Source organism: Malurus melanocephalus, unplaced genomic scaffold (assembly GCF_030028575.1).
Source record: "Malurus melanocephalus ecotype Western Australia unplaced genomic scaffold, MMel_1.1 scaffold_426, whole genome shotgun sequence".
Classification (NCBI taxonomy): domain Eukaryota; kingdom Metazoa; phylum Chordata; class Aves; order Passeriformes; family Maluridae; genus Malurus; species Malurus melanocephalus.
Window position 1 is genome coordinate 11,231 of NW_026623658.1, and position 116,272 is coordinate 127,502.

The 116,272-nt window shown below is 49.1% G+C and overlaps 7 protein-coding genes and 2 long non-coding RNA genes across 14 annotated transcripts in view; 4 read left to right on the forward strand and 5 right to left on the reverse strand.

Moving 5' to 3' along the window:
• EPS8L2 (EPS8 like 2) overlaps positions 1 to 13,403 on the reverse strand; it is a 19,000-nt gene extending 5,597 nt beyond the window's left edge. Inside the window, exons 1-15 of the mRNA XM_057379879.1 lie at positions 13,299 to 13,403; positions 9,210 to 9,371; positions 8,752 to 8,901; positions 8,546 to 8,625; positions 8,274 to 8,413; positions 6,782 to 6,861; positions 6,191 to 6,317; positions 5,762 to 5,850; positions 4,235 to 4,309; positions 3,419 to 3,567; positions 3,147 to 3,273; positions 2,685 to 2,800; positions 1,926 to 2,037; positions 1,037 to 1,144; positions 47 to 188 (exon numbers count right to left, since the gene is read on the reverse strand). Of these exons, the coding sequence (XP_057235862.1) occupies positions 47 to 188; positions 1,037 to 1,144; positions 1,926 to 2,037; positions 2,685 to 2,800; positions 3,147 to 3,273; positions 3,419 to 3,567; positions 4,235 to 4,309; positions 5,762 to 5,850; positions 6,191 to 6,317; positions 6,782 to 6,861; positions 8,274 to 8,413; positions 8,546 to 8,625; positions 8,752 to 8,901; positions 9,210 to 9,371; positions 13,299 to 13,388 (1,747 nt within the window). The 5' untranslated portion in view covers positions 13,389 to 13,403. The remainder of the gene's footprint in view (positions 1 to 46; positions 189 to 1,036; positions 1,145 to 1,925; positions 2,038 to 2,684; positions 2,801 to 3,146; positions 3,274 to 3,418; positions 3,568 to 4,234; positions 4,310 to 5,761; positions 5,851 to 6,190; positions 6,318 to 6,781; positions 6,862 to 8,273; positions 8,414 to 8,545; positions 8,626 to 8,751; positions 8,902 to 9,209; positions 9,372 to 13,298) is intronic.
• A 9,989-nt stretch (positions 13,404 to 23,392) lies between these two features.
• Positions 23,393 to 43,028, reverse strand: LOC130581643 (uncharacterized). The gene is made up of 3 exons (XR_008966251.1): positions 42,719 to 43,028; positions 24,513 to 24,577; positions 23,393 to 23,448 (listed from the first exon to the last, which is right to left on the reverse strand). It is a non-coding gene; the product is annotated as an uncharacterized LOC130581643 (long non-coding RNA).
• Positions 43,029 to 45,497: 2,469 nt separating this feature from the next.
• TMEM80 (transmembrane protein 80) lies at positions 45,498 to 53,053 on the reverse strand. Of its 2 annotated transcripts, none has more exons than XM_057379886.1 (5): positions 52,828 to 53,053; positions 50,611 to 50,627; positions 49,337 to 49,430; positions 49,137 to 49,229; positions 45,498 to 45,639 (listed from the first exon to the last, which is right to left on the reverse strand). In XM_057379886.1, the coding sequence occupies exons 1-5, from the start codon at positions 53,051 to 53,053 to the stop codon at positions 45,527 to 45,529; spliced, it is 543 nt and encodes a 180-aa protein (XP_057235869.1). In that variant the 3' UTR covers positions 45,498 to 45,526. The 2 variants fall into 2 exon arrangements, with proteins under 2 accessions (XP_057235869.1, XP_057235868.1); XM_057379885.1 differs by lacking the exon at positions 45,498 to 45,639 and adding an exon at positions 47,040 to 48,108.
• Positions 53,054 to 53,091: 38 nt separating this feature from the next.
• Positions 53,092 to 72,214, forward strand: DEAF1 (DEAF1 transcription factor). Of its 5 annotated transcripts, none has more exons than XM_057379884.1 (13): positions 53,092 to 53,188; positions 54,436 to 54,533; positions 54,907 to 55,036; positions 55,916 to 56,062; positions 56,833 to 56,972; positions 57,578 to 57,643; positions 58,523 to 58,667; positions 60,558 to 60,686; positions 61,409 to 61,537; positions 63,273 to 63,523; positions 68,224 to 68,289; positions 69,967 to 70,056; positions 70,975 to 72,204. In XM_057379884.1, the coding sequence occupies exons 5-13, from the start codon at positions 56,895 to 56,897 to the stop codon at positions 71,077 to 71,079; spliced, it is 1,059 nt and encodes a 352-aa protein (XP_057235867.1). In that variant the 5' UTR covers positions 53,092 to 53,188; positions 54,436 to 54,533; positions 54,907 to 55,036; positions 55,916 to 56,062; positions 56,833 to 56,894; the 3' UTR covers positions 71,080 to 72,204. The 5 variants fall into 5 exon arrangements, 4 of the variants coding, with proteins under 4 accessions (XP_057235867.1, XP_057235865.1, XP_057235863.1 ...); XM_057379882.1 differs by having other exon boundaries at positions 53,122 to 53,666; positions 68,227 to 68,289; positions 70,975 to 72,214; XM_057379880.1 differs by having other exon boundaries at positions 53,122 to 53,666; positions 70,975 to 72,211.
• Positions 72,215 to 74,413: 2,199 nt separating this feature from the next.
• Positions 74,414 to 83,589, reverse strand: DRD4 (dopamine receptor D4). Its single transcript, XM_057379937.1, has 4 exons — positions 83,318 to 83,589; positions 75,963 to 76,075; positions 75,084 to 75,631; positions 74,414 to 74,704 (listed from the first exon to the last, which is right to left on the reverse strand). Exons 1-4 carry the CDS (start codon positions 83,546 to 83,548, stop codon positions 74,502 to 74,504), a joined length of 1,095 nt encoding a protein of 364 aa, XP_057235920.1. The 5' UTR covers positions 83,549 to 83,589; the 3' UTR covers positions 74,414 to 74,501.
• A 1,511-nt stretch (positions 83,590 to 85,100) lies between these two features.
• Positions 85,101 to 88,123, forward strand: LOC130581661 (uncharacterized). Its single transcript, XR_008966252.1, has 3 exons — positions 85,101 to 86,181; positions 87,170 to 87,316; positions 87,895 to 88,123. It is a non-coding gene; the product is annotated as an uncharacterized LOC130581661 (long non-coding RNA).
• Positions 88,124 to 91,311: 3,188 nt separating this feature from the next.
• Positions 91,312 to 96,504, forward strand: LOC130581658 (secretin-like). Its single transcript, XM_057379905.1, has 7 exons — positions 91,312 to 91,989; positions 93,185 to 93,254; positions 93,684 to 93,780; positions 94,565 to 94,669; positions 94,926 to 95,030; positions 95,225 to 95,326; positions 95,869 to 96,504. The coding sequence occupies exons 3-7, from the start codon at positions 93,692 to 93,694 to the stop codon at positions 95,978 to 95,980; spliced, it is 513 nt and encodes a 170-aa protein (XP_057235888.1). The 5' UTR covers positions 91,312 to 91,989; positions 93,185 to 93,254; positions 93,684 to 93,691; the 3' UTR covers positions 95,981 to 96,504.
• A 722-nt stretch (positions 96,505 to 97,226) lies between these two features.
• CDHR5 (cadherin related family member 5) lies at positions 97,227 to 109,249 on the forward strand. Its single transcript, XM_057379876.1, has 14 exons — positions 97,227 to 97,774; positions 97,964 to 98,139; positions 99,067 to 99,117; positions 99,392 to 99,484; positions 99,613 to 99,711; positions 100,815 to 100,925; positions 101,223 to 101,399; positions 101,827 to 101,917; positions 103,032 to 103,129; positions 103,432 to 103,638; positions 104,149 to 104,265; positions 104,739 to 104,811; positions 106,804 to 106,964; positions 107,379 to 109,249. Exons 1-14 carry the CDS (start codon positions 97,696 to 97,698, stop codon positions 107,973 to 107,975), a joined length of 2,130 nt encoding a protein of 709 aa, XP_057235859.1. The 5' UTR covers positions 97,227 to 97,695; the 3' UTR covers positions 107,976 to 109,249.
• Positions 109,250 to 112,965: 3,716 nt separating this feature from the next.
• RMDN3 (regulator of microtubule dynamics 3) overlaps positions 112,966 to 116,272 on the reverse strand; it is a 26,266-nt gene continuing 22,959 nt past the window's right edge. Inside the window, 3 exon segments of the mRNA XM_057379877.1 lie at positions 112,966 to 114,218; positions 114,833 to 114,913; positions 115,860 to 115,924. Coding sequence (XP_057235860.1) covers positions 114,165 to 114,218; positions 114,833 to 114,913; positions 115,860 to 115,924 — 200 coding nt within the window. The 3' untranslated portion in view covers positions 112,966 to 114,164.

The window sequence follows — 116,272 nt, forward strand, 5'->3', positions numbered from 1 at the left end:
ACACAGAGTGGGACACAGAGCAGGACATAGTGGGACACACGCTTACGTTCTTTGGCGTCCTGCGGAGAGTTGCGCGATAACATCTCACTGCCCCACTTATCCCCGGCGTAGCTGGCAGGCATCTTGTGAGTTGGGCTGGATGGGCCATAGCCCCTGGGGCTCAGGTCTCCTTTGTACCTCTGGTTAGACTGGTTAGAGAGAAAAAAGAAAAAGTACGATTTTTTCTTGCCATTTATTATTTTCTGAAACTTTCCACCTCACACCCATAGAGGGACAAAGTGCTGTGTTCTCCTTGTGCTGTCATGAGGCTGGTGAGAGCTGAGGTGAAGCTGTGTGGAAGAAGTTAATTTCTGGGATCTCATGGGAATGAACAACTCAAAGCAAAGTCTGAAGACTGYGTGAGGGAATTAGATTGGCCAAACATGTCCAATCCCATTGGAAGGCAAAGCCTCACTGCTCCACACCTGGGATGTGAAGCAGGACCACCGCCAGAGGTGGACTGGATAGTTTTTTGACATTTTGATTAAACTAGCAGGTATTTAACCAGAGGCCTGCTGGGCCCCCTTAAGCTTTGCCCAGACTCTGCAATGCCAAAGTAGGGAAGCAATTCYATGCTTCCCTAGGATGTTTAGAACATTCCAGCACCACATTTTTGCAGTGCAAATTGCAGTATTTACTTGTCRCTTAGATGGTGTTTTCATCTGCCTCTACTCCAGTAATGTGTTCCTACTGCTGAACTGAACCAGCTGTGGGAAGTGTCTAATTTAACACCCAAGAAAAATTTTGACATGGAAAAATATGGGAAGCATGAGATTGCTGCACGAATGGGAAGGTAGGCCTTATTTGGGAAGGTGATCATGGCACCTTCCATGAGGTGGAGTTTTATCATAGAAGACACAGGAATCTCCTGACTTTGTGAGGGTTCATCCTGACTTGTGTATCCTAAGAAATTCAGGGAGATATAATGACAGGCTTATTCCCAGAGGCAGATTGTGCCCTGCAGCTGGTACCACTTAGGTACCACCTGACTACAGACCTGTTCGAGCTCTTCCAGTTTCACCACATCCAGGATGTTGTACGGGACATAACCGGCCTGTCCACTCCGGTTGAGCAACTTCCACCACTGCTTATTATCTTCCAACACCTGAGAGAGGGACACAAATAAGTCTGCTAGTGGGAACGTGGGATTTCAGGCATATGAAAACAGGACATAGAGGGGATGGGCCACCCAGAACGTGAAGTTGCCAGAAGGACATCACTTAGGGAAGGAGCTCTGATTAGATCTRTTGGTCTCGGACACAATCCAGAATTGAAACCTTTCCTGGAAAGCATCAGAATTTATCAAAAGGATGAACAGCAGAAGATCTCTGGGTGCTGAAGAACTGGTAGGTCCTAACTAATTTCCCTGTTTCTCCATATTGTTTTTTCCAGTGACTGATTTTCTGTTGTCTTTTTGCATTAAAATAAATAGATAAGTAAAAAGCTACATTTTTCACAGAAACCATTTCCTCAGGTCACAGATCAGTGCTAACTGAACTCATGTCCCACATTCTCCAGCTGCCAGCAGCACTGCAGTAAGAGATTCATTATGAAAAAGGTGCTTTTCAGAGRAAACAACTCCTCGTGGAGGGGGAAGTGGTAATAAGGAACACAGACCCAGCAGCGGGGTGAGCAGGGCAYTGCAGTGAGTTGTTGTGTTCCCTCCTCACTGTGGTTCAGATGGGGCTGATGTGTCTGAGCTGAGGAAATGAGCCAGCACAGCACAGGCAGCTTGTTCCAGCTTTGGAATTGAGCAAAGCTTTGTGTCRTTGCTCAGACACGACCAGGGAAAGTGGAGTTGGTGCTTGCAGGTATCCCGAGCTCTCTCCTGCCCCTGGGAAGGGAAAGGGAGGGGGACACACCTTTTCCCAAGAGTAGTCACGTACCTCCAGGATTTCATCCTTCAGCACCGAGAGCTCATTGGCGTTTCGTGCAGTGAAATCGTAGCGGATTTTGGCAAATCTCCTGGGCACACCCACTCCCTGGGCCTCRAAATTCCTGCAGGACAGAAAAACTGCAGTTTTAGTGGAGGTCCATCTAATAATGAGACCAAGAAAATTGGAATTGGAGAAATGATCCTAATTCTTTCCCTGCTCCACATTTCATCTCTACCACTTGATGTTCCTACCAGGACCAGTGATAGGGTGAATGCGAAAAATAACTTATTTTGCTGATATAATTGGATTTAGCAGAAGGTGTYCCTGGCTGTGGCAGGGRTTGGAACTGGATAATCTTTAACGTCCCTTTCCACCCAGCCCATTCTGTGATTCCATGATTCCAAAGTCTCTGCACAAAGGGAGAGCCAGAGCACAGTGCAGCGTCTCTGGTACCTGATCCTTAATGTCCCTTTGGTGGGCTGATGTTGGGAAACAAAATCTATGGATGGACTAATGAAGTCAGTCAATTTTGCGTCCTGTGGTGGAAAACACCTGGGATTCCTTTTCTTGCAGAGCTGTGGGGGTTAAACAACAGACAGTTCTAATGGGAATAATTCCTTGGCTGATCGTTACCTTCTCTTGGTGGTTATTAAAAGTGGCAGTAAGTTATCTCCAGGATGCCCAAACTTCCCAGTGTCACCATATGTGTCCATGGGTGTTCACAAGGTTCTAAGTTGGGAGCCAATGCTCTGGGTGCAGATCCATTACCTATTTCCATGTGGAGAGATGTTCTGTTTGAAGGCATCCACAGCCTGTGTCTGGTCAGCCGTCTGGCCACGCTTGAGTGAGGAGTTCCGGTAAGGATATCCATTGGCTGAGGAGAGCTGGAAAGGGAGACATGGAGTCAGTGCTACCAGGAAAGGAGAAAGCTGCTCAGAGAAAAGGAGAGGGATACTGGTAGATGAGTCATGGCCTGGMAGCTTTTGGTCAAGATGTTCTTCAGGGAGCCTGTGTCCCTGGAGCTCAGTTCATTATGGGGTCCTGTTGCCTTGGATCAGGAGAGGCTGATTATTGCTGCCCTTTTCCAGCCTCATTTTCTTTCTGTATTTAATTGGAGTGACCAGATCCAACTGAGTTTTGAGCCTACTACTTGTTGCATACCACCACACAGCCCACAGCTCCATCTCTCTGGAAAAGGGGGAGGGAGAGGGAAGAGAGGATAGGACTAACCTCCTCTTGCAAGTGTCCAATGTCTATTTCCCAGGGAGCTCCCCGGAAGATTTCTGTGGGCGGTTCCCAGCCGTTGCGGAATTTGGGGATGTAGGTGGGGATGTTCGCGTCTCGRGGCCACTCAGCTCTAGGACACAAAATGGGTATATGAGGTGACATTCATGAGGAATGTGACTTTGAGGGCATTCCCTCAAAGGAGAAGCAGGAGCGTCAGGGCATCCAAGCCTCCCCTCTACCTGGGGAACCTGGTGAGATGGCAGCTCTGTCCTCACCTGGATCTGGTCCATGTCTCCCCCAGGGAATCCCAGAGGTTTATCTCTTTGGGTGTCAGGTGTCCTCTGAGGAAATCTGTGGCGTCTTTAGAAAGCAGTGGGCTGAGGACAGACCGGGCCAGCTCGGGGCCGCCACAGCTATTGATGATCTGGGTCACACACAAACCACACAAAGAGGAGAGAACTTGCAGGAAACGGTCAAAATGTCAAACCAGGGACACACAGAGGAGCAGGAATCAAAAACAAAGCTGATCCTTAGATCAGCACAGTCACCTCAAGAAACATTAACCTAAGTCTTTGAAGGAGACTGGACAGTTCAAAGGAACGTAAGGATTTATTCTGGTTGGAGTCAAAGCAAGATCTTATCTAAAAATGAGCTGTTGTTATAGACAAGTGAAGTGTCACAAGCTGACACTTCAGCAAATGGAAAATACCTTGCTATTCCTGTGTGCTTTCTGGCTCCTTTTCCAAGTTGGGATTTGTGCTTCCTGTTTTCAGTGTAAATACTGAGCTGTGTTTGCCTGAAGGTGAGACCAGACAGTGTCCCAAYGGGAACCCCAGCTGCCTGCCCCTTTAGTTCACAGTAAGGCTTTATTGACTGGGTGGGAAAATTCATGTTTGCATGAGTTCCAGTATTTACTTCAGGGAGCAAATCAATTAGAGGCCAGGAAGAACCAGCATCATTTCTGGAAGTTCCTGAGAAAGCTGTGGCCAGGTGTGAGCAGTTTTCTAGCCCTTCTGCGCAATCTGTCTGCTTGTAAGTATGAACTGGAAATAAACAGGGAGTTCCCAGTAAGACCTGGGAATAAGATTTACCAGTTCTAGTGGCCCAAATAGGAAATGCACCAACTCCGAAGCGCTGGGGTTCTGGATGTGCTTTCTTAGTTTGGCCTGGAAAGAGAAAGGAAACCCAGTTTAACCCTAACCTGAGTGTGCCTTCTCTTTTCTGTCACATGGGGAGAGTGTTGTGGACTAATGAGAAGAGTAAATGATGTAGGGTGTAGGAATCATTCCCTTTTATTTTGTGTCCATTTTTAATTCCCAGTGAATTGTAGGAGGGGTGGAGTACCCTCTCTGTTAAATCAGTSCCTTTGAAGCTAATTTGAGCAGACACAGAAAACCTTGGCTTATTTTGAAAGTCCTAGTGAGGAAAGGCCAGGATTTTTGTTGCTCCTGCCTCTGGCAAATTGAGAATCCCACAAGTTCCATTAATGAAAACAACAGRATAGGTCCCTTGGCAAACTGCTGACAAGGGAAAGTCTCCGCCAAGGTCTTGCCTGTGGCACCCGGAGCTGCCCTGGCCACTGAAAGGCTCCAAATCCAGTGGTATTTGAGGTGAACTGTGSCAGAATGGAGGAGCAAACCCTTGGGATTGATTTACTGCAAGCACTGGGTTTYGGTAGCAGCAGCCAGCTGAGCTGTGGTGAGAAACCTCTCCAGTTTGTGCTTCCATTCAGATCCTTCTCCTGCCCTGGGCTCCTGGCACYGCTGCCATGGGAGACAGGCTCCCTGCTCCTATCAAAATGCAAAGCATTTGAAATGCTGGAGATGAAACATTAATGTGGAGTGGGAAGTGGGAACAGCTGTTGGCAGTAGGGCGACCCCATGAACTGACACTTCCCAGGGACTCGGCAGCCACGTGGTGAAGAACGTGTGCCGAGTGCATGGAGTGCCAGCTCTGCTCCGTGCTCAACCCTGGGCTCTTGCCAGGAGATCAGCTGCTCCTTCTGATCTGGAGCAGGCACAAATTATACGTATTTTCTTCTCAAAGAAAAGGCTGGAGCTTGGTGCACTGCATTAAGGTTGTTTACAATCTTTGGGGTTTCCTTACTAATAACTGCCCCAGAAGGAGCTTGTTGGATGTATTTACTGGACAAGTTTGGTCACAACTGACAGAATTCCTGCAGGCTCCTTACCCTCCTGGTCTGTTTGACTGAGCAGAGCTGGCAGCACTGGGAACATCTTTGTGCTCCTGCTTTTCATCTCCTCCTTAATACAGAGGGTCTGGCAGGGGAGAGAGAGGAGCTGGGAATATCAGGGCAATGAGACATCAGTTATTGTCAACCAGAGACTTCCCAGGTCTGGATCTGAAATGACGCAGGTGTTACAACCCTCTGCCTGCTCTGTCCCATCCTGATGCTTCTCGTTTTGGTTTAACAGCATGTCCCAGGAAACCTGCACAGGCCTGACACAATGTTTGTCCTGTGTTCTGAAGAACCTGCAATTCACACCTTTGTCCCTTGGCAGTGTTTTCCATTCAAGTTTCACTCTGAACACTCGCTGTTGGGATACACAGGGAAAGGCCCTGTCCCTGCATGGGATGGGAACTCCTCAGTGTCTTACCAGGAGGTTAAAAGCCAGTTTGGTTTTCTGGAAGCAGTCGATGAACTCGGCCTCGCTCGGGGGTCTTGCTCGGAGAGTCAGCATTCCCTCTGCCAGGAGAAGGGGCAGAGAAGAACATGTTAGTGAGAGCAGCTCCTTTGGGAAGACTTCATCTGCCTGCTGTGCAGAAGGCACATCAGAAATTGGTGTTGAGACCAGAACCACTRAAAATCAGGGCTTCAGGGAAAGGCAAACTCCCTCTGTGTGCCAGAGGCTCCATGTGCTCTACCAGAGGTGCCCATGGAGCAGTGGCATGTCCAGAACTGGTGTGCCTGGATCTGTGGCTGTGCCACAGCATGGATCCAGCCTTGCTGGGCCWGAGCTGAGGTGTCCCCCCCACCTTCATCCATGCCCCTGTGCTCCCTGTTTGTTCTGGCTGCTGYACTGTACCTGCTGGCCCTTTCTTCTTGTTCTTCTTCCCTTTCTTCCTTTGGTTGAGCTGTCGGAATGCCTCTGCAGCCTTCTGGAGCCGGGCGACAAACACYTCAATGTCATCCAGGGTGCAGTTCAGGATTTGCTGTGAGGAAGAAATCCAAAGCACGGAGGTGAAAGCGAGTCCAGGCTGTGCACGGCTGGGAGCCCGAATCCCAGGGCCTGCTGTATTACCCAGGAGAATGCACGGGAGTGGGCAATCCAGGCATGAAATGGAGCTGAATTCATCACTCTGCCAGCACAGAGCTGCTGGGCCTGGCTGTGTGCTGTCCTTACCAATGTGACAAGTGACCCTGCTAATGGACAGCTGGAAAAAAACCCAGGTGAGATGGGGAGGAGCAGAACTGGAATCAGCAGAGCTGCCTCAGTGTAGAAGATTTTGTCACTGACTGGGCAATGGAGATTTGCTTTTGGCCAACTTATCTTTATGCAAAGCAGGTATCAGTTGGAAAATGGCCAGGGGATGCATTAAATGTTTGCACAGGGAGGAGCCCCTTGCTCCCCACCTCTACTCCTGCCTATGGACTGCACATTGTCCTTGTCACCCACCGTTTCCTTTTCAATCTTCTGTGCTAACATTGCTCGAGACTCCTCATGGTCGTGAGAGCTGGAGCTTCGTCGTTCGTAGTCTGCAAACAAGGAAGGAAAAAATATTTGCTCTCAGAGGCTGGAAATAGGCAGGGATCCATTCGATGGTAACTCTGAGCTTGRATGTTTGTTCTGGGTTATGAGAGCACGTCATGAATAATGTTTGTAATAGATGCTAAAAAACAATCATCCTGCAAAACCCCAACCCCGAAGCACTTCCCAACTTCCAGAAGCCACACACCCAGTGTGTGAGTGTGGTGGGGGGATATTCCAGCAGGAACAATTGCTGGGGTGGCCCCTTGTGCAAATCAAATGGTGTCAGTTAGGGCAGAGTGTTTGAAAGGGCCAGCACAGCTGGATCTGCCGAGGGGGAGAAGTGGGGAGGCAGTTTTGGCAAAGGACCATGACAAGTCCACAGCATCTGTAAGTGTGGGGATGCAGAGCCCCATTGGSACAGGTTTTGTAGGAAAAGCAAGAAGGTATGGAGAAGGGATCTTGGCAAACAGGCATCACTGCTGGCTTTCTCCTGTCATCTGCTCTCCTGCCAGGCTCTGTGCCCTCAAAACAYAAATCCTGCTGCAGGGAATTCCCAACTCTGCTGATGTAAGCTCACTTGGAAGGGCAGAGTTAGAGGGGCTGCTTTGCATCAGAACACAGATGTTTATTTATGGTCCAACTCGGAAACAGAGATATTCCTTCTATGATGCAGAACTGGGCCTGAAATAAGTTCTCCATTCAGCAGCCAGAGCAGTTGCATGGCTTCAGATCCCATCCCAGGAAAGGAGTGTTTTAGATGTGTTATTGTGTCCTATTGCATGTTTTGCTTGAAACTAAAAATGAATGCTAAGAGAAGATGGTGTGATAGGCAGGGATAAGAAATGCTTATAATTTGCTYATTATTTTGATCATTTGTCAGAGAAAGAACTTGTTTCTGTTCCTAGGAACTTACTTCCATTACTTTTTTTCCCCAAAAGAAAATACTAGGTTTTTTCAAGCCAACTCAGATGRGCTGAAGTCAGGGTGGTTTTGGAATCAATCTTTAGATAAGCACACAAGAGGGGTGAGTTCAGATCTCCATTTCCACACTTGACTTTACAAGAATTCGTGGARACCACTTGATTTTCAAGGATGAAATCTTGGCTCCTGTGAAGTCCGCAGAGCCAGGATTTGTGTTTCTGACCAGGTCTGTCTTGTACATTTTAAGATCACCAATGCCTTGTTCAAATTTCAGTGATGGCTCAGTTTTATGAGGGGCCTTTGCTTTTTGGGGGGATTTCTGTGTCCCCAAATACAGGTGTTGTTACAAGGAATTCCTGAGAGCTTTTATTTGTTGAGCAGAAGATGCCCAGTGGATACAACACTTCTTTTCACCACAGACCACTTCAGGAAGGTTGTCTGTCTGGRTTAATTAGTCTCCCATCCCCAGGACAGACTTCCTGAGTGCTCCCAGTACCTGGATCATGCTGGGAAGGAGGTGCCACCCTGTTCCTGTTCATGGCTGAGCCTCGCATGTCGTGCTGGATTGGGATGGGAGCTGGTCCTTGAGGTGGGGGGAGRATGGATTGTCTCTGCTTGATCTTTTCCTGGTTTGCCCTGCAAGGAAAGCGACACAGAACAACCTCATCAGTGGCTGCTTATCCCCCTTCCAAGAGACTGGAGTGTGACTAAACCACTGGAAAGAGGGGTTTATTTTTGTTAGTCCCAGCTGTATCCCGCAGCACTTACTTGAGTGTCTGTGGCCGAATCTTCTTCCCGTGCTTGTGGTCTGCCAAGGCACTTTCTATGTCCTCGTGAACCATCTCCGCCTCAAGGATAAAACAGGGATGTTTTTAAGAGCCTGGCTTTAGGAAGGATTGAAGGAAATGGAAAAGGGCAGACAGCAAGGAGTGTGTTTTGTTCTGTTTCACACCAATCAGGAGKGCTGTGCTCACCTCCACCTCGTCACAGTTGAAGAAGTGGATGTCGGGTTTGTGCTGCTCRGAATCCTGACACACCAGCAGGAGGATGGAGGAATAACGCATCTGATTGAGCACTGTCTGGCAGTGCTGCACTGTCGGCAGGGGGAAGTCCTCCAGCTCCTCCTGCAACAGAAGAGGGAAGGTGTCAGGCAATGGGGAACTATTAAACTGAGGGGGAACAGGCCTGTGCAGGAACTCTTGGGATCCATGTGCTGATACTCTTAGTTTCTCTTTGCAAAAACCATGCTGCTCACTGTAGGGCTGACTCTAACCCAGGAGTGAATTTCAGCAGTGATTCACCCTTGTTTGTGTTCCTTATAACGTGCCCTCTCCCAGGCAGAACAGGAAGGGCACCCACTGCACCCCATACCTCAGTTGAAGTGTTTTAAGTGACCCTCATTTTGGGGTGACTCCCACCAGGCTCCAGGTACCTGTGTCTCACAGTCCAGCAGCCGGATGGACTTGTCATTCACTTGCAGCAGCATCTCCTGTGTCCAGATCTTCTCTTTGGAGTTGAGCAGGATGAGTTTCCGGATTGCGTCATCCACTGTCGTGATGGACTCGCTCTTGTCCATGATGAAGGTGGCCAAGTGCTGAAGTTGAGGAGAGAAAGAAAATAAAAACRGGTGGAAAATGTTTGTTGGGGTGTGTAAATCAGTGCTAAAAGCATCTCTAGAGGCTTCAGTTACTGTTTGTAGTTCCTCAGAGCTGAGGTGTGAAGGACTTGCTGCACAAAGCAGTTCTGGTTGTTGGTACCAGCCTGGCCATGGCAGTGAAAGATTTGGGTTTCATAATGGGTTTTCATAACCAGTTTCACCACTTGGATTTTATTCTCATCAATTCCAGCAGCTCTGATCCCTCTCCAGCACATGCTTCACACACACAAGTTACTCCCCAGGGCCCTCTGAACCTGGCTAGGAAGTTGAACTACAGTAGTTATGCTTTGCTTGCCAAGCTATAAAAGCACTTGTGTTTTGCATGCCTCTTGTAGCACACCTGCTTGTGTGGGATTTGTGCCAGGCAAAGAGCTCACACAAGCCATGGGCAAGTGTTGGTCCTCTGTACCATGTGGGATCCATGCAGTGTGTGGGGTTCCGTGCTGTGGGAACAGCTACCCCAGAGAGCTTCTATCCTGCAAAGCCCACAGGAGCTCCAAAACTGGCAGCTGACTCTACACCAGCCTTTTAAGCCCCCCTTATGGTTGGGGTTACCTTCCCCCCAGAATATCCAAATCAGCCCCTRTGGTAATGAAAATGGGTGCCACTGACTGTAGGAAAAGATTTTTTGCCRCTTGCCTCTGTCCTGCACTGCGGCTTTGCTTTGTTATCCTGGTTTTCCTACCTCCTTTCACCTGTCCTATAAACCCAGCCCATGCTCTTCTCCCATCAGGCAGGCTTGCRTGCTGTCCTTCCTTCCTTCACTGTCCCATGTGTGCACCTGGGCTGGGATCAGCTCAGCTAAGGTGTAACCACCCAAGCTGCTTTCCCATCCCTGCTCCAACTGCATCCAAGCCTTGCACTTGGCACCTGATGACCRGGATCTGTGTAATGGGGCAGCACTTGCAGCTTTGGTCTGCTCCTGGGGCTCCATGGGAAGGGAATGCTGTGGAAAGGAGAGGTGTATCACATGCAAATGCTGTGTGCCCACCAGCAGTGGGTAAAGGCCACTCCAAAAATGCAGGTGAGTAAGTGCTGCTCCCTTCGGATGGAAGAAYTGGTCGTGTCTGCCAGCAGAGGGGACTGCAAGGCAGGAAAAGCAGACTTGAGCAGCCAGGCTGTTTGCCCAGCTGTTGTCCCTGTGCCAGTGACAACACAGCCAGGCCACACGTTCAGGTGACACTAGCAAAGGGAAAAGAAAATCACGAAGGGAAATGAAATGGTCCTGTTTCACTTTGTTCCTTTTGTTGCCCAGCTCTGTTCCTGGTGAGAAAGGAAGGGAAACATGCCTGACTGGCAAAAAGCAGCTGAAGCTTTTCCCTGTCTTTACCAACTTTCTCCAGGAGAGAAAGGCAGGAAGTTTTTTGATAGATAAGTTACAAGCCTGATCAAGGCATCTGTGCARTCCAAAGGCCTGTAGCCCTTGGAGGCTTGTTGGGCCAGATCCCAGCTTTTTCTCCCTTCCCCAGAGTATCGAAGGCCCATCCACCAACATGACCCTCTCATCCTGGTTTCCTTGCTCAGTAGGGTACAGAAGAGGCATTTCAATGGTGATGGCTCAGCTGGAGAGCCAGGAGCAGATTAACCCCTGGAGCAGGGACACTCAAGTGCTGCAGGTGGAGCTGCACTGAGGGGCCAGGGACAACAGTGTGGCCACCCCAAAAATGGGTGTGCCAGGTATTTGGAGTTTGTGGGAAGGKCCTGCTTCTATCTGAGGCACATGTCCTGGAGCCTGGTTTCAAAGCAAGAGCTGGAAAAATGAAGGGTGTTTTAAAGCAAGTACTAAATTGATGGGAAATTTGTGGTACGGGGATGAGTTCTGCCTGGCTTTTCTGCCTTTGATTTTGTGTCTTCCTGCCTTCTCCCAGTGATCAGACACGACCTTTTTAGGGACAAACAGCTTCTTTCTGGTACTGATGCACTCGTGCTGATTCAGTAACCCAGTGGGTTGTGTCCACAGTTGGCATGTGCATTGGTGGGCAACAGAGGAGGATGAGAGAGTTGCTTGGGAAAGAATTCCCTTCTCCCTGTAAAAGCCCAGGGAAATGCAGATTAAGAGGCAGCAAAAGCTSATGCTGCTCCAGCATGTCCTGCTATGGAAACTGGAATCTTGGGGAAGCTGTGGATATTGGGATCTGACAGAGACCAGATGGACCGAGAGGAATGCATGCACTCAAAGCATGGAGCCTTGGATGGTTGTGATGGAGTACAGGCAATAATTGTTGTTGCAGCTGAATCCACATGAGATGGATTCAGGGAAAGGCTGAAAGTCCAAATTTCTATTGGGCATTAGGGGTGGATGGGGTCTGTGGTGACCTGTTCGCTCTTAGATGATTCCCAAAGACTGGAGGAAGGAGCAGAGAAGAGGACAAACACTGCAGGGTGCCCATTCCTGTGTCAATCAAGCACAGGTATGGGGTGAGGCACTGTCTAAATAAAACTCCTGGCAGGTGTGTGAGCCGAAAGCTGAGATTAGCAATGCAATCACAAACGAAAAACACACTGGGTGTATGTTACTGTAATTGTAAAATAGTACACGGAAAGGTATTTGCCAAGTCAGTCTTATCTGTGTGGAGGTGACAAGCCCTCTGCATTCGGAGCAGTGAGGAGAACAGGTTTACTCAAGATGACAGGCCTTTTTATCTCTCTTATTATTTTATCCACCACTTTTACAAGCTTCATAAATTCCTTTGCTGTTTACCGTTCAGTTAGTTTTCATGAAGGGAAAGCTACTTGTCTGACTCAATCATTAGAATATTTTTCTACTTTGTATTTTCTGTAGATATGGGTGGATTTAGGGGGAGAAGCTTGCTGCTGTCTTTGTTTTATATCTTAAAAACCCTTTTCATTCACATGGATAKTCAAGTACAGCAGCTTTTACTAGAATGGGCAATGAGTCCATCCACCATTAAACTTTGATCAGATTACTTCAAAGGGTGTAAAATGCCTCCCACGAGGAAACCTCATTCTATCTCACTGCCTGCCACTGCAATCCTGTTTGCCCTGGTCAAAGTTCAGGGGAGAGACTCACAAACGGGTGGCTTATGCCATAATTAATGAAGAATTCATTTACATGTCGCCGTTTATAGTCCCCTCTCTGCATCCGTGAGTGACTTCTGAGCCACTGAGTTGGTTTCTCTGATGGAAACCAGGGCCTCTTTCCAAACAGGCATTTTACAAGTCTAAATTTAGACTTTTAAAAGRTTCCATCTCCTAAGAATGAACGTCAGGAGGTGTCTTCCTGTCTCCCCTTGCTCAGTTTTCAATGATGAATGACCCCATCTCCTCCATGGAGTCCTGCATTAGTGAGTTGCATTACAGGAATCACCGAGCTCGGGATGGCCAGGCTGGCTTCTCTTTTTGGAGTGGGTGTCTGTGGCAGTGGGAGATGGATTTGGCTTATTGCCTGTCTTGTGTGAAGGGGTTTGAGTTACCTGAGAGGGCACAGGAGCTGGGGARAGCTGAAAGCTGATAGTCCATGTGATCTCTCTTGTTTGAGAAGCTGAGTTCCGGTAACCACCAAGGGAACTCTGCTTTTAACCTGTCTGTGCTGACCAGAAGGGCTTGAATCACAGGGTGACAGGAGGGACAGCAGCTCCTGCTCTCCTTCAGATACAGGGGAGGGAGAGGTCAACAGCTGCTCCATTTCCTCTTTCATTGTGCAGAATTCCCCTTGTCTGTTTAAAATCTTTTTTCCCCCCATCCTCCTTCACTCAGTGACTTGAGACTTTAATGGGAAGGAGGTTCCCAACTTCCCCTTGTCCTCCTGAAGGTCCAGGACACATGGAACACACTGCACTAGCAGCATTATCACTGACCTTGGCCTCTCAGCCCCTCAGCACTCCATTGTGTGTGCGTGCTCACCTGGACGTGGTACTGGGAAGTCTCRTGCATAATGATGTTGGAGTTGGAGTATTTTTTCCTTTGTTCTGCAAGAAACAAGAAAACAAGCATTGGTTGTTTATCTGTGGATCTGAGAATTACCACGTGGAGTCTTTCTCGCAGCCCGAGTTTCCAGCTCCGGCTCCGCGGGCACTGCCAGCAGGTGTCCCTCCAGAACAAGCATTGCCTTTGCTTGGTATTYGCTTTGGGGATTTCACCTTTCTCCTTGGCCAGCAAAGAGCTTTTAAATCGAGCTCCTCTTGGTGCACAGGGCTGAAAACAATCCTGCCCACGGCTTAGGTAGCATACTGAGCACCGGGTGATATCCCACAGATAAAGATCATGAGAAGATGCCGCTGCTCTTGTTTGAAGCCTGGCAAGGGTGTGTACCAGCTGATTCAAGTGGATTTCTAAAGCTTTTTAACGCTWTTCTAACACTCTTTAGGCTGTACCATCCCCTTGGCTGGACACGAATACTTCACACCTTGTATTTCTGTGCTTGTGGATGAAAACACAGCAGGGTGCTTAGCCTCTGTGCCTGATTGCTGCCAGCCCTGGAGTAGTGGATGCTCCCCAGCAGAAGTGATTTATCGGTGGGAATATTGGCCGAGGCATTAATGGAGACTGCAGAGCTCTGAGCTCGTGTCTCACACAGCCCCAGCACCATCTCGAAGGTGGAGTGAGGATAGTTCAGGGGACAGACCTCAGACACCCACCCAGCTCCCTGCACAGCCCTTCCAGAGTGACCTTGAATAAATGAATTAACATTGCAGCGCAGTCACTTCCCACCTCAGGCCGGCAGGAAAGGCTCAGTGGCACTTTCTGGTTGCTGGGGGCTTTAATTGCAGTCTGTCCTACTTGAAATGTGGGGCAAGGTCTGGGGTAGGGCACAGGCAGCGCATCCCGCAGGGATTCGGGGCTGGTGTGAGGCACTTTCTTCCTCTCAGTAACCTCAATTTCCTCCCCAAGCATTCTTCATGTAAATAGATGACACTGATGGAAATGAGAACACCGCATTCATGTGGGATGGAGATGGATTTGGGTTTTAAGACATCCCATCCCCTCCTTTTCCAAAGGGAGTGGAAAARGCTGAAGTGGGTGGTCTGGAAACAAAGGGGGGTTACATTCGGACAGGCAAATGTCTCCAGCCCTGAGAGGAAGGGTGCGGAGCTGCACTGGGAACTGGTAGTTCCTGAGGGAGAGAAGGAATACCAGGGGGATGAGGTTTCTAGGAGGAGGCTAGCACAGGCCTGTGCTCCTGGTGGAAAAATAGCCCATGGAGCTGTAGCAGTGGTCAGGGCTGCAGCTGGTCGCCCTCAGGCTCCCTGGAATCCCCTCCAATGCCTTTTCCCTTTCCTCCAAGCTCAAAGAATCTGTACGTGTCACAGGCATGGGAGATCTCAGCATGCACCGCTGAGAAAATGTTTGGAGAAGCCCTTGGAAATTTTGGGGACTAGTCAAAACCTCAGAACTCTGCATAGCCCAACTTCCCATCGCCTGCATTTGGTGAGTGCAAGAGAGCAAAGGCCCCTTTAGCCCTTTGCAGCCYTTTTCACACAGCAGCAAGTCCTGGGACAGGGAGAAATGCAGATGTTTCCCCTCCCTCTGTTGATTTTTCCCTGGGGGAATTGCTGCATTGCCTCCAAGATTTACAGAACTAGAACAAAGTGCCTCTATTTTGTTTCACGATGTCATTCAAGTGATGTCCCAGAAGCTGCCCAGGGCAAGAAATGGGGTGTTTCTGCATGTTCTCCTGAAATCCRTTCTGTCTCCTTGGCTTCTACCTGGCTCCCACACCCATGGAAACTTTTATTTTTGTGTTTCCTGCTGGCATTCACAAATAAGACCATGAGGTCTGGCAGCAGCCAGGCTTTCTGGGGACAGCAGGGTGCCAAGACACTGAGATCTCCTGCTTTCCTAGCACTTAGTTTAGATTTAAACACAGGAAGAATTAACGATTCAGGCTGCAGATMACTAAAGAGTCAGGTCTGGGCCACATCTATCCAAGGAGTGTGGGTGCTTTAAAGAAAAAGAGTTTTTTGGTTTATTTACTCAAAGCAATGTGGTGAAACACTGCAGGATTTTCCAAGATGCATCCTTATTTGTCTTTGATTAAATTTGGCTCTGTTTGGGCTGAGCTGATTCTAAAATGCTTTTAAGGAGAAATCCTTCCCTGTGAGGGTGCTGAGGCCCTGGCACAGGCTGCGCAGAGAAGCTGTGGCTGCCCCATCCCTGGCAGTGTCCAAGGGTGGGTTGGTCTGGACTTGGAGCAACCTGGAGTAGTGGAAGGTGTCCCTACCCATGGCAGGGGTTGGAACGGGTTGAGCTTTAAGGTGCCTTCCAACCCAAACCATTCTGGGATTCTGTGAATGATGCCTACAGCAAGATCTGTGGCTGTTTGACTCCTGGATCAAGGGRGATCCTTTCCCTTGCCCAGGTGAACTCCCTCGGCCAGGCACACTCCAGAAGGCAGGTCAACTGTTCCATGTGGCTCTATCCTGCCTTTCTGCAGTCTTGTCCCTGACCTGCTGAATTTTGTATGAATGCATGGTGGCCTGTTAGCAGCAGCAGCTCATTTCCTCCTGCTTCATCTGACACCTCACACCGGGACGCTTGGCATTTCTACAGTGTCCTGCAACAGGACCTCAGCACCTTCAGGTGTTATCTGACCCCTAACCTGTCCCCAGGATGTGGAGAATTTGCATAATCYCCATGCGATAGATGAGCATTGCAGGAATATAGTGATGATTTCCCGAAATTAGCTCAGACACCCATCTGCACCTCTGTTTATCTCCTGCTGTGACCTTCAGAGTTTGTGGCATTCTGGATGTAACACAGGCAAAGGGCASGGACAGCTCCAGGGCTGTGGCACCAGTACAGCTAACACCCAAAGGTGATAAAGCTGGCATGGGCCCACAGTGACTACCACTGTCCTTTTTCCCTTTTGTCTGCCAAGAGAGCCAGAGAGATGGGGAAACAATACAGCTTTGTCCTGTCCTTTCMGTGTCTGGCAAGTCAGAAACCCAGCTCATAGCATGGAGATCCTGGCAGGTGCTGGTGTGACCCCCTGTGTCCTGAGGAGCAGTTGTGCTGATCTCAGGCACTTGCTGTATGAATGGCATGGGGATTCAAAAAGCTTGGAATGCCTTGAGCGTGGATAACACACAAGACATGTACACCCCCTGGTAAACTGTCTCATCTGGCCCAGTGATCCTCAAGGCAATCCTTTGAGGGGAAAAATACCCTATAAATGGTTTTTTTAACAGAATTCACTTCAGTTCTCTCCTAACCAGGTAGCTTTAATCTTGCCTCACACCCAGAAATGGCAACAAATGTTATCTATCATTGGTATCTTACAGCTAAACAGTGCTGTTGGGAACAGCATTTCCTCCTGGCAGCTGTGAGGAAACAGGAAGACCTAAGACCACTGCAGAGGTACAAGGTGGTACCTGAAGGCTCAGAACAGTGCTGGGCTGAAATCCCAATGATGAGGCTAAAGTCTTGGCTGGAACAGAAAGAGTCCTGTTTGGCTTTTCCTTAAGGAGTGAAAGCCATGAAAGAGAGTAATAAATGAGGAAAGTCAGCAGGATTGATGCACATCCTGGAGGGCTGGGGTTATCAGCTTGGTCCAGGAAGCCAAAGCACATCTTTAGTGCCAAGTTCCCTCCCCAWTTCCATGCAAAACCGTTTTTGCAGRGAGCTGGGAYGTGGCTTTGAACGCTCTGTTCATCRAGCRTAAGAGATCAAGCAGCRGGATAAACTGCCCGTGGGACCAGCTTAGAGCCGGGTTAAGGTCCCTGGGAATGCCGAGCAGTGCCAAGGAGGGCAGGAGCAAGCTTGGCACTCTCCATGCATGACCTCTGCCAAGCCAGAGCAGCACAGCACCCCAGTACAACGTGCCAGTGGGCCCCTGCCTCCCCTCCGTGCACATCCTTCTCTGATTAATTAGTTTTACCACATAGGATCCTCCCTAATCCTCCCYATCCCTCCCCACATTTGTTTCCAGGCGTTGCTGGGTAGAAAGCTCAGCAGAAAATGAGGGGATATGTGGACAAGTACAGAGATGTCTGTGAGGAATGAGGAGTATTGGATTTGTTCTCTTTGCCAGCACCACACCAAGGACCTCTCCTCCATTCCCTGAATCCCAATGCTGACCTCCCTGGCCTCCACATCCATTGCAGCAGCCTAAGGGAAGTCCTGCTGGTGCTTTCTGGAGCTTGCCAGTTCTTTCTATAATCTTTACATTATCTATACATTATCTAGCAGTGCACACACTGTTTATAGGAACCTGCCAGTAGGTGAACTGCTCTGTGCCAACAGCAGGTCAGGACGAGCCTCCTGAGGAAAAACAGCAGTGCATGCTCTGTGTGCTCATGGCAGCCATGGAAACCTGCCAGGCTGRGTTACAGAGCAGCAGAATGGAATAGCCTCCCTTCCAGGATCCCAGCGTGGGGCCAGATGTGGCAGTTGAACACAGCATCTGCCAGGTTCCTGCTCCCTCACCAAGCAGGAGGATGGATGCTCCAGGTTGCACAGGGTTAATCAAGAATCTGGTTTTGGGACTTGCACAGACCTGCTGTGCCTGAGCTCCAAACGGGAGAATCTGCAGGTCCTGCCTTGCTGCTTCTCTGTTCTCTCTGGCCAGCACAGGGACAGCTCCATTTTGGGATGTCTGTGCAGCTTAGGGAGTATCATGCTCCCTGGGTTTGCTGTTAGATCCGTGGTACTTGCTGAACTGCTGGAGCTGGTCTGTACTGGTGCCTGTGGCACTGGGAATGTCCGCCGGCTGGTGTGTGAGAATGGATCTGAAACTCYTGGAGTGAATGAGCAGGCTCTCATTGAGGTGTGAATGGGCTGTGGCAGCAGGGAGCAGCTGCTCTGGGTGTCACAGGGCTGAATTCCTGCTCTGCACGCTTCATATTTGCCACAACTCAGCCCCAAGCGCTCACATTCCTGGTTTATTAGCTGAARACACAACCCACTCTAGGAAAGCAAATAAAACCCTGGCGCAGTTCCTGGGTTGTGCAAGGACTGAGTACATGGAGGAACAGTGTGTGTTTGTGTCTGGTGTGTCCGGAGGCACTGCATCCACCAGGCTGCTCAGAGCAGGATAATTGGGGCATCGAGGGGCTGCAGCTCACCGGTAGGGATGTGCCTTTTTGCTTTACAACCAGTGCCAGAAGAAATCTGCCAAATCATTTTTCACCAAAAAACCCAAAGTGCTGTTTTCTGAACTTCCTGTGGCTGGCAATGAYATTTTTTTGAATGTCAGAATGTAGTTAATATGATTGGGGGAATCCTGATTTAATWAATTTGTTTTATTTGAGTATTGAAAAAATTCATAATAAAAAGYTCCCCCATTTTTTTTGTGGTTGTTTTTATGAACTACCACAGCTTTAATTCCCAAGCTACTTGGGCATATCCAAAACCCCATTGCTACTTGGGAAAAAGTTCCTCTGTGTAAGTTCTAAGCATTACTCCATGCAAGGAGACAACTTGTGCTCAGCAGTTTCCAGGCRTCAAAAAGAAAGAGTCACTGGAGATGCTGAGCAGCATCAGAGGTGTGTGCTCTTCACAGAATCCCTGTCACTAACTGTCATTCCAAATTCCCAGCCAGCAGCACCTGGAGCAATGTCTGCTCCTCCCAGTAGCTCCAGTCAGGGCTGAACTGRGCCAGTGTGTTCCCTGTCTTACCCAACACTGGGGTTTGATCTGCAGGAACCAACAGGATTGTTGGCTTCCAGTTTTTCTTCCAGCCCTGTTTCCAGCTGGAGTATTAAGTGTCCAAGGCATTGAATAAAATGGTCACCCACACACGCAGTTTCAAAGGGGTGCCACGTAATCTGAAGCTGGAATCTTGAGTGGGAAAGGGGATGTGAAGAAAGGAGCTGGAATGGCACCGAAGGAGCAGTGGGGGAGGACAAGGGAGTTATTCAGGGCTGGCAGCAGAGGAGATGAGGAATTAATTAATGGCCTGGGCAAGGAGGCTGGATCTCTGCTGAACCTCAGCTTTTTCTCCAGTGGGATGAAACCTTTAAAGACGTGGTGGCGAGTGGCACCGTTCAGATGTTGCCCAAATCCCCATGGGTTTCGGGATGGTCCTCTCGACCCAACAGTGTGGCTGAGCAGGCTTGGGTTTAGCCACCTACCACTCTTGCCAGGGTTCTCTCTTGCAGATAAAAGCAGTGTGTGTTAAATCCTGCTCAAATKCTCTCCTGGAGGTCATGGGGAAGGAACAGCCCCTCCATGCTCCCACAGAAAAGGTGTGACAGCCACATGGCCTCCAGCTGGAATTGTGAACGAGATCATGATTTGGGCAGGGCATGGGAGAGCCAGCAACAAGGAATTACATTCTGGGTGCTGTGCTCAGGGCTGGAGGGTCTCATCTCAGAGACCTCCCCATGTGTCTGGGGCTGGTGCTGTTGGGATACAAGGGGGTCTGTGAAGACCCCCAGGAGTTGGTTCATAAGCATTAAGYGTAATTTACTCCTCCATCAGTGTGTCCTGCCTCAGCAGGGCCAAGCAGCTGGCTGTGGCTCAGGCAGGGATGATTCTGGCTCCAGTGGAGCCTCTGCCCATGGCTCCCCACAGAGATGATCCCTGTCCAGGCCCACGATGGCAGGAAGTGGCTCTTCTCTTTGTGATAGTGCTCTGTGTCCTGTTACMGCGCCGCAGCCTGGCTTGGGTTACAGCTGCGCAGTGTCAAATGATCGACCTCAGCACTGCGCTTCTGCAGCCTAACTCATGCCACTCGTGCTCCAAAACCCCTTTTCCAGCCTTGTGCCCTGTCRGGTTCAGTTCTTTCCCAGAAATGAGTGCATCGAGGATGGGTGGGCARGTTGGAACCAGCTGGCTGGGTCTCACAGGTTTGGCCCGGGGGGCTGGAAGGAGGCTGAGCAGGGACAGACGGCAGCCAAACAGGAATAARCTGCTCCTCCGCACAGCCCTATGAGAAATCACTGCAATCACCAAACTTCCCTCAGCTTCTCCTGGCTATGCTGCCTGATCCATCAGGAGAGCCAGCCAGCGCTGTGTGACAGCCATGGGAGCAGCTGAGGGGAACAACTGCAGAAGCCCACCTGGAGTCACCTGAGCCTTCCTGCTGTGGAAGTGCTGTGCAGAAAGGCTTCCTGCCAGCCTTTGCCATGGCTTCAGCTGGAGCCATCCTGGTTTCCCCCCCAACAGGCTTTCATCTGGGCTCGGAACAGATGCCCGTAAGTGGAGAAGCAGCCTAATTTATTTATGATGTRCATTAACATTTATTCACCTGCTGCCTGTGAGGGGAGGAAGGTGGCAACTTGAGAAGAGCCAGCCATTCCCTGCTGCCAGCCGAGGCGGGACTGCTCCCTGCAGCCAGAGATGCTTCCAGAATGTGGAGCTGAACTAATGTGGTGCTGTTTCACTAAGTGGGGAGGGAAGGATGAGCATCCTGATGCCATGARAGCTAGGAAACTCCACTGAGGATGGCAGAGCAGCTAGAAAGCGCATCCAACTCTGGTAGGGGTAGAGCCAGGGGAGAGTACATTGGGGCTTTAAGCCAATTTCATTGTAAAATTTCCTTCTGTCATCTCTCCACATCCCTCTGTGCTCACCACAGTGAAGAAGACACAGTGGAGGGCTACGTATTTGACGTTCAAAGCAATTTCAGCATGCCAAGTGTGACACCAGAGCCTTCCCCATCCATCAACAACCATGTGATGAGTCCGTGTCCTGTGAGGACCTTCAGCCTATGTCCTGGAGCCCCCCAGAGTCATCCCCTACCTTCATCATCCAGGTGCCTTCCCATGCACAGCCTTAAGCTGCTGCTCTGTTCCAGCCTCACCAKGACAATTTAAAATATCCCTCTTCCAGATCTTCCCTGAGGTGGGTTTAATATTCCCAGTAAGTCCTTGTTGATATCGGGATACCTTGGCCCCCAGGTAGCACCTGTGTACCTGCAGTTGGCACCCCTGTCATGTTAGGGCAGTATTATTGTAGAAAAAGCATCTTTGGAAAGCTAAACCCAAGGCCTTGTTCTCCAAAAAATTTGAGGTCTGGCAGTATACACAAGGCTGAGAGTCCAGCCTGATTGTACTGGAGGAAAATGGAAATACAAAAAGTCTTGTCAGCTCCAATTTTCCCTCAGCAGTGTTGTAATCACATAATCAAGGGCAGCTCAGCTTGGTGTGATTTGTTTCATTATGAAACATAATTCTCCCTGGAATTTTAGTTCTTGCTTGCCCTCTATCCCCAAATGTGCAGAAATTAATGCAGAAATTGATGCTGGGGGAGGGAGGATCTGAGTGGGAAGGGGACCAAGACATTTAAGCATTGGTTTACACGTGCTGAGTGTCCTTTGCTGAATTAGTGGGTGGGTTTTGAGTGCTGCCAAGCAAAATCCCTCTAGATGTGCTCAAGCCAGGGGCTGGGCTGGCCAAGAGCCACTGATTTGTGCAGGGAATGCCTGCAGAGCTCGTTCTGTGMTTCAGCAGCAGCAGGAAAGTGACAGGCAGCTGTTTTACCCCTCCTGAGGATGTGGCCCAGGGACACGCAGTCCTCATTTCAGGTTTGCTGGAATTTGGTCCCAGCCCCTGGTGAATTTGCTTTTGAGGTGTGTTCATGTAAAAAAATGTAGAAGATGCAATTCTGTGTTGAAAAGTGCTCATTTGAGAGCTGTGTTTGTTTTTAAGGCAATCTGTCAGCCTTTCCCTGCCCTGGCTTTCACAGCCYGGGATTGAGGGGTGCCATGGCATGGCACTGTTAGATCCCACCCTGGAACCCTGACGGCTCAGAGCCCTGGGCTGACTGCACCCATGGGTGCCAGCCTGCAAATCTGCTCRGCTTTAACACTGTTGTGAGCTCCCAGGTTCATTTTTACACGGCAACCACAGCCCTCCTGCCCCTGGTGGGATGTGCCACAGTTTTGGTGCAYAGCCGGAGGAATGTGCGCTGCCTTGGAGGCAGGACGAGTTTGTCTGCACTAGCAGCCCTGTGTGCACSCAGAATTTCCACATCTCATCCTCTTGCTTCTCTTATCATGTGTCCTTCCATCTCCAGAAGTGGCAGACATGGTTCAAACCCTTGCCTGGCACCTGCCCACCCTGCAGGCCACAAACAGCCATTATCTTCTGTATTATCCTTCTGCTCTGTTGCATTTCTTGGCAGCTAACTGAAGTTAACAATGGCTTTCTTTAACACTAAGTCCAGCCCCTGCCATCCCACTTCTCCCCCAAGTGAGATCAGCCCCTCATGGACACTGCTCCATGCCACTCCACATGGAAAAACCTCCAGCCAAAACCCTTGGGCAAACAGAGCCACATCCCAGGGACAAATAAACTGCCTTGGCAGTTCATAGCTGCCAAGGGCAATCTCTGATCAAATAGAAGATCTCCAAGGAGAAGTACACACAGCCCATTCCGTTCCTTCCCAATTAAACATCAACCAGGTAAATCCACAGCTCTCAGGTGGGAGAGCTTGCAGACTTGGACTCCCCAAAAGCTGCTTGTGTTCCCCCAACTTCTTGTCCATGAAATAACTGAGGGAGGTAATTTCTTGCATGATTTATGCTTGCTCTGCACACCCCAGAGGCCACGTTTTCACCTGGGGTACTTGGATCTGCCGGGGTCAGGAATAAACATTATTGATACCTAAATGTGCTCTGYGGTGGTTTGTAAACAAGCTGCCTCTCGGACTGTGCACAAACACCCATCCTGCCCATTCCCTGCACTTCCAAAGAGCCAAAGGGCACGAATTTTCATGGTTCGCTGAGTAGTTAGAAGAGGATAATCATTAACCTGCTGAGGACAGTCTTTCTTTTGTGAGGTCCTTTATCAGGTGATCTTGCTAACAGACCTGGGGAGAATCTGGGTAGGAGAAGCAACTGTTCTGTTCCCACAAAATCCCAACTCCCCAGCATGGGAGGCTCGTCACAGATGTGTGTTTTTGCTGCCAGGTCAGGCCAGCTTGTTGTGTACGGAACTCTGGATTCACGTGACTTTGGCTGAGTTGCAGTGTAAAGCTCCCAAACATCCAGATCCAGCTCCCCAGAGGTGCCTTTGCTATGAGAAACTCTGGATGTGTTTGTGGGCACAACTCACCGTAAAGGTCCTTCGCGCTCAGCTTGGAGGCTCCGTCRGCTTTGCCCATGCTGCCACTGGAAAAAATACAAATCAACCGCCAGCTCCCAAACATTTTTAACACCAGCTTTCACACAACAGCTCTGCAGCTGTCCCAGAGGAACCAGCGCTTCCCTCCCATGCAAAGCATTTCCTTGTGGGCYGTGCTGGTGGCTCCCTGTGCAACCCTACCTGTTATTCACACCGCTGGCACACGTCACTGAACCCAGCGGTGGAAACAGGACACRGAGCAGCCCAGCCAGGCCTGTCCCCACTAGAGTTACCTTCACAGTGTCCCCTGGAAGGACAGTGCTCTGCAGGGGCTGGGTTAAGGACAGCAGCTCCCAGTGTGCCATAAGTGGGGTTGTTACAGGGAGCARCCCAGCTAAATGGAGATCCCTCTGTGATAAACCTGAGTCCACCTGAACCTGAGGCAATGTCAGAGCCAAGGTGATGATCCCTTCCAAGAGAGAGCAGTGTCAGAGCCAAGGAGATGTACCCCTTGAAGGCGGGAGCTCAGATATGGAACATATCCCATGAAAGAACATGGGAGGATGGAACTGTGTGTAAACAGTTGGGTTTTGGGGTGTCGAGTCTCTAAGCACCACATGTAGGGCCACCTCCTGTGCCTGGGTCATGGGCAGGAATGAGCAGCCAGGAGATAACAGTGTTTTCTCTGGCAGAGGAGGATCCAAGCAGGATCTGAGGCACTGTGGTCAGGCTGTCCTGCACGGAGCAGTGAGCCAGTGGGTGCCCAGGGGCTGCTTTGTGCTGTGTCCCCCTGAGAGCAGCCAACGGTTCAGGTGCTCAGACCCCGTGCAGGGAGGAGGGACAGAGCTGGTGGGGTTCTGGCTCTGTTTGAAGTTGCCATGGGCTGCTGTAGCCCGAGGCTGCAGGTGGAGAGGCTCCTGATGTCCCTCTGCTCTCTCTGCCTAATGTGCCATTATCAAACGCCAGCACACAGGGCAGGTGATGTGTGAGGCAGTGCCAGCTTATGAGGTGCCAGAAAGGGTGAAACAAACACCAGGGACTCTGGGGATGAGCAGGACTGCTYGGAGTATCCCCTGGACAGTAGGAAGGAGTGGTGCAGGAGGATCCTTACTTTGATGAGCCGGGGTTGCTGCTGAGGGATCCCTTGTGACTCATGTTGCTTCACAGGCCGGGCAACTGCAGCAGAAGCACAAGAGACAGAGTCAGTGGTTATAGAACAGGCTCTCAGGTGATTTATCCGTGTACATCCTGCCCTCCCCGTCTCCGAGCTGCGGTCTCCAAGCACATGGGGCAGCAAGGTGAACACAAGGGTGTTTCCTCCGTGCTCTCAGACACCTCTCACTGCTCTGACCTGGACTGAAGGTGACACATCCCAGGATGCTTTTTMAAAACCTACTTCCACCACTCCCTCTTGCCCTTCCATTCCAGGCACACCCCAACTCTGTGGCATTCCAGCATGTCTTCTTCCAGCAGCACTGTCCTGCCCAGGGTTTAACAGGGACAGAGGTGGCCTTGCCTTCATGGTCTGCCCCAGATCCCTGTGCCCATGTGCTCATGGGTGTGTGTCCCAAGTCACTTTTCATGCCTAGAGTTAACTTTTGTTATGTGGTAATTTTAAGCCCTACACCAGCTGTTAAAGTATCTTTACGAGAGGATTGCCCACATAAAGAAAAGTGGCATAACTGAACACTGCTCCACTGGCAGCACAAGGATGGAGGTGGTGAGTGGCTAGTGAAAGGCAGACAGGCTCAGCACAGGTATTTTTCCTCCTCTTTCAGATGAGAATTAGAATGTGGGAGAAGATGTGACAGAGGTCCGGGCACTGCTCTGAAGAACTGCAAGTGGAAAAAGTCAAGAAAATGGAAAAAAAAAGGTATAACAAAATTGCAGGGGATGATTTGTCCTGCTCACCGTATGATAAGATTGTCGGAATTTGGAGGTTTGGCTTTCAAACACTCATTGCTGGCCTAAAGAAAGAAAATCCTCAGCATCTTCAGTGGGATTTCCTGCGAGGGGACCTCTGAGWGTGCTTGGCATGTGGCACGGGCAGGCAATGGAGCTTCCTCCCATGGTTTGTCTTCGCTGAATCTAGGCTAAAGTGTGTRTAATCCCCAGGGAATACTTTGGAGTCATCCCTGACACCTGGGATTTCCCCTCTGGAGGCTGACTATCTGCTGCAGGGCTTCTTGTATCATCAGCAGAGCTGCCCTAGATTCCTTATGTATCCATTTTTATTCCTCATGTTGGAACACTTGTGGTATTTTGCTTGGTGTGTTTCACCCTGAGGTGAGGGCAGAGCCAGTTTTCTCACTGATRTTATCAGGACTGTCAGAGGGATGTATTTATGGGGATGCAGGTGAAGCACTGGCCTGTACACAGACTATCTGGAGAACCCAGCACGTTTTGGGCTCAACCTTACAACTCTCAGCCTGTTTCTGTCACAGTAATACACTCAGCAAAGAGACACTGCTAGGAAGGACTCTCARGTGCATTTTAGTAGCCAGTGTGTTAAAATTCCTCCTTTTATGTCTCTCTTGTGGTCAACACTGAAATCCCTACGCACACCTACAAGAGGTAWAAATTCATATCCATATTAGAATAGAAACTTGGTGGTCTGCCAACCCCTCTGAGTGTAATAAAACCCACCCCTGTGCCCAACCTTGGGTACCTGTGAATTTTTCCTCTGTTAATAGCTATCTGCTGGTTTCCTTTTACAGTCCTCAAACCGTCCCTATCTCCTGGATCTCTTTGTGCATTAGCATAAGATACCTGAAAAAGAGAACTTGGGCTCTTAAAAACCCCGCTCTGCTCTGTTTACTATGCACCACCCAATCATTTGGGTGCCACAGCTGATGATAGCTGGGAATGTTTCTGCATATTAGTGTAATATTTTTGGCTCCCTTTCACTTACTGCCCCAGGGCCATGTCCTAATGTTCTGAAATCCAGGTTACTCCAGCAGGAATGTGTCAACAATTTTGGCCCCTGGAGTTCAGACCTGGTCCAGCCCCAGCTGTGAAGCACSAGGAGGAACCAGGGGTCCTGGTTTTTATTTCTCTTCCCGAAGCTGTGTCCAGAAAAGACCCCTCTGGGATCTGCTCTGTGAGGAACCCATCTAGTACAARCCAAGGTGGCTGCCAGAGGAGCAGACCCCAGGACTGTGGCACCCTCCTTTGTGGGTGAAGCAGGACCAGCCCTGAATTCTTCATCTCATGGTGGTTAATAAAGTACTGCTGGGATCAGCTGGGCTCCCCAGAGGATAAGCTAACCTGGAAGGCTGTCCTCCCTTCCCAGGTGSCCATGTCCCGAAGAGGCCATGGAACTGGAAGCAGTGTATACACCTGCCAAGTCAGCAGGCCCTTATCATGCTGGACTCCCTTTTCTTTGTTTATTCCTGCTATTTTCCTATTTGCCCTTTGCTCGACTCTGGGTTCAGGCCGTGTCTGTGCTCAGCCTTGTGTTGGTCACAGTGAGGGTGTGGTGTGGTGCTGGCCAAGTGAAACAGGGATGGAGCCTCCTGCCAAAGCTTTTAATTCAGCRTTAATTGCCTGATATTAATTGAATCTGAGCTGGAAGACTGTGAGGGGGAAGGGCACATTTCTAAGGGGTTGGAGACTTTCTAATGAGCTTGCTAAATCAAGAGACAACTGGGCTTGTGAAAGGTGAAGGAGGGTTGAGAGTACTTCACCTGAAATGTGGACAGAGCCAGAGACGTGAGAGATGGAGCTGTGGGCTGGCCTTCCCCAGCTTCCCTCTTCCCATGGGAGCATCCCTAAGAGCTCCCACAGTCTGCAGCCTCAGCCAGATGTTGTCTTCTCCCTGCCCTGATTAGAGGGTTCTGAGCTCCCTCTTATCTCCCAGCAGGTGTGGCTGCTGCCTCCTCTTTCCCCAGCGGGATGAGCACAGGGAGGGAGGTGAGAGGCAAATCTCACCCTGTGCAGGCGCCGCCTTTGACTCAGCCTAACCAAAGCCGATTCCAGGACCATCACCCACCCTTTTGCTGGTGCAGGGCAGTGTCTCTGCATGGGTCACCAAGAAAGGCAGCTAAACYTTGCACATGAGCATGGTATGGAATGGGATGGGGACTCCAGGAGTTAAGCCAGGCTCAAATTCCATCCACTGCTGCTGGAGCAACTACAGGGAAGCCAAACTACATGGCTAAAGCCTGGCACCTTGATCTGTCCCAGGCCAGGAGGTCCCAGCACAAATCACCACTGAAGGCTATCAAGGTGGGCGAAGTCATGTTGTACTTCAAAGCACAGGAAATACCACTCCCTGACTTTCCGGCCAGTCTTATCCTTGGAGGTCAAATATCCTCCCAAAGACACACGGAGACGTGACAGGAGCCTGGCATTGTCTGCACCACATTTCTGTACTTTTATAGCAAATGGAAGCCRGCCATGCATTGTTTTGGCTTTCTCTGAGTCTCTTTGAAGAGGAAGCTGTGACATTGATCCYTCTTCTCCAAGAGTGGACAAGCGCTTTGTGAAGGGAAAGAGTAACATCTTTTTCTCCCTTCTGGGATAATCTCTGCTATTGTTGCACTGTATTTTTATTAGGTATAGTTCTCCCTTATCTGCTGTGGTCAGACTTCTTACAGGGCATGGAAAGGACATGAAAAATTATGGATTTGGGTAAAGACTGGACAACTTGAAAGCGTACAATACTAGTGAGGTTTTTAGGGCTGTAAGCATTATCATCATGGTTAATAACAACAGCAGCTGGTGTTGGTGAGTATTTTTCTTCATGGGTCTAAGACCTTTAAGACAGGTTGGGGATTTTGAGATCAGAGAATATTAGGATGGGGATCATAGCAGCAGGCAAATTTTGGTCAAAACAATGGTTTTTACTGGAAGAGTAGGAAAAGATGGCAAAACCCCCCAAACCCTTAAGCTAAGTGACCCAGGAGCAATAGCAAGTTGTTCCAAGCATGTTCTAACCCAATTCTAACAGACCTTGTCTSTGTTTCCATCAGTCATCCCACCAAAATCTGCCTGGGGTGGCAGGACTTCTGAATTCCCCACCAGCCATGGTGAAAGGAGGCTCTGCACCAAGAGGTGATGGGGCTTGGGCTCTGGGGAGATCCCTGCGATGGAAATACTCCCTGGGGTCCTGCCTGGGGTGAGGGTCCAGTGTAACCCTGCTGTCTGTGTGTGTATCCCATGCCAGGGGGATGGGCCAGGCAGAAGTGCTGGATTGGCAGCAGCCTCAGGCAGTAACATAAAGCGTCAGGGAGAAACATGAGCTGGCCACCACACGATGTTATCTCTGAAACTTCCTAGGCCCACAAAGCGCCRTCTGTTAGGGCTGCTGGGTGTTTTCCTACGGGAATGTCACACAGGAGAAAGCTCTTTGGTGGGCTGYGCTGCAGAGCTGGGGCTGCTTGGACTCTGAGGAGAGCAAAGGGAGCACAATCATTGTGCTGTGCATGTCCTGCACTGTCCCTGCTCCAGACAGCTCCYCCGGTCCCTGGGAGTATCCCACCAGCTCCCATAATCCATCCTATCTGCTCTGATGGTATGGAAGGAGCTGGCACCTAGGGAAGGCCACAATCCCACATCAATCCACTAACAAAACAGCTTTTGGGCATTAGTGAGGCACCGGGATGTGTGTGCTCAGGGCTCCCCATGAGGCACCAAGAGTCCTAAATTCACACAAACTGGTTTAGATCTCAAAAAGTGCTTGTAAGRTGGATCCTGGGAGCCTGTGGTTGATTTGAGAACTTCACATGGTCTCCTGGTCCAGCCTCCTAACAACGGAACCACCCTTCGCCAGCTTTTAGTTCTKTTTCTGAACCTCCCTGTAAGGATGACCTAAGGGCTCACCAGGAGAAACTCAGGGTCTCTGCCAGGAACATGCACTCATTAAAAAAATAATCTTTGGCTTAGTCAGAAAGCATCAGGAAATGCAAATCCAGAACAGAGAGGCTGACAGCCAAACAGAGGAACAGGTTGTTGTTTCTCCTTGGAAAAGCAAGCCAAGATCATGTCCCATCCAAAATTTCCCAATCCTGTGTTTGCAAAATCAGGCCGTGGTTGTTCAGCAGGATCACTTCCCCGCTCTGTTTTACTGCTGGTGATTCCTGCTTCAGGAAGGGGAACACCTCCAGATGACACTGCCTGGAGAGCCTGGCGGCTCTAGGAGTCCCCACTGTTACCTGTGTCGTTTGAGATCCCTTTACAACACCCCAAGTTTGGGAAAGTGGCAAGTCCTGTGTTTTCTTCCTTCCTCTACCCTTTCCAGTTATCCTTAGAGTGATGGAGCCACTCGGGATCGTGGATCCCTTTGRAAAGACACAAACCTGTAGAAGAGGGGAGCTGGAGGGTGTGTGTGGCACATGCCCTCTTACAGCAGAGGCATTCCTGGGTACAGCCTGCCAGGTGTCTGGAGGAAACACTCCCTGCTCTGCACATCACATTGTTCACATGGTGGAGATGCTTCAGAAAACGAGCATCTGGAGAAATATAACCCAGCCCCCCAGGTCTGGGCAGAGAGGAACCAAGTGTTCTTCAGCCTTCGTGGCAGAAGTGGCATCAACTCTTTTGGACTGAGCCATCCCAGACCTATAGGCCACCCCTGTACCATCTTTGTGGACCCTGGCCCCCTCTGAATCTCATCTGGATTTACCGTTGGTCTCCAAGGGGCTGAAATGGAGCCTAGGGAGCTCAGAAACACAAACTGGCACTACAGAGCCAAGGTGAACCAATATTTACAGATTCCTGATGGGAGATTCACAAACTACCKAGAGAGAGAACGTGTCCATGATCCRCAAACAGACCTTAMTTTAGGTCMCAGACTGGAGTCCAGCAGCACCGGAGGCCCTCGGTGCCCACAGGTTGGGGCGGAAAAGGAAAGCTCTGAACCAAAAATGAGGAGCTTTTATATTCCTGCCAGAAAGTAAAACCTCCCTCCCAGAACTACAACCAAAAGCAAGTCTAGACAGCGCCCTGCTCTATAAATACCCARAGAAAATGCACAAATWGTCTYCAAGATCTTGGGGAAAAAACTGGAAGCTGACTCCACTACCCCTCAAAAAGACTTGTTTGCAGAGTCCCTGTGCAGTCACAGCTCCTGGATTTACATTTTTTCTCTCTGGGAAACAGGGAGTGTTTCCTCCACCACAGAAGCTGGGTGGAAGGAAAACAGGGAGCAGGCCTGGGCTTGCTGTGTGTCTTGCCAGRGGTTCCAAGGTGAGCATTATCCATGCTTGGGCTGCAGTCTAGAGAGCTGGAGAGCCAGGCCCAGAAACAGCGTGTTAAATATTAATGGCTGCCTTTGGAAAGATGCAGAAGATGGATGAGCATTCCTTACAAAAAAGCTCATTAAGTGGTTTAAATTAAAAGACCCCAGTTCAAAAAATCCCCACTGGGAGAAAGTGTCATGGAGTCACTTGTACTCCCCAGGAAGAGAAACCAGCATGAGGCGTTCCCTCAACTTCTTGGGAATAGAGGAGTGTTGTGAGGAAATTTGTAGCTTTTTCCCTCTGTCCTGTTTTTGTTTTGAACCCACACCTTCTGTGAGCTAATCCTGTCCTCAGCACCACCCAGCTCCTGGGAGGTGGGAGCCAAGGAGCTGTGGGAGGCTGGAGCTGGCCATGGGACTGTCTGGGAGGATGCAAGGGMAAGGTTCCATGGCTCTGGTGCTGCCAGGACCTGTGGGTGTAGCATGCCTGGTATTCCAAAAGTTTRCTGAAGAAGGTGCTGGTGGTTGTCATGCTGAAGGTTTCTCAGTCCTGTGTCCTTATTCATCCCACAACCCYCAAAAATGATCCCCTTTTCCCAGCCTGGTGTTGTACTCCAGGCACTGCATCACCAGCAGCAGGAGGGTTAAAGCTGTGATTTTTAGACATGGGAAGGATTTCACACTGTTGATGAAATGAAACCTTTCTCTTTGCTCTGTATAGAAATCAGGAGYCAGAGATCAGGCCAGTGGAAAGAGGGAGTGACTCTGCCCGTGTGTGTCATATTCCAGAGCAGGATAATGGCCAAGCCCAGCTGGTGGAGGGTGTTGAATCGCCTCTGTGTTCAGAAAAAAMACCAAAATCCTGAAACCAGCTGTGTGCTCATGCCCCTGGCTGCAGGCACCAGCTCCCAGAGCTGTTCTTCACGTGCACCTCCTGCAGAGCTGGAATATTGCTCTGATGGCTTTTCCAAGCTCGAAGGCATTTGTGGAACAGCYGGGAGACTYRGTGAAAGGCTGGCACTGGTGGSAGTTGTGGRCTGCCCATCCCTGCRAGTGTTTAAGGCTGGGTTGGACRGGGCTTGGAGCAACCTGGTCTAAGGGAAGGTGACCCTACCCATGGCACAGGAAAGAGCTGCATGGTCTTTAGGSTCCCTTCCAGCCCAAACCATCCCAGATTCTGTGAGGATGGKCTAGAGCTGGCATGGAATTGTGAAGGTTCCTGTCATGTCCCTGCTGCTTCCCACAGTAATGCCACAGCTCTGATGGAGAGGAGCACAGCAAAGTAGTGTTTGTCGTGGTGGGATTTCCAGGAACAAAGCTCAGGGCTGTCACATCCATGCTGGAAAGTGGTGCTGTGTTTGTGCAAAGCACCCACAGCAAAATGGCTTCTTCCAGAAGCTTCRAAGCTGCCTGGTCCAACAGGGACCACGCTGATATCCTCTGGGTGGTCCTGGTTTGTCTGGTGGGGGACCAGTCGTTCCTCACCAGGTCTGGGTGCACAGGTAGGTGAGAAATTGGCTCTGCTGTTTGAGCTGATAACTCAAGTGCCTTAATTGTCCATTAAATGATTGCAGCAATGTCTAAGTTCACMGTGCCCTTCTCACATCAATCCTGTGCAATCCCTATGAGCCAGCCTCAGCATTCCTGCTTCCTCACCTCTAACAGCACAACTGTAAAGCATTAACAGATGCATTTGGCAGGCAGATTAATTTTCCACAGTAATTCCCAGCCTTTAGCCCTAAGCAGACCATGATACCCATGAGCATCCTTGCCTGGCTACTGCCAGCCCAAATTTGGCTGAATTGCATCAAGCAAAGCCTCGGGCTGTGGCTGGTCCCTCACCGCTCGGGAGGAGCAGAGGGAATCTCGTTTGTCAGTGCAAACAGTGTCACTCCCCCGTGCTGATGGGTTCATGAGCAAGACAGAGCTGCTAAGATYCAAGGGACCTTTCCACCTCCTCCTAAAGGAAGGGCATTTTTGGTCACTCCCTGAAATGCTGATTCACTTCCCTGGCAGAAAGTCAGGCATGTAGCAGGGCAGTAGGTGTGCCAAGTGCTTTTTCTCCATCAGAGAAAAGCTGTTATTAGGCTGAGAGCCAYTTTGGGGCCACTTTTAGCTTCAGTTTGTCTCCAGCAATATCAGCTCAAAGTTTTTGGGGTTAAATGAGTACCGGTAAATCTGCACCAAGAAATTGGTAAATCTGAACTAAAAATCCTGCTCTGCCTGTATGGAAAGGTCACAGCATCCTGTCTTTCCCCAGTGAAAGGGAGAGGGCTGTAGCCCATCTCCCTGTGCCCGAGCTTTTCCACTCTGCTCCTGTCCCAAATCTCTGCCCACAGCAGTAGGGGCTTGGTAAGCATCAGTAATTTTCATTTCCTGCTGTAAAACKCCCCCTGGGCTTTTTGCTGGAAGGGTGGGGCAGAAGATTTAAGGGAGGAGATTCATCCCTTAAAAATCTCATTTGATATTTAAGGCTTTTCCAGCCTTTTTAAGCTAATCATGACAACATTCATTGCCATCTCTTCCCATCCTATTTTTTGCTTCCTACTCATATCCTGTCCGGGTATTTTTGGCCATTTGTAACAATTCATTTGAGCTAAAACTTGGCACATGGGAGCTTGACTTTGAGTGTCCCTGCAGGAAAACAACCTGACACCAGTTTAACCAGCTCAGTGGTGGCTCTCAGAGAGGTGCTGGGGCTCAGGTCAGCTTTTGGTCTGACAACAGCATTTGAGCATTTTTAGTTGCAGTCTGATGTTGCTTTTTCCTTCTGTGGTTGGTATTTTCATATATATATGTGTGTATATATATGTCTGTGTATATATATGTATATATATGTATGTATATATATATATAATGGTAAATTAAATTTTAAATGGAAAAATGGGGATTTATCCCTTCCCAGTCACCTCCGAATGGCAGAAATGGGATTTCATCCAAAGGGACATTTGCTGTCCATCACTGATTTGTTTTACGTGCAAAATGCTGAGATTTTTGGATTTTCAGAGAGTCCCTATAGGAGCCATAAATTTACTGCTGGCATAAAACATGTTCTGCTTCAAAATACTCAACCCAACTCTCACACCCAGCTGAAGGATGCCGTGCTCTGYTTCTGGGGTCAGAAGACAAGATGTACAGTCACAGGAAATCACTGATTTCCAATGTTTGGGCTTTCAGGGAAGCTGTGGATGAGACCACAGGAGGGTTTTGCAGCCTGAACATCCAGTTACCCAGTAACCAGAACAATCCCAGGAGAGATTATTCCAAAACCAAAATAAACCCTATTCCCTTTGCCCTTTGTTTTATATAGAATAGAAGGATGTGTGAGGCTGGGTTTATCAAAATAATTCAAATGGCAGTTTCTAATCTTGCGGTGCAGAAATGTTTTAACGATCTTGACACAAAAAAATTCATCTCCTGCAAGGGCAAGGAGGAAAAAGCACAATTGGTCCCTGCAGAGGCTGGGATGGGAGTCTGAGCTGGGCGAGGAGGAACCTGACTGGTTCCAGGGCTGGGAAGGGGAGAGAAGAGTTTCCTGCAGTGCTTTAACGAGGAAAGGTTTCCCTGGCCACTCCTGTGTGCCACAGGAGCTTTGGCRTGGAGATTTCCAGTCCCCAAAAGCTAAAGCTGTGCAGGGCACATGAAAGATTCTTTCTGCTGTGGGAACCATGGCAGTGGGGAGCAGGTTCACCCAGGGCAGTTGCGCTGTCTTGTTCTTGGAGATTTTCAAGAACAGCAAGAGTGAACTGTGCAGCCTGTTCTGATTCCAGAGTTGACCCTGCCTGGGGTTGCCCTGGATCCCTTCTGGCCTGGATAATGCCATGATCCTCAGAGRAGAGGTGGAAAGGAACAGGAAAGTCTTTTATGCCAGGTGGGCAGGTGTGTGTGGAAGGATCAGGGCTGTTGGCACGCAATGGGGCCAACACAGGCCACATGGATGCTCCTGCAGCCAAAGGGGAGCTGGGGTAGTGCTTACCATGACCTGGGTTTAAAACCACTGAGTTCCCCTCGTTGGCCAACTGTCTTTAGGTCTGATCTTTAAATGAGCTGCAGGTTTATGGGTCCCCTCTGCAGCAGAGAAAGTTGGCAGAAGYAGAGTTCTGCCTGACCATGCACATTGGAGAACTTGGCATATTCTGGGAAGGTTGTTCTGAAGGAACAGGCAGGCAGCCCTGAGAGCACAGAATACTTGTGGTTTGGGAAGGACAAAGGGCTGCTCCTGGTGCTCACAGTCAGCTGTTCCTSAATCCTGCCCTGGGGGCCTACTGTCGAGCTCATGGATGCTCAGGGATGTCACGAGCTMCCCAAGTGTTCCTTCACCTTGAGCTGTGGGGTCAGGATTCCAAGAGGAGGACCTGCATGCCCATCACTCACGTGGTGCCAGAGCTAAGCAGGGCCTTGTGAGCAGCATCCTGGCAGCCACAGGCACCTGGCAAGGGTGGATCAGAGACAGCTCAGGGAAAATACCAGGGACTGCTGAGGATGGTGGCAGATCAGACCTCCCCCGCAACCTTCTCCTGCCTCAGTCGTCCTTGTCACCTCTGAGTGTTTGCTCACCAGGTCTTGGCAGGCAGGGAGCAGGGAGCAGGGAGCAGGGAGCAGGGAGCAGAGAGCAGGAGTGTCTCCGGGCTCGTGCCAGATGTGCAGCAGATGTTTGAGGGCCTGTCTGGTCTAGTTTGCACATGGCTGTGGCAGGGATTTGGCTGCCTGGCTGGTTTCAGGCCTCACTTCCTGGGCTGTGACTAAATCTGTACATTTCCTTCCACTGAGCAGCCACTGAGGCCAGAGCTCCTGTCCTCCCTTCCATCTTCCCCTTGGCACAGAGGAGCCTGGACGTGGGGTAGTCCATCACCTCTCCCATCAGCTGCCCTCAGTTCTGCTCTGTGGCAGGTGGAGAGCACACACACGGCTGCAGCACATGGATACCTGGAGGAGAGGCCAGGAACAGGACTGGACTATGGGAAGCCTCTGCAAATTTTCCCAGCCTCTAGCAGTGGGAGTGAAGAGCTCCTAGTGCTCTTTTCCATCTCTGAATCTCTTCAACTGCGTYTGGCCAAGCTGTGTAAACTTTGGACATCCTGAATGGCCTGTGGCAGGATGCTCCATGATCATCTCTGCATGGTGTTCTCAGCCACCTCCTTTTGTTCCTGCTGCACTTGCCAGCTGCTGGTTTCATGGGATGCCCCCCAGCTCTGTCAGCAGGAAGCAGCTGTTCCTCATTCCCTGTCTCCATGCCACGGGCTATCACAGATCTCAAGGAGAGCAGCACCTCAGTGTCCCTGTCCCAAGCTGAAGAGCACTGCAAGTTTCATGGCTGAAGTCCCAGATACAGGGGCTGCTCCTGGTTTGTTTTTAAGCTCGGAGCAGACGCAGCAGTGCGAAGTGCTTCCATGTCAAGAGATTGCTCAGGCAGCTGATAACCCAACCACACCTTGGGTGTTACCTGCTCGTTCTGGCAGAGACCAGCAATGAGCACAGCTCTGGTACATTTGCTCTCAATTTATCCTGTTGAACCTGCTCCTGCCTCGCTCCTCGGACAGAGGCGCAGCTCTTCTGGCTTTTTTTAGCTGCTGAAGCTTTATCAACTAATTTTCCAAGCAGCAGCAGCTCACAGCAAACCTCACAGTCCTGGAGTTATCCCTGAGAGCCTTTCGTGCCACTTTTACATTTCCACCCAACATTTTCTATTGCAAATCAAAACGGGGGGAAATCCAACCCAGTATTTTCCTTGTGTTTTTACTCTGGCTGGAATGCTGGGTTGGAGTAGACATATACCTGAATGCTGGACTGGAGTCTCCCTCCTCCAGCTGGATTCCCTGCTATGGAAATTCTGCAGGGGCAGCTGGAGATTCCTGTCTTACTCCCTTTGGAAATCATGGAAACATAGAATAAATAGATAGAACATAGAATCAGCCCTTTGATTTTAGTGTATCAAATAGCCATTTCCATAGCTCAGATGTACCAACCCCCTCCTGCAGTTTGGCAGGGTTTCTGTTCTCCCGTGTTGGAAAAAGAGGTGAATCAGGAATGTACCTGCCTGCATGGCCAGGTCCCAAACCTATCAGGAAATCAGGCAGAGATGCTGGCRTGCAGGTGCGTGGTGCTACAAGACTCCTTCCCCCAACAGCCTGAGGGGCTGGACTCTTTTTTTCATGGGGAACTGGATCAAGCCTGTTAAGCATCCACGTAACTTCAGTCAGAGGATTTGTTTGGTGCAGTCTGGAATGCCCTTTCCATGACAGAAATCCTGCCTGTGTCACAAATCAAGTGACAGTGTGCAAGACCCTTCTGTAGTCAGTGTACCTGGACTGTAGCCACCCCTACTACCTAACCTTACCTCCTCACCTGCACTGGGCTACCTGGGTACATCTTATTCCTCTTCCTTTTTCAAGGACTTTGGAAAGCACCACATGTCAGCCCAGAAGCAATGCTGGGAGCACCAGGTACCGAAAACAGGACGAACTGCCTGGCTGTGTGAAAGTCAGAGTTACAGGTTAACCCGCAGGAATGGCCACAGACAAGGACATTCGCTTCTGCCCCAGAGGAAGACATTAATATCTGCCCAGGGAAAAGAGGTTTTAATTAGTGCTCCCTTCTGCACAGAGCCTAGCCCTCCTCCTCCGTCTCCTCAGCTGAACACAGCTATAATTAAGAGGCAGAAGTGTCAGGAATGAAAGTAGGCTCCAGCCTATGATTTATTAAGGGATATCATGGGTGCAATTACCTTTCTCCCTTCTCCTCTCACAGGTGTTTTTATGAAGTGAATTTACTRATGAAAGGATTGTCTGAGGCTCAGGCAAATGGACACCTCTGTGTTTATCTCAGMACCGACAGCAAAGTCACTGCTGTGCCTCCATACAGTCACCACTGAAAGCCTTAAACCTGACTTGTCATAGATCCTGGAAYGGTTACAGTTGGAAAAAACTTCCATTCCCCTGTCATGGACAGGGACCATGCCCTGTGCCTGCCTTCCACCATTCCAAGTTGCTGCAAGTCCCTTCCAACCTGGCCTTGAACACTGCCAGGGTTGGACAGCCACAGCTTCTCTGGAAGAATTTCTTCCCTAATGTAAAGCCACTCTCCCTCAGCTTAAGGCCATTCCTCCTTGTCCTGTCACTCCATGCCCTTATGAAAAAGAGGAGTTTGGAGGACTTGGAAGAGTTTGTGTCCACAAGTCACAGTTCTGGCCAGCAGCAGCGGTGGGACGAGGAGACACTCAGGGGAGTCCTGATGGTGGCAATGAGGAGTGAGTGACAGACTAGGACAAGCCACTGGCATGCCCACAGCAGTGGGCTGGGGCAGCTTTGGGGTTCACTTCGTATTTGCTGGTGAGGGAATCTGGAGTCACCCATGATTTTATGTGTCAGTTCTGGCAGCCAATGCTTGTAAGGGCATGGAGGCATTCTCAGCTCCCAGATGGTTCCCACTTCTGTCCATCCTGAGCGAGGGAGAAGTTAGGTGTAAACAGTCTGGGGGAGGGTGGTGTTGACTCAGTCTGATCCCAATCGCCATCCCACCAGCAGCACTATTTCACTTTCTGAATCAGCCGTGGTGCCTGAACTTTGGTTTATTGCCATTTGGATGGGCTGCACTTTACCTTTGTAGGATATAAATCTGGACCGGTTGAGACTGATAAGACAGAGGGATAAAAAAGAAAAAGGAAGAAGGAAGGACTAAACTTAAAATCAAATTATAAAAGCTTTTGGGTGTCAGTGCCACAACCAGAAACCAAAAATAGGAAAGAATTTGCTGTCCCATTTCAAGGCAGTGCTGAAAGACCCCAGCCCACAAATGTGGAATGTTCCTGCTCCACCAGCCATGGAAAGAGCTGTCTTCACCTGGGGCAAGGCTGGGTTGGAGGCCCTTGAGCCACAAGGACTCATTTGTGCCACAACTGCCCATCACTACAGCCAAGGCTGTTGCAAAACCCTATCCCATCACCCTAAGGATGTTCAGYTCCTCCATTCCAGCTGAAATGGCTGCTAGAAGCTGTGGTAGTGTCCAGAGAGAGTGAAAGGAGAGATGAATCAGTGGGCTAATACCTCAGCAGGTGAAGACCCAAGTGTGGGCTAGATGTGGGAATGTGCCCCTGGCTCTGGAGACGAAGATTTCTCACACGTGAGTTTTGTTTGCCCTTCTGAGCAGGATAAGGAGAACCTTTGTGAGTGATGCTGGTGAGMAGGGTTGATTTGGACCCTCCTCTGAAGGCAGGGATGGATGCAAAGAGCATCCCGAGGAGTGTCTAGCTGTGTGCCRGATGGGCTGGAGCAGCCCAGCCTCTGCCATCAGCCTCTTGCCTTGTGAGGGGCCCCTGATCCACTGTGCCTGCAGGAACAGGCACCTCCTTGGTGCTTCCAACCAAATGAGGGCCCAGCAGCTTGTCTGGGCACTTCAGTCCCTGTCCCAGGGCAGCTGAGCAGGCAGAGCCTGTGACTCCCCACTTCTTCCTGGGGGATGGAAGCTTTTGTTCTGTTCTCAGCAGATCCTCAGTGGCAGCAGCACAGTAACGCCCTTGGGAGCACTTGGGGAATGGGAACAAGGGCTGGGCTCTCCTGGGGAATTGTAGTTCAGGTGAATGGGAAATACCTCCAAACCGGTCCAGCTCAGCTGCACGCCCTTCCCTCCCTTCTTAATTGCAATTCTTCCTAATTTATCTGGATTACCAGGAAGTAAAATGCCAGGACTTTTTTGGTTACCCCACTGRCATAGTGCATTTCAATTTTGGAGGCGGCACTGTTGCCAGCCCAGGAGAAAGGAAAACTCTCACTGCCTTGGGAAAGGACAAACCCTYACCTGTGTGCAGAGGCAGCCATGTCCATGTGGGAGCAGCTGTCTCTGGATCCCCTKCCTTTCCCTCTTGACACCCACTTAATGCAGGGGCACTAAATGTTTTAGGGATGGGTGACAGARTATTTTTTCCCTAAGCTTGACATTTCAAACCCAAGTTTGCAAGAGGACAGAGATGCTGTTCACGGCCACCCCACTCCATGAAAATTCTTCCGCTCTGCTGTATTCCTGACTGTGTTCTTGTGGGCAGGTGGAAATCCGGAGCTAAACTGTGATATCAGACCTCCTGAACCTCCTTGGATCTCATGTCCTGCATCACTCAGGCGTTGTGCAGTGCCTGGACCCGTTTCTGATGGTGAAAGGACTCTCCTACCATGTGGTTGGATGAGCAGGGAGGGTTTCTGGAGGTACCACCCTTCCCCTCCCTTGAAGTGGGAAACATGAATACCTCCTGGGCAGGCAAGTGGGTATTTTTTGGGGCACCTGCCGAGCTTTGGCCAAACAGGTGGTTCAGGAGGCCATGCTGGCAGAGCTGCTGGATCCGCTGGATCCGTGGGAGCTGCCATGCCAGGCAGACACTGCACTGCTGGCAAAGCTCTAACAATGCAGGAGGTCATCCCTGGTGCTCCGGGAAGTCTGTGGACTTTGCCTGGCACTTCTGCTTGGGGGTCACTAGGGTAGGCTCGAGTATTTTCCGGGGGTGATTGTTTTATTGCCAGTGCCACCAGACTGGCAGGCTAAAGGCCGTGCATTCCATTCCGCCCTGGAGGGAAGGGCAGCGCTGCTGACTGCACTTGTGGAAAGGAGTTGTGAGCCCTGACCAGCCCTGAGCAAGGACAAAAACATTAAGCCTTCTTCAAAACTGCAAACTTGCCCTGACCCTGCATTTTGGGGAGACTATGGCATGGAAGGGAGAAAGCAGAGAGTGACAGAGAGTGYTCCAAAGCAGCACCCCAGATCCAGTCCCCTGGGAATAATACTCCAGGAGTCCTCTGCGCACTCAGGGCTTATTTCATATGGATGTTTCTCAAGCCCACACAAGCCAACGCATTTGTTCTCCCTGTTTCACTCCTTTCTTTTTTACCACAAGGACTGAAACCTCCCRAGTCCTACAGCTCATTAGTGTCTCTTCTGAATCTTTCTTTTCCAAAATGATCCTGTGACCCTATGAAAAGCATTTTGTTTTCCAGCACATTCCAAACCATCTCATCCAGGGGCAGATGCCAACAAACCTCTGGCAGGTTTGGCCCTCCAGCCATGCTCCAGCAGGGTCTCCTCTCAGGACCTGCAGCCCGGTTGAGTGACCAGAGCAGAGCAAGCAGGCCGGAGTTCTTCCTGTGCAACCCTTCCCTGACTCCTCATGTCCCTGGTTGAATCCAGGCAGGCAGCCATGACAATTTGTGACAGCCTGACAAAATGGTGGCTACTGTGAGATCACCCCAGACAGCATCTGCTCCCCAATGTCCCTCAGAGAATCATCACAGTTGGAATGGACCTTCGAGATCATCTAGTCCAACCCTCAACCCATCACACCATCCATAGCAGTTGGGCAGGTGGAGCAACGACCTGCAGGGCTATTTCAGGCTCAGGGCTGGGCTTCGTCACTCTGATTGATGGTGAGCAGTTTGTAGTCAGCAAAGGCGGGCCCTGAGGTACATTCTGCCTGCCCCTGTGATACCTATCCCATGGCTCAGAAGATATTTCCTCCCGGTGCTTAGCAGCATCCAGGCTGCCCACCTCTGTCGTGGTGTCTGTGCCCWCCCTGACATGGGGGGTGATGGCAGAGGGGCAGAAAGCCAAGGGCTYRAAGCTTGTYTTGGCAAACTGCTCCATGGCCCCAYRYGAGCAGTGTGAGCACGTCACAGCCGTTCTCCRGCRTCACTCACAGCTCCTCCCGGGACTGCACCAACGCCAGCGCTGAACTKTTCCTTGGGTGCCCAAAAACACCCTGTCCCTCTAAGCTCCATGATGATATGACAAACCCACCTTGCCCTGCTGAGTACAGTGGGGTCGATCTGGCTCWAGACCACGTGGAGGGCTGGGACAAAGCTGGAAGAGCACCACTCTTTGGCCAGCCTTCCCAAGGCTCCAGCTGCAGAAACCAGCAGCATGAATGACGCACACCTGACCACAGTGGAACTGAGCTGTAGTGCAGTCCCAAACACCAGTTCAAGCCTTGGTTTTAAACAAGGCCAAACAATGACCTTTGACTCTCACAGACACCTTCCCACAGTGGATCCCAAGTCCCTCTTCCCAGTCCTGTTTTAAAGGGACCCTTGATTCTGGACTGATGCTTGCCTTTTCTGTCTGTGAAGGACTAATTTTCCTTTTCAAACAACTGAAAACTTGATCACAGGGCAAAACAGAGCCAGGAATGTGCAGCTGCCTGCAGCATCCATGGGCAAACCCCTGCGTGGGTCCCTGCTGTGTCAGCTGGGGGCTGAGCCTCTGGCTGTCACTTCTTTTCCTCAAAAAAAATCCTTTTTAAGGRCACATCCCAGCCCAACTTTGGCACTCCTGGAGGAGCAACTGCTGATGGATCCGATCCCTGCTGCAGCCCAGTTTTGGAGCAGCCCAGCCACACAGGCGTTAACTCCCCGTTGCCCTAATTAGGCCGGGCAGTCACCGGATTTTACTACTGCGCTGTGTCACAGTTATTTCCAGTATTTGAAAATAATGTCGGTCACATCATTTGCCCCTGAGCCTTGTCCTTGGTGAAGTTTGCACCGGCATTTTCCAGGTAAATAAGAGAAAGGGGACGGGAATGCTGAGACTCGTTAGCGTGGATGAAAGCTCATCAGGAGGCAGAGCCATCAYGCGAGGGAACAGGGCAGCTCCGAGCTTCCCTTTCTGCTGAAATCGGGTGCTGAATCCTGCCAGGTTCAGGGTAGGAAGAGCTCGCCCACCAAGAGCAGCAGCTCCTTGAGGGGCCCCGTGGGTAACGGCCAAAAAAATTCTACACATGTCCTCAAAAGAGGAAACCCCGAGGTTTGCAAACAAACAGCTGCTCAAAACTACGTCTCCAGACTTCATTAGGAACAGAAAAAATGCCTCGTTCTGTGCCAAATGGACATTTTGCTGCCAAGAAAGTGCCACCTACTGGATCTCACCCGGTGGGGAATCACCAGGACGGGAAACAAACTCAGAAAACACAATGCTGGGAAAAGTACGTTTTTTCACCTTTTAAAAATAAAACAACAGAAAACTACCCTGATAGTTTTCTCAGGATAGCTCTCCCAGCCACTGCCTCTCTCCAGCCACGCTCCCTCCACAGCGCAATCAGRCTTTTGGAGTGGATAAAAGCTGGGGAGGGGGATGTGAAGTTTTAGGGTTTGCAAAGAAGAACTCACCGGTGCTGAAAAGCCGCTCTGGTTTCCCGCAATTGCCTCAGCTCCCGTGAGTTCTCTCCCAGTTTTCCGTGCCCTCCTAGTTAAATCCTGCTGCCATTCTCCAGCAGCCAAGCTCCCTGTCCTCCCTGCACAGGCTGTGAGCCCGATGACCCGAACGCTGAAGGAAAGTGGGAGGCAGAGCCCACCCGGCACGCCGGCCCGAGGGTCCCCGTGCCGTGGCTCCCCGCTGCCCTTTCCTCCCGGTGCCGCTCGCCCCGGGTGTCTGAGAGCAGGTGACAGAGGTTTCTTGGCAGAGAGAGGAGGGGAGGGATGGGGAGGCAGCGAGAGGTGGAGCTGGGACCCGGAGCAACAGGTTACTGTATAACCAGGAGCGGCGGCCGCGGCAGCGCCGGGGGCTGCTGCAGCCTTCGCCCACTCCCCGGGCAAGGCGACCAAGAGCCCAGGAGGGACGTGTTAAACTTCGGGTTTCTTGCTCCCGAGAACATTTTGTACCCAATGGGAAGGTTGAAGGTGGCGAGGGGAGGTGAAGGAGTGCTTGGAGCTCGATTTTCCATCGCCGGTGAGGGAGGGGACGTGCTGCCCGACCGCCTCACGGGGGGAACAAGGCACCCTTTGTGCAGCTCAGGGCTCTGCTCGGCGCTGGCTCGCSGGTTGTTTTCCTCCAGCATCGCTCCTGCCTGTTCTCTGCCCCGATGTCTGCAGCAAGGAAAGGTGTTGGGAGATGAAGGGAGAAGGCAAAGCGTCCTCTCTATCAAGTTCCCCAAAGCAATCAGAGGTGTGGAGCAGAGTCTGCTGAGCACAGTCTCCTTTGGGGTACYCCCTCTGTGGCACTGCGCACCGTGGGGTTACATGGCCATAAAGCCCCTCATTTTGCCCCAGCTCTTCCATGAAAGAGARTAGGTTTAGATGGGATATCGRGAGCAAATTCTTCCCTATGAGSGTGCTGAGGCTCTGGCATAGGGTGCCCAGAGAAGCTGTGGCTSCCCTATCCCTGGAAGTGGTCCAGGACAGATGRGGCTTGGAACAGCCTGGGATAGTGGAAGATGTCCCTGGCAGGGAAAATATCAGCTGGGTCATAACGATGTGTCCATGGCAGGGTGAGATCCYTCCAGYTAGCCAGTCCTCTCCCAAAACTGAGGCTTTTGAGAGTGTTTTATTGAAGTGCACATGCMTGCAGGCCTCCCCCCCATGCCCATGTGTGTGTTGAACCCCTGGCATGTTCATGTGAAACCAGACCCTGCTGGCCCCGGGAGGACACAGCTGTAACTGTGACACTAGGGAAGGAAACAAGGAGAAGCTTCCCCTCAGGACYGCGGTCTGGGAGAATCCCAAATTCCTCAGCTTGACATTTGCTGAGTTCCCCGCTGCAGTGGGTTTCTGTGAGGGGCTTGTGCCTAGCGCAGGGCCTGGCCCGGGTCCAGGCGCCGCACGGAGGAGCCGCCCSGGTGAGTTCCTGCGGGAGGAATGCAGCCGGGTGAGCCGGGCGGGCAAGGGGAGAGTGCCTCCCTCCCTGCCTGACAGTCGGGGTTTGACAGGAGCACGGCCCCTCCTGCTGCGGGGGAGCACGAACCGATACTCGGTGTGCCGCTCCCGCCCGGTGTCCCTTCATCCACCTCGCCAGGAGCCCAGGGGATACACTGTGAAAGCACTGTCAGCCCTAGGAAAAGCAGGATTTAGGGAATGCCTGCCGTACTGAGCAGGAGAAGGGGTATCAATCCAACACGAGGGACACGCAGTGGGAATGTCAGCTGTGCTGGAATCTGGCCCACCTCAGCAGCCGGAGGGTTTTGTGCAGGAGATCCCTGCTTCCTGAAATGCATCACGGGGTTGTTTCAGGACTGCTGGGCTGACTTTCCTGGGATGCAAACAGGGAGTTATCAGGATGGTGTTTTAAGGCACTGCTTCCTRTCCACCTCCACATTCACGATGAAGACAGAGCTACCATGAGCTGCTGTGCCCCACAGCAAATCTCTTAACTGCTCAGCAGAGGCAGCAACTTCTCCTCTGGGCAGGGAAGAAAACCACAGCACAGCTTATTACAGCTTCCCTGCTGTCCCACCTGACAGCTGGTGCCRGCTGGGGTGGGCCAGAGGCAACTGTGGAATCATGGAATGATTTGGCAGGAGGGAATCACCCTGTGGCATGGTGGCGGTTCCTGACTTGGCTCCCAAGTGTGGAAGMAACTGAGTGCGTGTCCTCAGCCTCCCTCCTTTACTGGAGCACTGGACCACTCCAGAGGGACACCATGAAGTCATGGATCACTAACACTCTATCTCCCAGTATCTCCGATCTGGAAATCCTGGGAGGCTGACTTGCCTCTCAGGATCAGCCTTTTAAATCATGTTGGCGGCAGACACCCCTGTGATGGCTTGAGAACAAAGACTTGTCGAGTAAACRCCACCCAAACCCAGCTCCTCAAAATATGTGTTCCTCTCAATTTTTAATGCTGTTTGCATTCAACTTGCTCATCCTGTTTCAGAAGGGCTGGGCCTCATAATTAAAAGCTCCAGCGATTTTATGTCTGGCAAATGTCATCAATGGCTTTACTATGTGTGCCTTGCTTCTCCAAGCAGTGAGAACAGTTTGGAAATGAGCTCCTGGTTAGGAAAACTCTCTGAAGCTGATTTACTTCGGTACTTTGTACCAGTTCAGCATGGAGAGATTCCACCATGAAAATCAGGGCCACCAATATAACGACAATTCCCACTGAAAGCCTGGAAACACTTAAGATGAAGGAGTTGTCTGCAGCTTCCAGACTTCATCCTTCATCATGAAGGCTGGCAGCAGAAGCAGTATTCCAGAAAGAGTTCATGAACAATTCCACCTGAAATTGGAAAACTGAAACCAGAACTGTGCTGTTCTTGTGAGGGGAATCCTTGTGCCCTTGACAGCCAGCCAGTTGCAGCCAATCAGGCCCTGCTCTGAAACAAGCCCAAAAATTTGTGTTTGTTATCCCATGTGCATATTTACCCTGTGGCTCACTATCAGCAAGTATTGACACTCTCCRCTGATCCTTGTTTTTCATCTGCGTGATGGGGAGGAAGCAAAGGGTTCACCATGTTTTATAATTAATCTTTTTTATTTGTTTGTGGTGATCACCCCAAGAAGGTAAAGCATGRGGGCTGTGACTCAGCATTAACCTGTGTGACCCTGTTTGCTGTATCTCCTGCATTCCAGTAAAAATTCCACTTAGCAATATTTCCTTTAAAGCCTGTCAGATGTTCCAYGGGCAGACCTTTGTGTGAGGCAGGTATGAACACCAGGAAAAGTCTGTGCATTTTTTGTGCCCATCCAGGAAGGGTTTTGCTCATGCGCATCGATTGTTAACGGGGCAGGGACAGCTTGGTATGTCGGTCACTCCTCAGAACAAGCGTGTGATGGCACATTCCATCATGGCAAACAAATCGGGGAGGACAAATAGGTGAGGGCTCCATTCAGGCAGATTAAACACAGAAACACTTGGTTGTTCAGTTTCCTAGGTGCTCCTTAGCCCAGTTCTGCTGTGATGTTGTTTCTTGGAGCAGCCAAGGGCCGGCAATGCCCCGGCTCAGCAGGACCTGTCCAAGGGGATTTGTGCCAGGGGTACTCTGATGGTGACTGTCAGCTGGTATAATATGCACAGARCCTGCTGTTACTGGCCTGGGAGTAGAATCATRGAATCCTGCARTGGTTGGGGYTGGAAAYRACTTTAAAGCCCATCTCCTTCCAGCAGGGACACCTTCCACTATCCCAGGGTGCTGCAAGCCTCATCCARCCTGGCCTTGGACACTCCCAGGMATGGGGCAGCCACAGCTTCTCTGGGCAGCCTGTGCCAGGGCCTCAGCACCCTCTTGCTAATATYTCATCCAAACCCATCCTCCTTTGTTTTGACACCACTCCCCCTCATCCTGTCACTAATGCCCTTGTGAAAAGGCCCTCTCCAGCCTTTCTTAAGCCCCTTTTAGGTACTGGAATCCTTAAGGCTGAAAAAGCCCTCTAAGATGGTCAAGTTCAACCACTGAATGACTGAGGGATGAACCTGGGCCCTTCCACAGAACTTCTGTGTCTTTTGTCTCTTTCTATCCCCACCAGAAAGCAAAGGGCAGCATGGCTGAGGTTCCACAGGTCCGGACCTATGATTTTCAGCCCTGATGAGTGCAAATTAGCTCAGACCTTCTCAGGAGGAGAAGGGGCTGCACACAGCAGCAGGATCAGAAGAGGCTTTGACACATATCCAGGCTTGCCCAAGTCTTCCTTTGGGTGACTGAGCTAGAGCCCAAGATCTGAACAAGAWGCTCTGCATTTCAAACACTCCTTAGATCTGAACCATTATTTATTTGAATGAATAAATAAATAAAAAAATAGTAAATTCTGAATATAAAATAGGCTTCTTCAAAACCTCAGAAATTCCCCAAGCTTTCCATTAACATATATATTTGATATAGTAAAAAACTCTGCACTTTGCATCAGTTAGAAGTTAAAAGACAGGATTGAATGTAGTAGTTTTTGCAGAAATAGAAATAAGCACATTTGACACCAACTAGAAAGAAACCTGCCAACACTCTGTTGGACTTTTAAACGGGACAGAASGGAGAGTGAATGGTGAATGGTTTTGTTCATTTTAAAGCCATCCTCTTTAACCAAACACCCCCTCACGTAGTGCGTCAGTAAGAACTGGCTGCCAAACCATGTGGCCACGTGGCTTGGCTCTCCAGGTATGCACAAAACCCAKTTCCACTCTCTCCCAGTGGGATACATCAGGTTCTGCCCTAGTAAAGTCAGGGAAATTGCCACTGAGGTCTGGAAACACAAATGAGAGCAGCATTGCAGCTGTGCCCTCGAACACAGCTGTGTATGTGGCAAGTGAGCCCTGGCCTGATTCACTTCTGTGTCACTTGGGCTGCACGTTGCTGCCAGCAGCACTGGCTCCTGTCCTGTGTTGGGAATGGATATTTAGCATTGATCCCTGGTGAATGCCAGGGTGTTGAGGGTTTTTTGCTGATTCATCCCTTGCTTTTGTCCATAAATTAACCAACAGTGGGACAGAATCACACAGCTGCTGGGCAGGATATTTCTGTCCCCCAAATTTCTCATTCAAACAGAAGTTTTACAGGGTTTTTAAATACAAAAGAATTCAGTAGTGGAAATTAAGCCCCCCAGTTTCAGAGAAGGAATGTGCTGCAGGCCTGTGGGAAGGGGCTGGGCTCAGCTGACAAAGGCAGCAATGGCCATGACCTTGAGGCCCGACTCGAGCGCGTAGGCCGCCAGCAGCAGCGCGTTGAGGAGCATGTCTGCCCACAGCACGTAGGTCTGCCACAGCAGCAGGTACACACACAGCACCACGCTGCCCACCGTGAGCCCCAGGCTCAGCCCCAGCGGGGCCTCAGCTTCCATCAGGTTACCCTTGAAACCTGCAAGGAAACACAAACCAAGCGCCTGGTTTGTTCTGACAAGAGCTCCAGCTGTAACTCAAGAGTATTCCTACTCAAAAAAGGCTCTGGTTCTGACCTTGCTCTTACTGAGTCCTGAWAAAGCTCAAAATACATTGAAATACCAGACTTGAGTCATGGGTCTGCCAGCAAACAAACCCAACACCAATGGACAATCCATTTCAAAGCAGGAAGATCAACCAAAGTTCATCTAAATAAAGAATCATCAGTTGACAGTCCCAGTCAAGGCACCTTTTCTGATCAGCRAATCAGTTCTGAAGCTGCACCATTCTGAGCGCTCAGCTTCGACCATCAAACTCTCCCTGAGCCCCCAGCCCTGCACTCAGCTCACTGACCACAGTGCAGCACACCTGGAGTCCAGTCCTTATTTTCAAGTCTTATTCCCTGCTAATCTATTCCTATTTCCTCATTTTCAAGTCTTATTCCCTGCTAATCTTTTCCTATTTCCTCATTTTCAAGTCTTATTCCCTGCTAATCTATTTCCTATTTCCTATTTCAAATGACTGTTGTTGTGGAGAAGCTCACAACAAGTCCTTCTCTCTTCCTTGCAGCTTACTTCCAAGCTCAGCTCGGTAGATTTTGGTGTTTAATACACTAAAGTTGAAACCCACTTCTTTATTCATGGATCAGGCTCCAAGGAAATAYACAGAAAGCTTTAAGACAGCAGGATAAATCTACCCTTAAAGCCAGTCAGATGGATTCAAGAGGCCTCACCCTGCATAAATATCTTGGGAATGTTGAGCAGATTTTAATAGCGATTTGGGTTTTTAAATAATTGGTCTTTAAGAAGTTTTAACAAGCTCTGGACRGGGGTCAGGAGGCCCTTCCCACCCTTCTGTTTTAGTGAAAGGAAGGTGTTGGTGCTCACAGGTGCCCTCAGGAGTGAAAAGAAAGGYGTAGGGGTCTCCAAGTATCTGCTCAACTGACAGATTCCATTTCCAAATGATTCATGTTTACAGATGACATTCCAGGTGCACTGATATACCTACCCAAGTATAATCGAGGCACTTCCAGAATGGCCATCAGGAAAAGCACAGAAAGATCAGGAGCCAAAAAATCATCTGGATAACTGAAAACTTGACCTGGAKAATAAGCCAGAGTAAATAAAGCAGGAAAACACAGAAGGGGTAGGACAGAGCCCAGCTGTGCATCAGCACAGYCTGCTCTGGGGACAATACCTGCAACTTACTTTTGTAAATAATCATTGCAAGACTTGCCAAGAAGTAGAAGATGTAATAAATCCCATTTACATAAAGCAGGATCTGTAAGGGAAGCGATGACAGCTGAGAACTGTTGTTAAGGATTTTCACAGTGAAATTGTAATTTCTCAGTAACCCCAAAATATACTGCACTCCCCCTTTAYAGTGAATGGTTCAGCTATGCCTGGACTGTGGGGAGGGTTCAGGAAGGAACCTGAGGCTGCAAAAACCAGGAGCTGGGATAAAAGCTTGCTGTTTCAGGCTTGGMTTTAGTTCCTTTTTTAAGGAATTTTATTTGGTCTGTAGTGGGGCATCTGTTAGCCTGAGGAAGTGGGGGGCAGGCATGTGTACACTGCCAAACTACTTCTACACCTCTCAGTCAGCCAKAAGGGAGCTGACAGAGTTGGCAGACTCCAATCCATCAAATTTGTGTGAGCTTGGAGAAGAGGTGGCTCTGTGCAGCAGCCAAGGCCTTGTTCCTGCCCACAGCATGGAAAAGCTGTGTTCCATACCTGTCTGAGCTCAGCTTTGAGATGCAAATTCCTAAGAAACAGCCTTAATTCACTCCCCTCACTCCYCCAGCCCTTTTCAAATCCTATGACTAGCTCCAAGCAGGGATTTCATCCCAGGCATCTTTTACAGGAAGCGCCATCCTGTTTCTGAACTCACCTACGCGACGTGGATGGATTCCAGTTCCCAGAGCAGCTCATTTTATTAACGCAGAACCAGGTTTTGGGGTTTTTCCAGTTGAAGGAAGGTGGAGCAAAAAATTACTAGATAGGTTCTAAGCATGGAAATCTCCAGGGCCAAGGGTGTCTCCTCCTAGGTTACTTGGATCTCRGCAGGAGTAAAGGTGGGGTGAATTACCATAAGAGAGGAGGAAGTTACTACTGAGAGCTGCTTTTACTACCCCTTGGCAGCTGTGTCAGCTGTCTGTGAGCTGTGCTGCAGGGGGTGTGTCCMCCAGCCCATAAATCCAATTTTTAGCCTTGTTTCCTAAGAAAATGAGTTAAGTCATGACTGCAGAGGGGCTAAAGAGGCTTCTGCAGGAGTCCATCAAGACCAATTCTCAGCTAAACTTGCATAAAACATCTCCTCTTGGAAGAAATGTGGTCCCAGTCCTGGTTCCTATGGAGGATGCTGATGGCAAACCGAGGAGCACAGACCCAGCATTGTGCAGTTACTGGGCAGAGGACAGGAATCCACTTGAGGCAGTCTTCTCGAAGATTCCCACATGAAGGGAGAAGTGGTACAGAAAGGATACAATCTCTGAAGTTCTTCCTTTCCACGGAGAAGGAGAAAATAAAGAGCAGAAAATAAGTCTAAATATTTACCAGAAACATTCTGACAATGGTATCAAGTGCTGKGAGGAATCTCTTTTTTCATCTCCCATTTCAGAAACATTTATTGTTTTCCAGATTGTAGAGTTCGGGTTCCAAAAATAACCTTTTCAACTAGATAAAGCCTAAAACAATTTGGGGGAAATCCCTGCTGGGAAAAGCTACTTTCAGTGAAGAACTTCAGGCTCTTTGAAAGCCTGAAGGAGTGCACAGGCATTATCCAGAACTTGTTTGTCCTGTCCTTTCCCAGCAGATGACACTCCATCCCCTCTAACTATGCGGGAAGGAGGTGAACACAGGAACCAGAAGGGACCATTTGCTTGTAAATTGTGAGAAAGTTTGTGGAGAACACAGGGCTCCCGGGTTCCTCTAAATACCATCCCTCCAAACCAGTTCCCTTCACAAAGACATTCTGTGCCAAACCTCAGCGTTCTCATWACCCACAAACCGAGTATTTTCAATGATCCAGCCAACACATTTCACCGTTTTCCTTACTATTTTCTGCAAAAATAAAATTCCCATGCAACATGATGGCACCGACYTACTAAAGCACCTCGAGTGCCTCATTAGTATTCTCAGCCTCTCTCACACACATGAGGGATTGCACAGTTGGGATTTCTGTTCCAGGGAGTGTAAAACCTGTGAAAGGCCATTTCATCCATCTCCTTAAGGAGAGCTCGTCATCATCACACCGCTATCCTCATCCCTGGATTCCTGAGGTCAGTGTCTGCTCTACCTCAGAGTTTTATGCACTTGGGCCCAAATTAATCCCARCTAACTCCAGGAAGCTAATTAAGGTGTCCAATTTGGGAATGCAGCAGAARCAGGCATRTGATTTTAGGTGATTCATGTGTCYATGATCTGAAATGTCTCCTGGACCTGATCCTCTCATCTCAGCTCTCTGTACAGGGACTGGAGGCTCCCAGTTCTCATCCTGTCACTCAGGAGTGACAGGACAGGGGGGAATGGCTTTGATATTGGGAAGAAATTMTTCTCTGTGAGGYCCTGGCATAGGCTGCCCAGAGAAGCTGTGRCTGTCCCATCCTTGGAGGTGTCCAAGGCCAGGCTGGGCAGGGTTTGGAGCAACCTGGGCYGGTGGAAGGTGTCCCTGCCCATGGCAGRGGGTAGGACTGGATGGGCTTSAAGGTCTCTTCCAACCCAAACCATTCCAGSATTCCATGATTCTATGTTCACCCAGTATCCAAAACTCCAGCTACACCACCGATGCTCAACTGTATGACAGAAAGAGTCAGACCATTCCTACAGGCAACTCTGTGTGGAATCCCTCAGAGCAGCTCCCCAAGTTTGTATTTAAACTCTTCTTTCTGTAATCCTTCCCCAGGAGAGGGCAGTGAGCCTCCTGCAGCTGTTGAAGGCCACAGTTCCTGAGRATGTGCTGAGGATGTGCTGCCTCCCTCCGAGCGAGCGGGACATTTCACAGGGACAAACCCTGAAACCCCACAGCACACCCCACAGACATTGGAGTCAAGAGGGATTATTAAACCACCTGAATATATCATTTCAGTGYTTTACCAGCAAAATCCTGCCTATTTATCCAGGCTGGTGCTGATTTTAGAGTGAGTGACACTGAGAATGGGGATTTGAGGTGGAATATGGTCCATCTTTTAACAAAATGGTTTAATTTTTAGCATAAAACTGTATTAGAAGGAGGCAACGGATTCGGATTTTTATTTATGAATTCGGCAAAAATTTCCTAAGCCGCCATTATCTACCCCAGAGTAGAAATCTGTATTTTTGTAAGATAACTTTGATCTCTTTGAAGGAATTGGAAATCGGTGATTTTGACCACACCAAGGATGAATTTTTCGCCCTCTGAACTCCAGCGGYTCCTAATTTGAAGCAAAGATCTGGACCTTCCAGGGTCTCTCTGCCTCAGGAGAGCGCTTTGCCCGGGGTCARGGTGCTCCCCAGCCCTCACATGAGCCAAGCCCCAGTTTATGAGGGGATTTTCCTCAGGGTGCCGCGTCTGTCGAGATATGCTAATGCTTGACCTCGGCCCCGCCTCGCTCTAGTCGTGTTCCCCCGCGAGAGGTCACTTCTAGCACGGTGGGAGACACCCCCCCGGCGCCCCGGAAAGGGCTGTCGTGACCCTGTCGTGTCGCTATCGCGACACCGCTCACCTCGACTCGGCACCGCCATCTCAGCGCCCCGCCCCGCCCGCCAGTCCTCCGCCGTCCCGGCAGCCCGCGCGCGGCCGCTCGCCCCGCCCACCCGCCTTCGGGCGCGATCGGAGCGCTCGGCCCGGTTCGGTCGCTTTCGGGCGAATTCGGGCGCTGCCCGTTCGGGCGTCTCCGTTCGGGCCGGCGAGAGGAGCTCGGGTGCAATCGGAAAGGACTCGGCATACATCGGAGCTCCTCGCTACCGCCTTCGGCTGAGATCGGAAACGGCTCGAGCGCGCTCGGGACTCTTCGCCTCGCCGGGCCGCATCACTCGGAGACTCGGCCGCGTTCGGGCGGGCTCGGGTCTCACCCGATCCGTCAGGTACCGCTTCGGGCCGCGCCGCGCGGACTCGGCCGCGCCCGATTGGCCAGCCGGCAGGGAGCGCGCGCGTCGGCCGCCTTCGCACGGGGACCGAGCGGCTCGGGCCGCTTCGGGCGTCATCGGAAGTCGGTCGGAAGGCCCCGAACACGCTCGTCAGCGCTCGGGCAGGCTCGGCGCCGCTCGGCTCGCCGGCCCCCCCGGCCCGCGGGACCCCCCTCAGGCGCGTCCGGGGGGGCGGCGGGGCGGGCTCGGCCACCCCCGGCCCCGCGCATGGAGCACAGTGACGGCGACCCGGCCGCCGGACAGCTCGGCTTGCCCGCGGGACCTGGGGAGCAGCAGGAGCCGCCGCAGGCAGCGGAGGGGGAGGCGGAGCCCGAGGAGGAGGAGGCGGTAACGGTGATGGCGGCAGACGCCGAGCACATCGAGATGGGAGCGCCGCCAATGCCCAGCGCCGACGAGGCCGCCGCCGCCTTCGCAGGTCAGGGCGGGCAGCGCTCCCTCAGCCCGCCCAGGGCTCCCTCAGGCCGGGGGCCGGCTCCCACACAGCCCCCGGGACACGGTCTGGGACAGCGAGCTCCCTGAGGGCGCGCTCCCACCCCCTCACGAATCCCTCACTCCGCCCCCTCACACACAGTAAAGAGCAGAAGCCRCCCCGGTGCAGCCCAACCACCGTGTCCCCGTGACCAAGTGCCCCCAAACACGCAGGGTGCTGCAGCAGAGTCCAGAGCCTCTCCACCTCCTGGGTCTCCACCCGAGCTCCACTTGTTTTTTCATTCTCACCCCACGTGAAAATCCACAGATTTGAGCCAGACCAAACGCTGAACGCCACAGAGACGCTGGGCTTTAAAATTGGGCAGTTCTTAGCTGGACCAAGTGCAGCACGGGTCATGGCACCATGGGAATTACTACATGGCAGAGGCACAGTCAGTTCAATTTATCCTGRCGTTTGCCAGACACCCCCGTTTAAATAAAAGCATCATGGCTCAGAATGTCCCTAGTACAGGTGCAATAATCATTTTTCCCCTAGTTCATCACATACTGGTGGCAACTGCCATGGTTTCAAGGAGGTTAAAGTCTGTTCAACCCAGAGACCACTAAAAAACAGAATAATTGTGTTCATAAGAACTTAGAGGTGCCATGAGAAATAAAATTAATTTTTAATAGGAAGGAAGAAGGAAGATTTTTAGCTGTTCATCAGGTTATCTGCATGCAGCAGAACATTAAATTAATCCCGTTTTACATTCCAGAAGTCACCACAGTAACAGTAGCCAACGTGGGGGCCTCTGCAGACAATGTTTTCACCACATCTGTGGCCAATGCAGCTTCAATTTCAGGACACGTGTTGGTAAGTCTGTCCTTTCATTTGAGTGTCTTGACAAAGTTTCCCTTTCTTGGTGTAAGTGAAGAGCTGTAGTAAGGTCAAAGACTTGTTTTCATTGTAATATCCAGKATTTAAGCCACAAACCCCTTAGGGTCATGTCATGTGCCCCTTTGGGGACATAAAGGGTTTTTATTCCTATTTTTTTTATCTTTTCACCCCCATGTATTCATTCTGTATCAGAACTGGTGGCCTGAAACATGAAATCTTGCAATTTGCTTGTCTGAAAGCTTAAAAGTAGCCTAATAACTGCTATACTGGTTGGAGTTTTGCTGTACAGGTTACTGGAATTTGGGTTGGAAGTATTTAAGTAAATTTTAACTCTTTATTTCTTCTGTAGTCTGGCAGAACAGCCCTCCAAATTGGGGACAGTTTGAACCCTGAAAAAGCCACTCTGATAGTGGTGCACACGGATGGCAGCATCGTCGAAACCACYGGGATCAAGGGGCCTTCGGCACCTCTCACACCAGGTATAAGACAGTCTGTTTGTGGTGGGTCACTCTCCCAGAGGGATGGCTTCTTCTGCATTCTCATTGCCTTTCTGGAATTTAAAAATATGTGCATCATATTAAAAGGATGGTTTGTCCCCTCTCAGAACCATAAAGTTGTTTAGGTATTTAAGGACTTAAATTATTAAGGACTTACTTATTTAAGACTCTAAGATACCAAGTCCTCACACAGTATTTTGTGTATTTGGGAGTGCAAATTTTTTTTTGAGGTTTTTTTAGGGTTTTTTTTTAGTTTTTTCCTGTCAGAAATGTTTGCTTTCCTCATTCTTTGCCCTAATCCTAGCAGAGAAGCTGCTTGAAAAACCTTGCCCTCCTGCTGGGTTTTCTCCACCATCCCAGTCCCAATGGCACATAGATCATTTTAACACAGATAATCAAAATTCGAGTCTCCCAATTCTGCACGTATGTTCTTTCCAAGAGTCCTGGAACACATTTTCATCTCCATTCAGGCCACTGTCTGATTCAGAGTCTGTATCCCTGAGGTTTCATTCAGGGCTGCCTGGCAGTTTCCTTGCTGCCCACAAGATGGCAGACAAACCGTCATTGCTCCAAAACTCCCCACAGGATCGGCTCTGGCAAGGGGAATCTCCAGCCAGCTCCTGGAGGTGATGTAAGGATCAGTTCACAATCTCGGTGTTTATTCCCTGTTAGAGCCTGTTTCCTCAGGTCTATTTGGCTTAATTATCAGCCCTTTTTAGTTCGTTCAGACTGAATTTTTTTTTCTGCCTTATTATGGGGAGGCTCCAGCTGATCCAGGCACATCCCCCAGCCAAGTGTGGGACAGAACAGCCACTCTGCCTTTTTTAGTTGCTGTCACCTTTCTTTTCTCTTTTCTCCAAGGACCACAGTCTCCTCCTACCCCTTTGACAACCGTCCAGGGGAAAACTGGAACCAAGTACAACTGGGACCCATCTGTGTACGAGAATGAGCTCCCGGTGCGGTGCCGGAATATCAGTGGCATTCTGTACAAGAACAGGCTCGGCTCAGGTAACTGCCACCAGGCTGAGGGGTGGCACAGCTCCTTCTGCACTCTTCCTTTGATTAGGCTATTCTTAGGGGCTGATTGTGAGAGAAAAAAAAACCAAGACAGTTTCCAAGCCAGCCCAATGCCTTCTGAAATTATTGTTCTTTTTTATTTTACTTGTTCTTCGGAGGCTTTTAAACTTATTTTTAAATCTGAGAAGATCCAGGCTACCATGCGGTGAGTCTCCTCAGTAAAAGGCTGACTCCTCTAATGGCTTTTTTGTCTCAGGAGTAGGCTTGTGTTTCTACAAAGCTCTGAAGAATTCCTGCTGGAATGCAAATAGAAAGCTTGTCTCTTTATAGGGCTCCTGAGCTCCTTCTCTTGTCTCTTATCCCTGTGGGGAAGCTGGGGAAGCAGCAGCAGAAATTGCCAGCCAGCCTGGCTGCGCAGCACAGTGCTTGCTTCATGGGCAGAGTTTTCTTCAACACAAAAAGGATCAAAAATTTAAGTGAAAATTGAGGAAAACCTTAAATTCGTGGTGTTTATTCCAGAAAGAATTTTCTTTCTTGTGGAGGAGTAATTTTTGTAGCCTTTTGAGGCCCAGAGTCATTGTCACAGCCATGATAATAAATGGACATGGCTATCCCAGAGCAATGGGAAACAGTCAATGCACACATTTGGTGGTTACTATGAACTGACTGCTATTTCATCTGGCAATTTCCATATTTACTACTTTAGGGAATTGGCAAATTCACCACCCTGGCTAACAGTGTATTTTGGTGCTTTACTTCAGGAGGCCGTGGCAGGTGCATCAAGCAAGGGGACAACTGGTACAGCCCCACAGAGTTTGAAGCTATGGCGGGGCGAGCCAGCAGCAAGGACTGGAAGAGGAGCATCCGCTACGCCGGGCGGCCCCTGCAGTGCCTTATCCACGTAAGGTTAAGTTTGCTCCCTCCTTTCTGCGGGAAGGGGCAGCTGGAGCCAGGTGCTGATGGCACCAGGAGCAATGCTTGGTTTGGCTGAGAGTCAGTGACATGAGGGGAACTGTTTTAGATGTGTCTCACACCGGGAATCTTCTACTGGAAAGAGTTTCTGCAAGGTGCAGCCTAGCCTTGAGCTGTGCCGCAGGAATTGAGCTCTCACCATGGCACCACAATTCAGTATCCTGATCTCCTTCAATGACTTTGCCTGACTCACATATTCTTCACTTGCATCATTTATTATTTGGGTCCTTTGAGTCTCTTGGAGAACTTGGCATTGCCACTAGGCTGACAGTTGGTCTTTGCTTGGGCAGAAGTAATGTCTCAAATTCACATATCCTGGCCATTGGGTGTGGAAATGGTTTGGTTTTCCTTTGCTTTCCTCCAGCTTTCTGGTGGAAGATGCTTTGGTGTGGGGAACTGGCCTCTCTGTTACTGTACAGCATCCAGGAGGGAGTGGCTACCTCTCTGGGAGCCATGCACATTTTTAGCAGGATCCAGATGTGCTCTGGGTGATTTTGGTGACTCTCATGCTGAACTGGTCACTTCCGATTTCAGGATGGGATTTTAAATCCTCACGCTGCCTCGTGTACTTGTGCCGCTTGCTGCGACGACATGACACTGGTGAGTGGGAGGCTTTGCATCCATTACTTTAGGAAGTAGTTATTTTTGTTGAAAAATTAGCAAGCTGCCACAGTCCTTGGGCAAGCAGGTCATGAGTGTCCTGGGAATGGTCACTAGTCCCCAAGGGTTTGGCCCTGCGCCGTGGAGAAAGGAGATAAGGAGCTGCTGGTGTAACTGCAGAGCAGTCTCAGTAAAACTGGATCATACTTACTGCTTTTTTCTTTTTTTTTTTTTTTTCTCCTTTTCTATCTCCTTTTCTAAATTATCTATGCAGAATGCCTTTTAGGGATGATGTTTTTCATGATTTTTGACTCAACATTCACAATGTTTTCAGCTGGAAAAATATTGTAAGGGATTGATACCATAATCTTATGATGGATCAATATTTTCATTTTAAAACTACTTGGGGTTTGGCTTTTTGCTTATTTGTTTGAAAAATGGTATTTAAGTCCTGAAAGCAGAAGACTTTAGCTTGACCTGGTGCTTTGCCTTCCTTTTCTGCTATGAACTGATTGATGTGATGGTTTTCCATTCTAGAACTTCTTCCTCTCTTCTCCTCCCTCTTGTTCTCTTTTCTTCCACCACCTTGGCCAGCAGCTGATTATCCGCCCAGTCCTACTCCCTAAAAAATAGTGGGAAGAGGTTGAATTTGTGCCTCTTCAGCTGGAAGGAGCTGAATTTCACTTTTTTTCAAAGTTCTTTTTGTTTGGAAAACTTGTAAATTTTTTGGTCAATTCTTGCAAACTGCACATCATCCATGGGGATCCCCGCTGCTGTTCTTGGAAAGATGAGAATAAACCCAAAGTTTCCAAAGAGGTGCCTCAGCTAATGACTCTTCCTTTTTTCTTTTCCTTTTCTTTCTGGTGTTGTTCTGCCCAGAGTGGCCCTATACGACTCTTTGTGCCATATAAAAGGCGGAAAAAAGAAAATGAAATGCCTGCAACTCCAGTGAAGAAGAATTGCTCCAAAAACATCACTCTGCTCCCTGCCACAGCCGCAACTACGTGTAGGTTCTTTCCTCCTGGTAAAAATCTCTTCCTTTCTTTGGAGAATTGCCACACTAGGTGTTTTATGTCTGTTAGTTGCACCTTGGAACTGTCCAGCTGAGAAAAATGTCCTTTTTTTGCCACATTCTTTTTATTGTATAGTTTCATTTTATCAGTGAATTCCTATTTTATACAAAGTAGCAGTGTTGCCACATCGGGGCACAAGTTGAATAGGAAAATGTGCAGCTCTAGACCTCCAGGAATCTTGGGTTTTAGCATCATCACATCCTTTCACAGTGAATAGGAGGTTTCATATTTTTTGCCGAGGGAGGTTTGGACTATGTGTTATCCCTGGAAGTGTTCAAGGCCAGGTTAGACAGGGCTTGGAGCAACCTGTGGTAATGGAGATTGTGCCTGCCCATGGCAGGGTGATGGTAGGAGATGATCTTACGGTACCTTACAACCCAAAGCATTCCAGGATTCTGTGGTTATAGTCTGTGATTATATTCCCCCTGTACCTGTTCTCAGTGCGGGGGGAATTGTGGGGTCCTGGCGTTCGTAGTGGATTTCAGGTAGATTTGTTGCAAATAACAATTGGGAAATTTCCTGTTGGAACTGGGTTTTGGGGAAAGCTGGACCTTTACTGCTCTGCCAGAAATCCCCCTTCCATCCCCTTAGCTTCTTTGTGTCCCTTAGAGGTAAGAGGAGTAAGATTTGTGCTGTTCCTTTCAATACATAGGAAAAAAGGCTGGAAGCAGCTGGAATGAAACCTCCAGCCTGAAAGTCGTTAATGAAGGAGGCAGAAGGTGTCGCTTTGATCTGTACATCYCTCTCCAGCATTCAGCACACGCTTTGTTACTTACTGGTTTGATTGGCAAACCATCTGTGTGAGAACAGAAATTAATTTGCAAGCTGATCCAGCTCACCCATTCCCAGTCACATCCGTGTGTCCTCCTGCTCTTGGCACACTGGCATCATCTGGACGGTAACAGTACAAAGTGACTCGAGCAGGAAGCAACAGAAATCTAAAACAAGAGCAAAAAAAGTAAGATTAGATAATAGCAGCAGTAGGAGGAGAAACACACAAGGAATCTGTGGAGTTGTTTTGTGGCTTTGGTTTATTTAGTCCCCAGGTAGATTTAGTCTGTACTGGTTTGTTATGTGAAGTGTTGTGAGGCTGCTAGTTCTCTGATGCTGACACTGGGAGAGAGAACTTGTTCTCGTGGCCACATACTTCACCAGTCAGGAATATTTTAAAATGGAATTATTGTTTGGGAAAAGATCCTTCTGGCTGATCAGTGTGCCATGGAAACAGCCCATCACCAATTAATTAATTAACCAAGGAAGGGCTCTAGTTCATTAATGCTCTTCAAAAAGAGTTTTAAACATTCTTGAGCCACTCTGGTATAATTATCCAGAAGGATTTTGTGCCTTGTTCCTTGCATTGGCCAAGCACAATCTATCATTGTGTGTAGATAAACAGCTAAAATTGTCCAGCTGTCATGGAATTAGCTGAATTAATCCACAGGTTGTTATGTTAAGTAGCAAGAATCACTCTTGCTAAAATTGTCATAAAGCAGCCAGAAAACGATGGGGTTTATGATCTCACTGAACCTTTATGGGAGATTTTAAGTTATGGCTCATAAAATAATTGCAAAGGTGGTGATTTGGGAGGTGTTATGTTGTCAATTAACATTTGGGCCTTGTGCCCCCCGAACTTTGGAAGGACAGCAGAGCCTTGAGAAGCCCAAGGGGGCTTTTATTGTCATTTCCAACCGCATTGATCATAGGTGTGATCCAAACTGGATTATCCCAGGCTGGTGATCTGTGAGTCCCCTGACTTTGGATGGTGCAGCACAGGGATATCAACAGCTGAACACACTCCTCTGTGCTGAGTGTTAATTATCAAAGTGCTTTAATGTTTCCAGTCACCGTGACTCCCTCTGGACAGATCACAACCTCCGGGGCGCTGACCTTCGACCGCGCGTCCACCGTGGAGGCCACGGCCATCATCTCGGAGAGCCCGGCCCAGGGGGATGTTTTCACTGGAGCCACTGGTAAGAGCTGAGGTGTTTCCTAGACAGCTGTGGGGAGGAGGAAAAGAGGGTTGTAAGCCCACTGCTGTAGGGAGGAACATTTTGAATGCAACACAATGGATTTATTTTTAAGGGGGACACTGCATAACCCGCCATCCTTCCTGTGAAATAATTTCAGCAGCTCAAAATCTTAACAGTTGCCTCAAAGGCGAAACTTTGCCCAGGTGTGGCAGCTGTTAATGTTCACATCTGCTGAATTCCTGGGGTTTATGTTCATCTCTAAATTTTTTTAACTCCTCATTTAACCTAAAATACCAAAAAAACCCACCAAAACCCCCCAAACTAAATTAGGGTTGAAATTGAGTGAAACTGAGTTTCTTCAATTTGAGACATGCTTTGGATTGTGAGCTCTGCTGAGGGCATGATCCTGCTCTGAGAACTGGAGTTGGGAGCCCTGCAATGATTGTGGATATTTCAGTGTTTGGGAGGGAACCAAGGAAGGGCTCTAGTTCATTAATGATCATCATCACTCCAAAGGTGAAAGCAGAGCACAGTGGAGCCAGGACCAGGCTTCTTTGCTTGCTGGCTGTGTGAGATCATGCTGCTGTTTTGCATTTCCAGCCTTTGGGAATTACCACAGAGTGTAGGAGCTTGTATAAAATGTAAAAAAATGGGGGTGAAAGCAGCGTAAGAAACACCTGGCAGATGTGTTAGCGATTGCTAAGCCCCTTGTTCTCCTGCAGTTCAGGACACCAACGTCCAGCAGCCTTGCCGGGTGTCTCATCCAGAGCCTCACTATCCCAGTTACCAGGACAACTGCCAGATCTCACCRTTCCCTGAGGCTGCACTGCCAACGTCTCATCCCAAAATTGGTATGTTCACTGTTGCTGTGCTTGAATTTCCTTCCCTCTTCTTCAGCAAAGCTAAAGATTAGGCTTTGCTCTGTTTTGCCTGCACGTTTTACAGTTATTAAGGTTTGGACAACAGATTTCTCCTCTGTGGGAAGTTTTTCACTCCTTACTGAGAACTTTGATTTATTGGTTCTGCCAGWGGAGGCTGCTGTGATTCTGCTTTCTGAGTCATCTTGCAGTCCCTGCCTTTCCTAAAGTTCTTGCTTTCAGGCTTTTGTCTTCTTTGAGCACTGARGCCGAATATTTATTTAGTGTTTGATCTGAGGAGAATAAATGCCTTTAAAATSATGTCATAGAAACTTTTCTAGATGTCTTCACATGGCCTTATGACTCCATAGTTGTAGGTACTTTTGGGCAAGTTTTGTGTCAGTTTTTCATCCTCTCTGTATGACATTTATTTATTTATTTGAAGCAGCACAGGATGTTCTTGCTCTCCAGTCAGATCTTCTTGTGTWTAAGAATCAGTCAGATCTTGATGTTACTAGTTAAACATTGATTGTTTTTTCACCAGTGAGTACTTTCTCTTGCCTCATGTACCCGTGCCAAAATGAGGAATCGGAAGTAATTCCTGTTTRATAATTTGCTATGTTATCAAATGTCATGGAGGGATAAATATTGTGCTGGAAATGGGGAGTGGGAAAGGCTCTTGTGCAAACACACACTGATAAAAGGGACAGGTTTATCTTGTACTCATATCTAAGTGTAAATAGTTCCATGCCACTTGTGTGCAAATTGATTAAAATTACTGTTTTAATTRGGGGCATTTTGAGGTAAGAAGTCTGTACAGCCCTAAAGCTGGTGATACCATCCTTTTAGTGAGGAATGTAGAGGTCAGCTGTTGGTAGATATGAATGTCTTGGACTGAATTTTATGGCAGATGGCAAATATTTATTGCTGGAGTTACATTTTGGAAAAGTAAAGCAGGATAACATTTATTCCTGGAATGTTACCTAAGCTGAGCTTACACTGTATCGTGCAGTTACTGACTCTGAATTTAATTTCCTCATACCATGATCTCCCAGTGTAGCTGCAAATCCAATGTGAAAAGTAGCTGGTTCAGTGATACAGTGACTGCTGGGTTTTTCAAGGTCTTCCTAACCCACGGGTTTGGGAAATGTGTGTTTGGAATACACTCACTTGGAGGTATTGGTGACTGTCTGAGGTTAATTCCAGTGTCTGGCCAGGGTTATGTAAAGGTTAGAATTCAGGAAGCACAGGGAGTTGATTGGATCAGTGCCTGAGTTTTGTGGTTTGCAACCTGAGAGGAACACCAGGRTGTTTCTGTAAAGTGTGGGGTCACTGATTCAGTCTAACCTTACCTAGCCATGGCTGARGGGAACATTGTTGGCAGCAGTGGAGGGGAGTCCCTGGGAATGCCCCTTTCACTGCTTCTTGGTGCTTCTCCACAGCAATGCTGGGAGGTGTTAAACCCTTCCCAGAGCACGCAGGTTAGGAGCAGGCATTCTTGTCCTGTGGTTTTGAGAGTGCCCAAAGGCTTGCTCTGCACAGACCTGCACTTGGAGATGCAGAAGGAATGATCTGCTTAGCAAAAACTGGACTGAAAATTTTGCGGACCGTATTTTAAAAAAGAGACCAAACAGCACAGAAAAACACCAAAAMCCCCAAAACCTGGCCCACTTTATGGAAATGAAATGTCCTAATTGTCTATATCTTCTCTTTTTTTCTTTATATGCAGTGCTGACCTCTCTGCCCGCCCTGGCAGTGCCCCCCACGACGCCCACCAAAGCCATGTCGCCGTCAGTGGTGAACGGGCTGGAGGTGACGGAGCAGCGGAGCTGGCTCTACCTGGAGGAGATGGTCAACTCCCTGCTCAGCACGGCACAGCAGCTGAAGACTCTGATTGAGCAGGCCAAGCAGGCCAGCTCSTCCTTCCGCGAGGCTGCAGTCACGCAGGCCAAGATCCAGGCTGATGTGGAGAGGAAAGAGGTAACTGTGCCACCAGGGCCAAGGGGGCTCAGCCCACGGGCACCTTTGGATCTGGGCCATGAGCAGAGCAGTTCCTGCCTGGAGCAGTGATATTGCAAATTATTTCTCGAAGCCTTGAGAGCAGTGTTAGCAAGGAAAATCTTCCCAAGTGACTTACATCATGGGGAAAGGAATAGAGTGCTCTGGGATTCCAGGAGCTGTGGGCAGCAGGCCGGTTGTACAAACTGTTTGGTGTCATGATCCTGAGCTCTCCCATCAGCTGTCCATAAATGTATGGGATGTGGACACTGAGTCCTGGTCTGAGAAAACTGACGAGTGTTCAGCAATGCAGTGGCTGCAGTCAGGTGAGCCAGGCTACTGGAGGCTTTCACAGGATATATAGAACAGAGTTATCCCAGAGTTTATGGGRGAGATAAGCAGTAAAGTTTAGAGGTGTCTTGCTGAGAACTGTGCAAGCAGTGATGATCTCACACGAGTCCTATGGTAGGACTGCCAGGCTGCTTGGTCTCACAAGAGCACTGGTTGGCTCCCATCTTCTCTCTCTTGTGGACAGGGATTATCCACAAAGACTGCTCTCTTCTCCCTGCTTTTCTTCTCCGTATCTGATGCGTGGCAGGGATCTTGGATTCTTCTGCCCATCATGTCAGCATGCATCCAAGTATGGCTCCATGCTGAATGTGCTTCCCCTCTCCCACAGATCCACAGCTGCTGCTGTGGACTGGGGGCAGCGTTTGGAGGGGGCAGCATTGGGACTGGAGTCACCGTCTGTCGCTGCTGAACTCCCTTCCCAAACATCACATTGGTRCCATCAGCATTGTGCTAATGTCAGCTTTCCACTGACTCCATAGGCATGAGTGTGCAGCGACAGGCCGTGAAGAGAGGTGTGGGAAGACTTGGCTGGGAGCTGAGGATCTCTAGGACAGTCCTTGCAGCCTCTTTGATATTCTTTGCCACGTTGGCTCTGCTAAACTCCCGTATGTTGCATCCTTGATTTGCAGGTGTGTGAAATGTTRGGAGTCTAATCCTTCCCTGCCTTCCTACTGCACAACAGGGGCTGGTGCTGCTGCCCTGGTTTGGGCTGGCTGCTGCTGGAAAGCTGCACAGACTGTGGGATACTGAAACWCTGGAAGCCTTGGCACAATTTAGAGATAAACAACTGCTTTTGTTTAACTTCACTCTGCTCTTTTTCCAGTCTATGTGCATCTTCYGTTCTGTTTATCCTCACAGTGCTTTCTGGAATGGTTGTTCAATCCCTTMTCCACACCCTTTGATCCAAAGCCAGCTCTCTTTTATGTTTTTCGAGTTACTTCTTGCCCTGGGAATAGGAGTTAAATCCCTTCTGTGTATGGATTAAAGCTGATTTGACATGGGAAGGATAAGCACATGATTGTTTCCAGAKGAACCCCTTTCCCAGGAACTGCTGCATCCCCAGTTACACCACTGGCATCTCACCACTCTCAGTGTGTAATGGGACCCTCTGCACTTGTGCATTTTGGTAAAACCACATGGTCACGGTGGTGTTTTTTATCATCCAGACAATTCTGATCTGTGCTGGCCTCTGGAACCATCCAGGCAGTATTGCAAGTAGCTGTCTCTGAATTCCTGCTTGCGAATTCCATATTTGGACAAAACTCTGTTTCTGGTTACATGGAATCTGTTACACTAAATGTCAAAGAATTGGCTCTCTGCTTTTGTGGTGGTCAAAGGGCCTTTCCCAGTTTCTTAGTGGTTTGTAACTAGTCTCTTTCCCACTCCAAGTACATGTGTGGTCCCATGGCTTTTTGGGCAGTTAAGGTGTATGAGAGGCAGACAGAGGTATCTTCCTGCCCTTCAGGTAGGGGATTTTTTCTGGACCAGTTTAMTACAAAGGAAATTGGTACTTTATCACCACTTTGTGTTTGTTTCACTGACAGAATTTCCAAGTGTGAGCAAACATGGGATTTGCTGATGGTGTTGTTGTGTTGAAGCTGCAGAGCAGAGCTGGACCACAGATGAGAGGATAACAAAGCTGCAGACTCAGCTCTTCCTGGAGGAGTGACTTAATACAGAGCAGGATTGGAGAGATCTGATAGGAACAGGCTGGTTCCCAACTTAGGTGCTTTGTTGTATGTTACACATCACTCACTATTAAATTTATTCTGTACTGAGCTWTAGAGTCATTAAATATCACAAATGAGCTGTCCTGCTCCCATAGAGCAGCAGTTGGGTTGCCTTAGCTTTAAATAGCAGGAGCTGTGCTCTGTGCTGGGCAGTGTTGGTGCTCTGAACACAAGATTTGCACGCTGCTCTTACTCTTACCCTACTCTTACCCTCACAGCCCTGTGTCAGGGGCTGGGGACATCCTTATCCTTTGAAGGAACTGTTTCAAGTGCTGGAGTTAAAGGCTTCACCAGCAGGGTTTTTTTTAGCACCTGATTGAGTATTTTGGCAGTTCTGACATGCACTCAGTTGCTCTTTGTACTTCTTAGTTTCTGTAAATTTATTCAGGGGTCATGGTTTGTTGGGCAAATTTCTGAGGATCTCTTTCAATTAAGTCTCCCATCTTTGGCACAAGTCATTTTGATACCCCTTGGCCTCACTGTGCCTCAGATGAAAATAATGCTTCCTTCCCAGAGGATTTGTGTGCAAGTTTGCAAAGTGTTTGGATCCTCTGAGTAAGGTTAAATTTGTGTTGCTTACAAGTAATGGGGAATGATATCCCGAGACAAAAGCAAACTGTGAGCCCTCCAGCTCCATTTTTATATGAACTTCCAAAATGTGTCATGATACTGCAGAAAAGGAAAATACTGAGATATTTGTAAGATTTTCCTRAACTGCAGCATTTAGTGTGGGATTAGTTAAATACAACTGCTCAGCTGGAATTTCATGTGGCTGTTAAGAAACAGTTCTTGAGTATCATTAGTAATTAGGTTGTGACTGAGTGTCTGATTCTTTGGTTAATATCTCCGTGTTGGCTTTACTGCATTTTTTGGTGAGGGAAGGACATTTAGGAATTTAGGGTGAGTGGGATAACAAAGGCTTGGGTGTCTCTTGCATTTGCAGATCAGGCCCAGAATGAACAGATTAAAGGTAGGACTGACATGGGTTGGTGTGCTTGGGCAATGTAATTGTTTGAGTGTGCATTAATCCATTGTTTATGTCAGATAAACTTTAGGATAGAGAGATTACACATACTCACCAAATTCTGTGCCAGAATTGCTGGGGAATAATAAAGATATTCAGGAAATGCATTAAATGGATTTTCCATTTAAATTGACGAGAATCAGTGTTGAAAACTGATGTGAAAAAGTGTTTTAATTGGAATAGCCTTCTGTAAAAATGGGATGCTTCTAGAGCCCTGCTTRTTTGAAAGCAAGGTGGAAAATTAAATCCGCAAACAGCTGGGACATCTAAATTCTTTTTTAAAAAGATTAAACTAATTCAGGGCTGGAGAGTATGAAACTAACTAAAAAGGGTTGGACAGTTAAGAAATATGTCTCTGGTCAGCAAACAGGGGCTTGTGTACTCCAAACTAGCAGTGATATGGTTGGGAATTGGAGGTTCTGGAGTTTGTGGAATGTTTTTGTGAGAGGTCTCSATGTGTCTGACTTGTTCTTCTCTCTTACCATACCTCTTCCTTCTCCATGGTTTGTGTGTGGCTGGAATTGCCTTATCAAATAGGGCAGAACCAAATAACACCCCTGGCAGGCCACAGCAAGAGGTTTTTCTGCCTGCACCTCCATCTGCCTGGAGTTCTTTMACTTAATTTCTGTCATGGTAATATAAAGGTTTTGAAGGTTGCGGTTTCACAGGAGAATAAATACTGTGCTCTCAGGTCATATACTTGTAAATTAAGCCTTTAATCTCCTTATGTGTTGAGTCAAACTCCTGAATGAACCTGCTTAGCCTGGAGGAGGGTTTTTTCCGCTTTTTTTCCGACTTTTTAACTGTTCCCAATACATTTAAGGCAGGGTTAGCACATAATTAATTTGGGATTGGGTTTGGATTTCATTGGTTTGGGACTGCTGTCCCCTGTTGCTTAGCATATTGCTGCTGCAACAGATAGAGCTGCACCTGGTTAGGCTTGAACTGGTGTGAAGTGACTCTGCCAGGCAGCCAAAGCAGGCTGTGACCCTCCAGAGGAGTGATGGTGTCACAGCTTGTTCCACAGCCCTCTTACTCTTCCATTACAAAGAGGAGTAATGATTAGGGTCRGTGCTTTTTCTAAAGTCTTAGATATGTTAATTTTGTCTGGGCTTTTTTCCCCCTAATCCATTCTATTGGGCTGTACCTTCCTTCCAGACTCCTTTGCCTCTTAGTGGATTAGGATCACTGGACTTGACCCCAAATTTGGCCCTGAAATGTGCCACTTGGCCCCGTTACCTTGGCATTTTCTTCGTGTTTCCTGTGCTAACTCCCAGTTCCAGTGTTGGTGGGTACAGTTAGGTCCCCTATTTTAAGGACAAGTATGTGGCTGGATGGAGTGGGGAGCTGGGCTTGGGGGAGCTGCTGTACTGAACTGGCAGTTTGTCACCTCAGGCCGTTTGCTCACAGGCTCCTTGCCCTGTCTCTACATGAGGTGACAGTGTCTCTCTCCTTGAAGGGAGGAGTGAAAGGCTCCTCTGTCTTCTTGCAACTGCAGTGGGCAGACACAGCTCAGCATGGGGACTCTCCATCCCAGTACCCTGGGAAGTGACACTTCTGCTGTGCTTTCCTTGCAGCAGTACCAGAGCCAGTTATTCCAACAAACAGAGGATGTGGATGGGAAGACAGAAATCATCATCAAGGTAAACTGGGGATGTCTCCTGTGTTGAAGAATGGTCTTTGTCCTTTTAAAGACATGGAGGTTTTGTCATTGCCACAGAATCCTGTGCTCTGTATCTGCCTTCTGGCAAGAGAGCTGAGCCTTTTCTAGCAGGGCCAGTGCACCAAGCAGTGTCTCCCCTTTCCCAAGCATTCCAGTTTTCCATGCCCCTTCAGCGTCACCTGGCCAGGTTGATCAATCTCCCTCACCTCTGAGTGGTGGTGCTGCAGCTCTGGTGAGTGGCTGTCACAGAGCTGTGACAGGAAGGGAACTCGCTTCCTTTCTGTCCTGTGAGCTGGTTTTCATGACTTCACAATTTCTTGTGGCTTTTGGAATGGGAGTTAGTTCTGGACTCAAAAACTGTGTTACTCAGTTCTCTCTGCAACCATGCCCTCTGCTTATTCCACATTTTCCARTAACTGTGCAAGTTACAAACAGCCCCAATCAAATGTCCCCTCAGGGCCAGCTTTGCAAGTCCCAAATCACAGCTTTAAGCCATTTTTGGTGTTCCAAACCCCAGCTGCACATCAGGAGCACAAACACAGTTCAGTCTCACCAGCTGTTCACTACAGGTACATGGAAAAGTGTGAGAGGGGGTGTTAATCAGAGCACTGATTTTTGGGGTGGTTGTGCTCAAAGGAGAGAAGGAGGCGGGGGAACTAAAGAGCCCAGGATACTTCACAGCCCAGTAACACTTCCTGTCACTGCTGCTGACGTGCTAATGATTTGTCAGGAGTTTAATGAGCTGGAAGTGGAATACTCTGTGAAGTGCTTATTTTGGTGGCAGTTCAATGATATTTCCACCTAAATATATGGGTTATGTTAATCGATGTCACCARGATAAGATGAAAGCGATAGACACAAAAACATCCCTTAAAAAGCAGGTGTGATTTTTCACCTGTGTATCCTATCTCATCTTCCTTCTGGATTTAAATCCTTGCTCCTGTTAAAGCCTTCTTAATATGACTCCTGTTTCCCTCTTGGTAYACTCCTTAGGTCGTTGTGACTGATAGAGGACCAAGGAGCATATCCTATGGGAGCAGATCCTTTTTTCATCTCTAAAACCAGAGGAAGAGACCTGAAAGGTCCCATCCATATTCCTACTCTGTTGTCCTTCAGACCCTCTCTCAGACATACACAGGATTATAAACCCAACAACACTACCAATGRAATTTGCCTTTAAACCTTTACATTTGGGATAAACGCAGAGCTTGTGTGTCAACAGCCTGTGCACAGCGTGCTACGTGTGGTTGGGATTCACCTGCCCTTGGGATACGCCTGACTCCTGCAGTTATCTGGCTGATGGATACCTGACCTATTTGGAGGGAGGTTTCCCTGGGGTGATGGGGATGGATTTCCATGACCACTCAGTATCCACCCACAGTTTTGGTGGGCTTCCTGCCCAACGGAAAGGAAAGCAGAAGTGCATTCCGTTTTCCAAAATGATCCCTGCTCAAACAGCAAGGAGAGCGGGTCTCTGAGGGTGTATCCAGAAGCCACTGGGCCTGTTTGTTGTGGGTTGGTGTGCTGAGGGTAYTTTGGGAAACAGGGGCTTTCCCACTGCTCTGGCATTCGAGCAGGTCACAGCAGCTCTGTTGCACCTCGGTGACTCCCCTGGATTGTCTCTGTGTGACATGTCCCTCTCCATCCCTTCCCACAGCAATCCTGCGTCAACTGTGGTCGGGAGGCCACCAACGAGTGCACAGGATGCCACAAAGTCAACTACTGCTCCACGTTCTGCCAGCGGAAGGTATCRGCCTGTTTGTGCCTTGGGATTCAGTTCTCTGGGGAGGGCTGTGTGACCTGGGGACAGCCAGGCYRCTCAGGCTGTCACCTGATGGGTGTYACAGAGGGAGRAACAGGCAGCAGAGTCAGGCAGCCAGAGCAGAACCACCCTCCAAACCCACCCTGCCAGTGGGGTCACCAGCAAGGCTGTAGTKATGGGGCAGATGTGCAAATGGGCACAGGGTTAAAATGGTAGAGAATTTGCACACACTAGCTGAGAGCACTTTTACAGCTTCCTGGTGAGCTGCTTCTCTCCCCCCCTGCTGCTCCTGCCGTGGCACTGAGGACGTAGTTCTTCTTTCCATTATTTGTGATGCTGCAGGTGAAAGAGTGGGACAGACTCTACAAATGGGAACTTGGGAGGTGGGAGGTATGAAATACAGTGCAGGAAGCTGCTGTGTCATGTTGCAGAGCCGTTCCTTGCAGCAACCCTTGGCCTCTGCATTGTGAGAAGGATGGTTCAGTTCTGCCAGTTACAGTTCTGCTGGCTGGCCAGGTTCAGGCTCAGTCAGCTGTCCTGGATTCAGTCAGTTCGGGAGGAATCTGTTCCTGTCCTAGCTGAGCTAAGATCCCAGCACAGCACTGTCCCTCAGGAGCGCTGTGTGTCATGAGCTGCCTTTCAGGAGAGGCTTTAAGTCAAGGTTCTGACTCAGTTTTAGTAGGTTTTCCACCAGACTGACACTGATATCCTAGACTGTGGTTTGTGTGGAGATGGCAGCACTCTGCTTAGTCTGATTCCACTTCTAATATTGAACAAGTATGTGGCACCTTTCTCCTTCATCATCAGTTCAGTTTGTGGAGAGAACGTGCTTCTCACACAGTGAGGGCCCTTCTGCAAGGGCCTGTTCTGCTYACAGCCTTTCCTTCTGCTCTCCCCTTGCAGGACTGGAAGGACCACCAGCACATCTGTGGCCAGTCAGCCACGGTGACAGTTCAAGGGGATGAGGTGCATGTCCCGGACAATGTCATGGAGAAGGTCACCGTGTGAGCGCTCTACCTCCGCAGCCGTTCACGGACACGCGGGGCCGGCTGGATCGGTGACCGGCGGGAACGGTCTGTCCTGTGCCAACAGCACTCTCCTCACTAGCAGACTCATTTTTCATTGACTCTTTGATACTGTGATAGCATTTGTCTACTCCCAATCCCCTTCCAAAGCTTTGGATAATGCAGAGACTGTGAAAACCTCATCTGGAACCCTTTCCCTTCTGCCCTGGCCCCGACTGGCTTTGGGAGGCTTTGCCTTTGCCTGACTGGATCCTCCACCATGTGGATTACAGCAGTCTCCTCATCTCTCTTGAGATGGATCTAAAGCAGGTGCTGCAAGGAGATCTGCCAGTGCTTCCTCCTGCCAGGGCCTCCCTACCTCTTGCTGGAGAGGAGAAACGRACTTTTATCTGGTTTATTTAATTGCCTTGACAAAGTTGGTATAAGTTCTTATTTGTCATTGAAAGGATTTTTTTGGTTTTCCCGTGTTCCTTCTGTGCTGGGCAAATTTGGAACACATTGGAGCTTCTTCACTTAAATATAGTTGAAAAATTACATGTTGTTAAATAAAACACAGTGAAAGCTCAAGTGTGCCCAGCRGTTCCCTTTAATTGCCAGGGCAGCCCTTCAGGGTACAGGTAACTTCACAGGTGGGTGCAGCAGCAAGTACACGTGTGTGTGCTCCCTGTCTGCCTGGGAAGTGTTTTCTCCACAGGGAAGCACAGAATCATTCCACAGTGTGCCTGGAATGTCACTCATAGCATCCAGCTGGCCAGAATCAGATGGGATCAAGCCTGAGGTGAGCACACATGGATATGGGGGGCTGTCCTGTCCCTGCCCTGTAGGAGCTGCTAATTAGAGATGTGCTGACCATTAGGGAGTTACTTGCTTTGTTCACTGCAACAAAATAATTTAATTATTACTCTACTTTTTAAATAATTAGGTTCATCCTTTATCTGTTAAAAAATTAAAACATTATTTATGGTTGGAGACTTTGGAGGAGTCTGGACAGGCACACAAGCCTCTGCTTGGTTGGTTGGGTTTGTTTTTAGCTTCAGGCATAACGCCCATGAAGGGTCACTGTCCTGGCTGTTGTTTGCTGTAGTTGAGGGGTCACAGCCTCTGTGAGGGGTCACAGCCTCTGTGAGGGGTCACAGCCTCTGTGAGGGGTCACTTGTCCTGGCTCTTGTTTGCTCCAGTTTGGTGATGGTGGGCAAGGATGATTGTTCAGCTCCTGCTCCAGATAGGGTCACCTGAACCACAGAGTGACCCAACCCAGCATCACACACGCTGTCAAAAGGAGAAAATTCTATCCAGAGTTACAGGAAACTTAAAAAATAGGGAATTGCCTTGGAAAAGACTCAAGTCTTAGACTAAATGTTTCTGATAAATCTATTCCTTTCCCAGTGCATCTTAAAGGTCTGTTAGGCTGTGTTCCATGTGTTCCAAGGAGGTAGGAGCTGGTTTTCCATCTCTGTCAGCACCGCAGGGGTCTCAGAAGTGTCCTTGGTGTGTTTGCCAACAGCACTGGCTCCTGAGGGGCATCAGTCGYGGGTCTCCTGTGGAGGGCGGTGATAGGGCTTCCACAGGTGGTGAGTGTCAGTTCCTGGCTGTTTCCTGGGGAAGTTATTCCTCCTAACGCAGAGCTGAGCCGGCTCAGGGGGGCAGCACTGCTGTGCCATCGAGGGTGAGGAGCTGGTGACCACAGTGTGCAGCTCCTCCGGAGGGAACCGTGCTTCCATGGAAAGCCAAGCAGGAACAGAGGCAAGATGGAAACAGAAATTATCTGTGATACTTCTGGGAAGGAAAGAACAGGCAACTCCTTCTGTTCCCATTGCAAAATTCTCACCCTGCTTCCCAAAGTAATACTTGAGCATTGGCAACTGTTTCTGCTCACAGTTAAAAGCTGTTGTCTAGAACTTGGAAACAATTAGTTAATTGAGAAGACAGTCTTAACTGAGCCCACAGTAACACAGCTCATTTACAGGGTTTCTTGTATCCCACATTCAGATGCAGCAAAGACAGCTCCGAAATGGCACCTCAGGAGTGCTAGAGCTGCACTTCCAGCATCAAATGCAGCTTTTGGTTGGAAAATTATTCCTGTTCACTCCCCAGAACCATCCCTGTCCAGCCTAGCTGGTGTGAGCAGTGGAGCTCTGCCTGCATTCAGGACAAGCACAGCTCCRTGGACAGGTGAGCTGGGCACTGGGTACACTGGGTTGCCAGGCTTCTTGCATATGTGGGAGACTGGGCTGCAATTGAGAGTCCCCCACTGTTCTTAACCAGTAGCTTGTGGCCAGGTATAGCCACACCTTGGTCACCAAATTCTGGCTTTACTGCTCCTTTTAGAGGAAAAAATCCGTAAGAGAGTGGGAAAACTTCCCTGAATGACAGAATGGTAGGTGTGAGTCAGCTGTCATTAAAGCTTTCGGGGGCCTGAGAAAGCCCACRGGACCCTGGTACCGGGGGCAGCTGTGCCCCAACCCAGCAAGCGACAGCTCAGAAATGCACAGTGAAATCATGTGGGAATTGAGTCTGTTTGCTGATGAGAAACTGAGCRTTTGCTATTTTTAGTCAAAAGAATACTCAAGACATGCCTTTTCTGTTCTGTTTCCAAGCAAATTCCCCCTGGAAAGCAACAGTGCTATACCGAAACACTAGAAGACTGTCATTTTGTGGAATATTCTTTTTCTTCCCTCCGAGCCTCAGCAATGAGCATTACCTGTCCCACGGGCTGCTAAGGCTGTCACTGCATGCAGGTTCACCTAAAGGTATGAAGGATTTTTTTCCTAAGGCTGGAAATGGTCCCTGGCAGGAATCATGTGGCTTTGTAGGAAATCCTGGAGCACTAGCAATAACATTATGGTGCCTTTGTAAGACCCTCATTAAACATGAGTGAAATCAGTTTTGGGGCTTAAAATTATCAAGGATAATAGGAAAGGAGGTTGCACAGGTAGATTCACCCTCACTTGGTATATGGACATCTGGAAATGGGCTTGGTAGCCTTGTCTGGCCATGTGGGCATCTGGGAAATGAGCTTAACAGCCTTTTTTCCTCCAGACTTGTGTCCATGTCACTTCACAGCCCTGTTAATACCACTCCAGGAGCCAGATGATTAGAAATTATTATTATTATCCCTGCTTACATCAAGCACCAAATGTTAAAGCAGWGGCTACACTTGCAGTTTCCAGTGGGAAGGGGATCCAAGCTGCATCCCTGTAATACCCTGTAACCTGGCCCTCACTTGTTAAAACACCTTACTACAAGGAGCTGGGGAGCAGCTTCCTTCAGCTGCCAATTCTCCTCATCCTCCACTCATCCCCAATGAAGACAGCAGACCAGAGGCAGAAATAGACCTTTAATAAACTATACAAAAAAAYCACCCAGTGGTTCCCCCTGCCCCATGGTTCCTTCTGCCTGGAGGGCTCAGCAGAAGAGGTTCARGACTTTGCGGAAGAAATTCCTGAACTCAGCGTTGAACACGGTGTAAATGATGGGGTTGAGAGCACTGTTGACATAGCCCAGCCAAGTGACAGTGCTGGTGACTTGAGGAGGGATGGAGCAGGACTTGCAGAGAGCCCTGGTAATGTGCACCACAAAAAAAGGTGTCCAGCAGAAGAGGAAAGCACCTGCCAGGAGGACAGTAGGAAGAGAAGGTGATGTGAATGCTCAAAAGGGTTTAATTTAACAAAGCCTGAGCCAAACAAGACACACAGCTCTGGCACTGAGGTAAAATGCAGCAGCCATGCTGATGTGGAGCTGAGCTTATGCCCAGACAAAAAATGGGGATGTCTTTCCTGTCCTAAACATTGATGAAAAGTTTTGAATTAGTCTCACTTTGGCTTCCAATGGAAGATGTTGGGAATTACAGGTTTGCCTTGAAGGCAGGTTGGGTTATATAAACACTGCATGTGTTCTTTCCCAGGGATGGTRGGTTTTTGGCACTGCTCTGGATTCACCCAGGTGGCACATTTCCCACCCCCCCAGCCACCCCTGACAGCCACTCACCGACAACAACAGGCAGCACTCGCATGGCCTTGCGCTCCCGGCCATTGATCTTGGCCCGCTTGCGCCCGTGSCCCGGGTGCGGGTACCTGAGGTGTGGGTAGGACACAGTCTGGATGCCATTGTTCATCCCACACTCCCCAGGGAGGCCAGCACRGGCGTAGGGGCTGCACTCGGGCGGCCCCAGCCGCATCTGTTCTCTCTCCATCAAGGTTGGGGGGTGATAGAGCTTCCTGTTGGCTCCATAGATGCAGCCCCTCARCTTGGCCTTCCGGGCTTCTTCCCAGCGCTTGAGTCCTTGGAACATGCCACAGTACAGCACCAGCATGACGGGGCACGGGATGAAGAAGGAGCAGATGGAAGAGTACACGATGTAGTTGTCATCCTCCAGCTGGCACAAGCTGGGGTCCCGGTCTGGGACGTTGTTGAGGCCAAAWATGACTGGGGATGCCACAGCAAAGGCGAATATCCAGGTGGTGGATATGAGGATCAGCTGCCGCAGATCGATTTGTCGCCGGTTGTAGTTGAGCGGGATTTGAACAGCGATGAACCTGTCAACACAGCCTCGGGTCAGTCAGTCCTGGTGTGGTGGTGGCACCACTGGTAAAGTAACTGAGGGGCCCCAAAGCTCCTTGTCACTGTCCTTGTCCCCCATTCATTTACTTTACACAGCCAAAGTCTGGGCTACAACCAGAGCAGCCAATGGACAGCTCTGMCTCGTCACACAACAAGCTTTCAGCTCAGCCACCACCAATGGGACCTGGACATTAGGGCAGAACACTCTCCTAAGGGGAGRGCAGGTTCCTCCCTGCTTGGGATCCTGGCAAGTGCCTTTGGAAGCAGCGTGCTGCCCAGGCACAGCCAGAGCAGGAAGGCACTCACCGATCCACGCTGATAGCGCACAGGTTGAAGATGGAGGCCGTGCACAGCATCACATCCATGGTCATCAGGGCATCGCACAGCACCGTGCTGAGGGACCACACTCCTCCCTGGAACTGAAAAGATCCATAGGTTTAGCAGATGCCACTGTGTCCCACTGCCTTTAAAATGACAGGAATGCCACCRTGGCTGGGTGCCTCAGCCACTCATGTTTTCTCCAGACAAGCAGTCCAAAGCCCAGTGCTCCTCCCGTGGCACACAGGAATCAGCCCCACAGAGAGCCCACGGCCTGCTCAGGGATTGTRGTTCTGGCCTGGCTGGAGAACAGCCACAGACCATCAGCACAGCCAAGTGAGGCATGCTGGGCAGAGAAATGAACACAGGGCATGGCGCTACCTTGGGTGAGGGCAGGAACCGCCAGACTCYTCAAACCCCCCAGCTCACCCCTGATTGCCCCAGCAAGGCAGGGCTACACTTYGGCTGCACAGCATCCTGAGCTCAGTCCCCGAGCCAGCAAGAGACAGAGCACAAAGCTCCTCTCCCACTTCCACATCCCTCTGCTCCAACCCCCTGTTTGCAGGTGATGTGAACGGTTCCCCTGTGTTACACAACTGTTTTATCCTGGCAGGCAAAGCACAAGCCCAGCCTCTGGAGACCAGGTCCAGGCAGTGAGTAACAACCTTGGATTCTCTCTCCACAGTCACAGGTGCCTGGGCAGAGCAGCAGGGACCAGTGTCAGTGCTCTGAACCACCTGCAAGTGTGGACTCTGCCATCCTTGGTGATTTTCAGCTCAGTCATGTCTCATCCAGCAGTGCAGTCTCCGCACAGCCCATGGCACAGGACAGGCAGCAGGACAGACAGAAGGACAGTAATGGCTGGTGCTGGTACAGCCAGAAACTACTTGCAGCACTTTGTTCCAATCGAGCGCTCATCTGGCCCAGGTACGAACCCATCTTGTTCTTTTAACATTAAAGCAGTTTTTAGGTGGATACAGAAATAGGTCACCTCAATCCAATTCCTTTGCCATTATTCCCATGAGCTCCTTGAGCACAAGCAGAAACCTATCAGTTTGCTCACACCTGCACAGGTAAACCACGATACCCAATAAGCTGTCACCACAAGGGCAGCAGGGAATTTTTCCTCTGGGTTTGAGACTGTGAGGAAAATTACACATTCTTTGGACCCCTCTGCAGAGAGTGGTTCAATTAAAAGCCCARTACAAATTAGTGAACAAATAAGTATGATTTTAGCTTGGAAACGAAGTGTTCAATGGCCTCTTGTCATGTCTGACACTTTATTCTGATATTGCAAAATAGCAAACATTATCTATACTCTCTATATGCTTTTATTAAAATATGTATGATAAATATTACTATAGAATACTTACATTGCTACATGTAATATATATCATTTACTATGTATGTTTATCTATAGATAATGTACATCATCTAATATATATAATTTACTATATATTTTTATCTACAGAAAAGTTATTCTTACATATATATAAATCCTAGAGACCTTTTTCTCTATAGCAATAGACAGCTCTCATAGGCTGCCCTCCAATGTTGCAGGTTTCAGGAAGCAGGTATGGATTTGTTCCTGTCTAGGAGCTAAGCAACAGATTCTGGTTTCATTCAACCCAGCACAGAGCGGAGCCACGTGGGKAACACGCTCCACAGAATGCTGGGAAGGTGCCTAACCCCAGCCCCTGCCAACAACAGGGCAGGCAGCTCTGCAGGGATTAATATCAGTCAGTAATGATGTCAGGCACAGGATTATGATTAGAGGAGCTGTAAAGCCAARGGAGTCTCTGAAGTAACTGTTTTGCTATTTTTGTCCAGTATCTCCTTGAGATACCTCCAGGGTATCCAGTCACACCTGAGTGCTTCATTCATCCTCTTCTCTAGCACAGAGCAGCCACCCCAAACTGAATTTGGGACATGAATCATCAAAAACCAAATTTCTGTCAACTGAGATCTTGACAAGTTCACTTCATCTTACAAGAGAGATCATTTGATTTTGGGCTACAGTTTTCTAAACCTGTGTGTTTTGGGAGGACTTATTAATTCTGAAAAGGACAAGGGCTCTTGGGCTGCAGCACCTTTGGAGCATGTGAGATTAAAGTTAGGCACTTGGGAAATGCTACAAACTCTTCCTTTCTCCACCAACACCCAAAACTCTGGCTTTGGGGAAAGTGCTGGAAGAGAACTTCCTATTCTATGGTGTTTGTGGCCTGCCCACCTTGGCAAAAGGTGCCAAGGACCCCGCRATAGGAGAGTGACTTTGGATTAGAGGCTTTGCTGGCCCATGTGATTAAGGAGTACCTAATTCCAGGAGGCTGCAGCAGATTAGCCCATCAAGGCACAGAGTGTAAAGCTTTAGGGATCACAAACAGCTCTTGGGGTTCTCCACTTTTCCAAAATACAACGGAGATTTTATAGGATGGTGGATGGCAAAAGACAGACTTGGCTTCCTAAATACCCTTGCAGCTGCCTCCCTAGTCAGCCCATTCTGGTATCCTATTCCCAAKCACAGCTGATTTGTCAGGAAAGCTCTACCTTCTAAACCAGCCTGGTGCCAGAAAAGTTCCTTTGGAACAGGACAGGAGCCAAGACAGAGCCGAAGGTTTTAGTCCAATTTCCTCCAACAGCAGCTCTCGTCTCAGTCCTGCACAAGTAGGGAACAGCAGGAACCTGAAAGGGAATTAGGAGATGCCCAGCTGGACTTTGAACAAGCATCTGCCTCAGTGTGGCCATGGCTCAAGGACATGGCATGAGTGAGRAGGCTGTGACACCAGCTGGAAGAGAAATAGTCCTTGCCAGTGGGCAAAGTCCAGCATCAGAGCCAAAGAATTGTCCCCATGTCCACCAGAAGCTAACCTGGAGCCTTTTGTCATGAATTGTGACAAGTGTCACAGTCCCCAGAAGACACAACGCAAGGGGAGAAGAAGGAGAGGGAGTGGGACATAAGACAGAGGTGCCTCACATCTACTCTGATGTTCTTTCTTAATTTAAATCGTTGAGGTCAAGGCTCTTCAGAGATGAAAGCAAATCTATTGATCCACCTGAGACATTATGAGGGCCTAAAATTCCAAGACAGCTCTCCCGAATTACTGATCTCTGAAAATAAACCCCAGAGCACTGGTTTGTAACTGCTGGCCTGTCTCATCTCCATGGTACTTTGTGTGGCTCAGGCATCAGCCAGCCCCAGAATGACATCTATTTCCACTAAAGCTGTAACATTCTAGGAAAGACTAATCCTGAATCCTGCTGTGAACAAGCTGACATGCATTCACAGAGAGCCAGGGGAAATCTGGAGAGGGTAGAGGTCTTGTCTCTCATCAGAGGAGCTGCATCACAGGAAATACTGCAAGAAAAGAGATGTTTTGATGCCAGTRACACCATGGAAGTTTTAGGCAGAACCCTAAAACTTTCCTCACGAYGATAAGAAGAAAGCTCATGTGGTTTTTTACTGGCTGCTTCATTGCTGTACCTGCTGGGAGCACTCATCTTCCCCGACCTGCAGAAGGAGCCAGGTAAACCCTCAAATCTGCTCAGACTGTTTCCACTTCTCCGTAATCACTTCCACAGGTCTTAGTGGCAAAGATGTTTACATAACCAACACCCTGAGCTCTGCCAGCAGCTCCCTGGCTCGGGCCTGTGGCGCAGCCCCGCTGCTGGGCAGGGATTAGCACAGAGCTGATCACAGGAGCAGCAGCCACAGGTACAGGTATGCTCCACAGCCCCATCCACGTGTGGAGCCTGTCCTGCTGCTGYTCTAATTGCTGGGGTGCCTCCACTTAACGAGGGCTGCATAAGCTCCTGCTGCTATCCCAGAGTCTTTGGGATTCCTGCCACTGTCCCAGTCTCTGGGAAGAGGAAGCAGTTACATACAAGGCAAGCCTTTGGAGCCATGCAGATCCCTCCCAAAGCCACCCAGAGCCAAGGGATATCCTGCAGAAACTCCAGAGCACCTGTAGCTCTTCTTCCTCAGGTAACCCCTGTTTCAGTGCTACCAATACTCTCTAGTATCTTCTCCTGGCCTCTCTTCACATGAAAGCAGAACTCTGTTCCTCAGGAATAACTGTTAATACCTGGGAGTGCCCCAGGCCACCTCCTTCCCCCTTGCTTCCCATCATCCCTGCCTTTCTGGCCCTAGGTTGATTGCTGGAAAGCACTTGACACTCATCAGAAATCCAAGGCTGGCAGAAGAGCAGTCCAGCTTCCCATGGAGGTTACCAGTACCTCTCCATCACRCTGATAAGACCTGAGATTCCCAAGCAAGCGGGAAGGTGAGTGCCTCCTGCCCACCAGGGCAGTCTTCTGTGCGCTAATTACAACTGGAAAACATTAGAAGGTGTCTTTGTTCCATATTTGGATGAGTCCAGCAGAAAGAACCAGACACATTTGTATCACTACTCTGTGAGCTGGAATGTGAAGGAGAGACCAGACACACGGTTTGGCTTCCTGTAGCCACGGCCTCTGAATTCTTACAGTGGACTTTGCAAGAAGAAGTTGTGCTGGCTCTTCCCATAGGACTAAAGGAGARAGTGTGTGTGTCCACAACTGCTGCCAACACCCAGAATGAGCTTTCTTAACAACCAAAAATAACAGCCAAGATCAAGGACACTCCCACTGTGCTCCAGCTTCTGTGAGCAGCAGCAAAGGATAATCCACATCCCACAGGAAGGAATCCCATCCCCACTCAGGCTTGGGGAAGATCTGTAGTTTGTGAGAATGTCAGATGTCATCTCAAAATTTAGRTCACTCCAGATGTCTTCTAAAGCCCTGACTGGGAAGAATGTTTCCAAAAAAGGAGCACCAGGTGCYGCCTCACAGGAAAACAGCACAAGTTGAGCAAGTTTTATTGTTCTATTCCTGCTAAAAAAGAAAACACCCCCTCAGCTGGTTTTCAAGTTTTCCAATAGGCCCTCCGAGTCTACCTTTACTGTGTCAGTTTTTAAATGAAAGTTTAAAACAACCAAACAAAAACTCCACACCAAGAATGAAGGTTGAGCTGAGCATTCAGGAATGCCCAGGCCATATTTTCAGTAGCTAAAATGATTGACAAAGAGTGCAAGTTGAAACCAAGCTAGTTTTAAAGAGCAACAATCACTACCTCCTGCATCCCAATATCTAATCTGATAGAGTTTTGCCTCCAAGGGGAAAAAAAAAAAAAAAAAAGAGAGAAAGAAAAGGAAACCACAAAAATTCTGTCCTCTGGCAGGGACTCAGTGGTTTATTCTCGCTTTCCCTTATCTTATTTCAGAATGAAATGAGCTGGAAATCCTGCACCAGTGTAGAGGAGATTATTAAAATTAACATGGACACCTACAGGCTCTGAGCCCACAGAGAAGCTCCCAGGCATGGAATGGGAACTGCTGTCCTGAGTTGCCCTACACATCAGAGCCCCCTGGCTGCTCGAGGGGGCTGGGACAGCTGCATGGTGCTCTCTTTCTGTTCCTGTTCAGCACATCCCACACCTGTTCATGCATTCCCTCCCAGCCCCAGGAGTGCAAATCCTGGTGCCTGTTCTGTTTTGTGCCTCTGAGCCCCTGCCTGGCTGCAGRAGCTGCAGAAGTTGGAGGGAAAGACACTTCTGTCACACACCACCTTCATTGACTGTGGGAGAATTCCTGGGATAATATCCTGGGAGAGACATGGAAGAATTCCCTCACAGAACYGATGGTTTTGAGCAGCCATGGGAGTGAACACACCAAGTGTTACCACAGGCTGGACAGCCCTGCTTTTTAATGCTCACACAGGTATAAACACCTGTTACCTGAGAATCCAGAACTTGTGGAATGTCCAAGTAAAACCCCACAACACTCCTGCCCGATTGGAAGCATTTTCAGAGTTACCCCAGGGTACATTAACCTGTATTTTATAAATTCCAGCAGAACTCCTTCCTCCACCTGCAGGCAAGAGGAAACCACTCTGATGTTGGTGTCTGCCCTTAGAYCTGGGGACKGGAGACATTGAGAGAYAACAGAAGGAGCAAGGGAGAAGAGGGATCCCAATTAGCAAAAAGCAGCTGAGAAGAATGATCAAGAATGATTAATAATGCACCTTTCTAACCAGCAAAATGGAYGTAATGAGGGAAAAACAAGTCCACCAAAACCAAGAGCAGAATGGAAAGGAGGGAATCTAAAGCTCCTGTTCTTTACTAGTTCTTCTCATGAGTGTCCAGATGAACCTGCTGTTCCACAATACCCGTCTCCAGAGAGGTCACAATGTCCTGCAGAATCCAGGAAGAGACCATGCTAAGCCCTAATTTGCAGCCTACCTTGCTTAAGGGAGTACAGGGCTGCACAATCAGGGCCTGCCGAGTGATGGGTACTAGGAGACAGGGGAGATGCTCTCCCACAGCTGGGAAGAAGATCCACACTGCCAGCTACCACAAGGATGGGTTGAAAAACCTGCTATTTTGCCCAGTGGATGCTTTCATCTTTTGGAGCAGGGAAGAGCCACCGGCTGGCAGCAACAGACAAGTTCTAAAACTAAACAAAAAAATGAAACATCTAAATAAAATAAAATGACTAAAACATTCCCCTGAAAGCACGAGGGTTTAGAGAGAACCACTCAGCCTCATGAGTGCCTGTTGGTCTTCCCCTCAGCTGTCACCTTCTTGGAGACTGGAGACATTGAGAGACAACAGAAGGAGCAAGGGAGAAGAGGGATCCCAATTAGCAAAAAGCAGTTGAGAAGAACGATGAAGAATGATTAATAATGGAGGTGAACASGTTTTGAGAGTGAACAGCAACTGCCCCATGTGCCCGAGCTGGCTCTCCACAACCACCATCGCACGCTGGGTCAGGCCAACCAAAGCCACCTCGGTGCAGGGTGACCAAATCCCATCAAGCTTCCTAAAAAGACAGCTTCTCCATCTCAGCCAACATGGAAAGCTGTTTCCTGGCTAAAGATGGTAAAGATCTCCCTTTGTCACCAAGTCCTGCTCACTTTATGCCAAGCAGAGCATAAATGGGCTGTGTCTCTTCCAGCCCGTTTGCCGAAGGCAGCCTGGACAGTGTAGAAGCCACGGGCTCCCGGAGCTGCCGGCCMGGGACGGTTCGGACGGGGATCCCAGGGATTCGCACGGGGTCCCACGGTCCCGCAGCGCTGAGCGATGCCGTGCCGCTCGCAGGGGAGAGCCGCGGGGTCTGACCGCCACATCCCGGGCCGTAGGGGCTATCCCAGGGGCTGGGGCACTCCCGGGCCGACGGAGTGGCGGTGGCGAACGAGCCCGGAGAGCGGCTCTGACCCTCGGTACTTGGTCTCTTGCCCTCCCGCAGCCCCGTAACCRCACAAGCCCCCGCACAAGCTCGCCGTCCCGCGGCGTTCCCGGGCTGTCTCACCTCGGAGTAGACGAAGAGGGGCAGGACGAGGAGGGCGAGCAGCAGATCGGCCACGGCGAGGCTGACGATGAARTAGTTGGTGGTGGTCTTGAGCGCCCGCTCCGTGCAGACGCTCAGGCAGACGAGCCCGTTGCCGCCGACGATGAGGAGGATGAGGAGGATGCCGAGCACCAGGGCGGCGATGCTGTGGCCGGGCGCGCCGGGCGGGGGTCCGGCGGTGCCGTTGCCCATGGCCCCGCGGCGCTGCCCCGCAAAGGAGCCGGGCCGGCCGCCGGGAGCTGCCCGCCGAGCCGCGGGAGGAGCCTCTGCCGCCGCCCCGCCCGGCTCCGGCCCCGGCGCCGCGGGCACAACTGGGTCACCAAGCGGCTTAAGGGGTGGCGGGGGTGGCAGTCTCCCCGTGTCCCGGCTCCCGGTGTCCCGGTGTCCCGTCCCCCGCCCAGCCCCGCGGAACTCTTGCTGTGTTCTCACGTGGGGTTGTTCTATTAGGCAATGTTAGGGGAAAGAATTGCAATAAGTACAGATGGGTGAATAACTGGGAAATTGTATTCCAAGGTGTGTGTAGAATCTGGTAATGTTTAGGAGTTTGTAATTAACCTGAGTGAGGATCCAGACAGTCCATAATGAAATTTGAAGGTACTGCCAAGACAGGATGCTGCGAGAGTCTTGGAGCACAGAGGAGGGATTCAAAATGTTCAGGATAAGYTGGCAAATGCAGGATGCACTTCAGAAAGGATTTTTTTTCACCTTACTCATGCTTGGGCAGGAATAACCAACTGTAGAAATGCAGAATAGAGGAAAAAACCCAGATAGACAGCAAGTGTGGGAACAAAATAGGATGGCAGGTCATGAGTTGAACACGGGGGCTGGGGTGTCTTACTGCAGAAAATGAGAGAAAAAATGCTCTTTGAAGAGTTCCTRTGCACTGCAGAGTCAGGAAGGACAGGGAGGTGTGACCTCCCATTTCTAGCCCAGATGACTTGGGCAATGTGGGAGCTGATCCAGAGTCTGTGAGCATCTCTCCAGCTGTGCCACCAAACCTCAGCCCGTATGTTAATGCCAGGTGAATATTCAGGTCAGCCTGGTACTTGTGGAAGGYAGTGGGAAGGGAAGGCATGGCAGTAAAGGGACATTTATACTGCATGAAGAAAATTACATTATTGGAAGCTTTTTATGACGCAAGGTGCTTCTAAGATCTGTTTATCTGGCTGCAGCTACCAGAGCTTCATCCAAACTATTGAGACTTGTGGGAGAAATCCTCTCTCCAAACCCTGCCCTTGCTGCCCCAATTTCCTAACTCTTTTTTGGAAAGGGTCATGGCTACCCCTCAGCAKGTGTAGCCAGGAAAGGTCACAGCCCTGGTGGCAGCCACGGAACACAGTTTAGGATTAAGACCCTGTTAGTCTGGAAKATRGGCTTCCACGTATGAAATGCATTAATGAAACTGTGTGGACAAAATGCTCTTTATTAATTTATGTTTAAACTACTGAGCAGCCAAGAGAGCAGGATGGAAATGTGGCTGCTGTCCTCCTGCCTTCCCACAGGGATTAGTTTCTCTAATCTCTTTTAACAGTTAATTTACRTTCACTATCTCCATTTTCTCTGTGGGTTAGTGCTGAATGACTCTTAATTCTCAGTGTGGAAGCCCATATTCCAGACTAACAGGGYCTTAATCCTAAACTATCCTGGAGCGGATTAAACTAATGTGAAATAAGGCTTTTATCTTGCAAAAATGAGTAGCCACGAGAAGTACTAATGAGGACAGTGCTTCCATGGCAATCAGGCTATGGCCATTGCACACAATTCCTTTCTTGGGTRAGGGGAACTGCCCTCCTAGCAGAGGAGGAGGAAAGTCTGTCATGCACTGTCATGTCCAAAGCAGTCATGTCATGTCACTGCATGAAAAACAGATGGCCAARGACAGAGTCATGGGTCACCCTCATGGAAAACAGGAGGAGCTATGTTAAAGTGAGGGACTGGGAATGCTTAGAGCACCTTTGGAGAGGGTCTGATGTGGCTGGTGTTTTGGAGCAACCCTYTTTTGCTTGGATCCACAACCTGCAGTGTCCTTGTTCCCCACCCCTCTGTGATGGGAGCTGTGGAAGCACCACAGCTCCTCTCATGTCAGGAAAAGGAAAGCACCAGGAAAACACCCAAACCAACAAACCAGTGGGAGATCTGCCTTTTCAGAGTGTTGTGGAGTGTTTGGAAAAGAAACTCAGGAAGACAAGCAATGTGGTTTGTGGCTGTGGTGGAGYTGGTCCCCAAGCAAGGGAAGTTGTCCCCACTAAGGAGCCAGAAAAAGTCCCCCAGAAACTCCCTCCGGATGAATTAATTGAGGATTTGATTCCCAGCCAGCAGGAAGTTTGCGAAGTGAGGCATCTGTCAGAGTCTCCACTAAGAGATGGATCTTCTATGACCATAATTTTCCACATCTGAGGCACTACAAATTTAAATAGAAAAGGGGAACAATGTGGCTGCCGAAGTTTCAGGACAGATGCACCAAATTCAGCTGATGAATAGTGCCCTGATAGCATCAGCTCTCCAGGCTGCCTTCAGGTTGAGGACAAAGGGAGAAAAACAAAGAGCTTTTAAGGCCAATCGTGTTCCTTTTATTTGCCATATTCAGCTGGGCAATTCTCTGTGAGACACTCATCGGCAACAAAKCCATCCTGCTTTCCAATCTCCTGTAATGCAGTTTCCCAGAAAAGAGGCAGAGGCAACATCCTTCCCTCAGGTGAACTTTTGCAAGAGAGGGAAGAGGATGGYTCGGCTCTCTGGGCTTTCCAGGCTCTCCCAGTCCCCCTCTGAGAAGCTGCAAGGAYTTATTTACACACTGAATGGATCTTTTGACATTTACCATTCTGGTAAGTTATGATAAATCTATGTAAGATGTAAAAACTAATGCCARTGGTTAGCTGTGGTGGAGAAACTATGGAGAAAATGGCTGGGTTTTCCATCTCTGTTTGCTTGGTGTCACAATTAGATGTTTTTGTGGGTGCCTGCTTTCAACATAACATAATTGATCTCACACAAGGGTGACCTGGTGAGATGCAAGGGCTTGTGGCACGGGACAGATCCAAGGAGTATAACGCAAGAGCTCCTGCTGGGCTTAAAACATCGRTGAGCTTGTTAGAGCCACTTGTTAGGGAAAACCTCCTGGGCAGGGGGAGAAGTGRAAGGCAACACAAGCAGGAGAGGCAGGGGAAGGCAGCAAGCACCTGCACCTCCCACCATGCTCACCTTGACAAAACCTCTTGCTGTTCCCTGGAAGGGGTGTCCCTGCAGGGCCATGATAAAGTCAGGGAGGGATGAGCCGAAATGCAGCCCCAGCAGCTGTGCCAGGAGCTGCTGTGCTCGGTGCTGGCTTGGCACACCTGGGACAGCTGGGCCTGCCAGCCAGGACACAGAGCACGTTGTTCTTCTAATGCAAATTAATTCCCCCAAGTGCTTTCTCCTCTTCCCCAGACACAGCAAACAGCTGGAAGCTGAGATTACAGTCCTGATGCCAATTAGAGCTGTGGTAAGGCTGGACATGTGGGAAGTGTGAGTGCACTCAGTGCTCCTGTACTCCAGGCACAGGGAGCTTCAGTGCTGGCCCAGGGAAAACCAGGGGAGCTTTGGAAGAAGTTCCATAGGATGTCAGATTCCAGCAGGTGATTGATGGAGGGGGCAGCTTGTCTTTAAAAAGTACTTTGGGCTTTCTTGGTGACAGGAAGACAGCCATGATGCACTCACATATTGGGAAAACAGAGTTCCCTTTTTCCTGTAAGAAGACTGTGCCCTGAGCCTGGCTTTCCTTTCCTGGATCACAGTGCCAGCCACCATAACACCAACCCTTCTTTCTCCCTACAGTATCCATTCCCAAGCAGGCAGGAAGGATTTCTTCTCAGGAAGGATTTCCTCATGGAAAGGGTTGTCAGGCATGATGGGGTCCCCATCCCTGGAGGTGTCCAAGGAATGACTGGACATGGCTCTCAKKGCTCTGGGCTGGATGACAAAGTGAGTACTGGGCACAGGTTGGACTCTTGGGGGTCTTTTCCAACCTCAGTGATTCCATGATTGTACARTTTCCTTGCAGGAGGGAAATGCCTCATGGCAGCCCTTCCAGATTCAAGGCTGTGCCCTGCTTGCTGTGGGTGTTCCTGCTGCAGKATGGGCCTGGCTCATCCCACATTCCCCAGAGCATCCCTGTGGAGGCACCCCAGGGCACCACTGGCTTAGCAGCTATCCCTGCTCCAGAGCAGGGGGATAAGGGATGTTCTCCCTTGCCTGCTAAGCACCTCTAATCCTGTACTTTGGAGAGCCAAGGCACCCTGCCAGCACCCAAARTAYCACTCCTGYACCAACAGGATAYTTTTCCCTTTTTTCTTCCCAATTCTTGGCAAAATGTTTYAAGCTTTTGGGGSCTTTTTGTTTCCAATGTGAGCAAARCACCTAATATTTAATTTKTCTTTCAAAGGAGCTGGGGTTCAATGCAGATTTCACCCAAGGAAGCAGATACTTTAACTGAAATGACTGAGGTCTGCTCCAGCACAATTCAGAGCTCTTTACAAATGTTTTGCTGTCCTTGCCCCCAGATAATGCTGCCAGCCATGGATGTCACCAGCATGTCCATCACCTTCCCTCCTGACTTCAGAGCAAGCAGGCACAACTCCAGGTATGTGACRTTCTGTGCTTTTGTCCCTCATATCTGGTTTTTGTTTTAAACTGGTGCAAACCCRGAAAAGTGCCACGTTTCAGTCACACAAAGCAGGGGAGAGACACAGGCAATCCAAGTCACTCAGGAGCTGAGTTCCTGAGGCAGATGGAGAGACACACATATCCTGGGTCTGCACACCTTCTTTGCTTAATTTGCCCCTTTGAGACTGGGCTAAGTGTTTTTCTGCGGTTCCATGACCATACAGGACTGTGATTTTTCTTTCTTCTCCCAAGCCCACCTGAGCTGCGCTGCTTGCCTCTTCCTTCCATCTCTTCACCATTGCAGCCAAAATCATGAAATCAGGTGGTAAAGATTAAATCCACTCCTGAAAGCATCCTGTGCAAGAAAGGAGCATTTAGGAGCCTAAATCCTCCAATCCCCTTATGCCAATTAGGGTCCTTTCTTTTACGGAGCTGGGAGTGATGCAAGGAATTGCCTCCAATCTGCTCTCGGCCAGAGCAGCGTCACTGTCATTGTGGTGGCGTGTCCACGCTCACCTGCAAACACACCAGAGACAATCCCCACTGCCCACATGGCCTCACACAGACACAGGAAGGGGGGAAAAAGGAATGGGGGWGGTAGAAGTTCCTGAACGCCCCATAAGCTGATTAAAGGGTATTTTACGTAGGAAGGATTTAGCCATGCAGTTCCTAGTACCATCTGACCTCAATAAACGCCCCTGCCATGGGCTGGTGCTGCCATTGCATGGGGCAGAGCCTGTTTTGGGCTCCCCAAAGGTCAGCTGCAGCTGGACAGCTCCATCAGGGCTTGGGACACCTTTGCTGGACATGTGTGGAGCATGACATGGTCCTTCCACAGCCTTCTTGGCCTGACTTGACCCYTGAGCACTTTGCCATCCCAAAGCCATGGTGCAGAGGCTGTAGGATTTTGGGATGTGTTTTGGGCAGCCAAGGTCAAGCTGTTCCATGGAGAAGAGCAGCTCCAGCAGATCTTGGGATCTGGATTCTGGACAGGCTGGCAAGGACTGGGCAAACTTTGTAAGGATTGCCCTGAATAAACAGCAACCCCCAAAGGCTGGAGGGGTTTTCCTTGTCCAAGGCAGGAGTAATGATGTCCACGTGACAAGAGCATCATTTACCCACCTGTGCTTAAGGCTCCCTGGAGGGGCACTCAGAATGCATCCACACTGCTTCTCCAGGGAAAAGGTTTTTTCTGGTCTCCTGCATCRATTGCTTTGAAGGGTGAATGGGAAYTTMTCCCCTACAGAACTCAGAATGCCCCCCCAGAGCTCCAAGTGCTGATTGTGGAGAGTCTGCCTGCATCCCCTSTGTGCTGTGGGTCAGGATAGGTAGTTTTGGGATAAAAACTTTCTTTTTCAAAATGCAATTTCTTGTCTTTACCTCCAACATCAAAAAAGGCCAGGCTAACATTTCTTTTGAACATTGCCAAATYTGGGGCTAAAGCATTTAACGTGGTTCTAAGTCCCTGCCTTTCACACTGCAGATTTGGTGAGCCCTCCCACTGTAAAGAGGAGGAAAAAAGCCTTTCCTCAAGTCCATTCTCAGCTCTGATGCCTTTGAGGCAGAGCAGTAACCAGAGCCAGGGTGTTGAARGTGGGTGGCCCATGTGTTTCATAATCTTTGCTCCCTGTTGGCACGAAGGTGTCCCCAGCCATCAGCRTGGCTGCTGGGAATAGCCCTGGCATGCGTGGCAACTGGATTTCCTTAATGCATCCATCACAGGTCCCTCCACGCTGGGCACGTCAGGCGGTGTCAGGCCTAAGCACAAGTGACTGCACAAAGATCCTGCTGGCTTTACACCTGGCAGCGTCCCAGGRCAGCTCAGGGATGGCCCCAAAGCTCACAGATCCCTTCTCCATCCTGTCCCAGTGTTTCTCCCTGCTGTCTGCAAGGAGTGTGGATGCACCCAGCGCTCCTCTGTGTCACCTGTTTGTGGCACTTTCTAAAATCCTGTGGAAGTTATGAAGCAGGGATCAGGTGAAGCCAGTCATTTCTGGTAACATTCTGGAGCCAATGCTGAGGAGCTCTTCTCTGCAGTGATGCTGCATAAGATGATGGGTTAGATGCCATCTAAATGGGTGATTTCATTTTGCTTTGTGCCTGCTGGATGCAGGCAAGGGGGATCTCCACTCTTCTGCTGGAGCTTGGAATGTTCACACAAATGGAGAATGGGAGAAGCAAGGTGCAAATTCACAAAGCTCCTTTCAACTGATACTTTCTCCTATTTCCAGTATTTCCTCATGAGAGTTTGCTGTTAATTGTGGTGAAGGAGAATCAAATGTTGCTTCAGAACTGAGGATTTGCTTTGGGCTCTGGTTTATTTAATTAAATTTCATCTTGCAAATGCTTTTGAGTTCTCTTCATGGCCTTGCATTTCCTCATCAGGGGCCCCCAGCACTGCATTGGAGCTCGAGCCTGGGTTGTCACCTGCATTAAGTTGTGGCAGTGCTGGGCATGGCCACACCGTGTTCTACCCCATCACCTTTCCACTGTGCCCCTGCTGCTGGAGGCAAAGCCCATCTTTTGTTGCAAAATAGATAATTCAGATTACTTATTTCATGTTCTTCCAGTCCCCAGAAGCTTTTAGTGTCCTGTTATTCACCCTCTGCTGCCATCGTGGGGCCACTTTGTCATTCCTCTTCTCTGTCCTCATCCAGATTCTCGTGGCAAACTGGGTTCCTCARAGCTTGGAGGCGTTTCAGACCCACTGAGGTTATTTGCAAAGGAAGGGAAATCACATTAGTAATTTTTAGCTCTCTACATGTTCCTCAGCCTCTTTTATAAATCTGAAACTGCTGCCACTGCTGCAGGCAAGAGCAGAGGCAGAAGGCTGCAGCTGGAGAAAGCAGTTACAGGGAGGAGAGGAAAATGCTTGGGAAATGCCTGGATCARTGCAGGACTGAGCTGCACTGTCCCAGAGCAGGAATTGTCCAAGTGCTGACCACGGCATGTCTCGGTGCTCCAGTCCTGGAATGGCACCTGGAGTGTCCCTGCTGTTTTTCCCCTCCCTGTTGCAGGGCTCTGGCTGCAGCCTGCACTCACAGGTTGGAGGGCTGAGCTTCTGCTCATCACGGTGTGGGGTGTTCTTCTAAGGGAAGAGTCTTGTTCCCCCAGTCCTCTGGCCATTTTAACAAGGAAGAAGAAAGATAAGGAGATAAAAAATGTAATACAGCTCCTGTAATCCAGCTTCCAGTTGGAAGATGAAGAAAAAAWTATTTATGGTGATTATTCCTTCCAAGCTACTTTATACAATAARAAGAAGGAGAGAAAGGGTAATCCTGTTTTGTTCCTTCATTTCTGTGTCAACTTTAGCTGCAGTATTTGAGACCAAMCAACTCCAAATCCCAGCAATGGCAGGGGAATATATTCAGGATGTTTTCCATGCATGTACAAGTATGCTGGTTTTTTAGAAGCTGTGAGACAATTTGTACTCAGCAGACCTTTCCCAGGTGAAACCACAGTTCAGAAGGTGTTGTCCCCTCATGGAAAAGTCAGCCCTGATCCTACTGATCAGGCAATGCTTGCCCTAAAAAAGGGCAAAGATGTGGCTGACACATCGTTCAGCCAAATCCCTGGCGCACACAGGGAGTCACCGGCAGATCCTGGCAATTGCAAACAGAGCCCAAGCCAGGATTCAAAGACAAGAWCAGAAGATTAAGCTCCTATCAAGAGGTAATTAAAAGCCAGGAAATAATGATGGCAATCACAGCGAATCAGTTGGCACAGGGATGTTTGCCCAACAAATGTCATTATAGGCAGAAGCAGGAATTACYCTCCATCAGCAGAAATATTCCATCAAATTGCTGTGAATGACCTGATCAGGTAATTAAAGGGACATTCCAGCCCCRCTGCATTGTTTGCTGTTAATCACGATCGTTCATATCCATATCTTTACCCAAACAATTGCTTCTGATAAGGCTGCAGATTTATAGGGGACCCCGAGAGGAGCGGGCAGTGGACCCTCAGCCGCGAGCTGGGAGCGACCAGGCTTGGTGAGTCCAGCTGGGGCGGGTGGGCTGCTCGGGCTGCCTTCCCCCTCTTYCACTTTGGGGGTGGATTTCAAACCTCTGTGGTGCCTCGCTGACCCACTGCCATGAGGCCATCCATATCCTGAGCAGCAGTGCTGGAATAGGGGGGGTTATCTCCTCAGGGCTCCCAGGCTGGCTTGGGGCGTGGTTCTTTCAGCTAAAGGTCCCAGCTGGCCAAGGAGTTTGCAGGCATTGAAAATCAGCATCAATGGGGAGGAAATKAAAAGCTTGGAAGAATTTGAAGAAGGTTAAACAGCCCTTCTGTGATGGCATCAGAGATCTACCTGCTCCTTGTGGTCTGACTAATTAAAARACTGATGCAATTGTTATTGATAAGCAGAAGTTCCCCAACAGCCATCACTGCTCTTGGGAACTTCAACAAGCAAATGTGGTCTATCCAGGGACAGAAAATTATGTCCAGAAAGACAAAAGAGAAGTTRATCAGCAGATTAGCAGGAGCAGGTAGAAGAGTTATGAGGAGGGAAACTCTGGAGACAGGGATGGGGGTTAAAATGGGCTCTTAAATATGGTGCTCCCATATGGCAGCCCAGGAGAGGCCAAATKCTGAGGTGACATGCTGGGGGTCAAGGCATGGTGTGACAGGTGTTGGGCACGTGGAAGGACAGGATCTCAGGATCCAGGTTCCACTTGCCCAAGGATGCTCTGGTTTTCAGCTCCTCCTGTATCCCAGGGCTGTGGGGTCTGCCTTGTTTGGACTCCAGTGAGAGGCTCATCTTTGAAATATCCTTCTTGTTTTCCTATTCCACCCCCTCAAAGCTGGATCAGGCAGGAAAACACAACAYTAAAGCTCAAAGTATGTGTGAGATGAAGCTTATGGCTCCTTCATCCTCTCATCTGTTTGCTCTGCAGCCCCCATTAAATATTTGCCCTGTGGCTTACAGTGAATAAATTTCTGTATAAATCACTCACTGTGGTCCTTTCTGCTTGGGCCTCTTCTCATCTTCAGCACCTCCAGAGCAGCAAACAGTCTCAGAAGAGTGACTAAAAAGTGTWCAGGATTCTCTGACAGTTCTTTCATGTTCTTTGTACTGTTTAGCTTCAGAATAAAGTAAAAACCGAGTGGGAGAACTTTGCTTGGGGTTTAACAAGTGCTGTCTGAGAGTTTGCAGGACAGTGATGAAGGTTTGTTTCTTTGCAGGAAGAAGGCAAACAATAAAGAAGTGTGTTATAAATTACAGATAGGACTGCTGTGTGATCCTGAAGGAAGGGTGAGTACCTGGGAATAAAGGGGAAAACAACCTGGGAATAAAGCGGAGAAACATACAATGGCTTGTGATAAACAAACTGTACTTTTATTTTTATTTTGATAAGAAAGCAAAGTAGGAGGGTCTGCTGTCACTACAAATGTGTGTTATTTCACTTTTCCTTCTTAAAGGTTAGAGGATAGGTGGATGTGGGCACACACATGAGCCTTTCCTCTATATATGGATGAATTTTATTTAGCACATTATTTTTTTTGTCTGAAAGCCCCTCGCAGATGTCTCCAGGTGTTTATCTCTGCTGTCAGRAATTACTGCCTCATTTAATTACAGCGGTGATGTTTCCACAGCCCCGTCTCTGTGGGGCACAGGAACTGCACCAGACACACAGYGAGGCCACTTGTCCTGCTGCTCACAAAACCTTGTGCTTTATTTCAGGAGARAACATGGTTTCCATGAGGACAACTCTGTGGCAAGTAATTATTCCCATGATTGTCCTGTCCCACTTCTCAGCATCTCTGCCATCCCAGCAGAGGTAAGCATTTCCTGGGACTCTGCTTCCTTGTTCTCCATGGTTTTTGGTCAAAGAGACTGCTAGCTGTAAACCCARCCTTTTAGCTGCCTCCCTAAACTTGCATCTACTTGGTTGTGGATCTTTTTCTTCCCTAGATAGATTTAGTTAAATGAGTGCAAATATTGTAAATATTTTTTCTTGCTTAAAAATGGGAGCATTGATTTGACTTGATTCAGGGGAAAATTCATGACCCCAAAACAAAGCACAGTTACAAAGACACTTCTGAGTCTGTTTTTCTGCTGTGCATTTAGACAGCCTGATAGAGGTGAAAGTTTCAGTTTCCAATAGCCTGGTCCCATGAAAACATAACCAGAAATAGGCAACCCTGAGTTCACCAAAGGAGCCATCTGCAAGGGCTGGTCTTTGCTGCCCTTATCTACATGTTCCTCAGTTTTGTGTCTCTGGATGTTTATTCATCACTTCTCCAGCCTCTCCCCTCCTCTTTAGTGCTGCATCAGCAACAACCCACGTTCCCCCAGCCTTGTGGCAAGGTCATTACATCAGTAAAAGGAAGTGCAGGTCGTTTTCCCGTGTGATGTTTAACAAAGATATTTTTTCAACTCCTGTAAGGTTTTCCCTTGTATTGTGAAACTTTGCCAAAGAGAGTTTGTGAAGCTCTCTTATTGGAGTGCCAAAGTGGAATTCTTGCCCATGTATTCGGGATGCTCTTTCCTTGAGGCAGCAGTGTTTAATGCCTGTCCTTGAGTGGTTTTAAACCATTCCTGTTCCCTGTTCCAACGTGCAGGACAGAGCGCCACGCGGACGGGCTGTTCCACAGCGAGCTCAGCAAGATGAACGGCAATGCCTACATGCAGCAGCTGGTCAAGCACCTGGTGGGCCTCAAGGACAGGTGAGCAATCCAAACAGGCCAATCCTGAGCAATCCAAACAGSCCAATCCACCCTCGTGGGRCGGGCAGGTGTCCAGCGGGATGCGGCATCCCTGCTCTGAGGATGCACCCAGAGCCCAGGGAGCTGAGATCTCCAGTGCAGAGCAGGGAAAGGGGAGGCTCGCAGGGCTTCTCCGTGCTGGGAGGGGAGCTCCTGATGTGCCCGTGGGAGGGAGCTCTGCTTGCCCTGGCTCGCTGCCCCGCCGTGTCCCCCGCAGGGCCCAGAGGCACTCGGACGGGCTGTTCACCAGCGAGTACAGCAAGATGAGAGGCAACGCCCAGGTGCAGAAATTCATCCAGAACCTCATGGGCCGCAAGCGCAGGTGAGAGGGCCCCTCTGGTGTCCCAGTCCCAAGCCGTGGCTGTCACTGYCACACTGGGCCAGCAGCCCCCACCGAGGCCACATCTGGGAGCATCAGATACAGCACAAGGTGCAAGTGCTGCTCTGTGGTGCTGGTGGTTGCACTGCTGGTGGTTTGGGGTTCTAATTATTATTCATTTTCTTTGTCTAAACCAGCTCTCCTGGCCCAATCAACACAGATGTGCAGGGRAGAGAGGGAGTGAACAACCCTGAGGAACTTTGCTTTCTCTGGTTGTACCAGAGCTTTCTGAACACCAGGTAGGTACAGGAGATTGGCTGTGAGCCCCACAATAGTGAAGCCAAAAGAGGACTCTTATAAATGGCCATAGAAAAGTCAGTTGTTAAAAATAGTAAAGCCCAGGGAAACAAAATCATATTTTTCCWGATCACAGAGTTGTCACCCTGGACTGAAGCAATGATTGATCCCATTAGGAAATCAGATTTAACGGTTAAAATGAAAAGACAGCCTTTACTGCCCTGTCTGGATTTGGCTGCTGATACAAACACACACTTCAGAATGGGCTGTCTCAGCACCTGGATATTGTCTTTTCCTAGTGCCCAACAGCTTTTCCTTAGACATCTCACACTTAAACCACTAAAATTAGTAGGAGTAAGCTGGCCCTTGGTACCTCTTGTGGGGATGAAACCCCACTGTGCATTTGTGGAGTGCCTGGCAGCAGGCAGCTGTGATCCCTCTATCATACACCTGCTCCTTGGAGACACGAGGTGGCCCTGTCACCCTTCCTGCAGCCCTTGCTCATGGGAATAATGAACTATCCCTCGTTTTTCCCTTCCCACAGCCGCTCAGACACAGATGCCAGGGAGGCTGCTGCCATTGCCGGCCAGTTCGTTTGCCCCTTCTCTAAGCAGCTGGTTGAGGACATGAAGAAAGATACAGATGGTGCTGAATGAAGGTGAAGGGAAAGAAACAGCCAAGGAGACAGCTTTGCACGTGTACGGCCTTGAAAATAAATTGGGAAGCTCTTGCTTAGGAAAAACGCTTGAGATYGGCAAATAAATAAAAATAATCCTGGAAAGCAGCCAAAAGCCAGTGAAACCTCTGAGATTATCCACCGTGGAATGTATGTGGGTGTGAACTGCTGTCAGTAGATGGAGCCCGGGTGAAGCACATCCCTTCCACTCTGTGCTGGCATCTGGCTGCTTGCTGCTGGTCCCAAATAAAGATGGTTAGCTGTGCCTGTGCCTTGGCTGCTTTTGGGAAACTGGAGTAAGGGTAGTTCCATTATGAGGTCTCAGATCATTAGGAATGCTAGGGAGGAACATTTTGCCAGGATTCCCCCACAGGAAGCATGGTGGGTCACGTGGCTGGGACTGGGGAATGCCTCCAGCTTTGCACAGAGGTCAGAATTGGGGCTCCATGTAGCAGGAACAAAGCCAGATGTTAGGTTTTATGGCAAAGAAATGTTCTGAGAGCTACACACCACTGTAAATGGTGTTTGCACTCSRTTCTGCCCMTGGARWTGGTGACCCAGCTTTGTCAGAGCCRCTAAAGACAAAGCTCCACGAGGAAGGATTTGTTCCCACCATGTAATGAGGTTTATGTGCTGTCCCTGTGCCACACAGGCAGATTGCCCCCTTTGCGGGAGCAGCCACCCCAGCTTTCCTGTAAAATCAATGGATTTTGGACAACAGCTCTAAAATAAGGATCTTCATCTGCAATCCTGTCCTGAGTGCAGCCCTTTCCAGCCCATCCTGCTCCATCTGTGATGGACCTGACACCTGCAAAAGGAGCTGTTSTCACTCAAATGCTCACCTAAGCACTGTTCTCTTACTGAGGTGCTGAACAAACCTTGGCAGTTGTTTATTTTGGTCCATAGGAAGTCTCTGCTAGGGAAGATTCCTTTTGGAATACTTTTGGAAKGAGTGTTTACAGCCTGGATTTAATTAAGCTGTTGACAACCACATGGCTGAAGTGCAGCATGTGAGATCTTCTTGAAATCAGAAAGAATTTAAAAAGATCGGCGAGAGCAGAGGTCCCCTGAAAACTTCAGGGAGCTGCTGAGATGAAAATAGTTGAAGATTTCCTGGTGTGGAATCTCCTGGAAGGAGATTCTGGGAAGCATCTCTRCAAGGAACAGTGGCTGGCCACTGATAGAAGGAGATGTTTTCCCTACAAAGCTGCTGGGCAATTCCTGGGCTGCAGCTGAGCCTTGTCACTGCTGGGATCCACTTGTTCACTTTGTGGGATACAGAYCCTTTCTCTGACACACCAGAAACCAAATTTGCCTCCTTCCCACTGGGAGAGGCTGGAGTAGACAGGCAGCTTCCCAAGTACCAGCCCTTGTCCTTCAGGCTCAACTGGGCAGGGGCTTGGCTCTGAGCTCTGAACCAAATCCATCTTACAGCCACAGAGAGTTTAGGATACGAAAGATCCAGGGGAAAAAAGAGGAAGCAAGAATTTATGCGTCATCGTGCTGCATGACTGGCAAATCCTTCAATAACTCATCCAATGGGGCAAAGAGGCAAAGGTTGAACCACTGCAATCCACAGCCAACTGCTGTTCCTTGACGCCATAAAGTGGTGAAGGCAGACAAGGGCACAGGGAGGATCAGGGAGAAGATCAGCTCAGCTGGAGAAAGGGATTTCTCGGCAACTGGCAGCTCCCCATGGCTGTTCCTCAGTGGCTCCTCATGTCTGCACTCTTCCTGCTGCCCCTCTTGGCACAGGTTTGGGCACAGCAACTGGGTAAGCTCTAGCACAAGGTCCGTGTCTCTGAGGAATGGTTCCYGTGGGAGGGGGTGGCCCTGTGACAGATGGGAGGTTGTTACATTCTGAGACAGCTTTGCTCCACAACTTGTGACTACAGCTGTCACCCAGCTCCTTCACAACGTGGAGCCTTGGGCAATTTTGCATCTTGTTTGTGTGTTTTTCCAGGGTGCTTTGTCAATAACAGCAAACCAAGCGTTCCTGAAAATAAGCCTCGTTATTTGGTGACCGCCATCCACACGGAGCCAGGTTTCACCCTAACGATTGATCCCAATTCCCCTGATGGCCAATTTTTTACCATTGAAGGCTCTGAGCTGTGGCTAACAAAGCTTGTGGACTATGAGGTAAGTCTTTAGGTRTCAGGCTGTAAGGATGGGATGGAGAATGCTGGGATGCAATGAGTTTCAACCTGGAGTCTTGGGCTTCCAGGGATTCTTAAACTGTTTCTAAAGGAAATAAGTTCTTTCAGTTATGTGAGTTTGGGAGCCAATGTAAAAGATAGACTATTTATAAGGGCCTGGAATGACAGAACAAGGGAGAGTGATGTCAGACTGCCAGAGGTCAGAGTTAGATGGGATACTGGGAAGAAATTCTTCCCTGTGAGGGTGCTGAGGCCGTGCACAGGGTGTTCAGAGAAGCTGTGGCTGACTCTGGATCCCTGGAAGTGTTCAAGSCCAGGCTGSACAGGGGCTTGGAACAACCTGGGATAGTGGAATGTATCCCTGCCCATGGCAGGGGCTGGAAYGAGATGAGCTTTAAGGTCCCTTTCARCTCAAATGATTCCAGGATTCTGTCGTCTTGTGTGAAACAGAAAGGTAGTATAAAAAGTCAGTGWGTTCACTTAGGTTGCTGCTAAATTATTTCAGCTCTCTGGAGCTTTCTGTACACAGCCACAAGCATCCTAAGTTCCCTTTCAGTGTAAAAACCCACATTTACTTAAGCAAAGAGCAACAAGCAGAGTTAACACCCTGCAGTTAACACCCCAGTGTACTTGCTGCATAGACTGTTTCTGACTTATTCAAGTTTAAAAGAAATGTGTTTGAATTCACCTGAAGTGAGAGAGAATCGCAGATTAGCTCTGCCAACATCTGGTAGGAATYACAGGGAGAGAGGATGGAAGCTGGGGCTGCTTTGATATAATCATAAAAGGAAAGAGAGGAAAAGTTGAAAATAATTCTGATTCAGCAAAGCATGAACTTGGCTCATTTGTTTTAGCCAGARTCAGTGCTCTTGGGCTGTTTCTAAAGTGGTTGGTTTTGTTTCTCACGCAGACAGACCCTGTGCTGCTGCTGTACCTGAACTGCAGGGACCCTGCTGGCCAGGTGAGTGCTCTGAGCCCTGGGACAGGGCACTGCAGGCACCACGGGCTTCCCTCTGCTCCTCCTAAACCCCACAGTGGGATGGGCAGAYGCTTCTCCTTGTGGGCAGCAGCACTGCTCTCACAGCCACAGAAAGCGCCAACCAAGGCTGTGYGGGTGGGGAGCGGGCTGGCTCCAGCCCCCATCCTTACACCATCCCCTCTGGTCACTCTGCACGGCAGGAGCAGCCCCAGCAGTCTGTTTTAGTCTTTGATTCTTTGATTTGCCCGTTCTGCAGAGYGATTCCATTGAAATCCTGGTCACCGTTCTGAACGAGAACGACAACGACCCCGTGTTTGCGCAGCCGAACCTCAGCAGGACTGTCCCAGAGGTAAAGGGGTTTTTGGAAGGGAAGAGGGCACTGCCTCACCGAGTGCTGTGGGACTGAGGAAGGGTCAGCAGGGAGGGGACTTCAGTCTGTTTCAGACAGACAATAACCACAGCCACGTGTTTTTTCAGGATACAAAAGTCAACACAACCATTGTAGTCCGTGACGAATTAAGTGCTACTGATGCTGACCTGGACACCATTTACTATGAACTAACAACCACAGTGCAGGTGAGCATTTCTGGGGACAAACAGAACTCTGAGAAGTTGGATTCAGAAGAGCCTCAGCTTTGAGGAGAAGGTCACTGCATTTGGCTCTCTCATCTTCTACAAAACCCAAACATTGATTTGCTCGGTAGAAAAGAGCCATCAATGCTGCTGCTATTGAATTCTCTTACTGCTCATACTTTTAGTGCACTGTGCAGGTTAAACTTTCATCTAGGATATTCAGAGCCGTATGACTCAAAGGAGTCTTGTTGGGATGATCTGTAAACATATCAGGAGACCTTTGTACCTCAGGGAGATCAGGATTGTGCTGAGTCTGATGGGGAAAGCAGTCCATACCCTATTTGCCAACAGCAGCACAGGAAATGGATTGTGCACACAGTGAAACTAATGCCAGCCCAGAATGCAATGGCTGGCTGTAAACTAAAAACAAAAGGAAATTCAAGAGAAAAACAAATCTATGTTTGCATTTTTGAAAAACATTGTGGAGAGAGCAGACAGTGCCTTCGTTATTTCCATATCTCAAAGGAATTTAAGTTTCTGTGAACAGAAACCGCCAGGTTTTCAGCTCTGGGATCAGACTTTGCATTCACTTTGGTGTGGATTTAGGAATTCAGAGGCATGAGATTAAAGGAGAACCAAGCAAGTGCAGGTTATAGAGTAAAATGCAACATATACTTCAATTTGGCTTTACAGTTTCTTCCAAAGTCCAGCTGTGTTAGGCTAAGGTGGGTGATCCTCCCAGCTCTCAAAGGCCGAGCCATTTTTTACCTGTTCTGTGCATGGAAGAGAGATTGCTTGGCTGTCAGGGACCCAAAATCAAGGACTGTAGRCTACTTGTTGAGTGTAGGAAATAAATGAGAGATTTCATCCAGGAGCTGCTGAGCAGGTGGGCAGGCGAAGCAGGGCATCTGGGAAAGGAAATTCATGGGAATAAACATTTCTGACAAGCCAGACAATTCCAGTGCAGTACCAAAGATGAAGCAGATCAGACATTCCCACACTGCCCACCATCCAGGTCCTCAGGATTAAAGGTCCAGTTGGGGTGACAAACACAGCAATGAGGAGGGTTTGGAATGTGTCTGTGATTTTTCCTTTTCCCTTGTCAGGACACAGACGGTTATTTTGCCATAAGAGGAGTTAATAACCCAGAAATTTATTTACAAAAAGCACTGGACTTTGACAAATTTAATATGACGATGTTGCTCTTGTATGCAAGGGTAAGTGACTTGGGAAGAACAGAATGCCTCGCTTGCCTGAAGGGTGAGTCTGGATGGGAGATCTGTGGGATAGCAGGAGGGAGCCTGGGGACTGGGGGATTTGGAGCAGCCTTTCCCTCTCCATAATTGCAGTGGCAGACCTGCAGGCAGCAGAACAAAGCAACCCTCTGCTTTAACTGCTCTCACACGCATTGCTAAACTTTAAACAGATAGGAGTGGCAATGTCTAAAGGGCCCCAGGCCACTGCTTTTGGCACTGCCACTTGTGTCTGAGCACTGTGCTTTGCTTTGGGGGCAGGACAGGCCTGTGGGCAGCCCAGAGCCCAGCAGGACGGCCACTGCCACCATCAGCATCGCCGTGGAGCAGAGTGACACCCGGCCTCCCTGGTTCCGRCCCTGCACCCTCCTCCACACGGACAACAGCATCTGCATCAGCAGCCCCTACTCCGGGAGGGTCAACATCTCTGAGATGGCGGTGAGAGCTCCGGCAGTGTCCCTGGGGCTGTTCCCAGCGGGASGAGCCCAATCCTTTCCATCAGCTCCTGCTGGTGCCCAGTTACACTGCAGGTGGTTCGGCAGGGCAGGGAGCATCCATCACCCCCACACCGAGCAGCTCTGCCTCCCTCTGCTCCACAGCACAGCATAGGAGAGGCGAGAGCTGGAGCAGCAGCTCAAGGCTGTGCCCTGGCACTGCCACTTCCCAGCAATAAATCCCATTCTGCCCAGGCAGAGCCGCCAGACCCTCGCAGGGATGGGAGAACTGCGGTTGCTGATCTGGGGCTGCCTGTGGTGTGTGATTGTTGGCCCGTGGTGTGTGATTGTTGGCCCGTGGTGTGTGATTGTTTGCCCGTGGTATGTGATTGTTGGCCCATGGTGTGTGATTGTTTGCCCTGTTGTTGCAGACAGAGCCGCTCGTCCTGGAGCCAGGACCCATCTACGCTGCTGACCCCGACTACACCATCAATGACAGGATCGTGTACAGCATCGTGGGGGGTGAGTAGACCTTGTCACCCTCTGCAGTACCTGCCAAGAGCACTTGATGGAGGGCCCCGGATTTGCCCCCCTGTTTCTGCCACAGAAACGTAACTAGGTCCACAGAATATTGTGGATTAAGTAGAAGAAACACACTGTACAGAGAGAATGAAAAAAAAWAATTATCYRYCCCAGAAACGGATCTCAGTGAAATCTGTTTCAAAAGGACTGGTTTTTTTGTTAGGTGAGATGTGTTTTATCTTTAAACTATAAGATGTAATTTTGTCAGTCTGATCATGCCATTTTCATTCAGTCTTCGAGTTGAACCTAAAATTCCCACATTTTCAGCCTGATTTCCATTCATTGCCAAGAATTAAGTTTTTATTCCCCAGCACATTRCCTGTATCTCATCTGCCCTGTTTTCAAAAGGATCAAGGCGAAGGTCTTATTTGTCAAGTGGAGTGTTCCTCTCCCTTTACCTATTATGCCTCATGGCATCACAACAGTGAATATCCTCCTGCTATCAAATGTATTAAAGAACCTAAATTCCACTGGTATTTGGATGGAGTGTGGCCTCCCAGCCCCACAGGCAGTGGGGAAGTCCAGACTCAGATCCTAAAGAGACCCCACAGTGTCTCAGGGTGGRAAGAGAACTAAAAATTCTGCTTATGTTACCATGTATATCCGACATAGGTACTTCAGTGATTCCCACACAGATGTAGGAGTCTGATTTCAACCTACATACAAAGTTTGTGTCTAGACTCCCTTTGTAGTCAGTAGAGAGAAATAACCACTCAGAGCAAGTGGGAACTGGATTTTCAGTCCTCAAATTGCACCAGAGGCTCTGGGCATTTATCATACCTTAGACTGGCAATACATGGGTCTTGGCACTGGAAGTGCAAAGCTTTGCTCTCCTACCTCATTTAACTGGCTTCACACACATCTATTGAGTCTCTTTACCAGMAGCCAGGCAGGCAAGGAAAACAGCATTTTTCCTTGAGTAAATGGTATTGGAGGGTATTTTCACTAAGATGTGGAAGAGTATTGCCATCAAGATGTGGAAGCATGAGTCTGTGAGCTCCASGTCACTTTATGAAGGAATCTGATGGTTGAATGGTCTTTATGTTTTTTCTAGGGAATAAAGACGACGTGTTCTCAGTGGATGCAGACACAGGGAATCTAACCATGAACAAAGTAGTGACTTCCCCAGATTCCTTCCTGCTGCAGGTTATGGTAAGTGATGGCATTACAGCCAGCTGCCTAGCACAGCTGGATCTCTAGGAAGCAGCAGCCTGGGTGTGACTGGAGTCAGTGACCTCAATTACAACTTGTAGGGTTTGACCCATGTCTTGCACCAACCCACTTGCAAAGCCCCTGCAGCAGTTGAGTTTCCCCTCGGGTCTCAGTGGTGACAACAAAGGAAATTCACCCTGGGGACATTGTGCTGAGTTGGGAATTGCAAAGGGCTTGGGATGGAGCCTGTCCTTTCATGTCTCATCAGGACAGAAGTCTGACATCTCTCTCTTTTGCTCCAGGCCACCCAGGCCAGCAACAGAAGGAAATACTCAGTAGCCACTGTAGAGATCAAGGTCATCAATAAAAGCCTGCACCCACCCTACTTCGAGAAGAGGATCTACAATGGGACAGTGTTTGTTGGGCTGCCCCGGGGGAGCTTTGTCTACCAAGCTGGGGATCCTTCCACCCCGCTGGTGATAACGGCGATGGATGAGGATTTCCCTGATGTGAGCAACTGACAGTGCTCTGTCTTCTGTCTCACGGCTTCGGGCTTAAAGCAGGATGGGGAAACACGAGGGRGGGAAGCTGGGGAGAGGCAAACACATGCTGTTCTCTACTGTTCCATGTTATATTTCCTTGGGAATTCCACGCAGAGCAGGACCTCTTACGCTGTGATGTAAAGGGGAGAAGCTGCTGGACTCCCCTCTTCCAAAACCAGTCCCACMCAGATCATTTGCATGGGTGTGTTTTGCTTGGGCAAGTACTAAACTTACCAACTCAAGYGGGGTTAAGACTTGGGGTTTTTTTTAAATGTTTTTGTGTTACATTCTTGGCTTCTGAGTAGCAGGGTGAGCACAGTTGAGTTCAGCCTTTCTCACCTGCTCAGCCCAGTTTATTTATTGCTCTCCACACCTGCTKGTACCTCAGGTGTTGCAGACAAGTCCTGCCCGGGGGGTTGTTGGGAAGCTGCATGTGAAGCACRGTGTGGTTTAATCACCCACTCTCTGGCTTTTCAGAAACTCAACCCTAACATTGAGTACACTCTCAAAAACAGCACTGATTTCATGGCAACCAGGGATGGCCTCATCCTGACCAACGTGGTGCTGCAGTCCCCTGGAACTGTGACCATCCAGGTAGGGCACCTTTCTTGGGTATTTTGTCAGGGGTGTGCAAAGAAGGAGGAATTCAAATCCTCTTTTTGCGTGGGTGGAAGGAAGCAGACAATATCTTTAGACTTGTAAGAATCTGGATGTTTCCTTTGTCCCTGAGCCTACCTAAGGCTTGCCTGGCACAGTGCCACGCCCTGTGGAGCTGTCTGAGCTGCTGCCCTGCTGGAGCTCCATGGGCAGGGCACAGAGCAGTGCCAGCACCTGCTGCTCCTCAGAACCTGTGCTCTGTGCTGGGAACTGAGCATAGGGCAGGGACCTGGTTCACCTCATCCCTTCCCAGGGTAGGGAATCTTCAGGGCCAGGCTGTCCAGTCACAGTGAAGGGCTGTGGTGAGGATGGGTACAAGGTTCTGTACCCTCAAAGGGTCCCTCACAGACCTTGAGAGTGGGCTGGAGATCTGGAAGCTCCCAAGCCATCTCTTTGCCATGTTCCCACAGGCTGTTGGAAAAGACGTGTTGAGCCTGCAGGAGGCAAGCACCATAATCGTGGTGGAGGTSATCCTTGCCCCAGGTAKGCTGGGYGAGGGGGCCTCTGTTTTCTGCTCTKTGGAGTTGGCTGGGGACTCTTTTCTGCTTCTGTGGCCAACTGGCCATGGTGGATCACCCACTGAAGTGTGTGGGGCTGGGCTGAGGCCAACTCYGTCCCTACAGGAGGCTCTGTGGTGATGTTAAGAGAGAAAACACCCCAACAGCATCCTCACAGCATGGTCACCACATGTCTCTGAGAGCCTTCTGAGGCTTTAGGCAGTGCTGTGTGTTGGAATGYCTTTTCTTGCTATTCCAGAGCTAAATCTGGGCTTGGTTCACGCTGGGAAATAACCCAGGATGTCTTATTATGGCAGAGGAGATCTCGGTACATCACTGCTCCTTTTTAGCCAAACACAGAAGAAACTGCAGAGTTYGTGCCTGTCTTAGGCAGAGCAGAGRGCAGCTGGCACACCCTGAAGCCAGGCTTGCCCGTGGGCCATTTTCTGTTCAAGTGAAGTCAGGTCAGGCTTTTTTACCCCAGAATTTTATAGTCTTTCAGGAGAAACAGCCCATGAGTAATGAGATAGACACGAGGCTTCATACAGAGCCCTCCAGCTGCTCTTTAACCTTGTGGATGTAAAACCAGCTCACACCTCCATATTGCTGAGAAATGACTCTTAAATAGGTCTTAAAAAGAAATTGGGTTTGAAGTTCATGGAACTTCTTATGCTTTGGGTTTAGGTGAACCAATATTGTGCCTTTCATCTCAGGCTAGGCAGACAATGCCCAGACTCCACTGGATTCTACACAATGATGTGAGTTGAAGTTCCATCACTTCACCCTCTCATCACCACTGTCATGGGATGGGAAAAACAAGTGGGCTCCTGGGTGTAAATTAGGATTCCCTGAAGGCTGTGTCACTTCACAGCTAAAAACCACCCAAACCCCACTTAAGAGCACAGCCCAGCTCAGCAGAAAGCATGTCCAGGTGTGGGCACATGGAGCTGCAAATGCTCCAAGCAGCTACTAACACTTCTGGGCAGCTTTGAAGTATTGCCCTTGCTGCTTAAGCCACACWAATCAGTGATGTTGAATATGCAAAATTACACAGCTCTGTGGCTCTCTGCAGGCTGTGGCTTCCCAGGAGTCAGGACTAAGCAGCAAAACTTCACCGAGGTCCTAAATCCTTGCCAAGGTGTTAATGATAAACTGAGGGCAGAATCAGATGTGGAGGGAATACTCCAATTCCATTATCATAAACAGATCAGCAGRAGAACAAAACCTTGTTTCATTAATCACTAATGAGAGTCATTTACACTACAAAATAAGGCTGGAAAACCTAAAGAATTCCACCASGACCACCAGCGAGCAAAGCTGATAATGGTACAGTCTCTCCAGTGTGATGCTGGTCTCTGTACAAACACCTTACACCAACCTGTGGCTGGAAGCAGAAGCTGCCCCTGAGAAAGCTGGGTGATATTGCTGCAGATACAAAAGCTTTTCTTGTCCTGGGGGTTTCTAGTGCTTTTCCTATTTTCTACTGGGCTTTTTTGTTTCTTGTTTTGATGTGCTCATCTGTATTGAAGGGGATGTTCCAGATAAAAGAAAGCTTTGCATTTTCACAGAGGTACAAACAAACCTCATTTTTGCATTCTGATGTAAAAAAGTGGGAAACTCACAGACCTAAATAGCTTTACTCCATGTAGCATCTACTTGTCTGATGCAGTCAGGTACTTATAAACTTAGTTAAATCATGGGGTAAAAGCCACTGTCCTGTAAATGGCTGCTATTTCCACTTCATGGAATTTATTGCAAATTACAGTGTTCTGGGTAATAATTTTTTWAAAAGCTCTGTTTTTAGAGTAGCAAAGAAAGGTCTTCTGTGGTATCAGAGATATCACTGCCACGTTCTGCAGCACAGGAAGTTTCCTTGCCCTTCAAAGATTGGTTGGAGTTTCTCCCATGGTGAAGGGTTGTGTTGGAAGTGCTGGCCACGAGTTTTAGGCTTTGTAACTCTGGTTTGTTCTCCTCACAGCTGTAACCCCCTCTGACAAGATGTACTCTGCTCAGGACATGGCTATCCTAGGGGGCACCTTAGCAGCACTGCTGGTAATTKCCTTAGTCTTCCTTGGAGTGCTGGTGTGGAAATCCAGTAGATGGTATGGAATACCTGTCAAATACCTGATGAAGAAAAAGGTAAGCGCCTTCTTTGTACCTGAGCTTCCAAGAGATAGAAAGTGGGATCTGAGGAGGCTTTAGTGTGTGGATGGGCTACCCAAATACTGCACATTTGTGTGAAGGTGATGAATCACTCCCAAGACAAAGTTTGCAGAGGTGGCATCACTTTGGTGCTGTTTGCTGCTGTTCTTTGTGCCCCTGAGGCTGCAGCTGTGTGATGGATGAGGAGCAGACACTGAAAGGAGAGCACCACAGCTCCATGGAGCACAAAGTCTGGGATGAACATGGCACATATTGGGGTGGTCTCTGAAAAACACCTGTCCTTGGTATAAACCACTGCTCATCTTCCTCAGTCACTGCAGCCACCCCTTCCCTTCTGCCCCCCATTTCTTTTGCCATCACTACAATCACAACATGCCTCTCCTTCTGTAGCTCTCCAAGGAAACCTCAAAGGGTCACTGGAACAAATATTACCAGGAAGATGAACAGCCAGATGTGAGCACCAAGCAGAACGAGACATCAGAAACCAGCAGTGTCCAGGCAGAGACTCCTGCACCAGAGCAGCCAGCACTTGCCTCACTCTCCTCCACTGCAGAGGAAACAGAGAGTTTCCCACAGGCCTCCACAGCTTCCACTGTCATCTTTGACCAGGAAGAGAAAGAGGAAGAGGAAGAAAAGGAAGCAGAGGCCGGACAAGAGAAAGAAGTGAAGTCAATCCTCAAGACAGAGAGGCAGGTGGCAGATGACGGCTATAAAGCTGTGTGGTTTAAGACTGATGTGGACCCCGAGGCTGGAGAGAGGGTTGAAGTGATTGAGGACAATGCAGCAGATGATGATGATGATGATGATAATGATGACAGTGACCAAGACCTGCAGAAGAATGAGGAGGAGGAAGAAGGTTCTGATACAGATGGTCACCAGCAAGGGCTGGGGGTGTCCTTTGTCTCAGAGAGCTCGTCGCCCAGAGCAGCAGAGGTGACAGTCAACATGTCTCACACAGGGGCAGGGACAGATGACTCTGAGATATAATGGAAATTGGGCTACATTGGGCCCAAAAATAAGACAATCTCAGCTTTTTTTGCTGACATGAAGCCCATCTTTCTGCTCAGGGGGAGAACTAGAATGCAGAAGGATGAGGTTATCTGTCCTGCTCCTCTGAATGCAGCAAATAAGGCCAGAAAAGATTACAGCTAATTTAACTTTAGTGAGACCTTGAAATATCACTTAGGATTTGCAGTGTGAAGGGTTTCATTTTCTTACCTTCCTGCCCATCCCCCCTGGGTCCCCTGATGTCACCTTTCCCAAACTGGCTGCAGGTACAGCAGAGCTGTAGCTGGCCTGGCCTGGCAGCAGCGAGCCCAGCTCACAGGAGCAGTTGAGTTGACTCTTCCCTTTGGGGTGTTGCAGTTGGGTGTCAGCAAATCCCTCAGAGCCTGCAGGTGCTCCTGTGACTGTGCAGGGCTCACTGCAGGGCTTGGCTCTGCTCTGTGCTCCCAGCACAAGCAGCTGGAATGTGCCACCAGATCCTCRTCCTGCCAGCCAGCAGGGTCCATGCTCAGGACCTGCTGTTTCCTTTGGCACTGGTAAACAAGGACTGATCACGTGTTTTTTACTGAAGGACTTTGTCATCAATTTTCTATGTTGTAAAACCACTAATTGTACAGTTCTTTAGCTATGTGCTAAGAACTGCAAAAGAGCTCCTGAAATATTGTCTTCAAGTGCCAAGTCAGCACCCTGTTTCCAGGGAGCAGAGGGAGGGAAATGTTTGATGCTCTTGTCTAGGTTTGCATCTCCCATCAACCAATCTCTTCCCCCAGCTGGCAGCCAAAAGCTGGGCTGGTTCCCACTGGCTGAGAGCACAGCTCTTTGCATTTGCATCTTCTGAGCATCAGCACAAGGTCTGTGCTGCTCCTGGAGAAAGAAACCCAACAATGACTGCTGGGATCTGCAGGTACATCAGAGCACAAGTCATTCCCAAGGAGGCTTTTATCCTCTTGGGCAGTRTGTGTCTGTGTTCCAATGCCTGGTCCTGCTCTCCTGTCTCCGAGGAATGCTGCCCTGGCTGCCTGGACTTCAGGAACTGTCCTTGTGCCAAAGGTGAAGCCCCAGACCTGGGCAGCTTCTCTACTTCCTGCAGCAAAGCTGTTAGCCCAGGGATTGCAGGTGTGATAAGGGAGCACACCCTGGGTTTGCCATGTAAACCAAGTGCCTCCAGCAGCTTTGGSAAGCATTTCCCATGGGACTGGGAGAACTCCCCAGCTCACTGCAAGGCTGAGGGTGAGCCTGCCCACCCCCTGTGCTTATGCTGCTGCTCAGATTCCTTCATGGCTGTGCCGTGTGTGCTCCGTTCCTGTCAGTGCCCTGCTGTCTGTCTGCCTCCCCTCTGCTGCTGTGAACTCTGGGTTTCTGTTGGCACACTGATTTATGAGCTCCTTGGAACTGCAATCTGTGCTCAGCTCTCAGTGCTTTCCTTCCCCACACTGGTGTGCTTCCCATGCTGCTGGRATGGGACTGGTCTCATCAAACCAGTCTTTATTTTCTCCCAGCTCTCATCAGGACATACAGCCACGGGATTTAGTGGTTCTCAGGGTTATGGGTGTTTAATTTCAAAGGAAGTGATGTTTGGTAAATCTTGTGTCTGTGGAAGTGGTTGTTTTTGTGAGGAGAATCAGTAAAACCTGGCAGCAAGGCAGAGCTCAGCTTCTTCCAGTTCTTGCCTGTTAAGGCCTCCAGATCCTGTGTTGTTGACTCCTGTCTGTTTGGAAAGAAATGAAGAAAAATGYGTAAGGAACAAGAAGAAAATCTAACCTTTTAAGTTCAAATCCACCAGAACTTGCCCTCCATTTGGTTGGGTTGATTTGTCTGCTGAGGCTGGGAAGGGTGACAGACTTTTTGCATCATTGWACAACAATCATGTTCATTTATAAACATCTACATGGGAAAGAAAAATGTACTGATAYAAATGTTTTTATAAAATTGGATCAGCTTTGTTTGTTGATGGCAAATAAATATCTAAGTTACCTTGAAAATCTCATCCTTACACTCCAAAGACATTCAAATTCTTTTGGAAGATTAACTCTACAGGTAGATTTAAGAAATCTCTTTTGTCCCATCCCCAGTCAAACTCTGTTTTGTGTTGCTGTACCAGTGTAGATCTGTAGGGGGAAAAAGAGCAGTTTCAGCATGGCCATAGTAAGTGTGGATTTGAGGTTTTACAGGTGACAGTGACACAGATGCCAAGGGAGAGGATCCTCACAGCTTTCCTGAGCTCTGAGCACCCTCTCCTGATGTAACACCCACCTGGGATGTGCCTGTTTCATCTTCATTTTGGCCTCTACGAGGAAAAAAAGCCATGTCCCTTCTCAGCTGCCACAGGAAACTCTAAAGCTGAATTGAAACCAGGAAGTGCAAACAGGGAATTGGAAAAMTCAAGTAAACACAGAGATTTTACCTGCAGGAAGTAACAGAAACAGACCAAAAAATCCCCAGGTGTCTGAAAACTAATTTCTGCTGAAATTCTGTCCCCATTTAGTACTGAATAAACTCACAGATTTCATCAAGTCTCATTGGCATAACTGACAGCAAATGCATCCTTTTGCTTTTTTTTTTTGCTCCCAAGAGAAAAATGCTTTTGGCASRKGGCTTGCCAGGGTGCAGAGGACACTTGTTGGTTTAGTTTTGAAGGGATGGAAGAGAACTGGAGATCTTTCTCTTTGTGTGTAGGATAGTGGAATAATCTAACATTTATAAACTTMCAAATGATAAATAGTCAGACATAAAAGACCTGTTTTAACCTGATTCCCCTTGGATATTGAATGTCCTTAGCTCCAGAAGGGTTTATTTTTCCTTCAAAAAAGAAGTCAATACGATTTTATTTTGGTTTGCATCTTCATTTTTTCATGAATTGGTTGCTAAGTCCTCATAGAAATAAAGTTTCACATGGGTTTTAAGCAAATTATGGCCTTTCCTTTTTATGAGTACATATTTTATCCAATCAAAAATGACAGCATCAAATTCCAAGGAACAACTTTGGAGCTATAACAATAACTGAGGCTACAGCTATGAACCAGCAGTAATACTTGGAGACAAACTGTATTCCTGTGCTCCTTTTGCACAGAGAGGTTGCTGTAATGAAGGACAGAGATTGCAGTTTTGGGTTTCCCCTTGTTTCGTGTAAGCCAAGATAAACACTTGTAGGATAAGCCTTAATGGAATAGCTGAAAAATGTAAGACACCATGTTATACCTGATGTTCTGCTTGGATTTATGTATCCTCATGCACATGTTATGGGTCATGATCCCAATCCATAATCTTTCTGTTCATTTTATTTTGGAYGCTGCAGCCTGGCTGGGGGAGCTGTTCCTTTTCATTTTCATTTAATTTTCTGTATTTCATTARTTCTCCRTGGAAATCTGCTTTTAACAAAAAGGCCCACATTTTAGCAATATGAGGATATTGATGATGTGCCAAGTTGCATTCACAGGTGTGTGKTCAGAGCAAGGATTGTTTTGGCTGGCAGAGGCTGCACTGATCTGCCAGGAATCTCAGTCTGGGTTTGTCTTTTCTCCCAATTCTCCTTGGTTTCAGGGTRCAGTGCARCCCWGYCCTGSATATCTCCTASAAGAGTTTTGGGGGTWAAAAGGGTTTCTTTCATATTCTGCAGTATTTCTCTAGAACTCAATTAAAACCAAAACCATGTGGTTTGAATTGGTTCATTTGCAGTGATTAATTAAAACAAATTATTGAGATGGGGTTGAGCAGCCCTTGGTTGAAGCTGACAGCTCTTCTTTATCATCTCTTCATTCTTGGAGTGATTTCTTAAGCAATTCCTGCAGTAAAGGTACACAATGAGGAGAACAGCATTCCTGCCCTGCTGGATTGGAAAATGCAAGTCCAGTTCCTTGGAGAGTTTGAGGGGATGAGGAGCTGAGGTTTTGGCAGTGGGAATTGGGTGAGGAGGGGAGAGGGGAGATCCCCCCAAAATTGTTGAAGTCACTTCTGAAATGATCCTGCTTAAAGGGGACTTGAGGAAGCAGTGGGATGTGCTGGGGGGGTGCTACTCTGGAAGCCCCAAAGCCTGGTCAGGGATGCTGGGCAGTGCCAGGTGCACAGGGACACTATGGAAGGGCTGTGCTGGCAGCCCCAAATTGCAGCCAGGAATGGTGGGAAGTGCCAGCTCCACAGGAACACCATGGAAGGGCTGTCCTTGGGCCCCCCTGCTGCAGCCAGGAGTGCTGGGCACTGGCAGCTCTTTGGGGCACTCCCTGATCCACAGAGTTTTCCCATTATTTTCTGTCATGCTTGGCACCTGGCATCTCATGAGAGTCTCACTGGCTGGAAATCCCATGGGAGCAGTTGGAGTGCCAGCTGATCACACATAAGGCAGTCCAGGATTGGAAAGGAACTTCCCCTCTCCAGACCCGGGGCCCCGTGGAGAGCAGAGGGGTCACATCACTCTGCACTGTGAATACAGAGAACAAGAAAAAAAAAGAAACAGCAGCACCCCTCCATCCTGCCCCCCACCCCACCTCCTCCGGGTGCAGGTTTAATTCTGGTCCCTGTGATGCCCCATCCTGGCAGGAATTCTCCAGGGGGAACGTAAAATCTCAGGGTGCACAAAATGCGGCGTCTGTCACCCTGATCATGCTTGAACCTCCCCCTCTTCCAGGTAAACACTAACCTGACCTGGATCAGGCTCAAGCACAGCCCCAGTTCCCACCTGCAGCCTGTTCCTGGGGCACCACCACATTCCTGACAAGGTGCCAAAGGCCACAGCTGCACTGGCACAAGCACAGGGCCATCACTCCACCCAGCACCATCCCTTGTTTTGCTCCCAGATGTCCCAAATGCCTCCAAACATCCCCCACATCTGTGCCCTGGCCAGTGCCTGCCCCGAGGCTGTCACCCAACCCTGCAGCACCCAAACCTGAAATCCAGGAAGTTTTTCCACTGGAGTTTGCTGCACTTTTCCCTTTCATTTGTCATTTTCAGGAAGCAACAAACCCATCACAGTGCAARGGACAAGAAAGGTGATTTAAGGAATGTTTTACTCTCACACTCCTCACTTTACCCTCACAACCATCACAGCACGAAACAGATGCTCASAAATTAGTGTTCAGTAGCTGCCATTGAAATTTTAAGGGATATCAACAAAGCCTTGATGAAGTATTTGGAGAATTCCTCAACACASGTTTTCCTTCCCCATCTGTGTCAGCATCCAGCACAATTCCCTGTTCCCGTCTGGTCCCCAGAGCTGCAAGAGGAAATGTCAATCTTCAGCTTCACCTCCTTGGCGTTGCCTCATTAGTCCAGGAGACAATTAAATTGAAGATAATGAATCTGGTCAGTGGTAGAAGATCATCACAGGGAAGCATCAGCCTTGCCACAGGGTATTCCTGCTCCTGTAACCTGTTCCCTGATCAGTTACTACTTTCCAAACTCAGTTATTCCACCTAAACCACAGCAGCACAGCTTGGAGAGATAAAAATTTTCAGCCTCGTGTGAGTGAAAAGAGAAACATCACTGGGAAGAAATCCTGAAATTCAAAATCCTACTCCTCACTTCTTTAACTAATGAACCTCTTAAAATCCAGTCTGGATTGTGCAGGAAAGCTCCTTGGTCCTKCTTGGAAATTGATCTCCCCTAAAYATCTACAAAAGGCATTTATCAGTTATTCCAACTGATTCAATTAATTACTAAAGAAAAGAGAATACAAATAAACTGGAAMAACATTTGGCTCAAGTTTTCCTTGGGAATGAACTGGGAGCTCACCAGCAAGGCTGTCAGAGGGGCAGAGTGTGTGATATAAAATATGTATGTGCATATATATATTATATATAAATATATATATTCATACACACATATATAAAAATATCTATTATACACATTTATATCACAAAGTATCTATCTCACAAATATATAACCACAAATATTATTATATCACAAACTCTACCTATAAACCCCCACATTCCCCCGTTTTTAGGAATGTAACATTTTTAGGGATCCTAAAATCAAACACGTGCAGTGCTGTACAAAGGAAAATAAACCACGGTTTTATCCCATTAATTCCAAGATGTCTTCCTGGAYGTGCTGCTGGGTGTGTTTTCCTGTAAGCTCTTGTGGCTTATCCACAAAGTGCATTTAGAACTGTCAGGATCATGAAATCCATTTGGAATTTTACTGTCTCTGCAGTATCCAGTGCGATGARTTTTTCCAAAATTATTCCTCCCAGACTGAGCGCATCTCTTCAAGTTCCCTTTCGCTTTCTGCATCCTGGAAATGCAAGAGGGGAACAATGTATAGCTCAACTGAAACAAATAAAACACCACTTCTCTTTTCTCCAACCCCAAATCACCTTTTAGGCACATCGTAAAATCATGGAATCCTGATTGGTTTGGGTTGGAAAGGACCTTAAAGCCCATCCAGTTCCTGGGCAGGGATATCTTCCATTATTCCAGGTTGCTCCAAGCCCTGTCCAACCTGGACACTTCCAGGGATGGGGAATCCACAACCCCTCTGGGCCAGGAGCTCAGCACCCTCACAGGTAAGAATTCCCTCCTGATCCAAGTACAATCTCTCTCCGTTTGAAGCCATCCTCCCTTATCCTGTCATTCCAAGCCCTCTTAAAGAGCCTCACTCCATCTTTCCTRWYWGTTCCCTTCCAGCACTGGAAGGCCACAATTAGAGCACCCTGAAGCTTCTTTACTGCAGGCTGAACAACCCCAATTCTCACAGCAGAGGTGTTCCATCCCTCTGGATTTGCTCCATGTCCTCCCTGTGCTCGTGCCCCGAGCTGGATGCAGAGATCCAGCCGGGATCTCACCAGAGCAGAGGGACAGGACCCATTTTTGCTCCCTGCCCCTCACAGAATCCCAGCTGAGTGTTACCTCTTTGGTGCTCCCTGGCAGCTCCGAGGCCAGGTTCATCCACAGCACAGCTGCTGAGGCATTCCCAAGGTCCCTGTAGCACTGGGAAAGAAAAACAGCAACGGGGGAAGGGTTAAACGGGAAAAAAACAGTAGCAAATGTAACTGGGCAGCTGCTAAAAAAAGCTATTTGTGCCTGTTAACCATTTGCACTGACATTTCCTGCAGTATCCCTCACGCACAAAGCCTCAGAAGCATCACCAGATCTCAGAATATTAAATATATTTGACTCCCTTTCGTTTTCAGCAAGATTAGTTTTTGCTTGGACATTTTAAGGTGYCCCCATGGTTTGCACGACATTCAAAGCTCTACTTTGATTTGTAGTTAYTATTTACCCTCTTCCTCACACCATTTTCTCCACAAAAACTCTCTCCTGGGAGCACATTGTGCCCCAGGCTGTTAAAAATGTAGTAAATAATATTTACAGGAGTCTCAGGTCCCAAAATAGGTGTGAAATATTCTCCATGTGACCAGCAGTGGAGGCACAGTGATCCCCCTGGGAAAAGGAAGATTTTGGATGCCCTGAGAGTCTTGGGGGTATTTGGAGACCATGAAATACCCACAGGAAGAGGAAATGGTTACTAAAATCACCCAGAAAGAGGGCTCAAGATTCCCACTGGGACAGGGAAATGTAAATGTTTTATCCTTTATTTGTCCCCATGATTCTCTGCCTGTATCACCACAGAAGTTGTGGTGGTGAAAGATTAAACCTCCAGCCCATGGCTTCCAAGTCACCATTCCTGCTTTCCACAGAATTTCATCTGTTAAAAACCAGGGATGCTCCACTGGGTGACTCAAAGGCCTGAATTTCAAAGACCCTGCACAAGGTGATTTGGCCTGAAAAGATTTAAAAGATAAAAGGAAATATCATCTTATAAAATCTCATTTCTGCATGGAGTGTTTTCCACTTGGTCAGCACTTTATAGCCAAAAATKATTTTTAATACAAGTATTTCTTACCCTCTAAACAAGCAAGAAGTGAGTGGTTACCTTGGCAATGTAAATTCTTCCTGCTTTGGAAAATCCTGGGCTCAGCTCCTCGACCTACAGGAACAGAGAGAGGGTGTGACAGGGAAGACATTAGGAGATGCAAGGACACAGTTAATTTTTACATCAGGATTACTGCACCTCTCAAAGGCAAAAAAAAATAGATGGCAGGAGGGAAAATCCTAATAAATACACAAAGTGCTGTGCCCCTGAAACCTTCAAGCAGTTGTGTGGAAACATTTGAAATGGGAAAGTCAGCCAGTAAAATAATCAAGTAAAATATTGTGAGGAATTAAAACCAGAGGATGTATCTCCACGAGTGCCCCAGGGAGGAGCTCTCAGRCACTGAAGGAACAGCCCACATGTATTCAGTACTGAGCAAGGAATCACTGTACAGCCTTGGAAAGGAAAAGTAA

Excerpts from the sequence above, each read along its gene's own strand:
- TMEM80 (XM_057379885.1), bottom strand. The coding sequence starts at position 53,053 with ATGTATGCCGAGTCCTTTCCGATTGCACCCGAGCTCCTCTCGCCGGCC. Across the intron at positions 48,109-49,136 it reads AGTGCCTCGATTATACTTGG|GTTTCAAGGGTAACCTGATG; the intron begins GTAGGTATATCA and ends GTTTCCTTGCAG.